The sequence below is a fragment of the Salvelinus sp. IW2-2015 genome, linkage group LG13, assembly GCF_002910315.2.
Source record: "Salvelinus sp. IW2-2015 linkage group LG13, ASM291031v2, whole genome shotgun sequence".
In the NCBI taxonomy this organism is placed as follows: domain Eukaryota; kingdom Metazoa; phylum Chordata; class Actinopteri; order Salmoniformes; family Salmonidae; genus Salvelinus; species Salvelinus sp. IW2-2015.
Genome location: NC_036853.1, coordinates 26,315,793 through 26,451,071, shown reverse-complemented (window position 1 = coordinate 26,451,071; position 135,279 = coordinate 26,315,793). Strand labels below are relative to the sequence as shown.

Here is a 135,279-nt window from a genome sequence, read left to right as displayed (position 1 = left end):
CTGGAGGCTTTCGTCGACTTTCATGGAGTCACTTCAACCTAGGAGGCCTCGTGCCATGGGATCATATAGGATTTGGCGGAGCGCCTTCCGTGCAATGGTTTAATTTGCGTATCATGTCAGGTCACTGGAAGGCTATTTTGCCATGGAATCTCTCTACATTGAAGGTTCGGCCATGAACTCACTGGAGGCTTCTGCCCATAGGATCAAATCACTGGGTTTAGGCTTTCGTGCATTGTCGGCTCACGGGAATGGATGTGGGAGAGAACACTGGGAGCCTTGGCTCTGGGAGCAGGCACAGGACTTCCACCTGACCTTATCATTCCACCGGGGTCTGGGTAGAGACACATGGGCAGCGAGGGTTTAGTTTCTCGACAAGCGCATAGTGTAACTGCCAGGACTGGGGAGACTGCAAGGAGGCTTTCTTGGCCGGTGGCACTGCGCACTAACATGGAGGGTGGTCCGTCGAAGTGCGACACTTGGCGGTTTCGACGTCAGAGCTAAAGGCACAACTCGTTCCTGGCTGGATACCCTGTAGCCCGACAGCTGGCGGGAGAAGTGGTAACATGGGGGCGGTCCACGTGTGCATTGCTGTGGCACTGGGCGATAGTCCGGGGACTGGAACCAGGGGACACCGTGTGTAGGGCTGGCGCAGGATAACCCGAGCCGAGGAGACGCACTGGAGACCAGATGCGCTGAGCCGGCACCATCCCTCCTGGCTCGATGCCCACTCTAGCCCGGCCGATGCGAGGAGCTGCGATGTAGCGTACCGGGCTGTGAACGTGCACTGGAGACACCGTGCGCACCACCGCATAGCACGGTGCCTGACCAGTACGACGCTCCACCCGGTAAGCACGGGGAGTTGGCTCAGGTCTACAATCTGACTGAGCCAAACTCCTCGTGTGCTCCCCCCAAAAAAATGTTGGGGGCTGCCTCTCGTGCCTGCTCCACTGTGCCACCTCCTCAGGACGGCGATGTTCTCTCGTCTGTCCCCAGGGTCCCTTGCCTTCCAGGATTTCCTCCCATGTCCAACTCTCCAGGTAACCACGCTGCTTGGTCCTCTTTTGGTGGGTAGTTCTGTCACGTTTGTCGTATTGAGGAGACCAAGGCGCAGCGTGATATGAATACATTCTTCTTTTTAATAAAGGAAGAACACTGAACAAACTAACAAAGTAACAAAAACAAACGTGACGCTAAATAGAACGAGTGCTGACATGCAATGGCCGCTAGATGATGATATGTTCTCCGGGAAAGGGTGGGGCTTTACATGAGTGCTGATTGGTCTGAGCTGTCTTATCGTGGGAGRCATCTCCTAGGCCTTGATGCCCGTATTCGTCATCACACAGGCCAGAGCTCGAAATCGGTCCGTACCTCACCATCTGTTGCGTCATTGACCTCTCCAGAGTCCTGATAAGCAAAACTTTCACACAAGGGACCAAACAACACAACACCCACACAGAACCAAAACACTCATACAGGTGAAGGTTGCCCATAACACAGTGATTATGAAATTTTTCCATTTCCCAAACATACTATCAAGCCAATTTAATTTGTTAGAGCATTATCTACCCCAGAGTTCTCTGCCAATTCGTGAGCTTATGTGGGTAAACCAGCCAGGGCCTTGGTCACTGATCCGTCTGGAGCTGTTTTATCGGGGATGAAAAGACAACATTCTACTCCGAATACCACCACCCTTTTCAGCCAGTAACATATCCAATACTCTCCTATGTAAATTCTATTGTCAAAAGATCCAGACGGAGCACTCCTTCTCTCTCTTCTACCTGGTTCTAGGTCCTCGTGTTTGATAAGGGTGAAGGGCAGGCCTAACTGCACTAGTGCACAACTACCGATCCAATTGGTAGGCAGGTCAGGCCACAGCCTCATCCCTCCACATAACCACCAGACATCCGCTCTGGGCCTTTTTATCTTACTAAAATCCTCGGCTCAACCACCCAGTCAGGTCCCTCCTTGTCTTGTCAGCTGTAACATTCTCTGTCTTATTGCATGTTCTTACTTCCCCTACGTCCCATCCGTGTGTGATGTAGTGAGCCATACAATAATAGTGAACTCCTGTAACTGTGAAAGGGGGAAGTCTGGCTAATGTGCGACAAACACATTAAGGCTAATGTGCCACAAACAAAGACAACTTCCCACACTGAAAGGACGGAAAGGGCTACCTAAGTATGGTTCCCAATCAGAGACAACGATAGACAGCTGCCTCTGATTGAGAACCACACCCGGCCAAACACACAGAAATACAAATCATAGAAAAAAGAACATAGAATGCCCACCCAAATCACACCCTGACCAAACCAAAATAGAGACATAAAAAGCTCTCTACGGTCAGGGCGTGACAGACTTGCCTTGTTAAATAATGGTTAAATAAAAACAAATATTTTTTTTTTGCATTAGGTAATTGACTTGCTACAAATGTGTTATCATGGAATAAAATCCTGAATCTTTAAGCAGCAGATCTCTTGAGGTTGAACACATTTTCCTGGCAATCTTCATTTTTGTAACAGTCACACAAACAAGGCTTTCTACCTAATACATGCACAAATACTTTGTATTTCATTAGCAGCACATTTAACTTTGCTCACATGCAATATTGAAGATTTCGGATAGAAACTTTTTGATAGAAAAAATGAAAAAAGTCATATTGTATCCATCAAAATGTATTCCTAAATTAATTTCTAATCTGTGGCCCCAAAACATGTGCGTTAGTAAACCATTGGCAGACGKCCTTGACAGCAGGACCGTTATAATACAAATTAGATTACTTTAAAAAGAGATTACTTTCAATTACTTACATGTTATTTCTATATACTCAATAACTTTTACGATGTGTTGTGTATGTGAACAATAATTTTATCAATTTCCATGTTTTTCTTTAGTTTATGAGGATTGTCAGGACGGTCAGCACATGCCACGTTGCGTCAAACACTGTTGACTGAAAAATCATGCAGTGGAGAAAAAAACAGCACTGCTGCCTTACATATAGCCGGGTTGGTATAATAAAACCTCCATATTGGGAAGGGAAAAGGTTAGAGGACTCCCACAGATGGGAGGCCCATATCAGTAGTGTATTTTAAGGACACACATCTCTGAATGATCAGTTAGGCAATGTTTTAGATATTTCAAGATAGGCTTCCTCCGTAAAATCTCTGTGGACAAGTAGCCTATAAATAGTATTCAAATAGGATATTCGACTCCTTCTGCACTATTCTGCACTCAACATCAAATAACTATAATGATACAAATTGTTAAATTCAAGTTAACAGAAGCGTCCACACTACAACGATAACCACATTAACAGTAGAGAACGACAACGCTAGCCATTGTTGGGATCACTTTCAGAGCGATTTGTTCCCTGTCCCCCAACCATACAGCGTCAACAACCAATCAAAAACGCGTTCTATTGAAGCGTTCTAGGTTCTAGGTGCGCGAGGAATAGATGCTAGGAGGGGAGAGGATGTGAGGCAGAGCGCACGGTGAGCTTTCCTGAATAACTGGGCATGTGAGCATATTGGTGTCAGTCAACATMAATTATAGGACGGCTTGGGAGACTGATGTTCCACGACAGACAYCACATCTCAGTATCAGAAGACCATATTTTCCTATGTTATTTGTTGACGCTGATACATTCCGACAAAATATACCATATGAGTGACCTGCTAATGTAGCCTACCTTTCTGGACCTTGTAAACGGTCAATAGACCCATAAATGATCCAAATAGTTGCATAAGCAGGCCTAGGCTGTATGCAGTTATTTCGGCATGAAAGACACATTCAAAACAGGACCTTTGAGCTGTTATTCAAATTAGCCTATACATCACTGCACTAAAAACATAGGCCTAATCAACTGTGGAGCATTGCGTGCCCGGGGACTGCAGAGTGCAGCCTGGAGGAACGCACAGATCTGACATTTCATAATCTTTTTACTTTTTTTCTTGCACTTTGACAGGTAAATATTCATATTTATATTATAGCCRTAATATTAAGCTAATTAATGGTKTAGTATCTACTTAATATTTAGCTTRTTACTACACACCTCTAGTCGCTCTCTTCCAGCTGTTCTCGTGTGACATAGGCTAGGGTATAAGCAAGCCTCTCTGCTATTCCTCTTCTCTTGAAAACACAGGAAAGGCTATAGGCTATAAACGCTATAGGACATTTATTTTGAACATGTTTTATACTAGGCATAATAGCCAATTCGAGGAGAGAAGGATGCTTGCTCTTGTTAATAGTGGAATGTAAAATTTGCCTACAGCATAGGACAAATTAACTGTCGGGGAAAGGGGAAAGTTGAGGAGAGAGAGTGCATTGTGATCATTTTGACCGGTGATCATAACATTGTTGCATGTATTGCAAATGGTTGCACAGGACAGACAAAAATAAGATTGAAAATAATTGACAAACATTAGAAAAATGGAAATCACTTGAAAACCACTTGACAACAAGGCAAGCAATGACATGCTGTAAATACACAGGCTAAACGGTGTTTTTTGTTGCTACATTTAAATATGAGTTTCAATATTATTTTTCATTACATGTACATTGAAGTGTTATTTGCAGTTGTCACTATGACAATGAACACACCCTGAAAGCCCAGATATCTGRGTTACCACCATATTAATAGGCCTAGAGGATGCATTGGATCAGTTGATAGACAGGTGTACTATAGAACCTTACGCTTTCCTCTGGAGTGGATGTTTGCCAACAAGTTATAGTTATGTATATTTTATCGTTCTTGGTGTGGATAGCCTACCATGTATGCACGGAAATACAGTGAGCCACTACTATTTTCGCCACCTGGTGTCGCAGTGTACCTCTAGTTTAATGACGTGTGATAAATTGGGGGCGCTGCGCTTTCGCGGGAACCACTTTGATAATTAGCATGTGACCAATGGGATTGGATATGCAAATATGAGGCGCTCGAACTCCCGTTTCCACGTTAAAGTCGGGGAGTGGGAAAGGTGAGAGGAGAGTCAGATGCACAAAGACTAGACGTGCAGATACACACGGACACTAATTTGACTGGGACGTTACTGGAGAGACCYTCAGTGAATATTCTGATTTCAACGTGGATCATTTTCCTATGTGCAATATGACTTTTGAGGAAACCAGTGGAGAAAACTCTACAGAAAGGTAAGATTATCTTTGCAACTTGTTGAATATGTCACTGCTGGAGCACTAACTGTCAAACTCGTCTCCCTGTATGCACGAGTTTGCCCAATCTAATTTAGCTAACTAGCTAGCAGTTACAGTAGCCTATATAGCTAGTTTCTATATTGATGCAAGGTGACTAAATAACAATAAAGTCGTATATTTGTCTCAGTATGGTTACCTATTATTTTGCACCCACAGGATGGATTCGGTGTCTAAAGCATTGGAGGAGGTTATCACCTCCGCGTTACCCCAAGGTTGCGTCACTGTAGGAGTCTACGAGGCAGCAAAGTCACTCAATGTGTAAGTGAAGCACGTTGCAAGAGATTATTAGCTACAGGAATAACGTTAACGTTAGCTACTATAAAATAAGACCTATATTCTTAAACAACTAAATACGAGYAGTGAATGAAGTAGCAAAATAATTTTTCTATAGATTATTCTTAAATTATTAAGCAGTAATACATCTACTCTGAAATAAGTTCATGCATCTATTACTGTAATGTTACTTGATTAGCTAGCTAATTGGATTGACATTTAATTCACCAGGGACCCCGATAATGTGGTACTGTGCCTCCTGGCCACAGATGAGGAGCAGGTCGAGGACGTGGCTTTACAGATCCACTTCACCCTGATTCAGGCGTTCTGCTGCGAGAACGACATCAACATCCTGCGGGTCAGCAACATGAGGCGCCTCGCTGAGATACTTGGAGGAGTGAAGCCTGGAGAAGAGCCCATGGACCTGCACTGTGTACTAGTTACTGTACGTTTCATTACTTTGTTCCTACTTCCATGTCCCTCGCTTTTCATCTACTTAACAGTGCTAGACTTTGATATCAGTTCCTCAGGTGGGGTCTCTGCCGGTGTGGTTCATTATACCAGCTAGGTTATAATAAAAATGTTAATGGATGCTAAAGATTTGCAGTTCAAGAGGTTTGAGTACAGCATGAAAGGCCTAGCCCTAGATGGATGCAAATACTTAATTTTAACAGCCACCACATCTGGCCTGGTAGTTATGTCTTCATTCATTGCTCAGCTCTTTGAAGCGTGATCCAGCTGACTGCAGCCGCATGATCTGCAGTGTGTCTGTGATGTGGCTTTCCTAGTAGTCTGACGTAGCTTACGCTGGCTGCAGTACTGCGAGTGATCTGACTSCAGTTACCAGGGCTARGTCCAAATGGCACCCTATTCCCTACATAGTGCACTATTTTTGACCAGGGCCCAAAGTAGTGCACTATGTAGTTCAGGGGGTAGGCAACCCTGTTCCTGGATTGCCGGAGGTACTGCAGGATTTTGTTCCAACTAGGCACCACACGTGACCAACTGAGCTAATTGATCAGTTCAGTGATTACCTAAGTTCAACACACCTCYTCTTCCAGGTCAGTTAAACCAAAAACCTGACTTGCCTGCGGCACCCCAGGACCAGGGTTGCCTACCCGATATAGGGAACCATTTGGGACGTAACCTAGACATTTGTGGCTGACTTAGCCTAGCGATGTGTACTCTTAACTGCTCTTCCTGTGGGCCACTAGTACTTTTTCAAACCCACGTTCCAGGAAATGAAGCTTAGCTCATAGGAGAAAGAGGATGAATGATGGCACGTTTACAGCGAGACWCTTAGACGGCAGAAGTCAGCACGGAGACATTTTTATGCCCTGCTCATACACTTCCTTGGTAGTGATCTGATCTCTGAGGCCCACTATCAGGTCATACCTCACGTTGCAGAGAACCCTTATCTGATTATGGTTGTTACAAAGAATTGTGTGTCCTTATATTTGATGCACATGTTTAGAAAGCACAGCAATAGGCTAGATGTGTGGTTATTAACTGTGTGTGTGCAGTTATTACCACACTTGTATAGAACACTCAGGCCTAACTGATTAGGGTTGTTCTACATTTATAAGGCATACTTGTCTGTATTTTAATGCATACGTTTTTAGAAAGCAACATTGGCCTAACTGTTTTTGTTTTCCATTTCTCTTCACAGAAGTCAACCACGTGCAAGGACCCAGCTCTGAGCAAAGTGAATCGCTTCTGTAGAGACAGTCGAATACTGGACCAGTGGGTCCCCATCATCAACTTACCTGACCGGTGAACAAGCAGCATGGACTCCACGTAACCACGTTGTACACTTTATATTGAAGCACAGCACACTGCACTAGATCTGTGTAATAATGCCTTTGTTGGAACTCATGAACAAACCTCATTCAACAGAGGGAAGAAGAACAAGAAAACCTGCTGGATCAGTGTGGATTTTATGCTGAGGTAGAGGGATTTAGCATTCTGGATTCCAGGACTGCCAAGGTAACAATGGTATGACTGTAATGCGAAGGTAGCGATTGGTCGTTGGTATGACTTTGTCCTCATGCCCAGGCGCTGCCATTACAGGAAGCTGACTCATGTAAGCACACACAGCAGAGCAGACATACGCATTTAGGGGTGAGCAGAGCAGAGTGCACAAGGCAGCAGGGGATTGGAATCTCCTGGATGCTCAAAGGACTGACTCCAAGGACCATACTCAAGGACTGAACTAAACCAAACTAGAGTTTTCTGAACTGGACCGGAGTAGTCTGGACTAGTCTGGGACTACAGGATGGATAATGCCTCAAGGAAAGTGGACCAAATTTCCATGTGGATATACTCTGGATGCTAAAGGTTTATGCAATTGTATCAGTAACTTACTGTATTATTCAACATTATGATACTGTATAAACTGAATACAGTAGATTACCATAGAATGCACAGTAAAATGCCATATGTTTGTTTTACAGCACACTCAGACTTTTCTAGACTTTTCTGTAATTTCAACAGTAAATGTGTTTTACAGTATTCATATAGTGCATTGTGGGAAATTGTTGTGGGCGGGAAAAGAGTCTCTGGCTCATTAACATATTATGGTGTGCCTTGTAAGAGGCTATATTTGTTGCACCCGTGGTGAGAATGCTGAACCCCCACAGAATACGGTAATATACTGTATTTTAGGGATTCTACAAACCTTGTCCTGAAACTCTACAGTAGCCAATTGCTGCCAGTCATATTCTGTAATTCAGAATACAGTACCAATACTGCAGTTTGAGCGCCAAAAAACGTTGAACACTCATTAACATATGTTGATGCGTGTGTTGTAAGAGGCTGTATTTGTTGCACCCGTTAGTGAGAGTACCAATTTACGTGATGCAGTATGGGGAAGTGATTCCCTAACAATGCAATGTATATAGGGGACAGATCAGAGTGTCAGCAAGTCTCAAACCTTTAATAGCTGAGTGGCGATCCATTTTGATCTGTTTTGCCCTTTAGTCACTGTCAGTTTAGAGCCTTTGTTAAAGCATAAAGTGCAAGTGATATAAAACAGCTAGTATTCATTAATATGCTGTAATATGCAAATGCAAACCTGCTTGCTCTAATCCCTTGTAGTTACAGTAAAATACTGTATTTTCTTAGTTTAGTCACTGTATTTCATTGCTCTGACATCAATTTACCATGAATATCTCTGTATTGTATTGGCACTATCCAGAGATTGTCAGCGATATATCATTAGATATCTTGTTGTAATTATAATTATTTTGAAGACCAATGTATCTTTAACTACAACATTTTCAGTAATGGTTATAAAAAAAAACAACGTTTTACTTGCTATGACATGTATTATTTATTTTTTTAATCAACCTTGGTTGAATGCACTGACTAAGTTGCTTAGGACAAGAGTACCTGCTAAATTACCAAAATGTAAATGTTAAAATAAAAAAACTTGCAAAGAACACTGTGTAATGTGTCGCTGCATGGGGAATTCTAGTAATATACTCTAAATTAGATTACAGTAACATTTTTGGTACTGCAAAATGTATTACAGTAGTTGTACTGTCAAATAAATTACAGTAACTTATTGGCCAATTTCTGCCAGTAAGTTAGTGTACATTGTACAGGAAATGTTTTACAGTGTGGGAAAAATACATCACAACTGTAATTTATATGATCTTGATTATTTCTGAAATTGTTATTTTGAGAATTATTTAAACTAAGAGGGAAGGTCTTGTTTAGGTCATTGTCAGCACAAACCAATGTATTGACTTAAACATTAACTTCGTTATTTTGTTTAATTCAATGTTTGTGTTAATTTAATGAATTGATGTTGCAATGTTCATCAGCTACCTTTGCAGAGAAATAAACTAAACTGAACTAAACATTTAATTGCTTTGCTTTCTTGGATTTTATGCAGTGAGTTATGAGCATCACTCAGCGGGTTTCTGAGTTACCTGTTAGGGACACATGAGTCCGGACTTATAATGCTTCTCTGTAAAGGCAATGGAAATCAGGGCCATTGAACAAGGATTCTGCTTTCAACATTTTAGTAGATGCCAAAAGAGGCTTTTCACTGAGGTCACTAGATAATTCAGCACAATTACAGCTGCAGTACCTTTTGTCATTTCTCATAGGTAGTGTTTTTTCCCCCTCAGCTGCAGGTTTTGACTAAAAGCCTCAGTTCAGGGTAATGGCATGCAACGCTTTCAAGTGATCTTGCATATTCAGCTGAATAAAGAAAGGATCAAGGATGTGTGCACTGTTTAACCTGGTGCAAAAAGCTAGCACTTAGTTTAGCTTGTATTTATTATGTAACATGTCTGAGCAATACAATACATCCCTCCATTGACACCAGTGGTAAACACTACAGCGTGTCTGTTATTAAAAGCCCTTGTAACAACAGTTCCACACTCTGCGTTCACATCTTAACAAAACATATAATTAACCATCACTCACGAGGGAGAATTCCCATACATGTAGTTTCCTTCTGTGAACAGCAGCATCCGTGTGTGTGATCACAATGACAGCTCTTGCTGTCACAGGGCCAAACACACAAGGGGATAAACAACAGTCCCCTGACAGGGCCAAAAACAGCCAGAGAGGAAAGAAAATATATATTACTAGCCAGCTCACTCAGAGGACACCAGAACTTAATGTGTGTGTGTGGAGCAGAGCAGGGGGACAAAGCCCTCAAAGAGCAGCTGATGAGTGTGTGACTATGAGTCAAGMCTCATTCAGACTCACAGTGAGAGTACGGGAGGGTACTACTGACTTCATAATAGCTATAAATAGACCCTATGAATGGAGGTGATGCAGTCCCAGTGACGCACTGATAGTAATAATAGTGTTACTATTTAGAAAGCAACACAAGCGGAGCTGGCTGTTAACTTGAAACCCCCTGATGTCGTTTTTGTTTTCTTCGGGCAAGTCACCATAGCGGTCTTCGCATGAGAGACATGGGTGTGAGCCCACAGTTTCAGTCATCAGATCAACACTGAGCAGTAGGATGCTATGCTGATTTGACTTGGAGTGAGTGAGAATAGAGGAAAGTTGCAGGTCTGTCCTGCTAGCCCTCTGTGGTATGGAATGCAGGGGTGTATGAATAGGGGGGCTACTACCTTCTCCTGAGGTAGCGATCTAGTGTTTTCACAGGAGTTAAAGAACTGCAAGTCAGGAATGGGGCGTCAGTRAGGTGGGTGACTGGAGGTTAGGAGAAGGCCAGTACACTGCAGCCTCACTCCTCTGAACTTTAACTCCTATTTTCCAATAAGAGTCATGGAAAATAGCTGGGCTGGGGGTACCACCAGTGAAAATCAACACATGACACTGATGACGGGAATTCAGCAGGGAGGAGCAAGCATAGACAAATGAACAGAACAGAACCCTACTATCATTTTCTGATGAACTCTGAATGCACAGTTTATGCAGGTTTTCACTATGGATCTATAGGCCTAAATCGCAATGCCAACAGAATGGAAACATTTGATAAAAGACACTGATCTGTAGGGCTGGGAATTGCCAGGGACCTCACAATATGATTGTAATCACAATACTTAGGTGCCTATATGATATGTATTGCAATTCTATATSTATGACAATTCATCGCGATTCTATATGTATTGCGATTTGATACTGAGATTTACATTGCGATTTGATGTTCCAAACATATTGCTCACTACAGTATATGCCTGCTACAGAGGGACAAGAGAGAGCCATGAGAAAACTCGTTTTGATCAGTCATGGAAATAAAAATGTGTCACCGTTTAAAAAGAAGATTGAGGACAAGCAATGGTAGGAGACATAAGAGTTTTGGTGCAATTACAGTCATCTAGCGCCAGCTAACGTTAACTGCCTAGCAACCAAAAAAGTAGTGGGATAATTAAGAACAGTATCTTGCAGGATTACGTCGTTTTCTCTGCGATTGTCATTCTAACYGAATCCAGAAAGAACAAAACCCTGTCTTCAAACATTCACATCAAAAGGTGCAAAGTTTGGGCAAAGAGACAAAACATGCACATCAAATTAAGACGGAAAACAACCACTTTTTGTGCAGTGTTAATTTACCATCCTTACAAACCACTTAATGTAAATGACAGTATTGTACATACAGTAGGCTGGTCATCTAGGGACCTGTAGACTTTCCATCACCAGGAAGAAAAACAATGCACAATACAGTAATTGAGTACATTGTGACATCAAGTGGTTTGTGATGATGTGGCTCAGTTGGTAGAGCATGGTGCTTGCAACACTAGGGTTGTGGGGGTGGGTTCCATTGCTACAGGGGACCAGTAAGAAAATGTATGTAATCACTACTGAAAGTTGCTCTGGGTAAGGGCATCTACTAAAATGTAAAAGGATTGAATGGACCATTTCAGTTTACACATAGAAATAAGTTGTATTTAATCATATTTATTTTTAATAAGTATTTCAAGAAGCTGGAAAACATATCAAGTAAGTATTATCAGATTAATTGTTTTGTACATATAAATGTCAGGTAGACACTCAAATACATTTAGTTTAAATGTTTTCACAAAAGTAGTGCACTGGCCCATTACTAGCCCTGTATTAGCTGACCAATATAGACATCTTCAGCGCAGGCTATTTATTTTCAAACTGCAAATTATTCTTTGACCTGTCTCCTCCCCTTCATCTACACTGACTTGAAGGGGATTTAACAGGTGACATCAATAAGGGATCCTAGTTTTCGCCTGGATTCACCTGGTCAGTCTATGTCATGGAAAGAGCAGGTGTTCCTAATGTTTTGTACACTCAGTGTATAGCAAATAGGTTGCTTATCCCAGAGTTTTTTCTGTCAAGGTAACACAGTCGCATCTCCACAAAGCCCCAGTATCATCCATCATCAGATGGGAGAGTGGTGATTACATCCATGTGGGCCAACAAATATAGCCAGATCTGGTTTCTGCCTGTAACATTAAACCCTCAGAGAGGAGAGTGAGAGCGAGAGAGAGAGCGAGAGAGAGAGAGACCACTCGTAGGCACAGAGAGCATTACATAGTCGCTAGTGAAAGTCTACACACGCCTTGCAGTCTTCACATTTTGCTGTCCCAAAATGAAATCTAAAAAGGGAAGACATTCAATTTTTTCCTTACCGATCTAAACAATCTACTCCACATTTTCAAAGTGAAAGAAAAATTATAGAAGCGTTAAAAAATGTCTAATAATAAAAAATAACAGATGTCTTGATTGCGCATGTCTTCACACCCCAGAGTTAATACTTTGTGAATAATTTTGAATATGATTCTACAAACTTTGCACAACTCTTAAGGCAACATTTATCCATTGTTTTTGGTATTAAAATGTGTGTAACATGATGCTGCCACCACACTACTTGAAAATACAGAGGGTTTCACTCTGTGTTATGTTGTATTGGACCCAGTTGTTTTTTTATTCTTTGCCATGTTGTCTTGAAGTATTACTAACGGCCTTGTTGCAAACAGTAATGGATGATTTGGAGTGGATTTTTTAACAAAGTTGGTAGAATCTTATTCAAAATGATTCACAGCTGTAATAGCTGCTAATGTGGCTTCCACCAAACATTAACCCTGGGGTGTGAAGGCATATGCAATTAAGAGCTCTTTTTTTAATGTTCTATAATTTTTCTTTCACTTTGAAAATTGTAGGTTGTGGAATGGAATCCAATTTAATAAAGGTTTTGATATAGTTTTAAGGCAGCAAAATGTGAAGACTGTGCAAGGGGTGTGTAGACTTTCACTAGGCACTGTAACATAACAGCCCTGTCTTGACTTGGGGACAGAGAACAGTACAACAAAATACAGCAAAAATCTGAGCAAATGGGAAGGTTTACAGTCCAGTTTACAGTCCAGTCACCTGATACTAGATAAACGGGTTTGTTTATTAGTTGTTGTGATAATTAAACAAGCTATACTCAAGTTATCCTCTAAAATGTATCTTATCATTGTAATAAATGTATAGTTTTTTTACACACAAGCAATTTTTTGTGCCAGGACAAGTATGTTTATAAATCACTCGAAAATCACCTAAATCATGTGTTTAAAGACTTTTATTAACATCTACAAACATAAGGCGTCAAAATTGGGAATAAAATGCAAAAATTACATGACACAGGAAAAATATCCACATGTACAATATGTACCAGAGACCAAATCCAGTATCGTTATTTGTCACAGAGAGAAAAAAAGAATGTTGCTTTAAAACGGTAAAATCCATTTTCAACCTGAATTGAGTCGGCAAAAATCAAATGGAACACATACATCAAAATAACATATAGGGGAGAGCGAGGTAAGTTGTCACACGGGTAAGTTGTCAAACTGTTCATACCTCCAACACTAGAGGCGCTATGTAAAAAAAATCAAATAGCTACTTTGTGTGACTACATGTTCTATGGTCAACTTCCTGTTCACATGTGGTCATGGTCACTCTAATCTGAGGTGAGCACAAGTTTATTATTTTTCCCCTTCAAAAGTAAAAAATTGGCACTTTACATTTTATGCAATAAAACTTTGTTAGGTATGAATGTTAAATTATAATTTTGCACTGAGTAAAGGAGACAATAACGTGTCTTTTGATACTTTAGCTGCAGTCCTATTTTGAGCTAACCTTGAGATTTAGCCAACATTAGCACACGTCAGTTTGGGGCAAGTTGTTTTAATGACCTTGGGGCAAGTCTTCACATGTGACAACTTGCCCCAGTATACATAGAACAGGCTTTAAAAAATTGTGATATTGTGTAATCAGCTCTGATAGTAGTATTAAATGTTACCATAAATTGATTATTATATATACATATAGTTTAGAGCAGCAGACATATCCCTGGACTACAGAAGACAGGCTCTGGCTTGTGTGTGTGTGTGGGCGCCTGTATCTACTAACACACTACATGCCTACTGTATGAGACAGTATATCCACACACACACAGTCATACATTTAATGTGGTGTTATGAATTGCAATGTGGCAACAATGATAGTAGACAGGGAGGTGGGCACAATAAGCCTGTAATGAATATATAATTGCAATGAGGAAATGTGTTTTTGAAGGAAAGAAAGGAAAGAAAGAGGGGAAGGAAAGAAAGATGGTTAGAAAGGATAAAAGACAGAATGGCAGCACACCACCTGGCACAATGTTATAGGCAGTGAGGCAGGTGAAGTTTCAGAACAAATCAATCAGGAGTACAGCAAAATATTTTTACATAAATTACCGTAATCTGACTCTGTATTTTCAAAAGGTTATCAGAGAAGAAGTTGAAAGTCAGACAGCCATGCCAACAACAGTGGTTGGCTATTCAAAGCCACAGCAGGTTTTTTCACCTGATTTGGAGATGCAGCTTGTTCAGTATATTACAAGGTCAGCTGACATTTATTTTGGTCTGTCGCCAAGTGAGGTCAGAAGACTTGCCTACCAGTTTGCTGTGGCACACCAGCTGAAGTTCGCGCCAATGTGGGCAGAAAAAGAAAAGACCAGCTTAGAGTGGTTTACGGGCTTCTTAAAGCAGCACCCAGCGCTGTCGTTGAGAAAGCCAGAGGCAACTAGCCTTGACAGGGCAAGTAGCTTCAACAGAGAAAATGTTAATGCTTTCTTCGGCAATGTAGCAGACGTGCTACAGAGATATCAATTTGGACCAGGAGACATATGGAATGTTGATGAAACTGGGGTGACCACTGTACATAAACCTGGCAAAGTGGTGGGCAGACGTGGAGTCAAACAAGTAGGGTCACTGACCTCCGCTGAAAGGGGAACCCTCGTCACACTGGCCTGTGCTGTCTCAGCCACAGGGAATAGTATACCTCCATATTTTATATTCCCCTGTGTCAACTTCCGCGATCATTTCCTGATCAACGGGCCACCTGGCAGCAAAGGAGGGGCAAATCCCTCTGGGTGGATGAAAGATGTGCACTTTGTTGACGTCCTGAAACATTTTGTCCAGCATACGAAATTCTCAAAGGAGAAGCCGTTTACTCCTTTTGGACAAAACCACGAGTCTCATCTGTCCATTGATGGACTCAATTATGCCAAAGAAATGGCATAATTATGCTGTCATTCCCAACCCATTGCTCTCATCAGCTTCAACCCTTAGATAGGTCTGTCTACGGGCCGCTAAAGAGGCACATGAACACCGCTTGTGATGCCGGATGAGGAACAATCCCGGGGAGACAATGTAAATTTATGACATTCCTGGGATTGTGGCAATCGCCTATCCTCTGGCTGCAACCCCCTTGAGCATTCAGGCTGGCGTTAGGGTGGCTGGGGTACAGCCTTACAATAGGGATGTATTTATGGAAGTTTGCGCCATCCTACGTTAAAGATCGCCCCATTCAGAACCCAACCCTACCAGGCCCCAGCAACATTCCAGCCCTGCCAGGCCCCCGCAACATTCCAGCCCTGCCAGGCCCCAGCAACATTCCAGCCCTGTCAGGCCCCAGCACTATTCCAGCCCTGTCAGGCCCCAGCACTATTCTAGCCCTGCATAGCACGAGCTCAGACACAGACCCGCCCAGTTCTTATGCGAACACCAGCTCACCCTTGTACAGTAATGCCATTGCTGACAGCGGACTACCTACTCCAGAGGATATCTGGCCATACGCAAAAGCAGGCCCCCGAAAATCAGCTTGCAAAGGAAGAAAACAGAGCAAAACAGCAATTCTAAATGACACCAGCAAAGCAGGTACTAGAAATGGAAAAGAATAAAGGCACAATCTAGGAAAAGGCTGTTTCTGAGGAAAGGGAAGCAAGGGGGAGTCAAAATCTGGATCTGCAAAGAAAAAGGCAGCTAAAAAAAGAAAAAAATCATAGAAGAGTCATCATCAGATGAAGAGGAGTGCTTCTGCCTCGTCTGTGTGGAGCCATTTTCAAACAGCCTTCCAAAGGAGACTTGGGTGAAGTGTGTGAGACGCAACAAATGGGCCCATGATGCTTGCACCTCAGGCCAGGCAATTTATGTGTGCCAGATCTGTGACTCTGAAGATGAGTCTGATTAGTCAGATACGGATGTACGTCGTATAGGCTTTTGCAAAACTGTGAAGATATGTAAGATATGAAGATGTAATGGATACAACATATGTGCCCAAGACTTCCTTCTTTCATTTGTATGACATTTATACCATTGTGATGTATTGTGCCCAGTAAATGTTAGACATCGTGAAAAGTGTGACAACATACCTCGCTCTCCCCTACTGTATTATCGTCAAAAAGGAGAAAAAAAAATCGTCAAAAAGGAGAAAAAAAAAAAAAGTGTTGACACACATATACAGAGTCTAGATTCGACTGAAGTTCAGCATGTCATTGCAGTGACATACTGTGACAGTGAGAAGAAGCAAGTGTAGAAACACAACATACAGCAACACGCAACTTCAAGCAAGCCTTTCAAAGCCACAGAATATAATATCTTGTGGAGTGAGCGTAACATAAATAGTAGAATGTGAGATCTTTGGTTCTGGGTTGCCGAGATTGCCCAGAATATGGAGACAAATAGCATACCATGTGGGTGTGGGAACATTTTAATTGGTGCTGCAGCCTGTCTCCATGGCGGTCAGTTGACCATCCAAATAGCAGTCAGTCTCTATTATTTGAATAGCTAACAACAACAAAAATGACAGCATAGATGTGCTCCCTGCATCCACCGGGAATGTCGTCATTCCGTTGTTCACACTATTATCCTAGTGTTGTTTGAGGAGTGTGGCTGAAAGGTAGTGGTGAGATGCCGAAGCAAGACTACTTCAATATTAAGGCCCTGGATAGTTAAGCTGGGTCGTGTTCATTGGGTACAAAGCGACGTGAACCGGGGAGGTACTACCTGAACTTGTCTGATAAGAAACTATAGTTTTAGCTACAGTATGCCCTACTGAACATGACACTGGTTACCGAGTTGCTTTTGCCAGTCGTGTGCAAAGTCACACACGTACACTTACACGAATGCATACTCCCACACACACAATAACAATTATTCAACCACTGTGACCATCATGACCATTGTGAGAGCATGAAATAAGAAATTATTATTGTATTGTTATTGTAAACATGGAATGTTAAAACTCAAGAAGAAATCATAATACCGGTCTTACACAAAGTTCACGGAATCCCTTTCAGGATAGAAGTCGTACATTTATCAATGAAATATTATCAGAGTGAAACACTAAAAGTACTGACAATAAAATACAAATCAGAAAACCTGTACATTTCTAGCCTGGTACCAGATCGGTTTGTGCTCTTGCTTATTCCCTAGTTTTCACAATTGTTTGCCAAGAAAATGAGTCACAAGGAGTTTGCATGACAGCACATACAGACTGGCACTCAGGCTAGTACAGTATGTTTCCTCTGATGCTGGTACATTGGATAGGATGTCATTGTGACGGCACAGACGGATCTTACCTCCTCTGCTTCAGCTATGTAGAGATAACATTATGGACCAACATCTTTTACATCAACGTAAGGCATATTACACTCATTTAAAGGGTTACATAATATCAGTGTACTGTGGTCTGCAATACTTCATATTGATACTACATTATCTATCTACCGTACCACATACAAGCAAGACAACTACGCAAAGTCACAAAGGTTGGTTTCTAAGGCAAAGGTTAGTCTGAGTTTCAAAACAAATACATAGAAGTGGGATAGTCTGAATTGATACCCCCCACCCCCACCCTTTACCCACGCCTGAAAACAAAACGATCTCTGACATTGTCTTTGCAGAAACAAAACAATGCTTGTTAAACAGGGTGAAGCGGTCATGCTTTAACTTTCTTCAGGCCCTGTGGATGCAAGCTAGATGTTTTCCCTTACAGAATGACAGGCACCCTTTGAGAGTGTGTTAATTTGTCACAGAGGCCATGACTTTTTGGCCAGCCTGCCCTCTCTTGTTTTGATGGGGCATTCACATGTCAGTCCCAAATGGCAGCCTTTTCCCTTTAGTGCACTACTTTTAACAAGGGCCCATAGGGCTCTGGTCAAATGTAGTTCACTATATCGGGAATAGGATGCCATTTGGAACAAAGACATACAGTGGTTTACCAGTCCATCAGCACTGGTTAGTGTACTCCTGTGTCATGGGACTGGCTGATTTACATAACAGGGTTATTACAAGCTTATCAGCAGCATTCAAACTAGACTGATTGTTTTCCAAAGAAGCTACTGTGTGGGGACTGACTGACGCAATCAGGAGCTTAAAGGTTTAACTAGTGTGGTGCAACTGCAATGCTTTAGGGCCTTTGACATTATTTATGCTCCAGCTGATGTGCACTGTTAGATGTTTTTGTAATTTTATCTGTTACTTACTGTATTAATCAACAGTATGATACTGTATAAACTGAATACAGTAGATTACCATAGAAGGCACAGTAAAATACCATGCATTTGTTTTACAGCACACTAAGACTTTTCTGTAATTTCAACAGTAAAACATTGTAGAGTGCAAAGTAAAATAACGTAAATTGTAAGAGGCTATATTTGTTGTACCAATGAGTGAGAATGCTGTACCCCTACAGAATACGGCAATATACTGTATTTTAGGAATTCTACAAACCTTTCTGGCTAATTGCTACCAGTAATTTACTGTAATTTATAATACATTACCAATACCGTATTTTTGGAGAGCCAAAAACCTTTTGAAAACTAACTGGTTTATGGTATTGTTGTTTCTCAGTCATTAATTAATATATTTTGAGGAGTGTCTTGCAAGCGGCTATATTTGTTGCACCCATTAGTGAGAGTGCTGTACCAAGTGATAGGTGGTAGTAGTTCCCTAACAATGAAATGTATATAGGGGTAGATCAGTGGCAGCAAGTCTCAAAACCATTCATGGTTGAGTAGCTAGCCCTGTCCTTTGATCTGTTTCGCCCTGTAGTCACTGTCAGTTTACCCATAGATTTCCAGTCATTGTAATGACGCTAGTTAGCATTGGCTCGCGAAACTACTTTTAAACGTCCTTCATACTGGACACAGAGACATAAAATGGTATCTACGGTTAAAGAAACTTTTTACTTGCTATGACATGTTTTTTTTTTTTATATCAACCTTGGTTGAATGCACTGACTGTAAGCTGCTAAGGTCAAGAGTGCCCGCTAAATGACCAAAATGTAAATCTAAAAATGAAAACTTGCAAAGAACACTGGATAATATGTTACTGCATGGGTATTTTCAGTAATATACTGTAAATTGGATTACAGTAACATTTGTGGTACTGTAAAATGGATTACAGTAAAATGGATTACAGTAGCTGTACTGTAAAATACATTTGCTGCCAGTAAGTTGATGTACATTTTAAAGGAACTGTTTTAGTGTTAACAGGACAAAGTTGGGAACCCCCTGTTCAAACCCAGCTGGTCTTTAGTCTGCATAACATACGGTAACAATCTGAAAGAACACCAGTCTCTGTTGAGAGGAGCCTCAGAATGAGCTCTTATCTATTCATGACTGACTGAACTAAAAGCTTTTTTTCTGGGTCACAAATTAATTGTTGTATCTGATGGAGAGAGAGGACCAATGATTCTGATTCTACCAAAATTGCACTTTTTTAAAGGAGAGAGTGAATTAGTCCCAAATGGCACCCTATTCCCTTTATATTGCACTACTTTTGACCAGAGCCCTATAGGCCCTAAGGTAACATTTTGAAATCAACCTAAAGTACAAGGAAACATGGGGAGTGGGACTGGGCTGGCCTTAAGGCAAATAGTGTACCGGTATTAACGTTGTATATTTCTCACTATAAAAGAATACAAATAAAAAAGCAAAGGTAATTCAGCTGTTCCGCTACTATAATATAGTGCATGGCTTCTTGTCTTTGAAGGGGTTTTCAGAGGCTGGGATACCCATGAGTAGAGGGTCATATTTACCCTGTTCTCCACAGTAGTGCATCAGGTCTGCTGAGGCCTTGGACACCTGCAGGAGAGAATCATACAGCAGGTTACAATTGGCAACACAAGGCAACACACACATAGAGAGAAGGTCAGAGAAGGCAGGTCTTGCTAGCCTGGCTGACACAACCCACGCGACTACATAGGACTTTGAGAGCTGGTGTCAGCCAGACTAAGTTCTTGCAGGATGGAACATGTAATGTCATATACGTATATCTTGGTATATATGGATATATGGGTTGTTTGAGAAGCGTACCTTAATTCTCTCAATGCTGGCTTCTATTCTCAGCTGCTGGACTGCCCTCCTGGCATGGGCAATGTTATTGGAACTCTGCATCTTCGAAAGATATGTTGGTCTCCGCAAACCTCTGTTAAAACACATACTGGATTCACCTACTGTATAACACCATGGGAAAGAATGAATGAACTGACTCACTGATTGAATTAACATTGTTATTGGGTATACCTTCCACAATTTGGGAGTAGCGGCAGTGTGTGAGTGGCTTTATCTGGAAAAAGAAAAGAAAAGCACAATAAGACATAATTAAAATCACCAGTTGTACACTGATATAGGGCAGCAGAACAGCCAGTCCCTGTATAACTGTGTCATAAAAGATATCCCAGTTACATCAGCTGGCCCTTCTTACGTCTTTGCACAACAGATGGTGTGTTGGAAAGTTACCCAATATGGTTAAGTGTCAGGAACATAACTTTGAAAAGCTGCCAAACACAATATACCAACAAAAAAACAAGCCTAGGAGCAGCTGTTATTCCACTGTCCTTCTCCAGAGTAACTTCCCAAAAGTGACAGTCGGAAGTTAAATCTGCAATTTACTAAACCAACAACCTGCAAACAAGCTAGCGGACGTAATCACATAAAGATTGGCCAAGATGGAAACTTTTGCACAATCTCACACATCATGGGAAGTCTACATTGGTCCATAGCAATAAAGACATTGCCTGAGAGGACAGTCTGCTATAGTGGGTCTGTATGTAGTAAGAAAGAGATTGCCTGGGGTGTTGGCACTGTTCAAAGCACCTGGTCTGCCAGGTTTCTCTCTCACCTTGGAACCTGTGGATTCAGATTGACTGAGTGGGAATCTTGGTTTGAGTTATTGGGGCAAGATTTAGCCTACTTGCTGTATTCTACTATCTCAGCCTGGTCTCAGACTAGACGTAACATAGTAAACGTAACTCCGGAAGACTCAAATTAAAGGGGAAAGAAGGATACCTAGTCAGTTGTACAACTGAAATGTGTCTTTCCGCATTTAACCCAATTAAGATTAAGGTGCGGGGGCTCCTTTAAATCGACATCCACGTCTTTAGCCACCTAGCCAATGTTAGCTTTAGCTACTTAGCTAACATTAGGCAAAACAAAATGGAATACGTAAAACATTTCATGCATTTAGCAAATTCGTAACATTGTACGAATTGAAATTCGTAACACACGAAATGGATGATGGACATCCACAAATTAATACATACTGTACGAAACTGTGTACCAGATTTACTTTTACTATGTTACATCTACCTCTGAGTTCAGGTTGACTATCTGCACATGATGCAATATTGAAAAAGAAATACAGTATCTCTTGGTCAACAGTACAGTACATGAATGAATCGGGCAAGGTAGACTAGCTCAGCAGCTGTGTTTAAGTCAGGGAAAGGAACACATGTGTTACATTATAACAACAAAACCATTGCACACGCACGCACACACAGTACAGTTACTTTGAGAAGAAGCCTCAATTATAACCTTTGTATTGAGGTCATCAAACTGTGATTCCACTTCTATTACAATAGCTGAGAGGTTTATGGAGGAGGAGGATGCACGTAAGGAAGCAGAAACAATGAAGTCATTGGTAGCCAGCCACAGTACAGCTGAGTACAAAGTGGATTGAGAGACCTCCATCGGAAGCATACATCTCACTAACCACCCCACCAACCCACTCCTTTCCTTTCCTCCTTCCCTTCATCCCTTCACAGGAAGCTGTATCCCCAGCCAGACAGCCAGTTCAGTTTCCCTCTGAAGTATAAATTCTTAAATATGTTCCGGTTTTAAAAATAGAGCCCGGCGGAAGAAGAAAGAGCTGCAGAGGTGGTTACTCAAACAAACCGACAGGAACATAAAGCTTAAGACCACGGGGAGTGAGTACAGGAATAGCATCACAGGATCCTGACAAATAAACATTTGAAGACCATAGTCTCAACAACAGTCTCAACAATCTTTTCTTCACATGAGAGGATCTTCACTGAATCATGGAAATAATCATAAGATACTTCATCCTCTTCCACACTACAGCTTTCCGTAAAATGTATACAAGACACCTTTCATCCTCATGTCTGTCTTAGTGCCTTTTGTGTGCTTGGCTTGGGTAGACACTGGAATGGTTTAATGTGCATATGTTTGTGTTCTTTGCACAAGAGCAGGTTTTAAAAACACACAGATGGAGTGAACACAGGAAGAATCCCATTATCTGAGGGCTGGGTCAGACAAGGGCTACGAACCCAGTGTTTAGTATTTACAGCTCTGCACGAGACACAACGTGACCCTGGCAGCTCTGTATGAGACGCATGATGCTAGCAGCTAGGGCTTGGGGAGTAAAGAGGAAGTACATCACTGACAACCTGAAATTGTCCCTTCACAGACAGTTTGGTGAAGCCGCCGCAACAGCGCCTCTTCAACCTCAGGAAGCTGAAGAAATTCATCTTGGCCCCTAAGACCCCCACAAACTTCTACAGATGCACCATTGAGAGCATCCTGTCGGGCTGGAATCACCGCCTGGTATGGCAATTGCACCGTCCACACCCGCAAGGCTCTCCAGAGGGTGGTGCGGGCAGGCCAATTCATCACCAGGGGCACACTGCCTGCCCTCAGCCACCCGAGCCACAGCCTGTTCACCTCGCTACCATAGAAGGTGGAGACAGTCTCTCGGTCCCAGCTTTGATGCAGCTGTACTGAGAAACAGCTTCAATCTCCAGGCCATAAGACTGTTAGTCACCGCTAGCTGGCCTCGGCCCAGTACCCTGCCCTGAACCTAAGTCACTGTTCTAGCCAGTTACGACCAGGTACTCTACTATGCACCTTAGAGTGCTGCCCATTGAAGTCATTGAAGACTGGTCACTTTAATAATGTTTACATACTGTTTTACCCACTTTATATGTATATACTGTATTCTAGTCATGGCTCATCCTATAAACACTGAACAAAACTATAAACTCAACATGTAAAGTGTTGGTCCCATGTTTCATGAGCTAAAATAAAATAAATCTCAGAAACATTCCATATGCACAAAAAGCTTATTTCTCTCAAATTGTGAGCACAAATTTGTTTACATCCCTGTTAGTGAGCATTTCTCCTTTGCCAAGATAATTAATCCAACTGACAGGTGTGGCATATCAAGAAGCTAATTTAACAGCATGCTCATTACACAGGTGCACCTTGTGATGGGGACAAAAAAGGCCACTCCAAAATGTGCAGTTTTGTCACACAACACAATGCCACAGATGTCTCAAGTAGAGGGAGCGTGCAATTGGCATGATGACTGAAGGAATGTCCACCAGAGCTGTTGCCAGAGAATGTAATGTTTATTTCACTACCATAAACAGCCTCCAATGTCATTTTAGAGAATTTGGCATTAGGTCCAACCGGCCTCACAACCACAGACCACATGTATGGCGTCTTGTGGGCGAGTGGTTTGCCGATGTCAACTTTGTGAACAGCGTGCCCCATGGTGGCGGTGGGGTTATGGTATCGGCAGTCCTTAGCTACAGACAACGGACTCCTTTAGCATTTTGTTGGTGGCAATTTGAATGCACAAAAATACCGTGACAAGATCCTGAGGCCCATTGTGAGGACCATTCTGTGACCAACAAATGCACATCTGTATTCCCAGTCATGTGAAATCCATAGATTAGGGGCTAATTAATTTCAATTGACTGATTTCTTCATATGAACGTTAATTCAGTAAAATCAATGAAATTGTTGTATGTTGCGTTTATATTTTTGTTCAGTGGAACTACTGCTGTAAACACCTTTTCTATTCATATACTGTCCATACTGTCTTTACACACCATTATATGTACACTACATTGCCAAAAGTATGTAGACACCTGCTCGTCAAATATCTCATTCCAAAATCATGAGCAATAATATGGAGTTGGTCCTGCCATTGCTGCTATAACAGCCTCCACTCTTCTAAGAAGGCTTTCTACTAGATGTTGGAACATTGAATGGAAGCAAGTCTCCGCAGCAGCCACAAAATCATTAGTGAAGTCGGGCACTGATGTTGGGCGACTAGGCCTGGCTCCCAGTCTGCATTCCAATTTATCCCAAAGGTGTTCGATGGGGTTGAGGTCAGGGCTCTCTGCAGGCCAGTCAAGTTCTTTCTCACCGATCAAAAAACCATTTCTGTATGGACCTTGCTTTGTGCACAGGGGCATTGTCATGCTGAAACAGGAAAGGGCCTTCCCCAAACTGTTGCCACAAAGTTGGAAGCACAGAATCGTCTAGAATGTCATTGTACGCTGTAGTGTTAAGATTTCCCTTCACTGGAACTAAGGCCCTTAGCCTGAACCATGAAAAACAGCCCAAGACCATTATTCCTCAGCCACCAAACTTTACAGTTTAGACTATGCATTCGTGCAGGTAGTGTTCTCCTGGCATCCACCAAACCCAGATTCGCCCATCAGACTGCCAGATTGTGAAGCGTAATTAATCACTCCAGAGAACGTGTTTCCACTGCTCCAGAGTCCAATGGCTGCTAGCTTTACACCACTCCAGTCTACGCTTGACATTGCGCATGGTGATCTTAGACTTGTGTGCGCCTGCTCGGCCATGGAAACCCATTTCACGAAGCTCCCGACAAACAGTTCTTGTGCTGACGTTGCTTCCAGAGGGAGTTTGGAACACAGTAGGAAGTGTTGCAACCGAGGACAGACGATTTCAGCACTCGGCGATCCCGTTCTGTGAGCTTGTGTGGCCTACCACTTCGCAGCTGAGCCGTTGTTGCTCCTAGACGTTTCCACTTCACAATAACAGCACTTACAGTTGACCGGGGAAGCTCTAGCAGGGCAGAAATTTGACGAACTGACTTGTTGGAAAGGTGGCATCCTATGACGGTGCCACGTTGAAAGTCACTGAGCTCTTCAGTAAGGCCATTTTACTGCCAATGTCTGTCTATGGAGATTGCATGGCTGTGTGCTCGATTTTATACACTTGTCAGCAACGGGTATGGTGGAAATAGCTGAATCCACTAATTTGAAGGGGTGTCCACACTCTTTTGTATATATAGTGTATATATATTTATATTCAGGTCTCTGACAATGCTTACTGATATATATATATATATATTCTGAATTATGTGAGTATTTTGTATTGCTAGGTATTAGTGCATTGTTGGAGCTAGAGACAAGCATTTTACTGCACCTGCGGTAACATCTGCCAATCTGTGTATGCGACCAATAAACTTTGATTTGATTTGATTACTTGAGGGCAATGGGCTGGGTGCTGCTGTGTGCAACACTCACAACCAGCTTTATGATTCATGATTTTATGAGGATCCCCATTAGCTGACGCCAATGGCCGACACATAATGAAAAAGACAGACAAAAATATTTTACAAGGTACATACATTTAAATCATTAAAGATAGACACTACAGACATATAAAACAATTATAATAAAGAAATACTATTAAAAACACACAAATTTACACACATTGGAAAAAAAAGAAACAATACAAATACTGAGCCTGCAGGACTTGTTTGGTTTACTGTGGTGTTAAAAATGCTGAGCATCTCTTTATCACAGACATACCTCTCTCCCAATCTTTACAACAACTGATTCAATATTCCTTGACCATGACAATTTACAGTCTAAGGTAACACCAAAACGTTTCATTTCCTCAACAGTCAGAGACCAGAGGTCTAAAACTTAGGGAATGATTTGTACCAAATACAATGCTTTTACTTTTAGACACTGTATGTTCAGGACTAGATTATTACTAGCCACCCATTCCAAAACTGACTGCAACTCTTTGTTTAAGGCTGCAGTGATTTCACTAGCTGTGATGCTGAAGTGTCTAATGTTGAATCATCAGCGTACATAGACACACAGGTTTTGTTTAAGGACCATGACAGCTGCCTTGCGGAATACCACACTTTACATGTTTTACATTAGAGAAGCTTCCATTAAATAATCTCCTCTGTGTTCTATTGGATAGATAGATAGCTCTCAACTCATGATATGGTAGAGGATAAAAATCTAACACATTTTCCCAATAATAGATTAAGTTTAATAATAAAGGCTGCAGTAAAGTCTAGTCAACTCAATGACACGTGTTCAGTTGGAGCTATTTTGAGAGGCTTTAAATCTGATCATACCTTGTATCTTCTTGAAGAAAGTACTGAACAGTATTAGTATGTACAGTATTAGTGTGCCCAAAATAGCACCCAATAGCCTATTTAGTGCACTACCTTTAACCAGAGGCCTATGGTCCCTGGTCAAATGTAGTGTACTAAATACGGAATAGGGTGGCATTTGGGATGCAGATTTAGAGTCGTCCTGTGCTCTGATTTGCAGCTGGGTGTCTTTGTGCATCATGTTTTTGTACTGGATGGACTCGGACGCTCCACACCTGGTCAGACCACCTAAGGACATGGTCCACAAGGACACAGTAAAAGGCCCACCTGGCACGGCTAGGCTGGCAGCAGAGGTGGCCACCACCCCCAGACCACACATACAGTACACCTCTGTGCTGGCAGTGGCATTTCCCTGTGGCTTTGGCACAAGCTGAAAGCTGTTGTCCATGGCCTTGCTATGCATCAATAGCAGTAAATCAGTAAAGGAAGGAAGTTTGGCACAAGCCGTGCTGATTGGCTTTCCTCTAGGAACAGCCTGTATGCGTCCCAAATTGCACCTTATTCCATATTTATTTAGTGCACTACTCTGACTAGAGCCCTTTGGCTCTATGGCACCCTATTCACTATATAGTATACTGCTTTTGACCAGGGCCCTTTTACCCTATATACATGTGGCGCACTACTTTTGACAAGAGCCCTATGGGGCCTGGTCAAAATAAGTGCACTATAGGGAATAGGGTGCCATTTGGGACATAGACCCTGGCTGACAGAGGAGGTCCCTTCCAGGCCTCTGATGTATCTCCCGGCCCTGAATTAACCCTGTCCTCCGTTCCTGTAACGTCCGTCTATTTCTTCCTCCTCCTCGGATGAGGAGAGGCGAGAAGGATCGGACCAAAATGCAGCGTAGGTGGAATACATGAATGATTTATTAAACAAGACGAACACGAAGCACACTTGAATAACTACAAAACAACAAAACGACGTAGACAGACCTGAACATGAGAACTTACAAAAACACGAAGAACGCACGAACAGGAACAGACTAAACAAACGAAACAGTCCCGTGTGGTAACAACACTGACACGGAAGACAATCACCCACAAACAAACGGTGTGAACAGCCTACCTTAATATGGTTCTCAATCAGAGGAAACGTCAAACACCTGCCCCTAATTGAGAACCATATCAGGCAACACATTGAACCCAACATAGAAACACATAACATAGACTACCCACCCAGTTCACGTCCTGACCAACTAAACAAAGTTAAACAAAGGAAAATAAGGTCAGGAACGTGACAGTTCCCCGGTCGGCAGTGCTGGAGGGACTTAGTCAAGGGATTCACAGATTCTCACTGACAAATAAATAGCCAGCCAACAGGACCACCCCCCTTCTCTACTCTCCCGTCCAGGAATTGGCAGCCAAGAGTCAGGGATTGGGAATGTCTGTATGTAGGAATGCCATAGCTAGCATCCCATCCTGCTCCCCAGCCACCTCTCTGGACCTGAGATTGGAGTCTTTAGTAATGCCAATTAAAACCATGTAAGTATATACCACAACACACTGCACCATTGATACTAATGACCTTCATATTTGTAGACTGCTCTGAGACCACAGAGGCACTGCTTTCCTGTGGCTGTAGTGTACACAGGTGGGTTCTCGCCACACCAGAAGAAGCAGAGGTCGAACGGCAAGCTCTGACCTGTAGTGTGAAACTATGATCAAATGGTTGAGATATTTAAGGCCTCGTTTTGTGAAATGATGGTTATTACTATGATTACTTGTAGGTATTACCAATTACTATATTGCTAATACACTCTGAAATTTACACTGGATTTATTCAGTGATTGAGGGATGATTGTAAGAAGAGAGACTTGGCTGAGCTGTGAGAATGATTTATTATCCATTATAAACTGGGTGTTTCGAGCCCTGAATGCTGATTGGCTGACAGCCGTGGTATATTAGGTCGCATTCCACAGGTATGACAAAAGTTATTTTTAATGCTCTAATTACATTGGTAACCAGTTCATAATAGCAATATGGCAGCTCAGGGGTTTGTGATATATGGCCAATATACCACGGCTACGGGCTGTATCCATAAGAACAGCCCTTAGCCGTGGTATATTGGCCATATAACACACCCCCTCGGGTGAGAACGGGAGAAAAAGAAAGTCCATTATTTGTCCTCTCCACTACTAAACTGCCTAGCAACAAGATGGCCTTGCTTCACGCCTGGGCCTAAATATGTGTCTGGTGCCGAATACCACAATGATACTACAATGAGCTCTGAGGCCTCAGGGGCCATTACATTCCCACAGGGACTATGCAGATGTGTTATCAGTGCGACTAGACGCACCAGAGTCAGACACTGCATTACTGACTGCTCGTGACGTGTAAAATAGTGGCAGCAAAAATAGGGTCCGGGAGATTTCTTACAAGTTTATCTGAGCTCTCATGTGTGCTAATCTCACACGGCCTGATGCTATCTGGGACTAGGAGACAGACTGTCCGAGACGAGAGCAGGCAGCTTGTCAGGCGTGCAGAGAAAGACAGGTTCCCAAACATAGTAGGACTATTGATAACTCCATAATGACCAGTGCAACAAGAACGACAGTCAAGCAGGGTTGAGCATTAAATTGTAGTAGTCAACATTGATAGGTAATAATGTTTATGATGACAGATTTACAGTGCAGTTATTTGTAGTTCAAACTGACTCGGACGCCTACGGTGTATAGTCAGCCAAGATGAAAGGCGATATGCAACAAAATGAATGCCTTTGGCGTACCTTTGTTATATTAAGTAGATATTGTGCACAAATATAGAATTGTAAAAGCCTGTTTTTTATATAAAGTGCCCTTTAACATAGACCACATGGAAAATTCAGTAAATCAGATTTTTTTGTATGAATAAACATTTGCTAAAGTGCTAAAATTCAGCATTTTGACATGTCCCTCTGTGACTTCTAGGAAGATTAACCCACATAACCCCACATTTCTTCCCGTTTTACCATAATTGTAAAGCTCTAATGATTTTGTTGCTTTGACAAAGTAATTTCTGAAGATTGTTTATTTCATGTGATTAGAGATTCATTTTAAGGTTAAAAAATAAATAAATAAATGTCCCTCATTTTAAGGTCAACCCTGTTGAACTAAACCCTTTTTTCAAAAGAAGCATTTAACATCTAATAGTCTAATCATAGTGTTGTAAAAGCAGGTGAGCTGGTTCTAGTCTTTTTGGCTTGCGTTTTGTGGTGGAAAACTGAGCAGGTCGAGCATAACATGTCAACCCTTTAACCCATAGATAGACAGGCTAGAAATGTTATCACAATTATATATTTTTTTGTGAAGCTCGCATTTAATTGTCCTTCCCTGTTGCACAACCACAAGCTTCCATTACCCATCACAAGGGGATTTATGGCTGATTTAAGATGAAATCTTATGGTCAACCCTGTTACTTTATTTGGCACTTAATAGGCACTTACTAGTCATTTAAAAAAAATCTAACCTCAAGATGGTAAAATGCTTTTTTTATTTAGTTGAACATGTGGTCTTTATGACAGAATGTTTAACATTTTGTGAAATATATATATTTTTCAGAAGGTTACAATACTCAAAAGGCACCTAATTGGTGGAACGACCCACCTATGTCCCAAATGGCATTCTATTCCCTATTTAGTGCACTACTTTTCAGGTCAAAAGTAATGCACTATATAGGGAATAGGGTGCCATTTGGAACATAGACTGGGTGTTTTATTTACAGTCTACTCAACAGGATAGAAGGCTTCTTTGCCACTGAGTCACTTGCTACAGGTTTAATTCTTGGCTCCAGAGAATAAGTCTCCTCTGTTCTCACACTGAGCTCTGCAGAGCCAAGTAGCGAATAAGGTGTGCTGGTAGTGTCAAATGCAGGACAATAACGTCTCAGAGTCTTTTCTCACCCTTTCCTCTCTTTCTTTACACCTGCCTTTCTTTGCCTTTCTGTATTGCAGCAGAGGTGAGCTGTGTGTGGCCATCCCACACAACACAGATTGGCTAACAATCAGAAAGTGATCAAAGCTTTGTGAGTAAGATGTCTGATGTAAGATTTCCTAAGATACAGCAGCAGTCCATCTATGGCTTCCAATGCATGTACACCCTGCAGTGAGAGGAGAGGGAAGGTGAGCAATGTCCATGGATTAAGGCTTGCTATGAAGTGTATTTACTCTCCATATAGTACATCTGTGAGCCAGTCAATAGATGGTGACAAGCAAAAGGCAAGAGCCAGGTGCGGTTACACATTGACATACATGTGCATAATTTCCCTTCAGGAAGCACACGGTATATTTTATCTTGATTCAATGTATTTGTTTTCATTCGATCATGATCAGTGTCTCCTCAAAACTGCAGTCATCTGTAGCCTAGCAGTAAATATGAGATAACCTCTGCATATGCACTTCTTTCAGCAGGCAACAGGGTGGCATGTAAGAGAGGGGTAGAGAGTCTGTCTGGCACAGTGTGTATGACCAGATGCAACATCAATGAAACGCTCCACCATTTGGTTCTATTAATAGATGCGCGCACACACACACACACACACACACACACACACACACACACACACACACAGTGGAGGACAAAGGGGGAGGGGAGGAACAGGGGAGGAGAGATGTCATGCAAACTAAACCTGTTGCATGCCTTCCATTTACTTTGAAGCAGCGTAATGAAAAGGGCCTTTCACGCAACAGTCTCTCCAGATCCATTAGAGGCTTTTCATCTCCGCTGAGACCAACCCAAATGCTTACTTTAGAACAATCAGGACAATGAAGCAAATAAGACCGGTTCTTCCTCTACTCTACACAGCAATAGAAAATCTCACAAGCTGGTAAGGGTGGTGGTGAGGGACATTAATTTTCACGTGTCAGTCCATGTTGCTTACTTGCTTTAACGTCATTCTGCATACTTTCCTAGCCGCTACAATTCATAGACACACTCTAGGTGTTATCTTGTAGAATAATCCCCCACAAAAGAAAGACTCTACACAAAGTTCGGTTGTTGCTTTTCTTGCAGAGAGAGAAAGAAACACCCGCAAGACATGGTTCAGAATTACAGATAAGATCATGAAACTTTAGTGCTCTGGCACATCTTAACACTCAGCCTCAGTTTTTATTCCTATGTCTTATTCACAGCCAGACAAGAAAGTCAAGCCAAATGACGGCAACTGCAGAGAAGCGTTTGACTGTCTCTCATCCTTTTGTCAACTTGCCCCAATCAAGTGTTCTGGCGTTGGCTTTATGAAAGATGAAAGTGTGGGGGCTGAGGAGCGGAGGGCTGAGGAGCGGTGGGCTGAGGAGCGGAGGCCTGAGGAGCGGAGGCCTGAGGAGCGGAGGCCTGAGGAGCGGAGGCCTGAGGAGCGGAGGGCTGAGGAGCGGAGCCTGAGGAGCGGAAGGCCTGAGGAGCGGGAAGGCCTGAGGAGCGGAGGCCTGAGGAGCGGAGGGCTGAGGAGCGGAGGCTGAGGAAGCGAGGCCTGGAGACGGAGGACCTGAGGAGCGGAGGCTGAGGAGCGGAGGCCTGAGGAGCGGTAGGGCTTGAGGAGCGGAGGGCTGAGGAGCGGAGGGCTGAGGAGCGGAGGGCTGGGGAGCGGAGGGCTGAGGAGCGGAGGGCTGAGGAGCGGTGGGCTGAGGTGGGTTCAGAGCTCATCTTTGTGTGTGGCAGGTTATCGGAACTCAGGTGGCTAGTAACAAAAACAAACGTTGTGTGTGTTCGTGTTCAGGTAGTTATGACAAATACTGCACATCGTGAACAGAGCCCCTGATTGGCTGAAGCTCTGCTGATCTAACACCCAATGCCGAACCTCAATTTCCAGCTTTCTCACGTTCCTTCTGAATCAATCTTCCAATATCCGAGTGATGAACAAAGATTTGGAAGTGAAAGAAATACCTAACCATACCGGTCAGTCATCCTAAGCCAACTAAAATCGGAGCTTTCGTGTCTGACACTTGCTGACACCTTAAGTGACACAGAACAGCTCTCATCATCTTAATAGCTCTTCTCAAGTGACAAGTTGTCATGTAACTTTCAAAATCGTGTAACTCTGTAACAACCACTCCATTATGAAGCAGCTGTGATGAGATCATGTTGCTATCACTTCTTCTAATACGAACAGTGAGTATCTCAATCAAAAAAATTACTTAAAACAGTGAGGTGATGCTAGCCTGGTCCCAGATCTATTTGTTCGGGGATGTCAACTCCTGTCATACAACGACCATAGGAGTTCTGTGACCAGGCTAAGATGCTGCTGCTTGTGGATGTTTTTTAATTCCCTTTTTTATTCTCTTCCCAGCAGTGATAAACACTGTTGGTCAGTAAGCGGAAATCCATGTTTGTGTGTGTCCATGCAAGCAGGGCAGTAAGTGTTGGTAACTGCTTACTGTGTCTGACTGTGTGTTACTCTGCTAGACCTGACTAAGGCCACTGTTTCCTATTGAGTAAGAGAGTTGAAAGGGCTGAGGCCTCTCCTTACTGCTGGTCTGATACAACGGACTGTGAAAACCTGCCTTGGCTGGCTTGCTTTCTCCACCCTCTCAGAATAGGAGAGAAAAACTTGCATGACTGCACAGCACACAAAGCTGTCTGGAAGTTAGAGTAGTTGCACCGTATATGCTAAAATCCCACAGAGGAGTAAGAAATTAGCTAAGCCGGAACCCCTCTTCACACTCACATGCATGCGTGTGCCCGCACATACAGTACCAGTCGTTAGATATTACTGCAGCTGGAGCTAGAATCACAAGCATGTCTCTACACCCGCAATAACATCTGTTAAACACGTGTATGTGACAAATAAAAGTTGATTCGATTTGAGTCAAAAGTTTTTAAATACTTACTCATTGCAGAGTTTTTCTTTATTTTTTACTATTTTCTACATCTTAGAATAATAGTGAAGACATCTAAACATTGAAATAACACATGTGGAATCATGTAGTAACCAAAAAAGTATTAAACAAATGAAAATGTTATATTTGAGATTCTTCAAAATAGCCACCCTTTGCCTCGATGACAGCTTTGAACACTCTAGGCCTTCTTACAACTAGCTTCACCTGGAATGCTTTTTTTTAATACATGTAAATACATATCCCAAAATTGTAAATAAATTATGAATTTTATAATAGAATATTTTATATTAAAATATATGCAATAACATTTAATTAAGATTTTCATTTGATGAACAGGAATGACATTTACTCTTATGGGTGGCCCAAAATAATTATCTTAAAGCCACGCCCCTAATAGGCCACGCCTGCTGAAAATAACTCATGGATTACATTAAAGAAAGAACCAGCTGCTGGGTCAACCCAACTGATGGTTAACAAAAAAACAACTGATGGTTAAATTAACCTGTTTGGGTAATCCAAACAGCCCAACATGTTTGGTTATCCACGCAACCCAACTGGCTGGGTCAAAATAACCCAGCGTGTTCAACTTCTGTCCAATATTTACCCAGCGCTAGGTTACAAACAACCAAATTGGGTTGTTTTCAATCCAGCATTTTTTTTGTGTGGGTCTCACTGACCGACAGGCAACGGCTCGCCTGTGTCTAGACAGAGCAGAGACCCCGACTGCAGTACTAGCTCACCGGATAGGAATCCAGCTAACCCACAACCCCTCATTGTTATATTATTACCTTGTGCTGTTTCTCTCACGCTGGCTGCACCAGACAGTTAGTTAATTCACAGTCCTTATGCTACAAAAAGGTATCTCTCTTACTCTACAACACCTTAATGCAACACTCTAGCTGGCAATACCACATATTTGTTATTAGCTTGATTGGACCATTTTGCTGAACAAAACAATTCTGTCAGCATTATGAGAAAATATCATTTTTCAGTTCTTGTGTAAAAGGAAGTATTGTTGAGGATCTGCAGCAAAGCAGACAACACTTTCTCACCCGTTTGAATGCTCACAGAGTATACCACACTGCATGTGGGCATACGAGTACTTATGAGATAACAATATTCAATAGTACAAGTCTCTTCTCTCGAGGCGGTTCCACTAACAGATACTGAGTGTATCTTTTGTTCCTCCCATTCCATAACAAAAACATTGGTGTACATCATGTGCAAAGTTCAACCCCTAGGTGTAGTCCCTTCAAGGTAACTTGCGGAGAGCATTTCCTCTATTTGCCACAAGACATTCCTGACTCCCAGAGCGGGAAATAAAGGGCACGCTGTGTATATCACAATTTCCAGAGAACATGCACAAGGGGAATGCAGGGTGCATGATTTTTAAAAAGATTGTACTATTAATATTGCTAGCATAAGGACTGTGAATCCCAAAGGGCAGCCTATTCCCTATATAGTGCAGTACCTTTGAGCACTATAGGGTGCCATTTGGGACACAGATTAGGACTTCCTTCCAGTAGACCAACATAATGCAATTCACATGAACTGGCAATTATCATCCAAAAAGCCGAAGGCCTGTGTACCTTTAGACTATTTGACTAAGAATGACTGACATTTATGTTGCAAATGACAACATCAAATACAATTTGTCACATACGCCGAATACAACAGGTGTAGACCTTACAGTGAAATGCTTACTTGCAGCCCTTAACCAACAATGCAGTTAAGAAAATACAGGGAAAAAAGTAAGAGACAAGAAAAACAAATAATTAAAGAGCAGCAGTAAATAACAATAGTGGGGCTATATACAGGGGGTACCGGTACAGTCAATGTAAGAGGGCACCGGTGTCGAGGTAATTAAGGTAATATGTACATGTAGGTAGAGTTATTAAAGTTACTATGCATAGATGATAACAGAGACTAGCAGCAGCGTAGAGGATGGGGGGTGCAAATAGTCTGGGTAGCCATTTCATTAGACGTTCAGGAGACTTATGGCTTGGGGGTAGAAGCTGTTTAGAAGCCTCTTGGACCTAGACTTGGCTCTCCGGTAATGCTTGCCGTGCTGTAGCAGAGAGAACAGTCTATGACTAGGTTGGCTGGAGTCTTTGTCAATTTTTAGGGCCTTGCTCTGACACCGCCTGGTATAGAGGTCATGGATGGGATGGCAGGAAGCTTGGCCCCGGTGATGTACTGGGCCTTACGCCCTACCCTTTGTAGTGCCTTGCGGTCAGAGACTGAGCAGTTGCCATACCAGGCAGTGATGCAACTCATCAGGATGCTCTCGATGGTGCAGCTGTAAAACCTTTTGAGGATCATGCCAAATCTTTTGTCTCCTGAGGGGGAATAGGTTTTGTCGTGCCCTCTTCACGACTGTCTTGATGTGCTTGGAGCTCTCAACCTGCTCCACTACAGCCCGTCGATGAGAATGGTGGTGTGCTAGGTCCTCCTTTTTCTGTAGTCCACAATCATCTCCTTTGTCTTGATCACATTGAGGGAGAGGTTGTTGTCCTTGCACCACACGGTCAGGTCTCTGACCTCATCCCTATAGGCTGTCTCAGCGTTGTCGGTGCTCAGGCCTACCACTGTTGTGTCATCGGCAAACTTAACGGTAGTAATCAGACGCGGAGGTAAGGTGTATGTCAGGTTGCCTGAGGAGGGAAAGCGGTTAAGTCTCGAAACCAAACAGAATACATAATATCGGGCGACCCTTTTTGTATTGTAATAATGACGATGAAACTGTAGCGATGAGACACGTCCTAAATGACTCCCTCTTCCTCCAGGATGTACATGCCAGGCGGTGTCTGAGAAAGGCCTGAACATTTTTCAAAGACTTCAGCCACCTGAGACATGCACTGTCCTCCATGCTCCAGTCCGGCAGACGGTACTGGTGCATCAAGGCTCAGACCAACAGACACCTAAACAGCTTCTATCCCCTGGCCATAAGACTGTTAAATGGCTAACTCCTACTGCGCCCCCTGAGACCTACGCTGCTGCTAAAATGATGATAGATACTAATGGTATTGGCAATGAACAGTAGCATAGTGGTAATATATAAAACCAATCTATTTTATCCTGCTACTGGTCACTATATTACTCCCGTTTACATGTATACATTACCATAAGTATTTACACTGAGTGTACAAAACATTAGGAACACCTGCTCTTTCCATGACATATACTGGCCAGCTGAATCCAGGTGAAGTTATGATTCCTTATTGACTTCACTTATTAAATCCACTTCAAATCACTGTAGCTGAAGTGGACGAGACAGGTTCAAGAAGGATTTTTAAGTCTTGAGACATGGAATGTGTATGTGTGCCATTAAGAGGGTGAATGGGCAAGACAAAATATTGAAGTGCCTTTGAACGGGGTATGGTAGTAGGTCCCAAAACAGGTAATTGATGAAAGAGAACAAAGGAGGCTGACACGAATTGTGCAGAGCAACAGACGGGCTACAGTTAGTCAACTGACAGTCCAGTACAACATTGGTGCCCAAAGATCCATAAGAGAATGCACAACTCATCGTACCTTGACATCAATGGGGTATGGCAGCCGATGACCATACAGAGTTCCACTTCTTTCAGCAAAAAAACTAGAAACTGCAGTTGCAGTGGGCTACGGAACAAAAACACTGGACACTGGAGAATTGGAAAAACATTGCCTGGTCTGATGAATCCTGGTTCCTGATGTTTCATGCTGATGGCATGACTAGGGTATGGAGAAAATCACGGGAGTACATACATCCATCATGCCGGGTGTTCAACATTGCAGGGTGGTGTGATGGTGTATGTTTTCAATGCACACATTGGGCTCCTTGATAAAAGTGGAGCAACGTATGAATGCAACAGAATATCTGAACATCATTGCCAATCAGGTGCATCCTTTCATGGCAGCAGTGAACCCATATGGGAATAGATTTTTTGTGGGAAGCATTGGAGTCAACACGGGCCAGCATTCCTGTGAAACGCTTTCGACACCTTGTAGAGTACATAACCTGACGAATTGAGCCTGTTGTGAGGGCAAAAATGGGTGCAACTCAATATTATGATAGTGTTCCTAATGTTTTGTACACTTGTGACTATACAGTGTATACAGTGTATACTGTATAGTCCTGCTACCAGTCACTTTTCAGCCCTGTTTACATGCATATCTGCCTATCACACTCACAATAACACGCACGCACACACACCAATTATGCTGATGCCATACTGTTTAGTATTATTATCAGTGGTGTAAAATGCTTAAGTAAAAATACTTTAAAAAGTACTACTTAAGTCATTTTGGGGGGTAACTTTTTATATTTTTACTTTTACTTCACTACATTCTAAAAGAAAATAATGTACTTTTTACGCCATACATTTTCCCTAACACCCAAAAGTACCTCATTACATTTTGAATGCTGCTAGGACAGGAAAACGGTCCAATTCACACACTTATCAAGTGAATATCCCTGATCATCCCTACTGCCTCTGATCTCACTAAACACAAATGCTTCGTTTGTAAATGATATCTGAGTGTTGGAGTGTGCCCCTGTCTATCAATAAATTTAAAAAAAACAAGAAAATGCTGCTGTCTGGTTTGCTTCATAAGGAATTTTAAATGATTTATACTTTTACTTTTGATACTTAAGTATATTTGAGCAATTACATTTACTTTTGATACTTAAGTATATTTGAGCAATTACATTTACTTTTGATACTTAAGTATATTTACAACCAAATACTCAAGTAGTATTTTACTGGGTGACTCACTTTTACTTCAGTCATTTTCTATTAAAGGCATCTTTACTTTTATTCAAATATGACAATTGTGTACTTTTTCCACCACTGATTATTATTATTATTATTTATCCTGCTACCAGCCACTTTCTCCTAATCCCCCGCCTACATGTACTGTACATATCTACCTCAAACTACTCCAATATCCCTGCACATTTGGTATTGACACCATCCCTTTAAGTAGCTTCCCCCCTTATTCCTTGTTATATAGATATTTTTATTAGTTATAAAAATAATATATGTTGATTACTGCACTGCTGGGTAGAGCTTGCAAGTTGAACATTTCACTGTACTTTCAATGTGCATGTGACAAAACCTGAACAGAAGTGTTCCCTATGTAGTGCACTATTTTCCACTAGGGCCCTTAGTGCTCTGGTCAAAAGTAATGTGCTATATAGGGAATAGGATTCAATTTGAGATACATCCATTGCCAGCAGGCTGAGGTGGGGCCATTGTTTATGGCACATAATTTGGCCAATGTGAGCAGGGTCAAGCTCTCTGAGCATGATGACCTCACACACGTACACACATATACATTTTTACATCTCTTATACAGTTGAAGTTGGATGTTTACATACACTTTAGCCAAATACATTTAAACTCCGTTTTTCACAATTCCAGACATTTAATCCCAGTAGAAATTCCCTGTTTTAGGTCAGTTAGGATCACAACTTTATTTTAAGAATGTGAAATGTCAGAATAATAGTAGAGAGAATGATTCATTTCAGCTTTTATTTCTTTAATCACATTCCCAGTGGGTCAGAAGTTTACATACACTCAATTAGTATTTGGTAGATTGCCTTTAAATTGTTTAACTTGGGTTAAACGTTTTGGGTAGCCTTCCACAAGCTTCCCACAATAAGTTGGGTGAATTTTGGCCCATTCCTCCTGACAGAGCTGGTGTAACTAAGTCAGGTATGTAGGCCTCCTTGCTCGCACACGCTTTTTCAGTTCTGCACACAAATTTTCTATGGGATTGAGGTCAAGGCTTTGTGATGGCCACTCCAATACCTTGACTTTGTTGACCTTAAGCCATTTTGCCGCAACATTGGAAGTATGCTTGGGGTCACTGTCCATTTGGAAGACCCATTTGCGACCAAGCTTCAACTTCCTGACTGATGTCTTGAGATGTTGCTTCAATATATCCACATAATTTTCCTTCCTCATGTTGCTATCTATTTTGTGTAGTGCAACAGTCCCTCCTGCAGCAAAGCACCCCCACAACATGATGCTGCCACCCCCGTGCTTCACGGTTGGGATGGTGTTCTTTGGCTTGCAAGCCACCCCTTTTTCCTCCAAACATATCGATGGTCATTATGGCCAAACAGTTCCATTTTAGTTTCATCAGACCAGAGGACATTTCTCCAAAAAGTATGATCTTTGTCCCCATTTGCAGTTGCGAAATGTAGTTTGGCTTTCATATTTTGGGCGGGTTTTGAAGCAGTGGCTTCTTCCTTGCTGAGCGACCTTTCAGGTTATGTCGATATAGGACTCGTTTGACTGTGGATATAGATACTTTTGTACCGGTTTCCTCCAGCATCTTCAGAAGGTATTTTGCTGTTGTTCTGGGATCGATTTGCACTTTTCGCACCAGAGTACGTTCATCTCTAGGAGACAGAACGCGTCTCCTTCCTGAGCGGTATGACGGCTGCGTGGTCCCATGGTGTTTATACTTGCGTACTATTGTTTGTACAGATGAATGTGGTAGATTCAGACGTTTGGAAATTGCTCCCAAGGATGAACCAGACTTGTGGAGGTCTACAGTTTTTTTCTGAGGTCTTGGCTGATTTCTTTTGATTTTCCCATGATGTCAAGCAAAGAGGCACTGAGTTTGAAGGTAGGCCTTGAAATACATCCACAGGTACACCTCCAATTGACTCAAATTATGTCAATTAGCCTATCAGAAGCTTCTAAAGCAATGACATCATTTTCTGGAATTTTCCAAGCTGTTTAAACTATAGTTTGTTAACAAGAAATGTGTGGAGTGGTTGAAAAACGAGTTTTAATGGCTCCAACCTAAGTGTATGTAAACTCCCGACTTCAACTGTATTTCGTGCATCATATCATACGCATGCTGCAGTCCTTAGAGTTCTTTCTGTTATCTGTCAAATGCTGGAAGTCCCATAAACATGACTTTAAACGGTAGTAACTGTGCCGTAACTCACTTAGATGAAAAAACTAAATGTATAGCTACATCTAAGCACAATAACATTGTCTTCTATATATGGGGAATGATACTTCTTAAGGTTTGTGGAGCAAGAGGAGAGACATTTGTAAAGAGAGTGAAACAGTACAGTGTGTTTTAAAGCACCTTCTGTAAAGCGGGTGAAACAGTCAGAGACAGTATGCTAACGCAACTCCAAAAACACCGTTCACAAACGAGATGAATCCTGCAGATTTTAGAACGCGCATGCGATGAATCGTTTCGAGAAAACACAAGCACGTTAAAGGGATTACGTGAAAAGTCAGTGTGTGTGCACAAATTAAAGAAGAACCTGTTCACAGATAAATGTTTAGTACATACAACATGTTCATAACACAACATTCCAGGTGTGTGGGGGCATTGTTTGAACGTGATCTGTGTCCATGCTTTGACTGGTTTTAGTAGGCGTGTCTTGAAGTCATAAAAATCTAAAGCGATGACAAATGGGAGACATGGGTTGGACCACAATCCCTGAAACTGGATTTAAGACCGGTGTAATGACACTTGGCACACAACGGAATATGTGATAAGTCATTATTGTGCTGCCAGAGACACAGTAGCTACAATAGTTCAAAAATAATACCTCACAGATTCCACTCTGGGAAACAGGTCAGACTTGAAGCTCACAATGCCTCTTGTGGTCAGGCTACAACAAGACACTGTTGAGCATGCACTAATGCACAGCTACTCCAGGCATAAGAATAACATCATTTCTGGTCCAAAAGTATATTTTCATGCAGCATGCAATTTACAGGCTACACCTGAGTGAGTAGTAAGTAAAAAGGTTAGTAAGGCAGACCCTAGTTAAGATTTTAAGAACAGTTGGACTGGAACATTTTCCTTATTTGGAAGGATGAGAATGATCCAATCATGGCATCACCAGTAGCACTCTGAGGAAGGGATGGTGGTTTGGGGTTGGGATGCATGATATCATTCACTATCACACCACTGCAGAGGGAGAGTTCCTCACGAGGCCGACCGCCTGACTGACTGCTTATCACTGCCAACAGCAGGCAGAAGTATAGAGGGGACAGAGGGGAAAAGGGAGGGGTTGAGAATATCAGAACTGGAATGCCACCCAGCCTCCTCCCCCTCTGTGGTCTTTGGAACTTCCCAACGCCCCAGAGTTCCGTGGCTGTGAATACTGAGCGTATATACACAAACCTCTTCCCCCACCCTCCCTTCCCACTCTCCTTCTGCCCCACCGCTCTCTCTGTGGAGAGGCCAAGAGGGTCAAATGAAGGAGATGTGGTTCTCATAACAGACCAGCATGACTTCTCTCTTCTTGGAAGCCACCGGGCTGACTGCTCCCTGCAATCCTGCACGATTACTCACCTCTAGTCCTTCTTACAACTCACACAAAGGACAAAGTCTGTATATTGCTGTATACAATGCGGTGCATGCACACACATATATTCAATTGAGCAACATGGGGAAAATAGTCCTACTGTTTACAGCTATTTCTGCACTGTAAAAAGTAACTGCCTGACAAACATCTCCAAAGGTCAGTGGAACTCAAATCATGAAAGTGGTACCAACTCATTATGTCAATAAGATTTCTTATCGCTTAATGTGTTTGAGTACTGTTCACAAATATTAAGTTATTGAGTAAATATAACTTGAATTATTTGTGTTCTGCTAAAGCTGAGTTTCTAAAAGTTAAGATTTAATATTTTAAAGTCAGTATAACATTAAATAAATAAGTTGTTCTTACTTGGTTCTATTATGTTTTATGTCTTTACAAAATAAAGTAGTAGTCAGACACATTGATATTTGAAGACATGTACAGCACCCGGTGTCACAGGAAGGTCAAGAAGGTCATTAAGAACTTCAGCCACCCGAGCCATGGCCTGTTCACCCCGCTACAATCTAGAAGGCAGAGGCAGTACTTGTGCGTCAAAGCTGGGACAGAGAGACTAAAAAACAGCTTCTAATCTCCAGACTGTTAAATAGTCACCACTAGTCAGCCTCTGCACCGTACCATACCCTGAACCTTAGTCACAGTTACTAGCCGGCTGCCACCCGGTACTCTACCCTGCACCTTAGAGACTGCTGCCCTATGTACATAGTCATTGAATTGGTCACTTGAATAATGTTTACATACTGTTTCACCAACTTAATATGTATATACAGTATTCTAGTCAAGGCTCATCCTATTTAACTCCTGCTATATAACTCCTGCTGTACACACCTTTAATATATTGTCCATACATTATATACATACAGTGCTTTGAGAGAGTATTCACACCCCTTGAGTTTTTTCACATTTTGTTGTATTAAAATGTTTTTCAATTGTCATTTTTTGTCAACGATCTACACAAAATACTCTAATGTCAAAGTGGGAGAAAATGTTAACATTTAAAAAAACATAAAATAAAACAATAATATATCTTGATTAGATAAGTATTTAACCACGAGTCAATACGTTAGAATCACCTTTGGCAGCAATTACAGCTGTGAGTCTTTCTGCGTAAGTCTCTAAGAGCTTTGCACACTTGGATTGTATAATATTTGCCCATTATTCTTTTAAATTCTTCAAGCATTGTCAAGTAGGTTTTTGATCATTGCTAGATAGCCATCAAGCATTTCACTGCACCTGTGATAACATATGCAAAATATGTGTGTGACCAATAACAAAGTATTTTATTTTGAGTTTTAAAAAACACTTGACTTATCTGTATTGTGCTGATATAGAATTTTTATTATTATTTATTATTTTTATTTACCCCCTTTTTCTCCCCAATTTCATGGTATCCAATTGTTAGTAGTTACTGTCTTGTCTCATCGCTACAACTCCCGTACGGGCTCGGGAGAGACGAAGGTCGAGAGTCATGTGTCCTCCGAAACACAACCCAACCAAGCCGCACTGCTTCTTAACACAGCGCGCATCCAACCCGGAAGCCAGCCGCACCAATGTGTCGGAGGAAACACAGTACACCTAGCGACCTGGTCAGCGTGCACTGTGCCCGGCCCGCCACAGGAGTCACTAGTGCGTGATGAGACAAGGATATTCCTACCGGCTAAACCCTCCCTAACCCGGACGACGCTAGGCCAATTGTGCGTCACCCCATGGATCTCTGGGCTTGAACCCAGAGTTTCTGGTGGCACAGCTAGCACTGCTGATACTTTTACAAAAAAATATATGCATGTCTGAAGAAAGAAAAGTACATTGCTAAAATAGTATTAAGTCGTTTATTGTGCTATGATGTGTAATTGGTCATGATGAATGATATCAAAACCGTCGAGCTAATTGATGTTCAATAATGAGACAAGCATTTCCCACCATCAACAAGGTCATGTGCATCACCCTTAACGACAGAGGCTAACGCAGCATTCTGTAATGCTTAGAGCTCTAGCTCCAGTTATTGCTAGAGAAATAAGCTAGATAAACAATGTTAAACATTAGGACATGACCACTAATCAGAAATACTTACTACTTATACTTGAATTATTTAAAAAAAATGAAGGTTAGTAATTTAAGTACAGTACATGACCAAAAGTATGTGGACACCTGCTCGTCAAACATCTCATTCCAAAATCATGGGCATTAATATGGAGTTGGTTCCCACTTTGTTGCTATAACTGAGGTCAGGGTTCTGTGCAGACCAGTCAAGTTCTTCCACACCCATATCGACAAACCATTTCTGTATTGACCTCGCTTTGTGCACGGGGGGCATGTTTTCATGCTGAAACAGGAAAGGGCCTTCCCCAAACTGTTGCCACAAAGTTGGAAGCACAGAATAGTCTAGAATGTCCTTGTATGCTGTCGCGTTAAGATTCCCCTTCACTGGAACTAACGGGCCTAGCCGGAACCATGAAAAACAACCCCAGACCATTATTCCTCCTACACCAAACTTTACAGTTGGTACTATGCAGTCATGCTGGTAGCATTGCCCAGGCAAACCCAGATTCGTCCATCGGACTGCCAGATGGTGAAGCGTGATTTATCACTCCAGAGAAAGCGTTTCCACTGATCCACAGTCCAATGGTGGTGAGCTTGACACCACTCCAGCCGACGCTTGGCATTGCGCATGGTGATCTTAGGCTGATCGGCCATGGAAATCCATTTCATTAAGCTCCCGATGAACAGTTCTTGTGCTGACATTGCTTCCAGAGGCAGTTTGGAACTCGGGAGTAAGTGTTGCAACCAAGGACAGACACTTTTAATGCGCAACGCGCTTCTGCACTCAGAAGACCTGTTCTGAGAGCTTGAGTAACCTACCACTTCACGGCTGAGCCATTGTTGCTCCTAGACGTTTCCACTTCACAATAACAGCACTTACAGTTGTCCGGGGCAGCTCTAGCAGGGCAGAAATTTTACGAACTGACTTGTGGAAAGGTGGCATCCTATGAGGGTGCAACAAATATTAAAGTTCAAGTAACTTCAACCCTTATAGTTCAGAATACATAATGCAATTAAGTGTCAAAAAGTTCCTAAAACACAAAACAGTTAAGTAATTACAACTTAAAAAGACAACCATAGGAGTGTTGATGTCACTTTAATACTTTAAGTATTGAACACTGAAATACTTTGAGTTGGGTGACTCGAAAGGTTCTAGGCAACAGGGTTCCACAAAAAAAAAAGTTGCTAGCAGAACTTATGACCTTTTACAGTATGTGCACCGTGCTAAACTTAGTATACAGTATTTGAGGGTCAGTGCAGACAAGATGCACACGGTCAGAATGCAGAGTCAGCATAGGAAAACTTCCTTGACCTTCTCCTCCATATACTGTACATTCAATGACACCATTCATACAAAGCTGCTGCATATGTTCCTAATTTACTCATGGTCATCTATTCATCATTCTGTGGTCTTAGAGAGTATCTGAATATCTCTAAGTGTAGATGTGCACGCTTAACTCTGATGATCACCTAAATCATGCATTCATGTCAATGGAAGATTTGTGCAAAAACTCTAGTTACCTGCACACATCTCATGTTATAAATCGGGCCTATTATTTGTGTAGTGAAGATTATGTGGAGATCTGAACCTTGTTGTTATGTTAATCTTTAACGGCACATGGATCATAGCCAAGCATTTCTTGGAAATCGTCACGACTAGAACAAACTGAAAACGAAACGGATCCTCAAACTGAACACAGGCCAATATCCCCTTTCTCCCAGTGAGACTGAGTGTCAGATTACAAGGAGAGAGAGGACAACTACTGCCCTTTTCGTGCATTAGATTACACGAAAGGCTATATAGTGTTAGATAAAAGTTTGCAGTGCTTCGTGTTTGAGTGAGAGCGAGAGAGGTAATAAATTCCATTTTCTTTTGTAGGGTAGGAGTCAGCCGACCTAAAGTTTATCAGACTCTCTCACATTGCATTTGTGTGTCACAGGCTGAGAGCCAAGTATGTTTCCCTGATTCACAATCACATGACTTGCCTAGTTAAATAAAGGTTCAAAAAAATAAAAAATAAAATATGATTTTAATTCACATCAGGAAGTTGCTTTATCAGGAGTAATTTGTCACCTGACCAGAAGCCCGGCCGAAAAACACAAGAACAAACAATGCAACTTTTGGGTGCCAATTGACATCAATGCATGACTGACCAGGCTAGTAAGGATTTACCACATAGAATGAATAGTATAGTGAATTTTTCCTTAATTGGTTCAAATGCTCTAGCTTTGACCTCGTTATAGAATCAGTGCCTATTGGAGTGTATTACCACAGGGGGGTTGTTAACAGGTTGTAATGGGGCTGTGTTACACTGATAACAACCAGCAAGGGAAGCAAGGAGACCAGAGAATAGCCCCCCTCCTGGAATGAGACAGAGGTACCTCCCCCTCCCCCTACAAGAGGCCCTAAGTTTACCTAAGTGACACCTCTGCATGCATCAGTGGGCTAGGAGGATGGCCTGATCTGACAACATATCAATCCCATTCCTTACATCCTACCCAGACAAAGTAGGCTACTGTTTAACTATAAGATCGTTGAAAAAAAACACAAAAAAAAAAACTTTTGTCAATCTAGGGTGAGGTACCTTGCTAAAAGGCCCCACAACAAGCAATGACCGACAGACACATTCCAACAATCAAAGCAGCCGTAGCATTCAGCTGGTCTAGGCACTGTAGGCAATACTGACAGCTGGCACCGCACACACTCATCAGGCCCAGCCATGGGAGTGGCATCAGCATGCCACATCTGGTCTGGTCCTCGGATCAGCTGCCAGGGACTACTTTCTCAGACAGACCGCTGCACCGGTGACTTACCTGCAGAACAACATTCCTCCCTGATACCATTCATGCAAATAATCTCGCTTTTTTCCCCCCTTATTCTGATGGCATTCAGTTAAACAAGAATGCGTTCAGAACAAAGGAGTACAGACTGACTGACTGTTCAACACCTGTCACATGGCCCTGTGGCATAGCATCTGGTGCCACAACATGCAAATCATGTTCAAAAGACTTTGCATCTAGAATGCTAAAATTCTAACTAAGTGCAATAAGGACACTGAGTAAACACTTGCATGCACACATATAATACCACCCCCCCAAGAGCCAGAGGCCATGCAGTTGGTCTAAGCCCTTCAGATGTATTTGCCTAGCTGGGAGCTGGTCTTATCAGACAGGAAACAGAACCCCTCAACGGTCTGTCTCTCTCCCAGCACTACTTCAGCAGGCAGCAGCCATGTGAACACACACGCACACAAACTCCCATGCACGTTCCAGCAAAATCATCCATTGGACAGGCAGAATGGACATGTGTGAGTCAGTAAGAGATCAAGCCCAATCTAAACAGGTACAGAGAGGAGGGAGTCTAACAGCTCCGCTGTGTGTGGGTCTGTGTGGTGTTCATGAGTCGGTTTTATGTATAACCTACTGGTGTGCCAAATATGCAACAAATTAGCCTTCACATTCCTAGACCTACACTGTGTATACAAAACATTAAGAATACCTGCTCTTTCCATGACAGACTGATCAGGTGAATCCTGGTGAACTCTATGATCACTTATTGATGTCACTTGTCAAAGCCACTTCAAAATCAGTGTAGATGAAGGGGAGGAGACAGGTCAAAGAAGGATTTTTAAGCCTCGAGACAATTGGGACATGGATTGTGTGTGTGTGCCATTCAGAGGGTGAATGGGAAAGACAAAAACATTTGTTGCCTTTGAACGGGGTATGGTAGTAGGTGCCTGGCGCACCGGTTTGTGCCAAGAACTGTAAAGCTGCTGAGTTTTTCCCGCTCCAGGGTGTATCAAGACTAGTCCACCACCCAAAGGACATCCAGCCAACTTGACACAACAGTGGGAAGCATTGGAGTCAACATGGGCCAGCATCCTTGTGGAACACTTTGACACCTTGTAGAGTCCATGCCCACGACGAATTGAGGCTGTTCTGAGGGCAAAAGGGGGGGGGGTTCAACTCATTATTAGGAAGGTGTTCCTAATGCTTGGTATACTCAGTGTATGTTCCAAATGACCTAGCTATCACATACTGTCGTAGTAGTATATGACCTAGGTTAGACTAACCACTGATGCTTTACTAATGTAACAGCAGCCCAAGTCAACCTACTCTTAATTATTGTGTTTTACTGCATGTTGACATATTCCTCCAGCACTGACGTGCATTAGCACACCAGACAGTGCTGTAGCTCATGAGGTAGAAACAGAAAGGATGTGTTTTCCTGGTGTCGGGATGGAACTCAACCGGGAGAACAAGGAAGTATTCATTAAAGTTCAGGAGATCTCACCGAGAAGGTATGTGAGGGCTGATGGTAGTGGTTAGTTGGGAGTTACTGTGTATGCGACCCAAATGGCATCTTAATCCAGACATAGGCCCTGGTAAAAAAGTAGTGCACAAGGAATAGGATGCCATTTGGGACATATCCACAGTAAAACGCCAATGGAATGCAGCATCTGCACCTGCAATGCTCTGCTGTACCACCCAGCATCAACCCCTAATGAACATCAATAAAAAAAAATGTTTTACACAAAATGCAGACCACCAACTCCGCAATTCTGGGCGATGGATGCAATTATTTCTGGACTGAAATATTTATTTTTCCCCATCTGTCTGGTCTGCTAGGATCTAATGGTTGGTTTCAGTCAGCCAGAGTAGGAAAACAGAATCAAAAGGCAACAGGAAAAAGAAGCTCCGGCAGGAATTCAAGGCATGTGGTCGGTCGGTGGCTGGGCGGATTTTTCCAGGCAGAGCCACTGTAGGATCCTGAGTCCCAAATGACACCCTATTCCCTTTGAAAGTGTATTACTTTGAACAGGGCCCATAGGGAATAGAGTGCCATTGGGCTCTGGTCATAAGTAGTGCAATATATAGGGAATAGGGTGCCATTTGGGACAAAGCTCCTGACTGCTGCCTGTGATACGCTAGGCTGCCAGACTCGTCTGCGTCTGCTAGAAACTAAGTGACGGCCGACTGGGCGGCATTCCCGGGATGACTCCTGCGGCAGAAGCTGGAATTCTTATCCACTTACAGACACGGATCACTAGATGGGGGGGACAGGCTTTTAGGAGTGGACACAGCCAGGGCATGTGCACAGATAGAGCTGACTCAGAAAGCGTTGGTTGTTTAATGTCAGAATGTTTAATTCAGACAGCCAGACATTTTCCACAAAGACTTTCTAGACTCTAGACAGTGTTAGGCGGCCGAGGACTGTTAGTCGAAAAGGTATTGTTTAACACAAGGCCATTTTAAACACAGCCTCTAAACAAAGTGTATCTAAATCACAAATCCTGGCAGTGGGATAACATTATAATGTGTGAATAATGCAGCCCTGGGAACCTGATTTGCTGTTACCTAGTTGTACTGGGAAGTATTTTAGTGCATGGAGTAGACAACAAGGAGGCCAGGGCCACATCTACAGTGCATTCGGGAAAGTATTCAGACCCCTACCCCTTTTCCACATTTTGCTATGTTACAGCCTTATTCTAAAATGTATTACATATTTTTTAAGACTCGAGGCTGTAATCGCTGCCAAAGGTGCTTCAACAAAGTACTGAGTAGAGGGTCTGAATACTTATGTAAATGTAATATATATATTTTTATTTCTATTACATTTGCAAAAGATTCTAAATACCTGATTTTGCTTTGTCATTATGGGGTATTGTGTATAGATTGATGAGGTTAAAAAACAATTTAAATCCATTTTAGAATAAGGATGTAACGTAACAAAATGTGGAATAAGTCAATTGTCTGAATACTTTCCGAATGCACTGTATATAGAGAAGGGGTTAATAATCTGCAGAGGAGACAATAGCAGATACACAAGTCCCTGAAGAAGTACTCCCACTATGTACAGACACACAACTAGACCTCGGGCTATAAATAAATGCGACATTTTTATTTTATTTTATTATATAAGTGCATTGTCCATTGTTATGTATACATTATCACATAAAGAAATGAAAACACAATTCACTGCAAATCATATTTCTTATCAAGAAGGTTCACTATACTATTCATACAGTACCCCCCCCCCCCCCCKKSAAAATCACACAGGGCCTCCAGAGGGGCATAGCAGTCAAAGGCACTGCATCACATGCAGTGCTAGAGGCGTTACTACAGACCCAGGTTAATTTCCCGGGCTGTGCCACAACCGTCTGTGGCCGGGAATCCCATAGAACGGCACACAATTGGCCCAGCATCGTCCGGATTAGGGAAGGCTTTGGCCGGTGGGGCTTTACTTGGCTGATCGCGCTCTAGCAACTAATTTTGGCGGGTCGGGTGCCTGCGGGATGAACCCGGACGCCAGTTGAACTGTTTCCTCCGTCACATTGGTGCGGCTGGCTTCCAGGTTAATCTGGTGGGTGTTAAGGAGCGCGGTTAGGTGGGTCATGTTTCAGAGGACGCATAACTTCACCTTCGCCTCACCCGAGCCCGTTGGGGAGTTGCAGCGATGAAACAAGATCGAAAATTGGGGAGGAAAATTTGGTAAAATACAAAAAAAATTATAATACAAAAATACACACAGTGATAACCATCTGTGCTGCACAGTACAGTATAGTGTGTCGTCTGAATGACCTGTGGAGTAAGATAGATTTATGAAGCTGTTGCTGTGCTGTCCTACTTCTATAAAGCCCACAGTGGACTACATTACAGCTGTGCAGACAGGAGGGAGGACATGCAATCCTAAACAAGGCATGCACACGTCAAGGGCAGTGAGAGGCCTGTGTGCGAGGTTACAGAGCAGACATCTGACACCTAGACTGCATGCCAAACACTTAAAAGACACACCCTATCCCCTCAGCCCTCAAATTAAATGGACACTTCAGATGACGTACCATGACGTCTGACGCGTATACACTTGCAGGGCAAGGGGCGAGGGAGGAAGGAATGATTTATAAATGGACCGCCCTTGCCCGGAAATCCGTCACTCGTTCATCCCACGATGATTGTGTTCAGCCACCAGTGCTTTATTATCTACAGTGCAGAAAGTAATCAGACCCCCACCCCTTTTTCACATTTTGTTGTGTTACAGACTTGTGCTAAAATTGATAAAATGTTTTACCCTCATCTACACACAATACCCCACAATGACAAAGTGAAAACTGGTTTTTCAAAATGTTTGCAAACGTATCTAAAATAAAAAAACAGAAATACCTTATTTACTTAAGAATTCAGACCCTTTGCTATGAGACTCGAAATTGAGCTCAGGTGCATCCTGTTTCCATTTATCATCCTTGAGATGTTTCTACAGCTTGATTGGAGTCCACCTGTGGTAAATTCAATTGATTGGACATGATTTGGAAAGGTACACAAGTTTGGCAGACTTTTTTAGCGGATGTACAATCATCGCAAATTGAATTATGGTGCGTTTCAGGCTCCGAAGTGAACATAATTGTACACTCGCAAACTCCATTAAAAACGAGGGCTGGCCTCCCAAGTGGCGCAGTGGTCTAAAGCACTGCATCGCAGTACTAGCTGTGCCACTAGAGATGCTGGTTCGAGTCCAGACTCTGTCCCAGCCGGCCGTGATCGGGAGACCCATGGGGCGGCGCACAATGTGCCTAGGGCCTTCCGGGTTAGGGGAGGGTTTGGGCGGCAGGGATGTTCCTGTCCCATCGTGCATTACGGAACCCAAACCGGCTGCGCGCGTGCGCCATCGTGCATAAATTCATTTTGTCCCCCCACACCAAACGCAATCACAACACGCAGGTTAAAATATCAAAACAAACTCTGAACCAATGTCATTAATTTGGGGACAGATCGAAAAGCATTAAACATGTATGGCAATTTAGCTAGTTGGCTTGCACTTGCTAGCTAATTTGTCCTATTTAGCTAGCTTGCTGTTCCTAGCTAATTTGTCCTGGGATATAAACATTGAGTTGTTATTTTACCTGAAATGCACAAGGTCCTCTACTCCGACAATTAATCCACACAAAACGGCCAACCGAACCGTTTCTAGTCATCTCTCCTCCTTACAGGCTTTTTCATCTTTGAACTTATATGGTGATCGGCATCTACACTTTCATAGTATTACCACGACAACTGGCAAAACAGTTTGTCTTTCAATCACCCACGTGGGTATAAACAATGAGGAGATGGCACGTGGGTACCTGCTTCTATAAACCAATGACGAGATGGGAGAGGCAGGACTTTCAGCGCGATCTGCGTCAGAAATAGAAAGGAGTTCTATTTTAGCTCTTGGCAACGCAGACGCTCGTTGGCGCGCGGGAGCGGTGTGAGTGCAATAATTGAATAAAATGGATTTCTAAATGTATTTTGCGATGCCGGTTTGGTCAGCATGTTAGCGACTCCTGTACACGCTGACACGGTTGCCATGTGTACTTGGCTAATCATTTCGACCGATGACAAATATGGCTGCGGGGATTCCCCCAAGGGGACACCCAAAATCTCTAGAGTTTACAGGTGTAGGATCTTAATTTGTACCAGTTTGCTACAGCAGGAAAATAATCTTACAGGAAATGTGAATTATTATGTGGATTATAATTAATGGACATTTTTGTAGGGGTTGATACATTTTTCATTAGGGCAAATCAAGTCTGAAATTTAAAAGTGGAAATAAACTTTAGAAGCCTTTGTAAACCTCAAATACACTACAAATGTGCATTTCCTGCTGAGCAGGAACATTCTCAGCAACAAATCAAATTAAGATCCTACATCTGTAGTTAGTGGTGGATATCATACTAAGATATAGGAGCTTTCTAACTATACCCATTGCCTTTTACATTCCAAATAAAAAGGCTCTACCTGCACCCATGATAATCTGGATAATAACTGACAAGCCACAAGTAGCACAGAAAATGTCCTCAGAAAGTTCATGGTAAAGTAGTTCTGCAGAGGAACAGATAGCCAGCTGTTTGAACATCAGGGATTGCTCTGCTGGCCTTGTATCTCTGTGAGCCACCTGGCAGTGACAGAGGGGAGAACAGCCTCCTGTTGGCCTCACTGACATATAGGAACAAAGGGAAGCAGTGCCTCATGGGCATGGTCTAGGACAGGGAAAGAGAGCTGGGGAGAGGAGAGGGCCTTGCACTGAGGGCTTCTGCTTGACCTCTGCTCTGCCTATCTTTTCGAGATCAAAACAGACCTGTCCTCCCTCGCTCTTTCCAAGAAAAGAGAAGCAGTTGCAGCAACGTGTTCCTGGTTCCCGGGAAGCACAAAGTCCATATATGCACATTAATAATCCTCTCTCACAAAGAGGGAAAAACTCATCCATCCTAGAACATGCAGTTACAGGTAGGGTTTGTTACAGAGTTCCTATGAATGCTTCCTCCCTACGTCAACAAAACAGGGTGGGAAGGGAAAGAAACTGAACAACCACATTAATGCTGGGCCATGGTTTCTAATATGAGAGATGAAAAGTGATGATCAAAGGAGAGTATCAACCACATCACTTCCTCCTTCAGGAGACCACGCCTGTATGTCTGCTTCACCCTTTGCTAACAGGGAGGGGGGCGTGGGGGGGAAGGGTGGTGCAGGAAGTGGACCTAGAGGAACCTAGAGCCAACACAGGAGGAGGATGGGACGCCCATATATGAGCGTAGGCTTAAGGATCAGGATGGAATTACATACAGTAATGTATACAACACATCCTACACATAGATCCATCATTACACACAGGCAGGCACACGCACAAAGAGCTCAGGTTCTCATAGCCTCACAGAAACTACTCTATTCACTCTGTCTGACACATGCATCATTACAGGCTATCCTGTACAGTACAGTATGTGCTTCCACAGCGTGAATGAAACCTTGGCATTATGCAACAAAGACACAAGCCCAAGTGATGAGAGAGCTGAGAGCGGCTCACATGATTAAATCAATCATATCAAGGGTGTGGTATAAACAGTAGTTTCTAAAATAGTAGATTGCAGCTGGATTCTCGTGCTCATGAAAGCACTACTAGAGTACGTATGGTATGATAACCAGACAATCGCTTTAACTTTACAAGAGCAAAAAGCCTGCCTTACTTCTTCTTTCTAAAAATATATACAAAAGTGGCAAATGTAACACAATTCTAACAGGAATGACGTCTGTTTGTAGTCATCTTCAAAAAAAACTGCAAGGAGTCAACAAAAAATGGTTTCTTTGGAACATGCTTCAGTCAATGCAAGGTTGATGACATTGAAACATCCATCAGTGTTCAGGAAAAAGACACTGTTCCCCTCTTCAGTCTGTGCAGAGAGGAGAGGCAGAGAGAGGCCCCTCAGCCAGCCTGGCTAGCCCATCCAGCCTCACACCTGTCTAGTCCTCCATGCAGGAGAAAGAGCTATTGTTGAACACCTGTGCTGTCAGCCTTGCTCGCTCTGTCTCACTCGTACTCTACCCTCTCACTCCGCCTCCGCAATTACATGGGAAGGACACCGACACACAGTACACACTCTCCTGGGGCCAGCCACCAGGCCACCTGTACCTGAGTGAGAACACACCTTGAGGCCTTTTCAAACTGCATTGTTCTTAGCCTCGGGCTACCTTATCCCCAGGCTACAACTGGCACTGGGCTAGATTATCCTTTGTTCACGCAAGCATTTGTTAACCCTGGGCTAAGCTTTAGCCCTGGGCTAAGAATTGACACTTGTGGACTAACACACATGCGACCAACATTCTCTCTGTACCACATGACCAATGTTAAGCAATAAGGGATTTTTTTAACACATTACTTCCTCTTGCTTCTAGCTTAGCATTTTATTTCCAACAGTGATGTTTTGTATAAACCTTGCCATCTGGCTGTCCAACTTTTGAAGTGCAATCTTGTTCTCACCCCTGTAGAGAGAATGCTGTGCATGGACGAGACACAGTTTTATGATCCATGCAACAATATTATTGTCATGGATAGCTAATCCAATTAATTAAATGTCAATAGAAAAGCTATATAAACAGAAAATGTAGTATTTGCTGCCCTTCAAGCTGTAGTTTGTTGCTTCAGTTGAAAGCTATACATAAATCCAGAAACTGAAAAAGTTGACGGTTAAAAATGCATTTGCTCAGGAGTTGCTTGCTGTCCAGTATTGGGCTATGCATCGGGACTACAACACTGAAGTTCAACTAGTGCCCAATACTGCCATCATGTGGATAACAGGTTGTAGCACAACTCTGGTAACAGACGTACAGTAATGCTTTTTTTAATCACCAGTAGAGGGAAGTGTCCCCTCAGGTGTCTTTAGGAGTGACCATTTTCCAGGGCCCAGTTTGTCAAAAAGTAATCTGATCAGATTTCAGCAATCAGATAGGATTAAATGTTAGAATTGGGGGTTTTTCAAAACTGAAAAATGTGATTCTGATCCTCTGGATAGGGATAAGGAATTGGAATCCAATCGGAGTTAAAAAAATAAAATAAAAAATAAATAATAATAAAATACAAAAAAAAAAGAAAAGAAAAAAGGCTTGAATGTAATTTTTGCATTTTTCAAAACTAAACATAATGATTACGATAGTTTTGATGCCGAAAATCTGGTTTATTTTGATCCCACTAGAAGGGTGGATTCAGGGTGGATTTAGAAAGGTGAAAGGCACTACAACCAATACATGTCAATGTAACTAAAATGAGGATTAAAAACGAAATCGTACATTAAAATAAAAGCGAACTATGTTAAATTGACCGTAGTTTAGCCATGTGGTCAATTTTATATTGAGTGTGAAATAAATGTATCTACTCCTTATAAATCATATGCAAGCTCTTTTACATTTAATCAAGGTATCTTTTATTTATTAATGTAGTTTACTCATCTTTGTTTACCTATTTACAATTACATTTTAGTCATTCTCTAGGGGAAGAAATTGATAAAGTAACATATTGGATATTATTTTTGACGATATATCGTATCATACCATTTTGACACTATCGCAATATTATGTTTGATCTAGTTGGCTGTACCTGCACCAAAACTCCTGTATTTTTCCTTTATATCGAGTTGCAATACTCATAGAATCGTGAGAATTGCAATACATATCGACAGAGAAGTATCGTGACAATATTGTATTGTGAGGTCCCTAAGAAATTCAAGCCCAATAGCAAAGTGAGAACTACATACAGTTGAAGTCGGAAGTTTACATACACTTGGGTTGGAGTCATTAAAACTCGTTTTTCAACCACCCCACAAATTTCTTGTTAACAAACTATAGTTTTGGCAAGTCGGTTAGGACATCTACTTTGTGCACGACACAAGTAATTTTTCCAACAATTGTTTACAGACAGATTATTTCACTTATAATTCACTGTATCACAATTCCAGTGGGTCAGAAGTTGACATACACTAAGTTGACTGCCTTTAAACAGCTAAGAAAATTCCAGAAAAGGATGTCATCGTTTTAGAAGCTTCTGATAGGCTAATTGACATAATTTGAGTCAATTGGAGGTGTACCTGTGGATGTATTTCAAGGCCTACCTTCAAACTCAGTGCCTCTTTGCTTGACATCATGGGAAAATCAAAAGAAATCAGCCAAGACCTCAGAAAAAAATATTGTAGACCTCCACAACTCTGGATCATCCTTGGGAGCAATTTCCAAATGCCTGAAGGTACCACGTTCAGCTGTACAAACAATAGTAAGCAAGTATAAACATCATGGGACCACACAGCCGTCATACCGCTCAGGAAGGAGACGCGTTCTGTCTCCTAGAGATGAACGTACTTTGGCGCGAAAATCACTCACAGAACAACGGCAAAGGACCTTGTGAAGATGCTGGAGGAAACAGGTACAAAGTATCTATGTTCACAGTAAAACGAGTCCTATATCGAATTAACCTGAAAGGCCACTCAGCAAGGAAGAAGCCACTGCTCCAAAACCGCCATAAAAAAAGCCAGACTACGATTTGCAACTGCACTTAGGGAAAAATATCGTACTTTTTGGAGAAATGTCCTCTGGTCTGATGAAACAAAAATAGAACTGTTTGGTCATAATGACCATCATTATGTTTGGAGGAAAAGGGGGAGGCTTGCAAGCCGAAGAACACCATCCCAACCGTGATGCACGGGGTTGGCAGCATCATGTTGTGGGGGTGCTTTGTTGCAGGAGGGACTGTTGCACTACACAAAATAGATGGCATCACGAGGAAGGAAAATGATGTGGATATATTGAAGCAACATCTCAAGACATCAGCCAGGAAGTTAAAGCTTGGTCGCAAACGGGTCTTCCAAATGGACAATGACCCCAAGCATACATAAAGTTGTGGCAAAATGGCTTAAGGACAACAAAGTCAAGGTATTGGAGTGGCCATCACAAAGCCCTGACCTCAATCCCATAGAAAATTTGTGGGCAGACCTGAAAAAGCGTGTGTGAGCAAGGAGGCCTACAAATCTGACTCCATTACACCAGCTCTGTCAGGAGGAATGGGCCAAAATTCACCCAACTTATTGTGGGAAGCTTGTGGAAGGCTACCCAAAACGTTTAACCCAAGTTAAACCATTTAAAGGCAATGCTACCAAATACTAATTGAGTGCATGTAAACTTCTGACACACTGGGAATGATGAAATAAATAAAAGCTGAAATAAATCATTCTCTCTACTATTATTCTGACATTTCACATTCTTAAAATAAAGTGGTGATCCTAACTGACGTAAGACTGGGAATTTTTACTAGGATGTCAGGAATTGTGAAAAACTGAGTTTAAATGTATTTGGCTAAGGTGTATGTAAACTTCTGACTTCAACTGTATCTCCGTCATAGTAAGTACATGTTCCATAAATAAAGTAGTTATCAGCAAAGTCGGTGTTAGTAGTGTAGAAGTAGTACCACAACCTGCCGAGTAGACGGCAAGGTGTACAGTAGGCCTGTTCAAAGCACTGGAAATCCCGATTCTGTGATCTTGATATTGTGGTATCTGGATCGGAATGATCCTATCCGATAAATTTTCTGGAAAAAAACGGCTCAAAAACAGCAAGATCGATCTGATCCTAAATTGCAAAAATGTTGATCTATATTCAAGGTTTTGAAAAACTGGGCTCTGGAAAGTGATAATGTATCTTCAGGTAACTGCCAAAATAATGAAACGCTTGAGTAAATGAGGGATAGAAAGTATATTGAAAGCAGGTGCTTCCACACAGGTGTGGTTCCTGTGTTAATTAAGCAGATAACATTCCATCATGCTTAGGATCTTGTATAAAAGAGGCGAGAGTCTGATAGGCCAACAGGACCATCTATGATCTATAGGCTAAACCCACAAAACAATCAAAGCAGTTATTGGGTGCATAGGACCATTTTTGGTCCTCATTCATCTTCCATAGGCTTAGAGTGGGTGTAGTAAGCCTGGGGCTGAGGTCATTCAGTGTTTAGTACTTCCGGGTCCATCAGAGCCATAAATGGAGCAATTTGTTTAAGGCAAACATCTGCTTAAAAATCATACAATGTGATTTTCTGGATTTTTGTTTTAGATTCCGTCTCTCACAGTTGAAGTGTACCTATGATAAAAATTACAGACCTCTACATGCTTTGTAAGTAGGAAAACCTGCAAAATCAGCAGTGTATCAAATACTTGTTCTCCCCACTGTATATGTGTATATACAGTATCAGTCAAAAGTTTGGACACACCTACACATTCAAGGGTTTTTCTTAATTTTTTACAAATTTCTACATTGTAGAATAATAGTGAAGACAACACTATGAAATAGCTGTTTATGGTTTGGGCTAGGCCCCTTAACACTACAACATACAATGACAATCTTCACGATTCTGTGCTTCTAACTTTGTGGCAACAGTTTGGGGAAGGCCCTTTCCTGTTTCAGCATGGCAATGCCCCAATGCACAAAGCGAGGTCTCTACAGAAATGGTTTGTCGAGATCGGTGTGGAAGAACTTGACTGGCCTCCACAGAGCCCTGACCTCAACCCCATCGAACACCTTTGGGATGAATTGGAACTCCAATTGCGAGCCAGGCCTAATCGCCCAACATCAGTGCCTACCTGACTAATGCTCGTGGCTGAATGGAAGCAAGTCCCCACAGCAATGTTACAACATCTACTTTAGCGGAAAACCATCCCAGAAGAGTGGAGGCTGTTATAGCAGCAAAGGGGAGACAAACTCCATATTAATGCCCATGATTTTTGAATGAGATGTTCAACGAGCAGGTGTCCACATACCTTTGTATGTACACAGTGCCTTCAGAAAGTATTCATACCCCTTGACTCATTCTACATTTTGAGGTGTTAGACTGAATTCAAAATCTATTAAATTAATTGTTTTTCCCTCACCCACCTACACATAATACCCCATATTGACAAAGTGAAAACATGTTCTGAGACATTTAAAAAGTAAATTTTTTTAAATATACAGAAATATATCATTTACATAGAGTATTCACACCCCAGAGTCAATACTTTGTAGAAGCACCTTTGACAACGATTAAAGCTGTGAGCCTTTATGGGTAAGTCTATAAGAGCTTTCCACACCTGGATTGTGCAACATTTGCCCATTATTCTTTTAAAAATTATTCAAGCTCTGTCAAGGGGTTGTTGATTACTGCAAGACAACCATTTTCAGGTCTTGCCATATATTTTCAAGCAAATTGCAGTCAAAACTGTAACTTGGCCACTCGGGAACATTCACTGTCTTCTTGGTAAGCTACTCCAGTGTAGATTTGGCCTTGTGTTTTAAGCTGAAAGGTGAATTCATCTCCAAGTGTCTGGTGGAGAGCAGACAGAACCAGGTTCTCCTCTAGGATTTTGCCTGTGCTTTGCTCCGTTCCGACAGGTAGCCTAGTGTTTTGAGCATTCGGCCAGTAACCGAAAGGTTGCTAGATCGAATCCCTAAGCTGACAAGGTAACAAGGCAGTTAACCCACTGTTCCTAAGCCGTCATTGTAAATAAGAACTTGTTCTTAACTGACTTTCCTAGTTAAATAAAGGTTCAATAAAAAAAAWTTTTTTTTAATCCATTCATTTGTTATCCTGAAAAACTCCGCCGTCCTTAACAATTACAAGCATATCCATAACATGATGCAGTCACCAATATGCTTGAAAATATGGAGTGGTACTCAGTGATGTGTTGTATTGGATTTGCCCTGAACATAACACTTTGTACTCAAGGCAAAAATGTAATTGCTTAGCCACATTTTTTGCAGTATTACTTTAGCGCTTTGTTGCAAACAGAATGCATGTTTTGGAATATTTAAATTCTGTAGAGGCTTCCTTCTTTTCACTGTCAATTAGGTTAGTATTGTGGAGTAACTACAATGTTGTTGATCGCTTCCTCGGGTATCTCCTATCACAGCCTTAAACTCTAACTGTTTTAAAGTCACCATAGGCCTCATGGTGAAATCCCTGAGCGGTTCCCTTCCTCTCCGACAAAGCCAATTCTCTAAAAGGGCTGGGGCCATATGTGGGCTTCTGGATTTTTAGGCAACGGGCAGGAAACTTGACATGGAGACCAGAAAGAGCGCCACTCCAGATGAAAAGTTCAAACAAAATAACAGGGTATAAAGTGTAACGGCTGGCAAAGTTGAAATACTACACTATTACTTTATTTCAGTGATGCAAATCTGTTATATGATAGGCCCCACAGAACTTTGTGTCCTTTTCAGTGCCCCTGAAAGGCTTGAAACTAAAATAAGCTCTTCATAATAATGACAAGGTTTACAATTTGATTTACATTTAAAGGGAAACAGGGGTTTAACTTTGGAGTGAAAGGCTACTCTTTCCCAGGATGTGGTACTTATGTGCTACTCATCTGTGATGTTCCCATTGGGGGTTTCCCCCAAATCACCCCAATGACAAGGGAGCTTTGTAACAGTATTGGGTGACACAGAGAGGTTGCTCTGTGGGTTGTTTGCTGAAAACAACAGTTGGCATTGTGCTTGTATAATTGGAGGGAAACAGGGAAACCACGGTATGTCAGCACCATTTCAAGCTGCGCAAAAAACAACAGCTGTTAATAGAGCCGGGAGAAGGGAAATATGGTATACGTCCGAAATTGCATCCTATTCCCTATAGTGCACTATAAAGGGAATAGGGTACCATTTGGGACTATACCTGGCATTGTTCTTTTCTGAATATGCAAAGAAGTAATTCGGTAACTCAAAACATTTTAGGTTCCCACATCACAATCCCTATTATATAGTAACATGCACTAGCCCAACCCAAAATACTCGACCATGATAACCTACTAAACCTAGTAACAACCTGTTCTTTCTGAATATGCAAAGGACATTGATTAATCTCCAAGTAATTCAAAGCGTTTTAGGTTCCCATAGGACAATCACTTCCCAAAAATACAGTAACAACATGCATTAGGCAGGTAGCCTAGTGGTTAGAGCATTGGACTTGCAACCGAAAGGTTGTAAGATCGAATCCTCGAGCTGACAAGGTAAAAAGCTATCGTTCTGCCCCTGAACAAGGCAGTTAACCCACTGGTCCGAGGCCATCATTGTAAATAAGAATTTGTTCTTAACTGACTTGCCTAGTTAAATAAAGGTAAAATAAAAATAGAAAAAAATTGCCCAACACTCTATGATAACCTAGGAACATGAACTGGAGTATACAGTGCCTTCGGAAAGTACCCCTGGACTTTTTCCACATTTTGTTACGTTACAGCCTTATTCTAATATATTTTTTTTTTAAATACTCAATCTATACACAATACCCCATAATGTCATAACAAAACGAAGTTTAGAAATGTTTGCTAATTTCAAAAAAAAAAAAAAAAACGGAAATATCACATTTACATAAGTATTCAGACCCTTTACGCAGTACTTTGCTGAAGCACCTTTGGCAGCGATTACAGCCTTGATTCTTCTTGGGTATGACGCTACAAGCTTGGCACACCTGTATTTGGGGAGTTTCTCCCATTCTTCTCTGCAGATTCTCTCAAGCTCTGTCAGGTTGGATGAAGAGCGTCACTGCACGGCTATCAGGTCTCTCTAGAGATGTTCGATCGGGTTCAAGTCCAGGCTCTGGCTGGGCCACTCAAGGACATTCAGAGAATTGTCCAGAAGCCACTCCTGCGTTGTCTTGGCTGTGGGCTTAGGGTCATTGTCCTGGCTGTGTGCTTATGGTTAATGTCCTGTTGGAAGGTGAACCTTCACCCCGGTCTGAGGTCCTGAGCGCCCTGGAGCAGGTTTTCACCAAGGATCTCTCTGTACTTTGCTCCGTTCATTTTTCCCTCAATCCTGACTAGTCTCACAGTCCCTGCAGCTGAAAAAAAATCCCCCACAGCATGATGCTGTCACCACCATGCTTCACCGTAGGGATGGTGCCAGGTTTCCTCCAGACATGACGCTTGGCATTTCCGGTTTTTATTTATAATAAATTTGCAAAAATTTCTAAAAACCTGTTTTCGCCTTGGCATTAGGGGGAATTGTGTGTAGATTGCTGAGTTTTTTAAATGCATTTAGTCCATTTTAATACATTTTTCGAAGGCACTGAATGTTATATAATGTAGTTGTTTGACCCAATTCATGGTCGGATGGCTATTGTTGTAAGACTCTGAAACCAAATATGTTTTATTACCCACTGTGTCTGGCAGTTGCTAAGCAACCTGTTACTTCCTAACCAGGGTACATTCAGTTGCTAAAGCTGCTCCAATCTTATACAGCATCCCAAATGACATCCTATTCCCTTTATAGTGCACTATACAGGGAATAAAGTGTCATTTAGGACACACCCTTAGTTTTCAGCTAGTCAAGTGTCAGCTCAGCTCTTGTTGCCACCACAACATAAATAGCAGCATCACCATGGCACTGGCCACTGGATTCTCTGCTCTGACACATATACAGATATGTAATAAACATGTAACAGGCCCCCTATTCCCTATATAGTGTGCAACTTTTGACCAGGGCCCAGGGCCCTCAAGGCTCTAGTCTATATAGTGCACTGTGTAGAGAATAGGGTACCATTTAGGACTCAAGCTGAGGGTGAGTAGCATGTGGCTCAAAGTTGTGTTACTAACCCTTTACACTCGTGGGAATTGGCCTATATGGACAGGGGTACCTTTAAGTGTTTCTTACAGAATAAATATGGAAATGCATAACCATGGTGACAATAAAATGGGAACAGTTTTGATATTACGGGAAATTATTAGACTGAAGGTGAGGACACAACAGTTCACCAGACACAAGATTGTTGATTTATGTGCATTTTAGATTTAATATAGGTTTTACCAGATGTGTTGATAACGAAATATGAAAATACTCTGGATACATTCAGTAACATAAGAATATTCTTGGAAAATTTCGGGTAGGCGCAACATAAGACAAACAAATGACAAAGGTTAGAGTGAGAGGTCTAACTGGTGTTTCCAAGTGGTCACACCTCCCCAGTTCCTAAGTCATTTCAAAGCACTTCTATGACTCAAAGAAGAGTCTTCAACTACAAATGTGCTTTTTTGCGCTCTCTAGCTGTGCCGTTTAGGAACTAGAGCAAGCACATCTTGTAGTTGTTTTGAATGGAACACAACCCTGCCTACCCATCTTTAAAAACATATACAGTCGTTGTTTACGCAATCCAAAAACGGGCCATTATAAATCGCAATCTGGGTCAGGTAGGCATAATATGAAAGCTTGTTCTATTGCCAACATGACTAGCTAAATTATCAAATACGATCTTACACTGTAAGACTTTCGCAAGGCAATTCAGAGAAGCAGAATGTAATTTTGGTGGGCATGGAATGGAGTCATGAGTGTACTCAGATGCATGGTCCCCGGCAAATTTGATTTACAATACGATAAAAATAGGCACATTCTGTTCAGGCCAACCCAGGGTATAACGCCATGTCATCTTGTAACTGTACATCAAACATAGTGATCATAAACGTTGACACTGTATATTACATGTGTTTGATGATATGGAAATGTACACAGGTGTTTTGCTTGGAGGGGCCAAACTGATGCTTGAGAAATAGATGTCTATCCCTGGTTAGAAAAGCAAAATCGACATACTTCTTGAACTGTGTATCTGAGAATGGTGGGAATCCAGCTGCCTTCTGGAAAATAGAAAAAAATCTCAAAACAAAACTCGACACCCTCATTACCCCAGCAGGTTATGACCACCTCTGATCCTATAACTGAAAAGTCGGGCCTACCTATTTGAAAGCATAGCCTCTGAAAACTCAACCGGGCAGAGGGAGTCCTTTACTCACTTTGATCCAGGTTGCAGAGAACGACACATTCCTAGATACACATTCCTCATTTTCATGTCAACCATTGGATGTCTATGATATGCTAAGTGTCTTATCGTAGATTGATGTTAAAAAAATAAAAATAAAATAATAAATAAAATCCACTGAGGCCGACTCACTTGTTCCATTTTTGCTGCAGTTTTCTGCCCCACATTTTGCAGAATCATTGACCTATGTTTAATAACTTGACAATTGTTTCTGGTGTTCTCGAAAATATGGAAGTCCTCCCCGTACACAAAAGCAGAGATCCTTCTGAATTGGATAACTACTGTCCAATTTCCAAGCTATTTTGCCACGCCAAAGTTTTAGAGTCCCTGGCCAACTCTCAGCTGAGAACTTAAACTTCTCATTCTATTCTTAAATGAGCACCAATCAGTTTTTAAACCTGGACATGAGATTGTTTCAGTGGCTACACTTAAAAAAAAAAAAAAAAAATGAATAGGGGGTAGATTAGCTTTAATATTGCAGATAGATTGTAGCTTCCATCAATGTAATTGTCTGCTTCACTTCCAATCCCCCATATATTCTTTTTGCACCAAAAATATTTATTTATAGGTATGTGTCTGGGTAAAATTACATTTTTCGTTTCATTCTATAAACTACTGAAAACATTTCTCCAAAATTCCAAATATAAATATTGTAATTTAGAGCATTTATTTGCAGAAAATGACAACTGGTCAAAATAACAAAACAATGCATTGTTGTCAGACCTCAACTAATGCAAAGAAAACCATTTCAAATTCATTTTTAAACGACACAATACTAATGTTTTAACTTAGGAAGAGTTCAGAATTTGGTGGAATAACCCTGATTTTCAATCACAGCTTTCATGCGTCGTGACTTTATGCCACCCCTGGCACAAAAATTAAAGCAGCTCGACTTTGTTTGACGGCTTGTGACCATCTACCCTTCCTCTTGATCACATTCCAGAGGTTTTCAATGTGGTTCAGGTCTGGAGATTGAGCTGACCATGACAGGGTCTTGATCTGGTGGTCCTAAATCCACACATTGATTGACCTGGCTCTGTGGCATGAAGCATTGTCCTGCTGGAAAAACCAATCCTCAGAGTTGGGGAACATTGTCAGAGCAGAAGGAAGCAAGTTTTCTTCCAGGACAACCTTGTACGTGGCTTGATTCATGCGTCCTTCACAAAGACAAATCTGCCCGATTCCAGTCTTGCTGAAGCACCCCCAGATCATCACCGATCCTCCACCAAATTTCACAGTGGGTGCGAGACACTGTGGCTTGTAGGCCTCTCCACCTTTGCTATTGATCTGGCATCGCCCCCCTCCAATTCAACCAGCCCGAGAAATGTGGACACAAGTTCTTTTTTTAGCACTGAAATACCGAATCACCACACCCAGGTATTTCGAGACACTGAGATCAGTGGACTCATCCAAAAGGAGACTGAACTTCTCATCCCCCACATCTGATGTTACCCTTTTGAGAAAATAAGGAGCCAGTACTCCCATAATCATTTCTGTGCATTTGGAAGTTTGTTGTTGCCACAGAATCTGAAAAGGCAGCTTTGCAAGTCATACCTAAATGGTCGCATGCTAGCAGCGAACAATGCTCCACAATGACCAGTGTCATAGTAGCTTCTGGGCTTTTGCAGTTATCCACTTTCTTAACCAACCATGGTAATGTAGACTGCGTTGCGGGGTTGAACGGTTTTGATTTATTTATATGCTTTGCTGTAGTACAATGTTTTTTGTTGTCATACATTTTTGAACGCATATCTGATTTGCAGTACGCACAGTATTCCCGACAATCATCCCCAATTACTGGCTTCAGCCACCCTTTAAATCCAGGTACAGTCTCCCACTCTTGTCTGTACAATTTTGATTGAGACATTTTTATTTATTTTTATTTTACTGTTATTTTACCAGGTAAGTTGACTGAGAACACGTTCTCATTTGCAGCAACGACCCGGGGAATAGTTACAGGGGAGAGGAGGAGGATGAATGAGCCAATTGTAAACACGTGTGTTGTGACATGTTGATTGATGTAAGTTCTGTTCAAGATCGAACATTCATGACCAACTATATTCATTGGGTTTGTCTCGTCGAATGAATACTACTGCTGTTGCAGTCAGCCAACAATGATTTGCAATTCGCTGAAATTTCTGCTGGCCTGCTGCTTCCATGTGCACGAGCTGTGCGCCTGCTGCTGACGTCACTCACAATGCACTTTTGCAGTCAGGCACGTGTGTTGTGACTGAGTGTATGACAGAGAAAATCGGTTTTGTGTCATTTAGAGGGAAAATGTGTGCATTTTAGCATTTGAGTCACTTTTCAAAAGTTGCTAAAAGTTTTTATTTTTTTAAGTAGCTAAATTTGTTGCTCGGTGCTGTTTGGAAAAAAAGTTGCCAGGGTAGTCTGAAAGTTGGTACATCTAGCAACAAAATTGCTAAGTTGGCATCACTGGCTGCACAGTCTAGATTTCTGGCTCAGAGTTTTGACAATGGTCCTTCTCCCTCATGGTTTAACATTGAAAAGTTTGAGGTAGATGAGGACACTGGGGCAGAATTGTTTTACAAATGGGACAGGAAGTCTATAAAAAGCATCACAGACAAACCTTTAATAATACATTCTGTCCTGGCATGGTGCAAACTGCATGAGCTGTTCAGATGAGAGGGATGTCTTTCCCCTAAAACACCACTATGGAACAATAGATTTATTCCTATTTTTTCCCAGAATAGTAATTTTAGTCCATGGTCTGATAAGGGMATCACTCTTCTGGAACATTGTTATGAGGGAATTCTTATGTCTTTTGAACAGCTGAAACAGAAATACCACTAGTCTAACAGGGACTTCTTTAGTTACCTACAACTACAAAATGTTATTATGGTGACTCTCAAAGGAAAATGGAAACTACCTAAGATGTCACCTATTGAACAACTGCCATGCAGACCAACCACTGTCCAAGACCATTTCCTGTGTTCACGATGCTCTTATGACAGGACTAACACTGCTTGAGCTAGATAATCCCCAACTTAGATGGGGGGGAAAAGATCTGGGTATTAATCTTGATGAGGGACTATGGAGTGACCTACTGTATGCAGGGATGGTGTTACTTCCACATTTAACTCCAGATACAGACTGATCCAGTTTAATTTCCTCCATCAGCTCTATATCACCCCATCTAGATGTTCAACCCTGATATCTCCTCCTTATGTTTTAGATGTGGCTCAGATGAAGGAACATTCCTCCATTCCACTTGGCAGTGTTCAAAACTACACCGTTTCTGGCAGGGGATATGCAATACTATATCATTGCATTCCCTTTAGACGCAGAGGTTTGTCTACTGGGTAATTTTACTAATTCCAATCTTAGGCAAAGCCATACTACAGTATAAAGCTAACAGAAATATTGCTAGCGATTGCCAAGAAATGTATTGCCTTGAAATGGAAAATCTGATTCCATCCTGCTAGTTGCAATGTGGCTATCAGAAGTTAATAGTTGTATCCGACTGGAGAAAAATCACTTACTGCTTGAGAAATAAGTTAAATTTTTCAGAATTTGGCAACCTTTTGACTATATGGAGAATCTCCCCTCACATCATATTGATTGCATCTCTATATAATCCTCACGTAATGTTTCACACTTAATGTATAGTATGTAGCTTACGATGTATCCATTTTTTTATTATGACTTTCATTTATTATATATATATATATATATATATTTTATTTTTATTTACACTCGTCTGTTGTCTTGTAAGGTTATTGTCACTGTTATATTGTTGTCTAATATATTTTAATTTGTTTTGAATGTTCTTAACTGGAAAAAGCAAAAATAAAATATTCAACAACTTTTTAAAAAAGAGTCAAGAAGACACGACAAGTTTGATTGAGCCTCTGCCATGTATACACTCGTCTTAGATTATGTGCTATATTGTTGAGACCATAAAAATAACTGTACCACCTTATTTATTGGACCTGCCGAAGGCGTTTGATACAGTTGACCATTTCTTACTTGTTCAAAGATTGTCTGAAATAGGCCGAGATCAGGATTTTTCGCAATTGGTCCAAGAACTATCTAAATGTACAGAACACAATGTGTGCTTACTGCCCATATCAAATGTAGTCCTCAATGTTACGAAAGCTGTGCCACACGGGTCGATTTTCTCTTCACTATTTAACTATTTATATAAATAATATAGGTCTATCTGTTGCAACCTGTAACATTCATCTCTATGCAGATGATACAGTTATGTATTCCTGTGCCCTCTCAGTACAGCAGGCCATTCATGACCTTCAACATGGTTGACTCAATTCAAAAATCTTAAACTAGTGCTAAATGCTAATAAAACCACATTTATGTTGTTCTCTAGGTCTTGTAATATTGACTCTGATGACCTGCATATTTGAACATTAAAGGGATCCCAAAATGAGCACGTTCCCCATTATAAGTAGTGATTAAGCCTAGTCCTACTATGAGGATTGGGGTGCTGGGGGAAAACCTCTTCCTGTGGTCCTGTGTGGCTCAGTTGGTAAGAACATGGTGCAAGTAACTCCAGGGTTGTGTGTTCAATTCCCATAGGGAATGTATGCACTCACTATAAGTCAATCAGTCAATGCCTCTACAGACAAGCACTAGTGATTCATGGGAGGAAGTAAATAGGGAGAGGAGTAGTGGGAGTAAATGACATGTTCTTTATTACAGAACGCAGCAGTCCCAAAACAGCTAGAGATGCAATTAGGAGACTTAGTGTACTGTATATAATATAACTGTGGCTGAGTGTTTGCCCAATACAATGGTCGGCAGGGTCCTCAACATGATATCACAGGAAAACGTAATCCTGTCATGTTTTTGCTAAAAGTTAGGCATCAACCAATTGACGCCTATGTCAATTGGGCATGCTCCCAGCAGGGTTTGTGTTGCCAATTGGAAAAGATGAGCGTCAACCACTTGATACTTATGTCAATACATTGCATTCAATGGAAAAAAGATGTCACAGGGTTGCCGCTTATTTCAAGACGTCCCCCTCTTCCTCCCTACCTCTACTTCTTTGCCTCCATGTTTCTCTTCTCTCTCCCACCTTTTCACCTCCTCCATCCTTCTCTCTCGCCCTCCCACATCTAACATCCCTCTCTCTCCCCCTCCATCCTTCACCCTCCCTCCTTCACCCTCTCTCTCTCCCCTCCCTCCTAGGGCTGTGGCGGTCATGACATTTTGTCAGACGGTAACTGTCATGTAAATGACTGCTGGTCTCACGGTAATTGACAGTTAATTAGCATAAACACATTTAGCATCTTCAGGCCTCCACACCACCTTTAGATCAACACATTTTTATCTAATAAGTCAATTTAATATATACCTTTCACAATAAATCCATTATTTATTTTAGGCAGGTCAAAAAATATATATACATTACAATATAAAGAAAATGCATTTCAGACGAACAGAACAGCATATTCTGAATCAGCCTACTGTATTTTATCTGGCTAAGCGCCATGCCAATGGCAGCCTAGGCTGTAGGCTAGTTCATTTAGCAGACAAGATATGCATATAAATCCCTTGGCATTATTTGATGTTCTATAATTTAATAGTAAAATGAATATAATAAAATAGAAAGGATTTTTCCCTATTCCCGAGCAAGTGCGAATATGAAGTGGCTAAGTGGTCATTTGAAACAGGTTCTATACACTAGACTGAGTTATTTGGCAACTTTAGTTGTGAATGATACCAACCTTAGAATGTCTTAGAAATCAAAATGTACAGTGCATTCGGAAAGTATTCAGACCTCTACACTCTTTCCACATTTTGTTACGTTACAGCCTTCTAAAATGTATTAAATACAATATTTTCATAATCAATCTACATACAATACCCCATAATGACAAAGCAAAGACAAGTTATCAATTTTAGCAAATGTATAAAATATGAAAACAGAAATACCTTATTTACATAAGTATCCAGTCCCTTTGCTCTGAGATGCGAAATTGAGCTCAGGTGCAACATGCTTACATTGATCATACTTGAGATGTTTATACAACTTGGAGTACCTGTGGGAAATTCAAATTGATTGGACATGATATGGAAAGGCACACACCTGTCTATATAAGGTCCCACAGTTAATAGTACGTCGGAGCAAAAACCAAGACATGAGGTTGAAGGAATTGTGTCAAGGCGAAGATCTGGGGAAGGGTACCAAGAAATGTCTGCAGCATTGAAGGTCCCCAAGAACACAGTGGCCTCCATCATTCTTAAATGGAAGAAGTTTGGAACCACCAAGTCTCTTCCTAGAGCTGGTCGCTTGGCCAAACTGAGCAATCGAGGGAGAAGGGCCTTGGTCAGGGAGGTGACCAAGAACCCGATTGGACCTCTGACAGAGCTCCAGAGTTCCTCTGTGGAGATGGGAGAACCTTCCAGAAGGACAGCCATCTCTGCAGCACTCCACCAATCAGGCCTTTATGGTAGAGAGGTCAGACGGAAGCCACTCCCCAGTGAAAGGCACATGGCAGCCCACTTGGAGTTTGCCAAAAGGCATCTAAAGACTCTCAGACCATGAGAAAGAAGATTCTCAGCAGCTGGGAGATTAGTCAGGATCGAGGAAAAGATGAACGGAGCAAAGTACAGAGAGATCCTTGATGAAAACCTGCTTCAGAGCGCTCAGGACCTCAGACTGGGACGAAGGTTCACCTTCCAATAGGACAACGACCCTAAGCACACAGCCAAGATAACGCAGGAGTGGCTTCGAGACAAGTCTCAAAGTCCTTAATTGGCCCAGCCAGAGCCCGGACTTGAACCCAATCGAACATTTCTGGAAAGACCTGAAAATAGCTGTGCAGTGACGCTCCCCATCCAACCTGACAGAGTTTGAGGGGACCTGCAGAGAAGAATGGGAGAAACTCCCTAAATACAGAGGTGCCAAGCTTCTAGCATCATACCCAAGAAGACTCAAGGCTGTTATCTCTGCCAAAGGTGCTTCAACAAAGTACTGAGTAAAGGGTCTGAATAATTACAGTACCAGTCAAAAGTTTGGACACACCTACTCATTCAAGGGTTTTTCTTAGACAGAAACATCTAGGTTGCAGTACTAGACCCAGACCAGTAAATGTCAACTCAGCACAGTAACAAGGGAACAGTGACTATTGTGACCAGTCTTCCCCCACTCAGGTTGATGGTTAAGTGAAGGCGAATCGCACAGCCATCCAGGAGCTGACAGTGTCTGCACTGGCTAAAAACCTGGAGAAAAGAATATAACCTGCTGCAGGTGAAGCCCAGGGGAACACACATCCCCCAACCCTCCGGAGGTCAGACAAGAGGTGAGGTCCAGGGATATGCCCATCACCTATCCTCCAGAGCACCAACAAGAGAGGCACAGAGATATGCCTCTTCATCACCATCCAGAGCAACGACGAGACAGGGCCCACACTAAGGGTAAATGTCAAGACTGTGTCCAGCAGGGAATTGAAAGCTGCCCTCACTGCTTCCGTTGTGGACAAGGACACAGAGCTGTCGGCTGCCTAAAGAGACAGACGTCGGGAAACGGGTCCAGGACGCTGACGAGGGACAGACAGTGACCGCTGCAAACAAAACGACCCTACTCCAAATGACCTGTGTGAAGACAGAGAAACCAGCTACACGTCAACACACAGGAACACCGACACACACTCAGCCTAAGACACCCAGGGTGAAACACGCCACACAGCGTATTGGGAATAGATGTATGGTCTCATGCCTACAGTATGTAATGGAGTCAAAGATGAGATGTTGTTAGACACTGGGGCACAGGTTTGCATTGTAAGGAGGGCCTGGGTAGAGAACGTTTTGCCAAGTGTTGAGATCCAACCCCTTGAGATTTTGTTAACCGAAGGCCAGCTCCACGTGACCGCAGCAAACGGCACTACTGTCCCCTTTGATGGATGGATTGAAGTGTCCCTGGAGCTTCTGAGTAGTACACATGGGAAAATAGCCATACATGTGCCTATGCTAGTTAGTCAGAGCTGTGTAGACTGTCCACTACTAGGCTTTAATGTCATAGAGGAAGTCAGAGAAAACAGTGAACAGACTGATGATGTCAATCTCAGTGCACTGCTGAGTGAGAGCCTGAATGTAAAAGAAAAAGCTGTTGAAACCATTGTTTCTGCCATTAAAGTTATGACCCACGAAGAAATGTCACTGAGCTGTTTGGTAAAAGTGGGAAAGAAAGGACTTAGTATTCCTACAGGTCAAATAGCTGAGGTTAAATGTAGAATCAGAGCCTGGCCATGTTCTATTCAGCCATGGACAGCCATTGCCCAGAAGGTTTGGAGCTGTTTCCATGCCTTGTGGATGTGCCCTGTGGAGCCTCGAAGGTGGTAAAGATTCCAACTCCACACAACATGACATTTACCTCTCAGAGAACAGTGCTGGGTTGGGTAGAGCTGATGGATGGCATCAGACCTGTCATCACAGCATCAGACTGTCAGAAGAAGCATGTGAGTCAGTCTAGTGATGCTTTCCTGTGCTCCACTCAGCTTCACCATGTTGAGAAGAGAATAGAGAGTCACACACCAGTTGGGTGGGTCCAGAGAAAAACGGCAGCCACCTGTTGACTTAGAACATCTACAGGAAGAGGAACAGAAAATAGTCAGAAGAATACCGTATGAACAATCTGATGTGTCGCACAGGAAGATGGATATATTAGCTACATTCCGAACCTTAGGCTGAAACTCAACTTAAAGGATCATACGACTATCCGGAAAAGTTACAACTCCATTCCAAAACCTCTATACAAATAGGTGAAAGAATAATGTCCAAAACTTACTGGAGAGAGGCTGGATCAAGAAATCCACATCTCCATATTCATCCCCGGTGACCTGCGTGCGCAAGAAGGACAGCAGCCTGCGGTTGTGTGTCAACTTCCGGGACCTAAATCGCTAAACCATCCCTGACCGTCATCTTTTGCCACGGATACAAGACCTGCTGGGTAACCTAGGGGGATACACATGGTTTTCGATACTAGACCCAGGCAGCGCTTACCATGAAGGCTTCGTGGATGAAAGCTCAAGACAAGCCATCGCGTTCAGCACCCCCTGGGGGCTATATGAGTAGGTCCGCATCCCCTTTGGTTTGACCAACACCCCATCTGCTTTCCAGAGGTGTGTGGAAGGAGTTCTAGAGGGCATGAGAGACGACTGCTGTTCGCCATATCGGGGCGATGTTCTCTGCTATTCCAAGACGTTCAGTGAAACATTTGAGAAGTGGAAGACCTGAGAAGAGTGCTTAGTCGGATGAGGAAGCACGGTATCAAACTGCGGGCGAAAAATAGACCTACCTTTCTACCCCAGACAGAGTAGGCCTACCGACACAGAAGAACTTAAGCTTTAACTACTTACTACTCTTCTTCCGTGGCTTAACCCAACGAGAAAAGGTCACAAGTGTTTTCCTAAAAGCTGTCTAGCTTTAAACATCTATTTTACTGAATGTGAATAGCTTAATAAATTGATAGGGACATAATTAGACTACTTCCCAAGCAAAGTTAGTCTCTGAATGTCAAAGAAACCAAACAATGATATCCTCATATGCATCGGAGTCATGTCTTTCCCGGGTATTTTACAGCTTGTTTCTAGCATAAAGCATCGCAGACCAAAGCTCTGTTATAGATCACTTTATATAATAGGATCGTTATCTTTTCTTTTTTTTCTCAATATCTTAAGGAGGGTGGAAGAGATAAATGAATGAAGGGGAAGGGAGAGAGAAGAGGGGGATAAAGAGGAGGTAGAGCGAAAGATAGAGGGAAGCAAAGAGAAGGAGAGAGGGAGGGAGGGAGAGCGAGCGAGATGGGGATTAGAGAAGAGAGAGAGAGAGACATGTCTGTGAGTCTCATATTTTCCCATTGACTGCAATATACTGACGTAAGCTTCAATAGGTTGACGCTCATCTTTTCTTATTGGCACCGCAAAGCTTGCTGGGAGCATGGCCAGTTCACATAAAGCGTTGGTTGGTGCCTAACATGTTGCAAAAACATGACAGGATGGCGTTTTGAGGCTGATAATGGGCAGAGGTCCTGGATTATGTTAGAGAAGAGGTGGGGCAGCTAGCGCAAGCACACAGACATACCACACAAGCACAGACACACAGCAGGAGTCTATAACACCCCCATCACACCGAAGCAGTGACAGCAGCAGCAACAACAAGGCTCTCTCGTACTGTCTGAAGGTGACCTAGCCAATGTCAGTTACAGTACAGCCATTTGCCTGCACTCACAACAAACAGTGCATTAAAAACACACCATGTAGACAGTCCTGAATAACCAGGGTTTACCTGCACTAAGCAAGAACCAGGTTGTCTGCGTGCCTCTACAGGTGCGTGACAAGGAAATCCAACAAGGAAGTGCTGAGGCTGCACAACTGGACTGTTCTGTTTCAGAAGCTCCACCACTTCAGTGTGCAGACCACAAATCAACACACACACACACACACACACACACACCTTTGCATCCAGTCAACAGTGTGGCCCTAACACTTGTTTGTTTTCGTTTTGGAGAACTGAAGAAAGAAAGAAAATTGTGTTTGTTTTCAAACACAATTGTGTGTACAAGTAATTAATCCTTTAAAAAGGGTGAAGCTGTGAACAGAATCGTGTGCTGCTATTGACGCAGTCTGACCTGTCACTATTGGGCTGGACCAGTTTGGGCATACAAAAGAGGCAATGTTTAGAATTATAACGAAAAACGAATGAATTGACTCAGACACAACAGAATGACACTCCAACAACAGTACCAGATTCCATAGAGATTTGGCAACCACAAGCATGACCGCCCAACGTCATACTGATGTCTGCTTCCAAAAATAACTTCCTCCCATCACCCCCTCTTCACCACTCACACCCCTCCCAGTGGACTAGCCTCTTTAAAAAACATTAATTCACAGGAGCAGAAAGCAATTTTCAGCTGGTTTCCACTAGGGAGCCCAACATATGGCAAACTATGGCTCAGGGTCCCACAGTACACTGCTATCTCAGTAAAGCTCTGGTAGTGGAGGAAAACATGTCCTTTGTCTAATCTCTTAAAATAATACACCAACAAGAACATGCCAAGTCAGCCTCCTTCTGCTTCTCCTCTCTGCTCCTCCTCCCCTTCTACATCCCTCCCCTCCCCCACATCACCCTCAACAGTCATTTCAGTGTGTGGTCCTTTTTGCAAATCAATGGTCTCATTAAACTAAAGGGCGATTCCATGCTAGCTTAGCCCCAAAATATTTCACATGCTCTTTACATTTGTATTAGAAACCATTTGAGAAAATCATGATGAAAGGGGCCATTTTAGCCTCCTGTAAGAACCTAATATCTCTGAATTGTACATGATAAAGACAACATCTGGGTGTCATTGTACTCCCTATAGTGTTCTCTAAAATATGGAGTATGTCTTGATTCAGATTTTTTTGTTGTTGATTTATTCAACATATTAATATCTCAAAAGTACCCTTTTTGATTTTGTTCATTTAAGGACATATCGTTTTGAACAATATACTGGAAAGGGAAAGGGGGATACCTAGTCAGTTGCACAACTGAATGCATTCAACGGAAATGTGTCTTCCACATCCAACCCAACCCTTCTGAATCAGAGAGGTGCAGTGGGCTGCTTTAATCGATGTCCACGTCATTGACGCCAGGGGAGCAGTTGTTTTGGGAGGTTAACTGCCTTGCTCAAGGGCAGTACTGCAGATTTTTCTACCTTGCTCCCTCTGAGATTCGAACCAGCGACCTTTCGGTTACTAGACTAATGCTCTTAACCGCTAATTCTGATACATTTTATGAGCAGTACTAACAGAGTGAATGGAAAAATGGATTCAACTGGAACTCCCTCTGCTGGTGATTTGCTGAATCTGCAATCCTAAATGAGGGCTGTGATTGGTTATTGACCTATAATGTCAGAGCACACTATAGTGAGTATAATGACACCAAGATGTTGTCTGTATCAGATACGGTTCACAGATAATAGGCTCTTACAGGAAACATGTATTGGTCTAAAAACAGCTTAAAATGGCCACTCATCATGGATTTCTCAAAAATAATGTGTTACAAATGTAAAAAGCATGTCAAACATCCTCACTCCCAATGAATTTTCTGTTAGAATTACAAGAACAAATCTCACATACCAAAAATATGGAATCACCCTAAAGGTCACACCTCCTCTTTTCATTCTACTTGACTTTCATCCTCTTGCATTGATCCAAGAAACACACAAAGAGGGAGGGAGCAACACAAAACACTACTGCTGACTAACTACAGTGTGTGTGTGTGTTCCTGCTGTTGGTGTGAATTAATGGAAGACGCCCTGGTAACCCAATGACACAGATGAGGAGAGACATGGAGGGTTTTAATTCCATCTACGCTGCTCAGTTGTCCAGGCAACACTCTCTATGACGTCACCATTCCGTCCCATTCCGGATAAAAGAGCTGTGCTCCAGAGCCCCCGGGGGAAAAGGTGAGATTGTCCCTTTTAACGCTGTCATGGTTGCTTCCTGCAAGCTGCTTGTCATTCCTCTGTGATACAGCAGGTTTGATGCAACAACACCCATTTATTTTAGTCACATATTACTGTAAGGTGACAAGACTTTACATTTTAATCAGGGAGCTGAATTCTTTTTAAAATAATATATATATACAGACACACACGTTCAAAAGTTTGGGGACACTTAGAAATGTTCTTGTTTTCAAAAGAAAATCAAATTTTTTGTTCATTAAAATAACATCAAATTGATCAGAAATACAGTGTAGACATTGTTAGTTGTAAACGACTATTGTAGCTGGAAACGGCTGATTTTTTATGGAATATCTACATAGGCGTACAGAGGCCTATTATCAGCAACCATCACTCCTGTGTTGTTGCTGATAATGGCACGTTGTGTTAGCAAATCCAAGTGTATAATTTTAAAAGGCTAATTGATCATTAGAAAACCATTTTGCAATTATGTTACCACAGCTGAAAACGAATCTTCTGATTAAAGAAGAAATAAAACTGGCCTTCTTTAGACTAGTTGAGTATCTGGAGCATCAGCATTTGTGGGTTCGATTACAGGCTCAAAATGGCCAGAAACAAAGAACTTTCTTCTGAAACTCGTCAGTCTATTCTTGTTCTGAGAAATGAAGGCTATTCCATAAAAGAAACTGCCAAGAAACTAAAGATCTCGTACAACACTGTGTACTACTCCCTTCACAGAACAGGCCAAATTGGCTCTAACCAGAATAGAAAGAGGAGTGGGAGGCCCTGGTGCAAAACTGAGCAAGACGACAAGTACATTAGAGTGTCCAGTTTGAGAAACAGATGCCTCATAAGTCCTCAACTGGCAGCTTCATTAAATAGTACCCGCAAAAGACCAGTCTCAACGTCAACAGTGAAGAGGCGACTCCGGGATGCTGGCCTTCTAGGCAGAGTAGCAAAGAAAAAGCCATATCTCAGACTGGCCAACAAAAATAAGATGGGCAAAAGAACACAGACACTGGACAGAGGAACTCTGCCTAGAAGGCCAGCATCCTGGGGTCACCTCTTCACTGTTCTGGGTGCCTTATAAGGATCTGACGATGAGTGGGTAATCTCCCTTTACCATCGGTCCTATTTGCCAATGTACAATCAATGGATAATGAAATAGATTAACTACGATCATGTATATCCTACCAACAGGACATTAAAAACTGTAATAGCTGTCGTAGCTGAACGATGACATGAATAACATACAGCTGGCGGGTTTTACGCTTTTTCAGCAGGATAGAACAGCGGCCTCTGGTAAGACAAGGGGTGGCGGTCTATGTATACTTGTAAACAACAGCTGGTGCATGAAATCTAAGGAAGTCTCGAGGTTTTGCTCGCCTGAGGTAGAGTATCTCATGATAAGCTGTAGACCACACCATTTACGAAGAGAAAGTTTTCAACTATATTCTTTGTAGCTGTCTATTTACCACCACAAACCGATGCTGGATCTAATACCGCACTCAATGAGCTGTATACGGCCATAAGCAAACAGGAAAACGCTCATCCAGAGGCAGCGCTCCTAGTGGCCAGAGACTTTGATGCAGGAAAACTTAAATCTGTTTTATCTCATTTCTACCAGCATGTTACATGTGCAACCAGAGGGGGGGGGGCTCTAGACCACCTTTACTCCACACACAGAGACGCGTACAAAACTCTCCCTCACCTTCCATTTGGCAAATCTGACCATAATTCTATCCTCCTGATTCCTGCTTACAAGCAAAAACTAAAGTAGGAAGCAGCAGTGACTTGGTCAATAAAAAAATTGGTCAGATTAAGCAGATGCTAAGCTACAGGACGGTTTTAGTAGGACAGACTGGAACATGTTCCGAGATTCTTCTGATGGCATTGAGGAGTACACCACATCAGTCACTGGCTTCATCAATAAGTGCATCGATGACATTGTCCCCACAGTGACTGTACGTACATACCCCAACCAGAAGCCATGGATTACAGGCAACATCAGCACTGAGCTAAAGGGTAGAGCTGCCGCTTTCATGGAGCGGACCCTGCCCTCTGACAAACCATCAAACAGGCAAAGCGCCAATATAGGACTAAGACTGAATCGTACAACACCGGCTCCGGTGTTCGTGTATGTGGCAGGGCTTGCAAACTATTACAGACTACAAAGAGAAGCACAGCCACGAGCTGCCCAGTGACACAAGCCTACCAGACAAGCTAAATTACTTCTATGCTCGCTTAGAGGCAAGTAACACTGAAACATGCATGAGAGAATCAGCTGTTCCAGACGACTGTATGATCACGCTCTATGTAGCCAATGTGAGTAAGACCTTTAAAACAGGTCAACATTCACAAGGCAGACTGATTACCAGGACGTATACTCTGAGCATGCATTGAGCTAAGCTAAACGCCCTCGGACTAAACACCTTCCTCTGCAACTGGATCCTGGACATCCTGAAGGGCTGCCTCAAGGTGGTAAGGGTAGGTAACAACACATCCACCACACTGATCCTCAACACGGGGGCCCCTCAGGGATGCGTGCTCACAACAGTGATAGGCCTGATCACCGACAACGATGAGACAGCCTGTAGGGAGGAGGTCAGACACCTAGCCGTGAGGTGCCAGGACAACAACCTCTCCCTCAACGTGATCAAGACAAATGAGATGATTGTGGACAACAGGATAAGGAGGACCGAGCACACCCCCATTCTCATCGATGGGGCTGTAGTGGAGCAGGTTGAGAGCTTCAAGTTCCTTAGTGTTCACATCACCAACAAACTAACATGGTCCAATCACACTAAGAAAGTCGTGAAAAGGGCACGACAAAACCTATTCCCCCTCAGTAGACTGAAAAGATTTGGCATTGGTCCTCAGATCCTCAAAAAGTTCTACAGTTGCACCATAGAGAGCATCCTGACTGGTTGCATCAGTGCCTGGTATGGCAAATGCTTGGCCTCTGACCACAATGCACTACATACAGTGGGGTAGTGCGTACGGTCCAGTACATCACAAGGGCCAAGCTTCCTGCCATCCAGGACCTCTATACCAGGCGGTGTCAGTGGAAGGCCCTAAAAATTGTCAAAGACTCCAGCCACCCTCGTGATAGACTGTTCTCTCTGCTACCGCACGGCAAGCAGGACCGGAGCGCCAAGTCTAGGTCCAAAAAGCTTCTTAACAGCTTCTACCCTCAAGCCATAAGACTCCTGAACAGGTAATTAAAGTGCTACCCAGACCCCTCTTTTACACTGCTGCTACTCTATACCGGTACCCCCTGTATATAGCTATTCTTATTTTACTGGTGCTGTTTAATTATTTGTTACTTTTATTTTTTTTTAACTTACAGTGTAGTTTCAAGAAAAAAGTGTTAAAGGGCGTGTAAGTAATTTCACTGTTGTATTCGGCACGTGACAAATACAATTCGATTTGATTTTAAGCACTTGAGACTTACCAGAAAGACTCACAGCTGTAATCAGTGTGAAAGGTACTTCTACAAAGTGACTCAGGGGTGTGAATGCTTATTTAAAATAGATATCTATATTTCATTTTCAATACATTTACAAAAACATGTTTTCACTTTGCCATAATGGGGTAAATGTGTGTAGATGGATGAGAGAAAAAACATATTTAATCCATTTTGAATTCAGGCTGTAACACAACAAAATGTGGAATAAGTCAGGGGGTATGAATAGACCAAAATTGGTGTCATTCAGTTTTACAGTTAAGCATCATATGACAGCTTTGTATCACCTACAGATGTAACATTATGGAGTCTCAAAGGAGGCCTGGGTAAGGCCAAAATGTCACAAATAGACCAACTTCAATTAATTATTTCTCAATTATGCTTTAAGATAGAAAAGTGAAATATATGTCAACAATCCTTCCTCCAAAAGGAACTGTATATTGATAACATTTCGTGAAAATACTAGAAATATCATGGTCCTGTTTTGTTCTAGTTTAGTGAGGAATCACCCGTAAGGTAGAGAGAGATGGGTAATACATTGATTTTGATCAGAGTATCATTGGTAACGTTAGTGTTCAACACAGGTTTTGAAGTATAGCTATAAATTCCTCAATAAAAGTCAGCATTCAGGATAACATCAACAATTTTCTCTACCAAAGGGCGAAAACTTTGGCAAATAACAATGCAATTAAAGACATTTATATTTTAGTGTAAAACGAACACATTTACAAAATACAATGTTGTTACTGGAGTAAACCAGTGACGCTACACATTTGCTTACACCCATATGAGTAGGAAACTGACCATGGCAAGACTGACAACGGCATCATGCAAAAGTGAGAGAAACCCTAGGCCTGTGTAACACAAAGATAGGTATCCTAATCCTACACATCCATACCGACTATATTCTGTGGAAGTTCCGTTACATGTGCTGTCGTCGCCTAGAAAATTTGAATTGTTTATTCTCACCAATCTGGTTGACACCTCGATAGCTCTACACTCACCTGTGTTATGGACTCGTTTCCAAGCGCAAAGTGGAAAAGGTCCAGAGCTGTAAATTGTCAAAAAGCAGTTTTCATTGCCTTCTTGGAATCGATAAAGTATGTTGAAGTCAGTGAAAATCGCGTCGTGTACACTTTCTTGTGTAAAAAGTAATTAATTGTTTTTCAATCAACATAAACCTACCGTTATGACCAACTCTGTCGCCTTTGCGCCTACCGCGATTTCGCTAAATTGCGCAGCTGAATGACAGACGGGGAACGACCTTCTCTCTGAATACATGGAATGGTGGGAACGCTGGCTGGAGGACTGAAGTTGTGACATTTCTTCCCATCCTCTCCTTCTCAATATGCAGGGCGCCCTCTGCCTGTGAGCCTGCCTGCCTGTTGCTCAATCTCATAGCTAGGCCTACAGTGTTTAGTCTGACACCAGCTCTCGAAGTCCTTCTATTCCTACTGTAGAGAAAATTGGAAAGAGATTTAACTCCTGGTTATTAAGAGATCTTTCTTTATCTGGGCGTGTACTTTGATCAAAATCTGAAGGTCTGTCCAGATTAGTTTATACCTCCCTTGCCTTGGATGTTCCTCTGTTAGTAACTAAAATTGATACTAAATTATTTAACTTCATATGGAGGAATAAACCTCATTATTTAAGAAAAGCGGTAATATGTAGCACCCAAGGTGAGGGAGGGTTGAATGCTCTGGATTTTAAAACCTGTAATATAATATTTAAGATTAAATGGATACAAAACTATTTAAGAAAAAGGATTGCATTTGGAATATTATCCCTATAATATTCCAACAGATTGGTGGTCTAGAATTCTTACTCAAATGCAACTTAGTTATGGGTAAAATCCCTATTAAGCTTGCAAACTTTCATAAACAAGTACTTCCAACCTGGAACCTCATGTACAAACACAATTTTTCCCCACATAGGTATACAATCTGGAATAATAAAGACATAAAATACAAAAACAAGTCTTTATTTTTCCAGAACTGGTTTGACAACAACATTATTTGGGTTAAACAATTAGTGAATAATGATGGACAACTATATGATTATCCAGAATTTATGAGGACACACAATGTTACATTCACTCCTGAGAACTATCAAATAGTTGTTAGAGCTGTCCCTAAAGGTGCTATTCTTCTTTTAGGAGAATATAACAATTCTCCAAGTGCAGCTGTTGAGGATTTTGTAGCCTCAATACAATTATAAGGAATTTACATTTTAAACTATAAATGTATTAACATATAAGGAAACTATGTAAATATGTTACTATTCCCTCTGCTAAAATGTACTGGAATGCAGCCCTAGGACAAGTGAACTGGAACAAAGTTTCGTTGTTGTCAAGTAAATATTGTATATCTAATAAGGTGAAAGAAGTATCATACAAACTCATTCATAGAATCTATCCTGTAAAGACCTTTATTATACACAGATTTAAAATAGCTATTGATAACAAATGTGTATTTTGTGGTTGTGACCCAGAAGCTCTTGACCATTTATTTTGGGACTGTTCTTATGTAAGAAGATTTGAGTTAGAAGATTTTATATTAAAAGAAACAACTATTAATGTTAATCTGAGAGACTCTGATATTATTTTATTTTGATCCAAATGATATGGACCCTGACTTAACTTTCATTGTTCATTTGTTTATCTTTCATGGAAGATTCTTTATCCATAAAATGAAGTGGGCAGAGAACAAACCCCTTTTCACATTATTTAAGATAGAATTTAAATATTATTTTGAAATGATCAGTAAATGTAAAAACAAAAAAAGCAATACGCACCATAAAAGTATTTAACAAATTGAAAATTAATTTTGATATGTAATATCCCTGTCTGTTAGGTTTATGTACTCTTGTTTGTATATTTCTTTTTTTGTGTGTATTTGTTTTGTATTTGTTGTGTTCATAATTAAAAAATAAATAAATAAAAAGCTCTTTGCTGTGTAGTCACGTGGGTCGCGTCAGCCACGCTGTACCGATGCTTGAATGAAACGTAGGCATTCTATTAAAATACTTATCAAGTTCAAGTTTATTTGCACCCACATACTGTAACAGTCAATACCAAACTAGAATGCATGGGCATGACAAATCGCATATCATAAATTTGACAATGCACATTTATATAATGATAAGGTAAAATATCATAGTGTCTATCATTGGCAAAGTGAATAAATTGACAAATGATATGACGTCATGATATGCATGTCATAGCGCTTTACCACATCTATGAGGATAATGCTCCCAACATCAAGTCATAGATAGAGTGTGACATTGTATAATATATTTATATACAGTGGGGTACGAAATTATTGACACCCTTGATAAAGATGAGCAATAATGACTGTCTACATAAAATAAATAATGCAAATACTGATCTATATTGTATGTTCAAAGAAATTAGGAAATTATATTATACTTATACAATTGCTCAGAGAAAGAGATTTAGTTTAACAAGTAATAATAGTTTTTCTCAAAAAGGTAGGGGTCCAAAATTATTGACACCCCTAAATGACACAATACATTATTTACTATTCATTTCTATTTGGCACAAAATAATCTGAAACAACCAAAACGAACTGCACATTCAACAAATCTGATCTAACAAAGTGGATATTTGTAAAATCCGTAATGATGTATGTATGTAACAGGCCCACAATGGTTGGTTACCTAAGTCGACATTTACATTTTGATCATTTAGCACAGGGGTTGCCAAACGTTTTCACTCGGGCCCCCCTTCTAGCATTGGGGGAACATCCCGCGGCCTCCCTGCTCGCGCACCACGTCTATTTCTATGGGCACAAGCATTGTTCACGACACAAACTGTTCACACCCCTCTTGTTGGTGGAAAGAATTTTGCAGGATTAAAGTTTATTTCCTGCAATTCCCCCCCAAAAATCAAGGGCTGCAAAGAAAATGATGCCGTTTTACAGCAAATGTTCTTGTATTTCTATGCGTTTTACCATGTCTAAACAATATAAAAATGAGCTAGTTAATCTGGACATGTCTGACAAGTTATAAATAGATCTCAAAGGTATGCAATAACTAACATGACAAGAGAAACTGATGATGCACTACCCAATTTCAAAATTGCAACTTGCGCATTCTATTATAAACATTTTCAAGAGCAAGTTTAAAGCCAGACTGAGTTACTTAAAAAAAAATATATATATATACATATATACAGCACATTCGGAAAGTATTGAGACCCCTTCCTTTTTTCCACATTTTGTTACAGCCTTATAGTAAAATGGATTAAATAAAAACAAATCCTCATCAATCTACACACAGTACCCCATAATGACAAAGCAAAAACATTTTTTTTTTACATTTTTGCAAATGTATTAAAAATTTAAAACTGAAATACCTTATTTACATTAGTATTCAGACCCTTTGCTTTGAGACTCAAAAGTGAGCTAAAATGCATCCTGCTTCCTTTGATCATCCTTAAGATGTTTCTACAACTTGAGCAATTAGGACCTCTTACTGGGGGCGAAGGTTCACCATCCAACAGGACAACGACCTTAAGCACAGACAAGACAACGCAGAGGTGCCTTCGGGACAAGCCTCTGAATGTCCTTGAGTGGCCCAGCCAGAGCCCGGACTTGAACCCGATAGAACATCTCTGGAAAGACCTGAAATAGTTGTGCAGAGACACTCCCCATCCAACCTGACAGAGCTTGAGAGGATCTGCAGAGAAGAATGGGTGTGCCAAGCTTGTAGTGTCATACCCAATAATGCTCAAGGCTGTAATCGCTGCTAAATGTGTTTCAACAAAGTACTGAGTAAAGGGTCTGAATATTTACGTAAAGTTGATAATTCAGTTTCATTTTTTACACATTTGCATACATTTCAAAAACCTGTCATTAAAAACTGGCATTATGGCATTATGGGGTATTGTGTGTAGATGAGGGAAAAATAATTTAATACATTTTAGAATAAGGCTGTAATGTAACAAAATGTGCAAAAAGTCAAGGGGTCTGAATACTTACAAAATGCACTGTATATATCAGTAGTTATCCAATAAGAAACACTATTTTCAGTATCCTTTGTAAAATGTTTTTTGGGGGGAGGGCCGACATCTCGCACACCAGTTTGGGAACCACTGATTTAGCAGACTCTTATGCAGAGCAACTTACAGTCAGTGCACATTAGACTCATTGCAAGTATTTTACATTCCAGTATATTACAGTTTTCCCATTTAGAATAATTTAGCAAGATGTGTGAACATTGGATTTACATTGCTTGGAATATGGTGGAAATGTATCATAACAGCATATTGTATGACTTTTTGGTCATAGTAAAAAAAAAATGTACAGCTTTTGTCCATGAGGATGAAAAACTAAGGGGGCTAACATAGTACAGTTAACAAAAAAATAGGAAATGACTGTAAATAACTCCACAAAACATGAAGAGGAAGGATTGGTCTCTATAAAACATGTTAACTTTATTGCTTAAAGAATACAACTTTATAGAAGGCATGTGAATGTGTATCACACCTAGAGGTTACCAATCTTTACATTTTTAAACAATTCACAACGCAACTTTTTCATTCCACACTGGAGGGGGAAAAAAGAGTGTGCCCCAAATGGCACCCTATTCCCTACATGGTGCACTACTTTTGACTAGAGCCAAAGTATTCATATGCACTAAAGGAAATAGGCTGCCATTTGGGACACAAACAAAAACAGATTAAGCCAAGATGATAAAGCATTTTTATCAAAGTGAAAGTTACCATCAGCATTGTGAACAGTAACCTGAGTGCACACTGCACCCAAGTCTCTTTATTCTACACATGGAACCTACACCTTGGCCTCATCTCATATATTCAGGGTTGTTAAGCTGTATCCCACATTGCACCCTATTCCCTATATAGTGCACTATGACCAAGGCCAATTGGGTTCTGGTAAAAAGTATTGCACTATATAAGAAAGACGATGCCATTCGGGATGCAACCTATATATTTGGTTCTATGAGTCAAAAAGATTCTGAAACGAGTAGCTAATCAATTAGCAATACTGTAGGTGAACATAAGAAAAAAGCATCAACCTACTTAGATAATGACTGAGCTAAAATAAAACAAAAAGCATTTTCAAACCCAATTTTACAAATCAAATACATATTCACAACCCCTCTAAGTGTTTCAGAAATATTGTGTGCAACCCAAATGGCACCCTATTCCCATTATAGTGCAATACTTGACCAGGGCCTATAGGGTTCTGGTCAAATGTAATGAACTATATAGGACATAGGGTGCTGTTTGGGACACATCCGTCCTGTTAAACAAACATACGAAGGGGGTAAGGAACTATTTATGTCAAAACTACTACCCAAAAAGGACCACAAACGGGTAGGAGGAATAAGTAAAGCCCACCTTTGGCAAAGAGTGAGGAGCTGTTCTCCTGAACCCCCCAAATAATCTAGTAGAAACACAATCTAAAAGGAGCCGTACCTGAACTGTACTAACGTTCTTTTCTCAACATAGCCAAAACCATGATACTTTTTTTCAATACACTTTCTACCTTCAGCAGCATGTTCCATTCTACCTTGCATCCAACAATAATCTCCAAATCACACAGCACATGACAATTCCATGACAGAGTTAACATTTGATTTGTGATTGGCAAAAATAAAATTTCAGCTGAGTGGAGGAATGCTTGAAAATGCATCTTTATCCAAATATGTGCGTTTTCAGATATTACTGTCAAAAACAACAAAAAATATGTCTATCTATATAGCTTGAAACTGTCCATAACAATGTGTACGCCTGATACTGGACTGGTGAGATTACGCGCATTATGTCTCTACATAGCTCAGATCTCTACCAATGAGAGCATTGGGAGAGAGAGAGGGCTGCTTGCTGACACTGTCCAAAGAAAAGGGATATGGCCTGGGTCGTGTTCAATAGGCACGAAACAGGGAGAAAACAGCCTGAAACGGGGTGGTAGCCTACTATCTGTAGTTATCCAATAAGAAACGCTTGCTTTGAGTATCCGTTGCAAATTGTTTTGCTACGGTGTGCCCTTTGGAAGACGACCCTGCCTTCTTGTTGTTGCCCAAATTCCAGTCCCAGGGGTCATCATCACATGTCATCCTCGTCATCCTCGTCCTGTGAGGAGCCAGCCTGCTGTCCAGCACTGGCAGATGCTGCAGCCAACTGGGCCTGCTGGGCAGCCTGCTGCATCTGGAGCCACTCCTGCTGGGCTAGCTCTGCTTGCTGCTGCCGTGCCTGGAACACAATAAACAAGTTAGTCAGGGTTAGTGATTCAGGTTGTGTGTAACACCACAACTCTACACATATACTGTCCCCCACCAGAGACCGGGGTTCACTTCCCAGTCCAGGCTCTCATTTTTGTACCGTCTCTCCTGTAGAAACTGGTGTTGGGAATTGACATGTTCATGTGTGAAGGGTATTAATCAAAGATGCGATCATCAGGCAATGTACACTTACCATGTGATCTGTGTGTGAAAGTGTAGTCAGACATGCAGCAGGAAATGGTCTGACTCCTATTAGGTTATGCAACTTGAACCTCCTAACACAGGTTATCAGTCTTGATCTTATTACTGTGTCTTGATAGCCTGGTCCCAGATTGTTTTGGGCTGACAGCTTAGTCCCAGATCGGTTTGTGCTTTTGCCAACTCTATTGTGGCATGACAGCACAAACAGAATAGCACTCAGACTACAAACTTGAACATTACCTTAGCAAAGAGTTCCTGTTGTTGTCTGAGGAGCTCTTCCTCTGGGATACCCAGGTTTTCCAGGCGAGAGCTGGCCTTTCTCCTCTTAAGTGCTACAGTTTTACATTCCTGCAAGACATCCTTCACCTCTGTGATGTACGACGCAAAACCCAGGCTTTCAAGTGCTGTGGAAAATTATGAATACAAGGTTAGGGGGGAAAAAACTGAAAACTATCTTGTCACTTGATTATTGAGGACCTAATAGTGCACAGCTAGCCTGGATCGATATCTGATTGTTTTGAGCTGGTAAGACAGAACAAAATTTGGGACCAGGCTAGTATATAGCTAACATAGACATCAACTTCAAAACACATGGCAAGAAAGGGAAACACCCACACAGTACAATAATGCATTGAAACCTGATGCACTGAATAGATAAAGACAATAATCACTAACCATTAATAACATGTTCAGGAGATATAGTCTTCTTTTCAGACTTGTTACATATTTCATTCGCCTCTGATGAAATTAGATGTATGAACTCTGTGCAACAGTTCACAACAAGTTCCCTCGCATCGTTGGCAACCCGTACATTGGGCAAAGTTTCTTTGATCATTTTGTTGATAGCTGCCCTGGGAATGGTGAGGTCGTCATCGTTTCCCGACGAAGAAGCCATCGTATTCCAGAAAACTAGCAAGCTTGTCAAGTTAACGTAGTACAAACGAAACTGGAAGAAAGCCTTGCTTTGATAGTAGGGTTTCGTAGCGGTCTTTGTGTTGAACAATGTCGTGAGTTAGAAGCTAACATTAACGTTAGCTAGTTAGCCGAACTCGGAGTAGTTGGTTTTGAAAAGTTATTAAACTAAACAACGTTTGCTATGTATAGCAACCTAGTTAGTTACAAGACAAATGCCCATTGACACAGCACACCATAATGCTACTGCAGAGACGTTGGATGTAACGGAAAAGTCAACGTAAATATGATGGCAGGGAGAAAACTAGCTAGCGAGTTACGTTAGCTATGGTCCCCCTCGCAACGTCGTTAGCTAGCAACAACATTGCTTTGCAGCGGCTTTTGAGGACATGGCTACGCTAGCAAGCGTTTCGTTGGGATCATTTCGTAACGCAGTGTTGATCCCCCCAAAAAATTCTAACAAAATATTGTATGCACTGAAAGATAATTGCTGTTCCTTTATCGTCCGAATTAAATACTTTAATTAATTAATTATCTTATGTCTGCTTCATCAGCACTGAAATGTCTCCGGAAACGAACAAAATCCATATCCGGTATATAATTTTTTTCACAGTGCCTGTGCTGGCGACCAAAGACACATGTCGCCGCCTACTGTGTTGGAGGCGAAATAATACTGTCATAAAAATGTGGGCCAAGACTACAAGTAGACCTATGGCTATAATACTTGGATTTGCAAGATCATTTCGCTTTCCACATTAGACTGAAACAAGTATTGCTGTGGACCTTTACCATATTAGTTTCATCACATGTCACCATATTCCTGTTTTGTGTTTGTTCAGGGCAAACAAAAAGTGGATATAATAATGCTTAGGTAGTGGTTAATATTGGATTATCCTTCAATACAACGGGGGCTTTGAATGCTAGTGCAATATACCCTCTGAATCATTACTGACCCAGTAGATAACATTGTTACATAATTGGATCTCCACACAATTTATCAGTGGATCCTTTTATTGTAGGCTCTGTCAATACAAAAGTCCATTGAGATTACCCAGTAAAAATAAAATCTAAAATTCAAAGGTAACTTATCCATCAGCATTTGAAGCTGTACATTTTCAACATAAACACTCTTCAAGACACAACCATTATACTTTTATGTTGCTTTATAATTGATAATAAAAAGGGTAATTTGATCACAAAATGTTGTGTTTAATAATTTTGCCACTGTCATTTTTTGTTCTGATTATGGAGCATAAAAGGGTGCATATAGTGAAGGCTTTAAAATGCTTGAAGGGAGTATCATGTATCAGGGATAGGGATATCATGTGGACGTGGAAGTTTGTGGTCTATCTGTACTCTGCAAAGTAACATACAGTGCATGCGGAAAGAATGTAGACGCCATGACTTTTTCCACATTTTGTTAAGTTACAGCCTTATTCTAAAATTTATTAAATGTTTTTTTGTACTCATAAATCTACACACAATACCCCATAATGACAAAGTGAAAACAGGTGGTGGTTGCAAATTTATAAAAAATAGAAAACAGAAATACATGATTAACATAAGTATTCAGACCATTTGCTATAAGACTCAAAATTGAGCTCAGGTGCATCCTGTTTCCATTGATCATCCTTTAGATGTTTCTACAACTTGATTGGAGTCCAGCTTTGATAAAATTAATTCATTGGTCATGATTTGAAAAGGCACACACCTGTCTATATAAGGTCCCACAGGTGACAACGCATGTCCGAGCAAAAACCAAGCCATGAGGTCGAAGGAATTGCCGTAGAGCTCAGAGACAAGATTGTGTTGAGGCACAGATCTGGGAAAGGGTACCAGAACATTCCTGCAGCATTGAAAGCCCCCAAGAACACAGTGGCCTCCATCATTCTTAAATGGAAGAAGTTTGGAACCACTAAGACTCTTCCTAGAGCTGGCCACCTGGCCAAACTGAGCAATCGGGGGAGAAGGGCCTTGGTCAGGGAGGTGACCAAGAACCCGATGGTCACTCTGACAGAGCTCCAGAGTTTCTCTGTGGAGATGGGAGAACCTTCCAGAAGGACAACAATCTCTGCAGCACTCCACCAATCAGGTCTTTATGGTAGAGCGGCCAGACTGAAGCCGCTCCTCAGTAAAAGGCACATGGTTTTATAACGGCGCCGGAGGAGATGGCTGCCGTTTTACGGTCCCCTAACCAATTGTGCGATTGTGTGTGTTTTTTTGCGTTATTGTAAGTTATTTTGTACATAAGAGATGGTGGCAGAAACATTATGACCGAAAAGAGCTTCTAGATATCAGGACAGTGATTACTCACCCCCTAATGGAAGAATTATTTTTGTTTATTTTTGCAATTTTTTATTATTTACATATACACTATGGTTCAAAAGTTTGGGGTCACTTAGAAATGTCCTTGATTTTGAAAGAAAAGCACATTTTCTGTCCATTAAAACAACATCAAATTGATCAGAAATACAGTGTAGACATTGTTAATGTTGTAGATGACTATTGTAGTTGGAAATGGCATATTTTTTATGGAATATCTACATAGGCGACAGATGCCCAGGGAACACTCAAATGGTGATAGGCCCATGGCAGAGCAGGGAAGGGTGTTGCGGGCGTATTCCACCCACACAAGCTGCTGGCTCCAGGTGGTGGGGTTGGCGGAGACCAGGCAGCGCAGAGTAGTCTCGAGGTCCTGGTTGGCTCGCTCCGACTGGCCATTGGACTGGGGGTGGAACCCAGAGGACAGGTTGGCCGACGATCCACTGAGGGTGCAGAACGCCTTCCAGAACCGGGATGAGAACTGAGGCCCCCGGTCGGAGACCATGTCCACCAGCAGTCCATGGATCCGGAAGACGTGCTGCACCATGAGCTGGACTGTCTACTTGGCCGAGGGTAGTTTGGGGAGAGGAATGAAGTGGGCGGCTTTGGAAAACCGGTCGACCACAGTCAGGATGGCAGTGTTGCCCTCAGACGGGGGGAGACCTGTGACAAAATCCAGGGATATGTTGGACCAGGGACGGTGAGGGACAGGCAGTGGATGCAGAAGACCAGCCGGAGCTTGCACAGACCGTGCAGGCAGTGACAAAAGCGCCGACATCCAGAACCATAGTAGGCCACCAAAAGCGTTGTCGCACAAAGGCCAGGGTCTGACGGGAGCCCGGGTGGCAGGCAAGCCTGGAGGATTGGGCCCACTCCAGGAGTCCGCCTTCCCACGAGGTGGGAAGGATGGTCTCGGGCTCCGGGGTGGTAAGCGTGGGGCTATAGTGGCGAGACAGGGCATCTTGCTTGACGTTCTTGGACCCCGGCCGGTAAGAGAGGGAAAAGTTGGACTCGGGTAAACAGCAGGGCCCACCTCGCTTGCCTGGAGTTGAGGTGCTTGGCAGTGCGGAGATACTCCAGGTTTTTGTGGTCGATCCATGCAATGACCAGATGTTCCTCCGCTTCCAGCCAGAGCCTCCATTCCTCCAACGCTATCTTTACAGCGAGAAGCTCCCGATTCCCCACATAGTAGTTCCTCTCCGTGGCATTGAGGCAGTGGGAGAAGAAGGCACAGGGAAGCAGCTTATGGTCCAGGGCAGAACGTTGGGACAGGACAGCCCCCACTACGACATCCGAAGCATCGGCCTCCACCACGAACTGACGGGAAGGGTCAGGATGAGCCAAGATAGGAGCAGTGGTAAAGCAGTTTTGAGGTCCCGGAACGCCCGGTCAGCGGCAGAGACCACGTGATCGGAACCTTGGTAGAGGTGAGTGCAGACACAGGGGAAGCCAGGTTGCTGTAACCCCAGATAAAGCGGCAATAAAATTTGGCAAAGTTGGAAATGTTGCTGCTGCACTCTGAAAGTAGGAGGAGGCAAATCCACCACCGCTCTCACCTTGGAGAGCGATGGAACCCGCACTTCTCCGCCTTCACAAACATCTGATTCTCCAGAAGGCGTTGAAGAACCTGTCGGATGTGGAGCACGTGTTCTTGGCGGGGGGAGAAGACGAGGATGTCATCAATGTAGACGAAGATGAACCGGTTCAACATGTCGCGGAGAACATCATTTACCAGAGCTTGGAACACAGCAGAGGCGTTCGTGATGCCAAAAGGAATGACCAGATACTCGTTGTGGCCACTGGCCATGTTGAAAGCGGTCTTCCACTCGTTCCCCTCTCGTATCCGCACCAAATGGTAGGTGTTCCATAAATCCAGCTTGGTGCCTGTGCATTGACTACAGTGGCCCCCTGGAGCGGCTCGAAGGCCGAGGAAATGAGTGGTAGCGGGTAACGGTTCTTAACCGTAATGAGTCCCCTGTAGTCAATGCACAGGCACAGGGTCTTGTCCTTCTTCTCCACAAAGAAGAACCCTGCGCTAGTGGGAGAGGAAAAGGGACGGATAAATCCGGTAGCTAGGGAGTCCCCAATGTAGTCCTCAATGTAGTCCTCCATAGTCTTGGTTTCAGATCCCGACAGCGAGTACAGATGCCCCCGGGGCGGCGTGGTGCTAGAGAAAAGGCCAATCCCTCAGTCATAGGGACGGTGCGGCAGAAGAGAAGTGGCCCGGGACTTGCTGAACACCTCCCGGAGGTCCTGGTACTCCACGGGAATGGCGGAGAGATCCGGAACCACCTCCGAGGCCCCAGGAAGACGTCCCGGGGCAAGTTGAGCCGACTTCAGACAATGTGCGTGGCAGAACGGACTCCAGCCCATGATGGCACCCGTAGACCAGTGTATGAGTGGGTGGAGCCAGGAGAATCCCAAAACCACGGGGATCTGGGGGGACTTGATGAGCAGGAACTGAATGGTCTTGTTGTGATTCCCTGACACCCGTAGGTTGATGGGAGTGGTGTTATGGGTGACCCTACTTATAGAACGCCCGTCAAACACTCTAACATCCACGGGAATGGAGAGGGGCTGAGTGGGGATGTTCAGCTCGGAAGCCAGTGTGGCGTCAAAAAAACTCGCATCTGCCCCAGTCAATGAGGACCTGGAGAGATTTGGACTGGTTTCCCCACAGCAGAATGACATGAAAAGGGGTGCAAGTAAGGGAAGCAGAAAAGTTCCCCATGTGGCCCACCAGAGTCCTCGCTCCTACCGGTGAGCCTGGTCTTTTACCGGGCACGAGTGACACAAAATGACCAAAAGTCCCGCAATACAGACAGCTCCTTGTGCTGATCCGGTGTTGCCATTCCGCTGGCGACAGCCCAGCCCTACCTAGTTGCACTGTTTCTCGAGCCCATGCCTCGGTCCTCCTCGGTGACTCTCGATAAAGGTGGGGAAATCTCGGGTCCTGTCGGCCATGGGACCGTCGGGGACTTCTGGGATGACTCAGAAGCGAGGTGGAATCCCTGGACGTGTGAGTGAAATCGAATTTCCTCTCCATCCGTTGTTCCCGCAATCGCCCATTGATGCGGCTGGTCAAATCGATGAGGGAGTCAAAATCTGTGGGTAACTCCCGAGCCGCAAGCTCGTCCTTTACCTCCTCCGAGACGCCGTGCAGGAACATGACGAACATTGCTTACGGGATTCACGCACTCTCTGCTGCCAACATACGGAAATCCACCGCATAGTCGGCCACAGTGTGGGCGTCCTACCGGAGCTGGATTAGCTTCCGGGCAGCTCTCCCAGAGAACAGGGCATCAAAGATCCTCCTCACCTCTCCCACGAACCCCTCCAGGCTCAAGCATATGTCCGGCTGCTGTTCCCATACGGCGGTAGCCCAGGTGAGAGCCCTTCCAGACATCAGCGTGATGAGGTAGGCTATTTTGGAGCGATCCGAGGGGAAGGAGGAGGGCGGAAGCTCGAAAATGAGGGCACACTGAGATAAAAACAGCCAACAGGTGCTCGGCTCTCCATTAAAGCGTTCCGGGGGAGGTAACCGGGTCTCCCGGGAAGGTGGAGTGGCCGGTGGGGTGGCGAGTTCCTCTTGCCTACCAATGGAGGCTCCTTGGGAGGAGATGACATTGCGCAGCTGTCCGGGTCTGCTGGGTCAGTCATGGCCAGTTCATACTATCAGGTATGAAGGTAAGACCCAGATGCATACCACGTTGAATAAACAATAGTTTAATATTCCAACAGTGGCAGGCAATAGACAGGTCCAGGCAGGCAGGGATCAGTAAAACAGAGGTGGGGCAACAGTACCGGGCGGCAGGCAGGCTCCGGGTCAGGGTAAGGCAGAAGTCGGTAATCCAAAGTGGGGCAAAGGTACAGATCGGCAGCAGCCTCAGGGGCAGGCAGAGTGGTCAGGCAGGTGGGCTCGTAGTCAGGACAGGCAAGGGTCAAAACCAGGAGGGAGAGAAAAGAGAGACTGGAACAAGCAGGAGCTGAGACACAAAACGCTGGTTGACTTGAACAAACACGACGAACTGGCAACAGACAAACAGAGAACACAGGTATAAATACATAGGGGATGATGTGGAAAATGGGCGACACCTGGAGGGGGGAGGGGACAATCACAAAGACAGGTGAAACAGATCAGGGTGACAAGGGCTTAATGAATGTATTTCAATTGACTGATTTCCTTATGAACTGTAACTCAGCAAAATCGTTGAAATTGTTACATATTGCGTTTACATTTTGGTCAGTATAGATCTAAGTGAAGGCTTAAATTAAACCTGGCTAGAGGCAGGTTTAACGTCAGATGAATGGATGTTGGCTCCCAGGTTGACCTTGGCAATGGAGAAAAATGGATTACCTGGACTATTTCAATGATGATCAAAGAGCAACGCCAAGGCCAGACAGAAGGGTGGCTATAGACAGGAGCAACCCACTGAATGATTTTGATTAAATCAAATTTCCGTGACCGTTTTTGTATGTACAAAGAAACTGTACATGACGTCATTTGTTTGCTTGAGCCAAGGCTTTCATCTGAAGACCCATTCCTCCTTCCCTACAAGTACTGATCACCTTGAGGTTTTTGGCATCTTGAACCTTCCATCGTGAAACAAGAGATTTGTGTGGTGTAAGTAAACCGTCTGTATGCAGAATAGTCCATAAAGTCTGCGGTGCTATATATGAAGTGAAAGACAATTACATCAAGTTCCCTGATGCTGCTGCCCAAGACAACTACAGAGTCATTGGCTGTATAGATATACCGTTCAAGTTTCCCTCTACAGCAGATGTTGAGGAGTACAGGAATCGTAAAAACTGGTTCTCAATAAATGTACAAAGTGTGTGCAATTTGCAGTTTTCCAACATTGTTGCACAGATTTTCCAAAACATCTCTTTGTATGCTCAGCTTGAAGGGGGACAACATAGTGGAATCATACTTGGTGACAGTGGGTATGCAGCACCCCCTTTTTCTTCAACCCCTATCTTCATGCAATAGGGCCTAAGCAACAACGGTACAACCAAGCTCATATCCGCACCAGAGGTGTAGTGGATCGCATGTTTGGTGTATGGAAGAGACATTTCCAGTGTCTCAGAAACACATTGCGCTTTCAACCAATAAGATGCTGCATTGTCATAATTGCAACAGCAGTGCTTCACAATTACTGCAAACAGCATGGCTGCCCAGATCCTCACTTTGAAGATGAGGATGACCCAGATGTTCCCGTGGTTGAGGCAGACAATGACAGAAATGGACTAGCCTGCAGAAATGCTTTTGCTATGGAGCACTTCTCACCCAAAGATAGCTCAAGTGATTGAAGCAAACAATATCCATGGATTGGTAACAAAGATGGTTTTAATTCACAAATGGAAATATCGGGACCCCTAAGAACATTGGTACTGCTGCTTCATGTTTCGCTCTTCCTCCTCTTCATTCATGCTTCTTTTAAATAATTGGCTCATGAAATTCCATTGCCAGTTTCTCATGCATGCTCAGCCTTTTTGTCTTTGTCCTCTGGCCCAGGTTATTGACACAGTCTTCACTCCTGGCTACTGCAGATGTAGCAGGCTGACCTTCATCTCGTCTTATCCCTTCCAAGCTATGGTGATCATATGCCTCTAGAAAATTATTACATTGCTGCATTACTGAGTTGAGTTCATTACAAGAATTGAGTTCATTACATAATTTTTATTATGGGAGTGCAAGAGATGACTGACAACATTCCATATTGCAGTGCGGGAATGGAATGCAGTGCGGGAATGGAACATGTTGAATGAATGTGTCCAACCAAATGAAGATTGGAACGGACCCCCATCTGAACTGTCCAAATACCATCCAGGGGTTGCTCGCTATCAATAATCCCGGTCAACTAGTCCCCCAGTTAATTTGTCAAGAGTAAATACAGTATCTTACCTGTAGCGTCATTTAGTTTCCTTTTTAATTTGAGTTGAATTCATTACAAATGGTAGTACAAGCATTATTTGTCTTGTTTTCTGTTGATGAATCATGCTGTTTGTTCTCGATAATTGGGTGTTTAACACAATTCGCTTCAAGGGTTCACTGGAACTCTTTGAATGTTTTATTGACCTCCGTCCATTGTTTGGTTGGTAACACTTGACTTGATACGCAGTTATGACACAGTCATAATCATGTCATAATTTGTCATAACAGCTGACATAATGTGTCATAACCTGTCATAATAAGGTCATAACACTGTCATGACCCATGTATTGTGACATAGATTGCGTTATTTTATGGCTATTTATGGTACCTACATAATAGTGTCAAAACCCACATTTATTCAAATTAGTTTTTTCCCTGCCAAGAAGTTTCCTTTCGTTTGAAAGTTTGTTTCTTAAATCTTTTGTTGTTGTTGTAATGATTTCTTTACAGTCATGTTTTTTTCATCATATTTTAAATGACTTATATAAATTAAACTTTATGACACTGTCATGAAGCTATATGAACATCCTGTGTCACTTAACTTGGACTAAGAAAATACACTTTATGACATTGTCGAAAAGCATTATGACCATCATACAAGCCAGATAGGCCTAGATGTACATGCCCTTATATCAGTAATCAGTCAAAAAGAGGGTGTCTTGTCCTGCTCCTGAAGTCTGCTACTGCATTCATCCCGGTCACCAGCAACAGAGCATTGTCTGACATCAATGTGTGCGCAATTACAATTATAATTTAATATGGTCAATTAAAAAATATATATATTACAAACATACTGTTGACATGTGTCAAGGGTATGGTGTAATGGAATGTTTTGCCTTGTGTGGTACGTTTCGTGGGTTTTGACACTCATATGTAGGTGTCATAACCAGCCATAAAATAACTACCATGGGTGGTTTTGTGTGTTTTTACACTCTTATGTAGGTGTCATAACCAGCCATGACACAACAGGTCTAAATATACATGTATGGTCATGACAGTTTTATGACCATATTTGAACAGGTTATGACAAGTTATGTCAGCTATTATGACATATTGTGACATGGTTATGACCGTGTCATAACGTGTTAAACCGATGGGTGTCGAGTAAAGTGTTACCGTTTGGTTTAGGTGACTTGCTCCTCAGGTCAGCACCAAGTGCACATCATTAACATAATTAGGCTTCACAAAGATTAACTGGTTAGTCTGTATTTACCTTAGTCTGGGACTCCCTAGTCTAGAACTAATTAATCTGAAGTTAAGCAACGTCTCAGAAAGCCATTTTTTAAATCTGGATTCATTTAAGTAGAGTTATCCTAGTCATGACTTACATTAAACTCTGTCAGGGAAACTGCCCCGTAGTGTATTTGAGGTTTTAAAAGGTTTCTAAAGTGTGTAATTTCTGACTTGATTTTCCTTATGAAAAATGTATCAAACACTACAAAAATGTCCATTAACTATAATCCACATAATAATTCACATTTCCTGTTGCTGCAGGATTATTTTCCTGCTTTTCTCAGCCTCCAGTATTTATGCTGCAGTAGTTTATGTGTCGGGGGGCTAGGGTCAGTTGGTTATATCTGGAGTACTTCTCCTGTCTTATCCGGTGTCCTGTGTGAATTTAAGTATGCTCTCTCTAATTCTCTCCTTCTCTCTTTCTTTCTCTCTCTCGGTGGACCTGAGCCCTAGGACCATGCGTCAGGATTACCGGGCATGATGACTCCTTGCTGTCCCCAGTCCACCTGGCCTTGCTGCTGTTCCAGTTTCAACTGTTCTGCCTGCGGCTATGGAACCCTGACCTGTCCACCGGACGTGCTACCTGTCCCAGACCTGCTGTTTTCAACTCTCTAGAGACCGCAGGAGCGGTAGAGATACTCTTAATGATCGGCTATGAAAAGCCAACTGACATTTACTTCTGATTATTATTTGACCATGCTGGTCATTTATGAACATTTGAACATCTTGGCCATGTTCTGTTATAATCTCCACCCGACACAGCCAGAAGAGGACTGGCCACCCCTCATAGCATGGTTCCTCTCTAGGTTTCTTCCTAGGTTTTGGCCTTTCTAGGGAGTTTTTCCTAGCCGCCGTGCTTCTACACCTGCATTGCTTGCTGTTTGGGGTTTTAGGCTGGGTTTCTGTACAGCACTTCGAGATATTAGCTGATGTACGAAGGGCTATATAAAATAAACTTGATTTGATTTGATTTGATCTGTAGCAAACTGGCTCAAATTAAGATCCTAAATCTGTACACGCAATTTAAAAAAAGCATAACCTTCTTTCAAAAAACAGGATGTTTTATTACAAACAAAAGTTAATTTACTACAGTATACAAGCATGAAATAGACTTTGTTAGGCAAATTTTACAATAGGAAAAATTTATTTTTTAAATGCCCATCATTGTTAAAGTGGAAATCAGCAGAAGAAACCATAACAAAGCGGTCTCCTCAGCCCTGGTTTGGTAAATCAAATTTTATCTGTCACATGCGCTAAAATGCTTACTTACAAACCCTTAACCTACAATGCTTTAAGAAGTGAAGATTAAAAAAAAAAAAAAATGTTAAGTAAAAAATTGAAAAGTAAAAAATTGAAAAGTAAAAAATTGAAAATAAAAGTACCAAAAAGCTGAGAGATGGGGCTGGAAAAATGTAATCATTCTCGATTTCATAGAAAGAGCTATGGACGCAAGGATTGACCATCCATTATATCAAAATTATAGTTTTAACCAATGTTTTGAGGGTATATTGTTTACAAACATTGGAGTAAAATAAGCTTATATTTGGGGTTCTAATGGGGTACGTCAGTTGAACTAAGCTAATGAGGTATTTCTAAGATATATTCTTCAAGAATCAATGGGTACACATCATTAATTTCTAAGTCCAAAAATGTATGTCGCAACTTCTGATTGCCCCTTGAAGGCCACATTTACACGTGTAGCTAACATATTTAGTTTTAATTATTGTGTTTTATTGAGAAGCCACACAGTTATACATGAAAATAGTCAAATAAAGACATTACTCCTTGTCACTCATTGTTATGTCAAACATTTGGCTTGACAATCACAGCAATGGAGTAGGCAAGAACACAAACATATCTGCGACCAAGCTAATCCAAGCAGTAAACTGTAAACTGGTCCAATATAATGGACCAGTTTCATCTGGCTTATGGGTCCAACTGCTCGCAGATGTCTTGGCCTTGTTTTTAGGAGTACAGGATCATGCTGGAGAAGAAGCCATGCGAGGGGAAAGAAGGGGAGGGAGCAGGGGGAGGTGGTTGTCCTAGTGATAGTACATTTTAAAAGCGTGCACGGATACGCTCCAGAGGGTCTGTTTCCCACATCTTGGGGTCCCAGGCCTGGAACCAGCCGGTGAAGGTTGGCGGTTCCATTCCCTGCTTGATCGTGGTGATGGCAATGCCCCGGCGTCCAGAGGGGTCTGAATCCAAGTAGTCTGTGGCTGAAAGACAAAAAGAAAGCTCTACATTAAGTCCCATAGATTGACACTTTTTGTCAATGACTACAATGAGGTAGGGATAGAGTGTATGTATGAACAATGGCCAATAAATCCAGATTATTAATCAATCGTACCAATTTTTGCTGATCCGGTCCTCTCCACTTCGTTGGCCTCGTTGCCTATCCAGAGGAAGACCTATTAAAATAATAGAAAAAGAGAGTGGATCATCAATAGAAATAGAATAACTAGACAGACATTCCCAGTCAAGTTAATGCTCCGTGATGTGTGGACCGGCGGCCATATTAATTGTACTGTGTGTGTTCCCATGCCAGGAACAATGATTTACACTAGATGACAGACAGGAGGTGCTGTTTTGAAGCAACCACGCCTCCTTCTTGGCATTCCCCAACCATTGTAAATAAAACAATTTAAGCTACAGAAATACATGTATTGATGTCTACATTTGTTTTTGCCACCTTTATTCTATTATAGACACCTTAATGTATACTTTTAAATAATATTATGTGAGCTAATAAATATATATGTTTTAAAAAGTCCTTAAAGTAAACATTTTATATACTGTATATTTTTTATCTTATGTTACTGTTCCCACTACAACAAAAACATTCTTAAATACATGTCATTTTGTCCTTTAAACATTTAATTGAAATACTGTAGAATTCCATTCATTCCTATGGATGACTGCCAATACGGCTGACRGGTAGCTTCAAAGCCTCTCATTGGCCAATACATAGTACCAGCAATCCAGGGTTTATATACATCAGGAAGTATGTCATTCTATTTCTATGGGATCAACCCTGCACACTCAAATTATTATACAGGAAACAATAAAAGCAGGATGTGAAGAGGGATTGGAGGATTGGACCACTACCTCTAAAAACTCATGGCAGGACTCAAGTTGCATCAGAGCCACTGGGATCATGCGGATAATACTGTCTAATGGTTTTATGATGGTATTCCACATCATGCCAAGACCTTACCTGATCCCAAGTGTCCAGAAGCATGACATCATCAGTTGCCAAGTCTGACTGGTTGAAATCTCCAGGCACCTCCTCAGCCTGAGAGAGAGAAAGACAAAGAGAAAGAGAAAGAAATACAGAGTATCCTTTGATGTCTCCAACCTTCACAACCAAATAGGCCATCCCTTCACTAAGAGAAAGCATTCCTCCACTCACTATGAGTCTGCCAGTCTTGTTAGAGCAGCCAAACAGGCGTGGTGGCTTCACCATCTTCTGCAGACAGCTGGAGGTCTGGTACTCCTTCTTCCCTCCCAGAGCAGACCAGAACCCAGCTGGGGAAGAGAGCAGAATATGGTACATCAAAACACTCATCATACCAGTTTCATTCAATGCAAATGGAGAAACATCAGAAAAATACAAGAATAAATTATAGTGAGTACATCATTTTGTAATGATTGTTCAAATGTAATATTTGCTAATAAAAGCACTGCAATAAAAGTATTTAAAATAGAAAAAATGAATGTAAAATAAATCCTATCATCACTAAGGGACGTTTTGTTATGACAGTCYCCAGGTGTAAGACTACAACACCCACCAGGCTCCTTGCCCTCTGGCACCACAGTGGCACGCCCTCCTCCCAGGAAAGAGGTGACATGCTGTGCCGCAGCCATCTCCTCCTCAGTGGCCCCCACTCCCCTCCACAGGAACATAGTGTCAGAGGACTTCAGCACAAACACATCATTGGTGTTCAGGAACGCAGCAGAGGGCTCCACCTGAGGAGAGGATTGGAGACGGGGGGAGCACGAAGTCTTGAATCTTGCGTCGTTTTATAAATCAACTCATACACCCTGTACCATTTTTGATGTACCATCGCTACATCAAAAATCTCTTTCCAACTATTMTCAATTTGTATGGCACAGCTGTCAACATCCTGGTCCACAAATGAAACTGGCATACTGTCCTATTTATGCTACTTTTATTCCTCCGTCAGTTTTGATCCTTTATATTAGGCAGACAGACCAGTTCCTTACCTCCTCCTGCCTCCTCCATTTTTGTGGTAATGTTGTAATCAATTGGTTGTAATCTTGGATTGAGTAGACCTTCCCATACAATTCTGATAACTCCATAAAATACATAACTCTACCATTCCAATTTACAATATCATTTAATAACAAAATACCCTTTTCAAACATATTTGACATAAATACAGGTTTTTTATTAACCAGCACATTTGAGTTCAGCCATTATATTTGTTCTATTTTTTCAGGGGGATGAAATTGAAATTGTAACCAGCTCTGCAGTGCTTGCTTGAAAAAGAGAGATACTTGAAAAATGTTTAATTTTAAATTAATCGAAAATGGGACATGGCAATCTGCACAAAGGCAAAAAGGCCATTTTTAAACAATGGATGAGCTTTTCTTAGTAATCTATTTGAAAAACATTTAGGGTTCAAGAAAAAACTTGAAGCTTTTAGAGAGAGGTTTAGTGCTTTTACATTTAATAACCTCAACCCACACAATTCATATTCATTATATAGACAGGCATGCTTTATCTTGTCTGGTTTAGCGTCCCAGATATACGTGTATGTTGTGTGACTGACTGACCTCTACAGCCCGTGTGGCCTTGGTGGAGCTCTGGCGGATGTGGAAGAGGCGTGTGGAGCCCACCTTGCTCTGGCCCCCCTTACGGGACGTTCCGCCCAGGTGGATCACCATGGGCTTCCCCTTGAACAGACTCATCAGGTGGGCCGGCTCCTGGCCCTGAGTCACACGCACCTGGAGGAGAGAGGAGAGGAGACATTTCAACACAACCATTAGACCATGGGCTTTCACAGCCAGGTTGTTACTGTAAAACAGATTTTGTTCTCAATGACTTACCTGGCTAAGGTTAAATAAATAAATCACACTTCCAAACTACAAAGACARGAGGACACTTCTCTGAGTGTTTGAAAGACATATGAGGTGTGTTTAAATCAGATTTATCTGAATGGGGAGCAATTGTTCTTGGATTGTCTTTGTACAGTAAGTGTTACCTGGACAGGTGAGCCTCCCATGGAGTCGTCCAGCCTGACCGTCAGGAAGGCAGAAGCAGCCAGCTCATCCTGAGTACACTTCCGCCCCTGCCTGAAGACATCAATCAATCAATATATCAATCCATCAATCACTGTTATGGTATGGGATAACATAGACACAAACAGAGAGAACTTAATGTGCTCCTGCAGTTACACTGAGTATACAACACATTAAGAACACCTGCTCTTTCCATTACATAGACTGACCAGGTGAATCCAGGTGAAAGCTATGATCCCTTATTGATGTCACTTGTTAAATCCACTTCAATCAGTGTAGATGAAGGGGAGGAGACAGGTTGAAGAAGGATTTTTATGCCCTGAGACAATTAAGACATGGATTGTGTGTATGTGCCATTCAGAGGGTGAATGGGCAAGAAAAAAGATTTAAGTGCCTTTGAACAGGGTATGGTAGTAGGTCCTAGGGGCGCTGGTGTGTGTCAAGAACTGCAATGCTGCTGGGTTTTTCATGCTCAACAGTTTCTCTTGTGCATCAAGAATGGTCCACCACCCAAAAGGACATCCAGCCAACTTGACACAACTGTGGGAAGCATTGAAGTCAACATGGGCCAGCATCCCTGTGGAACGTTTTTGACACCTTGTAGAGTCCATGCCCGACGAATTGAGGCTGTTCTGAGGCCAAAAGGGCACAACTCAATATTTGGAAGGTGTTCTCAATGTTTGGTATACTCAGTCTATAGCTCCAGTCTGATGATGGCTCTCTCTTGTGGCGACATGGTGAACAGCACTCACCAGGTGTAGATGATATGCTGCTCCCTGCCTCCTAGGCGGTAGCTGTACAGGACCAGGTAGCAGTCACCTCCATAGAACTGGCCGTAGCTGGAGGGGTCCACTGGCACCTGGGCACCATCCTCCACACGCCACACCTGAGGAGGGGAAGCATCACCTTTAGTTACCAAGGTGCAACTCTCAGTGTGTGGTACGTTAAAAACAATTCACATATGGGCTGGGTGGTCTAGTGGTCGGGACGGCAGCCTCCAGCACACATACACAAGTTTGCCTACTTCCTTGTAACACATTCTCCCTCTGCCTGTTATTCTCTCTATGGCTCTATGGCACATTGGAGAAGGAGGTCTGAGGGGGATGGACCTTGGATGTTCTCCTCCAAAACAGTTCAGAAGTAGGTGAGGAGATAAGATGAAAGGATTTTTGGAAAGACAAATTGAGATTCACTCTTTTCACTCCTTTAAACAAAACAAAAAAACTATTCTCACACCACCAGGAGTAGTAGAATTAGACAGTGATGTAAAAATATTTGAAAGTACTACTTAAGTAGTTTTTTTGGGTATCTGTACTTTACTATTTATATTTTTGACTTAATTATATTTACTTTTACTTCACTACATTCCTAAAGAAAAGTATGTACTTTTATTCCATACATTTTCCCTGACACCCAAAAGTACTCGTTACATTTTGAATGCTTAGCAGGACAGGAAAATATTCTAATTCACACACTTATCAAGAGAACATCCCTGGTCATCCCTACTGCCTCTGATCTGGCGGACTCACTAAACACATGCTTGGTTTGTAAATMATGTCTGAGTGTTGGAGCGTGCCCCTGGCTATCCATAAATAAAAAGAAAAAAAATGAAAATGGTGCTTAATATAAGGAATTTGAAATGATTCATACTTTTACTTTTGATTCTTAAGTATATTTTAGCAATTACATTTACTTTTGTTACTTAAGTATATTTAAAACCAAATACGTTTAGACTTTTACTCAACTAGGATTTTACTGGGTGACTTTTACTTTTACTTGAGTCATTTTCTATTAAGGAATCTTTACTTTTACTCAAGTATGACAATTGGGTATTTTCCACCACTGGAGTTAGATCATCATACTGAATCTCATCACTAGATTCTCTCAGCAGTACCTGAACCTTCCCGGATCCGTCATCCACCATGCCGTGTTGGGTAACCATGGTCTTGTTGGTGTGTAGGGCGGAGGAGTCGAAGGGGACCTGCTCCACCCTGGCAATACGTCCCACACTGTAGGCCTGGCCTGGGCCCGTGGTCTGGTCCTTGTCCTTCCAGTTACAGAAGAACTGCTTAAACAGGGTAGTCTCTCCTCCGCACGGCAACACCTGGATCTGTACAGGACAGAAGAAGACATCAAAGGACTTCAATCATTCAACCCACATATCTGTAAAGGGACATGATAGCAGTAGATCCAAAGGAATTGGTCAATACACKGAGCTGAGTGAGTGGTGATGGGATGTGGAGAGGTTGTTGTTGTAGTGTATGACTTTTGCACAATTCAGCAGCAGTAGGGTAGAAAGGTTACTGTCATGGTGCATAACTTTGGCATGCGAATGCACGYCAGCAGTCTGAAGACATGTTTGCTGTAACGTTACCTGGGTCTGCTTGGGGTAATTCTTCTCCTTGATGAACTGTTCTGCAGCATTCATGGCAGCCTTGCGCTCATCTGTGGAGGCACTAGGTCCTTTCCAGACAAAGATCTTGCAGTCCGATCCGTTGTCCAGAATGTAACACTCGCTGGGAGAGAGCATCTCTTGTTTGAAGGGGCTGGTCTGGGCCACCACTGACACCTTCATGGAGCCGGCCGCATCAGAGATCTACAACCCAATACAATACATCTTTATTCATCCACATTATACGGAGACAACTGAAATGGACCATTGTGCTTTCACAGTACACAGCYCCACCACAAAACATACACATATGACAGACTGGGAACAGCACAGGGTTGCGAGTCTTTACCATGTAGAGAGCTCCCTTCTTGTTGGATTTTTCAACAGTCTCGTCATCAGGGCTTCCTGCAGGGATGTTGGGTTTGGGCCCCAGAGCCTTAACATAAACACAAACACAGCAATTATTAATACCGTGAATAAGMAGAAATAAGTCATAGCCAAGTTTATCAGCTCTGCCTAAGAAGTCCCATTGCGCTCATCTACAGTTCCACCATTGCATAAAAACCCTTGTATAGAGTTTGTGACCACCGTGCAAGACCAGGAACAACCCCTTACCTTTAAAAAATGCAAAATAGAAGACAGCTAAAATGATTCAAGTTCATACTGCAATGTCTTAGTGTGCTAAAAGGGCATAATAATGCCAGATGCCAGTAACCCTCGCTCCCATATTCCCTTCCTGTATTACAGGGACAGGAAGTGGTGGTGAAGGTGACTCACGTCGATGACAGCCTGTCGGTGAATCCCAAACTGCCCCCTCGCCCCTATCAACTCGCTCGAAGGGCCCTCCGTCGTCACGTGTTGCTGACGAAACTCCGAGGGTGACCTCCAGAGAGTAGGGATGGGATCAATAAACCCATCAACTTCGGAACACACTCCTTACTTGAACGATGCAATACATTTTCCACTTTTAAACAATAAAACGKCCATGAAATTCTAATTAACGAATCCCCCTGTTGTTATACAAGATATAAACCACAGTAACAGTTAAACATTTAATTTGGGAGGTATGTCATCTGTTACATGTATCAAGTCTCGAAATCAGACATTAACAAATGCAAACAACATATAATTAGGAATGCCTCTCCATTATTTTATGAAATTGCGCAGACTCCAAACATATRGCAGTGCGTGTCGGGATAGCACTTCGCTCTGAAGCCTGCAGCCTTGCTGGCTCGGTGGAAGTGACTATCTGAAGGTCTAATTAGCCCCTACACTCTCGATCATCTTCACTCCCTCAGCAATGAGACACTTGTGCAAATGGCAGAGGTGCGCATGAATGTGCAATTGGAGGGGGAGCGGTGAGGGGATGATTTGGGATTCAGTCAGAGGCTCTCCTCCCTCCTCGATCATCTGTGTGTGTGTGTGTGTGTGTGTGTGTGTGTGTGTGTGTGTGTGTGTGTGTGTGTGTGTTGTGTGTGTGTGTGTGTGTGTGTGTGTGTGTGTGTGGATAAGAGAGTGTTAAATTACTAAAATGTAAAAATGCAAATGTCTCACGTTGATGATAGCCTCTGGCTCTCCTCCCTCCTCAACAATTTGCAGCTTGGCCCGGCCATTCCTCTCGTTGTCACGGACATCGATGGCCACCTCGGACGCCTTCAGTCGCTCGAAGCGGTTGCACTCACTGCCACACCACTGGAAGATGTCCTGAGAATAGAAACAAAAGTTGTCTTAATGGCCATGACTCAGACTTAGGGTAAGGGAGGAGTCTTGCCTCTGGATATAACTACTTATGCATGCTCATGTATGCTCCACAAAATAACAACTGGGGTATTTTACTGCCCTCTCCTTCTTTGGAGCCGTCATCCCTCCCATTACACATATGCAAACATTGTGCTTCTGCCTATGTGACAATCCCCTTATGTAGCATCGGCTAAGTTCAATGCACGAGGGTCTGGTTGAGGAGACCTAACTCCTTAACTTCTAATTTCATCGTTGAGCTTAGTCACTGATACCCTATCCCAGCTCACCTTTCCCAGGTCGACGATGAAGCAGTCCCCACTGTTGAAGCTGGACCAGGACATGTCCACCTCTGTGGCTCTGATGACCCTGCGGCCCTTGATGTGCAGCAGACGCTTGACGTTCGTCTCGTTGGTCACCACGTGCTGGAAGCCAGAGGCCACCCCACCTTGCTGAGGGACAGAGAATTTAAATAATGTGTCAGGTTAACAYAGCTAACAATAAAACATAGTTTATAAGAAGTTTATATGCACAGTGAGTATACCAAACATTAGGAACACCTTCCTAATATTGAGTTGCACCCTCCTGCTTTTGCCCTCAGAACAGCCTCAATTAGTCGGACATGGACRCTACAAGGTGTCGAAAGCATTCCACAGTGATGCTGGCCCATGTTGACTCTAATGCTTCCCAAAATTGTGTCAAGTTGGCTGGATGTCCTTTGGGTGGTGGACRATTCTTTATACACACGGGAAACTGTTGAGTGTGAAAAACKCAGCAGCGTTGCAGTTCTTTACACAAACCGGTGCACCTGGCACCTACTACCATACCCCATTCAAAGGTACTTAAATATTTTGTCTTGCCCATTCACCCTCTGAATGGCARACATACACAATCCATGTCTCAATTGTCTCAAAGCTTAAAAATCCTTCTTTAAACTCTTAGCCTGTCTCCTCCCCTTCATCTACACTGATTGGAGTGGATTTAACAAGTGACATCAATAAGAGATCATATCTTTCACCTGGATTCACCTGGTCAGTCTATGTCAGGGGTATTGAACTCTGACCCTATGAGGTCCGGAGCCTGCTGGTTTTCTGTTCTACCTGACAATTAATTGCACCCACCTGGTGTCCCAGGTCTAAATCAGTCCCTAATTAGAGGGAAACAATGAAAAAAAGCAGTGGAACTGGCTTCAAGGTCCAGAGTTGAGTTATAGGGGTCGCTGTCTTGAAAACWTGATTGCTGAGAAGCAAAACATTTTAGGACTATGTCAACAATTAACTAATGAAACAAATACCAAAAGATAGTTTTTGGGTGGAATTTTCCATAAATATTTTGTATACTCAGTGTATATTACATATGTTACAAACTCCAACTTCAAAGTTCATTGTGAGTAACTTTGTCCAGAGTAGTAAGTAAATATTTACTTCCAAGGCTTCCTTCTGAAAAAAGACCCAGATGTGCCCTCCCTCAGCCTGTCTGCCATTTCAAACTCTCCATAGCAACCTTCTATGGAAAACTTTAACCACTGTTAAAGCTAAAACTTAAAGACACAGTCCTTTAAATAGTACAGTTAGCTTTTTGGCAACATGTGTCGAGACTCATTAGTATTTCAACACAGGATTGGACCCTTTTTTTCAATTTTCGCCTAAAATGACATACCCAAATCTAACTGCCCGTAGCTCAGCACCTGAAGCAAGGATATTCATATTCTTGATACCGTTTGAAAGGAAACACTTTGAAGTTTGTGGAAATGTGAAATCAATGTAGGAGAATATAACACATTAGATCTGGTAAAAGATCATACAAAGAAAAAAACATGTGTTTTTTTCATCATCTTTGAAATGCAAGAGAAAGGCCAGTATCTAACTTAGGACTCTAGGTACAATTTAGATTTTGGCCACTAGACGGCAGCAGTGTATGTGCAAAGTTGTAGACTGATCCAATGAACCATTGCATTTCTGTTCAAAATGTTGTATCAAGTCTGCCCAAATGTGCCTAATTGTTCAATATATACATTTTCAAGTACATAACAGTACACTCTCCTCAAACAATAGCATGGTATGTTTTCACTGTAATAGCTACTGTAAATTGGACAGTGCAGTTAGATTAACAAGAATGTAAGCTGTCTGCCGATATAAGATATGTCTATGTCCTGGGAAATGTTCTTGTTACTTACAATGTCATACTAATCATATTAGCGCACATTAGCGCAACCGTCCAGTGGGTGGGACACCGATCTGAAGAGATCCTTAACTTAATGGGAGTGTTGCTGTTGGGGTGGTCCTCACTAGAGAATTGATTACTACACCTTTGACCACCCATTGTGGTATCCTGTAATTCAATAGATCTAAACTTCAGTCTCAMTAGTCACCAAGTTCAAATTGGAATCTACTTTGTTGTCAATACTTGGTTATCAATACTTAACCTAATAATGCAAAACCCGCACACATTATTTTCCTTCCRTTCACTGCATTGGGTTTCAATGTCATTGACATACACAGAGAAGTATAGTAGTGAGCTGWATAATAACAGAGTAAGCTTCTAAGTGCTGGAAAAGAAAACAGAGACTTTCAGTCATTTTTAATGATACAGTTTTCAGTAATACCTCACCTTGTACTTGATGCCAGACTTGAAGTATCCCAGGAAGGTGATAGACTCATTGTTCTGGACCTCTCTGAATTGGACCGGGCCTCCGCCCAGGAAATCATCCAGTTGGGTGCCAAAGATGGCCGCCGCACCCATTTCATCCTGAGAACTTTCATTTCCTGTMGTATCAGCCAATAGAGACAGAGATGAGGAGGAAGATTACCAATGGGAAAGGCCATAGAACATACAGAACGATGTAGGGTGAAGTTCCCCCTTAGGCGGTGTTCTTGGGTCAGWTTTGCATTTTTCCTACTACTGATTAAGGTTAGGATTGCTGAATATAGCTGTGTACCTAGGGGAAACTTCACCCTGGAGCATTCAAAACATAAAAGGGAGGAACCATTCAGTCAATTATCAAATAAATATGACAGGTGAACTGGCATGTGTCTTTTGATAATGCTTATCATGATCATTTTCTGCACGTATAGGATAGCAGTTAAAGGCTCAGCTTGAGTGACTCTGGTGGTAGGATATATCASTGGGGTAACCAGCTCTATCTCTCACCCATCCACATGTGGATGTAGTATGAGGGGGCGGCGGTGGTGTAGAGCAGAACGTAGCAGTCTCCAGTGAAGAAGTTCCCATAGAGCTGTTTAGGAACCGGCTTCAGGTCCATCTTCTCCACACGCCATACCTGAAGACCAGGCCCCTTTCCTGCAATCTGGAACTCCTTATGGAACACCATGGTTCTGGAAGGGAGGAGGAGGAGCAGGAGAAAGCGAAGGGGTGATTAGGAGGAGGAGGAGGTGATGGAGAGTCAAGGTCATACACAAGATGACTGTCATTATCACTGACAAACACACAAAAAAATCAGAATCACAGTAAAGTCAAAGATATGATGTAAACGTATGGCTCTTTATCACCAGTTAACGAGACCTTGGAGAGTGTCTGTAGTGGTAAAGGCTGACATATGGTGCTAAAAATGGAAATCTGTAGGTAGTACACTCAAAAATAATGCTGGGTTAAAAAAATCAATGTTGGTAAATATTGGACAGAACACTTGTTGYGTTATTTTGGAACAGCCAGTTGGGTCACTTAGTTGGGTTTTTGATGCTGGCTTATMGAGCTATGACCCACCGGGTCAGATCAGAAGACTGGAAGKGTGGCTTCMTGGGTGCGTGGCTTTCAAATTGATATTTTTTGCCTCCCYTGAGAGTAAATATCATTCTGGTTCATGTTATTTTGTATTGTCATCACTAATGAGGTTGCGCACTGACACTTTGTGGCTTTTATGAGGGTTCAAATCAAATCAAATCTTATTGGTCACATACACATGGTTAGCAGATGTTAATGCGAGTGTAGRGAAATGCTTGTTACACAAGAGTGTGAGTTGCTCAGGTGCCTATGCATATCCCAATGTTGGGAGAGTTASCACTGTTACYATATTTWAATAATGTTAGAACATTTATATTAACATACGTAACTTGCAAAAAATATTGAAGAACATTTGAAATTTGCAGTGCACAAACATATCATGATCAACAGGAATAACATTTACTCTCACGGGTGGCCAAAACGAACTATCTGAAAGCCACGTCACTAATAAGCCATGCCTCCAGTCTTCAAAGAAAACCACCCAACTAAGTGACCCTGGGTCAAAATAACCCTATTTGTGTTCTGTCCACTATTTACCCAGCGCTGGGTTGTTTTCAACCCAGCATTTTTTGAAGTGTAGAAGTACCAAAGTCCTAGGTTTCATAATACACCACTACTTTAGTATTGTGTCATATGTGTAATAGGATCATTACTGTACGTTGTACGTCAATTAGGTTAGTTAATGTTTGACTGAATCCTTAGAGGCATTTATTACACAACACAAGTCAAAGCTCCAGGTAATATTTTCTCCAGGTAAACAGAGGAAATTATTGGCTCACTGAAGAGAAGGCCATATCACATGACTATTGACTTTAAACAGTATTGTTTACTTAAGACAGGTGTGTGTTCTGTTGAATGACCCAATATTATGTCAGCAGATCCCTGTGTCTGTTGCAAAACAAAGGAGTGGTTGCAGTTCCGGATTTTCTGGAAACCGTTTTGCTGGGGCTAAAAATACTGATATTTCTGCCCATGTGAAGGATTTTTTTTCTTAGCTGCTGCAATAGAGATCCTATGAAATTACTAGAGGGGCTTTGTCATACACRCTTAATGTTCAAGAATGGAGTGAAAATGGCAGCCACATTGGTCAGGAACAAATCCAAACCAGTGTAATATGAGTTAATGGCAGTAGAGGCATAATCCAGATTTGATTTATGCAGGAACATAACAGATAGGCGTGTGATATATCAGAAATTGAGTAATAGAATTACTGTCAACCTAAAAATATTGTCATATAATTATAAATACAGTTTATACAGGTTTTGTACAAATGTTCTGTATAAATAGCCTCTAAAATATATTCAAAAAGACCATAAATGACTAAATGATTTGTTTTCTTGATAAACAGTGAGTGCTAGTATATGATACACTATCAGTACTTATTACAACTTGTCTAACTCTTATCATCAACTGATTTCAGCCAGTGTATTGCTGTGGATTGACTGCCTTGTTTGAATGGAATGTTGGAATCATTCCTCTTAAACTGTCTGGCTAGCWAACTAACAAACATACAGTGAAGATAAATTCTTCAAATMAATTTTTTTCCACACTATCTTATCACAGCACTGGCAAACCATGGTTGACCAACTCCTTGACCAAAATGGCTGACACTTAGACCATCATCAGAAGGTTAATGTCCATTGCATTCCATGCCTCAGTAGGCTTTTAAGCATAAGCATGATTTCATGTTCTTTTTTCAGAGTTAGGCTACATGCAGCAGTTTACATGTTGTCCAAAAAAGACATGATCAACATGTTCGTACATACTCGCAGATAGTTTTTTGCAGCAACACAAAACTCAAGTGGGGAGTTACATGTAGCTATCTAGCCAACATATCAAACACAAGCAAGTCACAGACACAAGGTCTAATATTTTTTTTCATCATCATTGCAAACTTTGGCGAAGCAGGAAGCAGACAGGCAGTCAAAGCAGTCGTGTTATTTCTCAGCAGCTCTGGCTAGTGACTATGATATGGCAGCAACTACAAATATAAGCCTACATCATCACACAAACAAAGATTGTTTTCACTCCAATGCAATGTATAAGGACAGCATCCTGCTTGTGCAGCTGCAATATCCCTTACAACAGACAGAGAAGATTGTAGCCTTCTCATTGGCCTTGAATGTTCCTTCAAATCGTCGCAGAGTTTTTACTTCAGCTGTCCGGAAAAATGAGTCAGAGACATAGGCTACTTCATTTATTTGGCAACGGTATTTAGTCTTTCTTTACTACGGATGTCATCCACATATTTAAAGCAAAATGTCATGCTTTTAACATTGTGTGTGAAACCTTTTAGAATGTCGCGTTGTCAAACAACCGCTCTGTATCACAGAGGCAGTATGTCTCTCATACCTCATGTTTTTGTATCAATATCAGACTTACATGAAACCGGATACTTTACCATTACTCCTTAATGAGAATGGTGTCTATCTCGAATTCCGACAGTAACTCAATGTTGATCTAGGGTGGTGGTGCAAATGAGAGAGTGAGTCACATGAGCCTGACTGACTCGAGAGAAAGAACTGTTTCTCTCCCTTTCTCTCTCTACTTATCTCTCTTTCTTTCTCTTTCTCTCAAACTGACTGTTAGGATGACTTATCCATTTCTCAACATTTCAGCATCTGAAAATGTATTGTGGTCCATATTCACCATACAAGCATACCTGACATGATTGCGTTCCAAACTTGAAATGTCATGTACATAAAAGACGTGATAGAAGATATTTTTTCATTTTATTTATCTCAGCAAATACAGTGTTTTGATTGYAGCGTCTCATGAGACTGGATTGGAATAAGAAGAAACATTTTCCCCAAGACGGGAATCTGTAAACATATGCCCCTGTAGCCCATGTGGTCCTCTAACCAATTACTCTCTCAGTATTCCGCAAGCAGCTCGATTCCTCTGTGGTTCTACTGGATGGGTTCTGGGCTAATTCACAACACTTACCCACCTCAGACGCCAAACAGTAAAAACTATAGGATGACAGACCACAAAATGACATACACACTACATGACCAAAAGTATGTGAACACCTGCTCGTCGAACATCTCATTCCAAAATCATGGGCATTACTATCGAGTTGGTCCCCCCCGTAGCTGCTATAACAGCCTGCACTTTTCTAGGAAGGCTTTCAACTAGATGTTGGAACATTGCTGAGGGGACTTGCTTCCATTCAGCAACAAGAGCATTAGTGAGGTCGGGCACTGATGTTGGGTGATTAGGCCTGGTTCGCAGTCAGCGATCCAATTCATCGCAAAGGTGTTCGATGGGGATGAGGTTAGGGCTCTGTGCCGGCCAGTCAAGTTCTTCCCCACCGATCTTGACAAACCATTTCTGTTTGGACTTTGCTTTGTGCACGGGGGCATTGCCATGCTGAAACAGGAAAGGGCCTTCCCCAAACTATTGCCACAAAATTGGAAGCACAGAATGGTCTAGAATGTCATTGTATGCTGCAGCGTTAAGATTTCCCTTCATTGGAACTAAGGATCTTAGCCCAAACCATAAAAACAGCACCAGACGATTATTCCTCAGCCACCAAACTTTACAGTTGGCACTATGCATTGGGGCAGGTAGCATTCTCGTGGCATCCGCCAAACCCAGATTCGTCCATTGGACTGCCAGTTGGTGAAGCGTGATTCATTACTCCAGAGAAAGCGTTTCCACTGCTCCAGATTCCAATGGTGGCGAGCTTTACACCACTCCATCCGACGCATGGCATTGCACATGGTGATCTTAGGCTTGTGTGCGCCTGCTCGGCCATAGAAACCAATTTCATGAAGCTCCCAACGAACAGTTCTTGTGCTGACCATGCTTCCAGAGGTAGTTTGGAACTCGATAGTGAGTGTTGCAACCGAGGACAGACAATATTTAGGAGCTACACGCTCCAGCACTCGGCGGTCCCGTTCTGTTAGCTTGTGTGGCCTACCACTTCATGGCTGAGCCGTCGTTGCTTCAGCCACACCCGTCAGCAACGGGTGTGGCTGACATAACTGAATCCATTCATTTGAAGGTGTGTCCACATACTTTTGTATATATAGTGTATAATTGATGTTATCTGTGTGACACACCCTCCCAAAAACATTTACCCACTGCTACATTTACATAAAATGTAATGTAAGATTGAGACATAAACGACATAATGAAAAATGAAATAATAAATGGAAAATAGAATAATTAATTAATTATCTGTCATTAGTTTATTTAGTTCACAATATCATTGTGTTAAAACATATCAATATGCAGAGATATATGGCAGAGATAGGCCTATATATTTTTTACCTCATATACCAATGTGTGTAACTTTCCATACTATTTATTCACTGCAGCATGCTAATACAGCAACTCAATTGAGCAATACAATTGAAAAATGTCTGTAGTATACAATAAAATGGATGTATTCTAAAATTAAAAAATTAAAAAATGTCTGTAAAAGTCTTTCCAATATGCAATCATACTGTTAATTCCTCTGTAAAATATGAATATGACTCATATAGACGGTTTTTGCATAGGTTTTCCCCTCCTGGATCCTACTAGCTGAGCCACCAACTACAATTTAAAGGCACAGTTTATTACTGAAACAGTTCTTCTTTTTTCCCCCTCTGCCATTCTACACATTTTGTGGGAATTAACCTATTAACATGTATGCATCAATTCAAAAGAATAGCTAATATATCTAGCCAAACCAGAAATGTGTTTGCAAGGCAACTGCGATATGATAAAGAATAGACTGGCAGCAACATGTCACTTTCACACCAAAGATTCTGCTGATAAACAAAAAAAATACTTTGAAGTTTAGTTCTCGTGTATATCTGTATCCTAATTGGATGAGAATTGCTGACGTAAGGATATAAAACTTCTGTATTTTTATTTTTTTTACCTGATAGTAGAAAACTTTCGAAGATGAACTCAGCAGCAAAGGCAGATGTGGATGTTGTGTAGTAGCCTATTCAAGATTCTGCAAAGATTGTGAGTGAYGCTATTATAAAGCCAGAGCATCTCGGAAAGAAGAGGCATCTCAAGCCCCACCCAATCCAATTTGCAAGTAACAACACGTCGTGACCAAAAATAACTATCTGAAAACCACGCCCCTAATAGGCCATGTCTTCTGAAAATAGCCCGGTTACCCAAACATTTAACCATCAGTTGGGTTTTTATTAACTTTCATGCTGGGTTGACCCAGCACCTGAGGAGGTGTGCCCTTTTGGGGGTGTGACTTTCAGATTGTTTTGTCTATCCGTGGGAGTAAATGTAATTCCTGTTCATCATGTTAAGTTTGTACACTACAGATTTTTTTTTAAATCAATAGTTTTGCACATCACATATTTGAATATAAATTTAATGAAAAGATACATAATGTGCTTGACCCCACCTTACAAAAACACGTTGCTGGATATTTGCAATATTACTATTTTAATATTAAAACATAGTGGTAACAATCCCAACATTAAGATATGCATAGACAGTTGAGGAACTCATACTCTTGTGTAAGCCTCATTAATACTCATTAAGTCTGTGCTCAATCTTAGCAGAACCGATTAACTGGAATTAAATTTACTCTCACGGGTGGCAAAAAAATGAAAAAGCCACACCACTACTAAGCCACGCCTCCATTTTTGGGAGCGTATAAACAATTTATGTGAACAAAAAGTTATTTTATATTTCCCTCGGACATTGTACACATTTTGTGGTGATTAACCTATTGACATTTATTCGAAAGAATACCCAATACATCTAGCCTACCTCAGATGAGTTTGCAAGGCAATATGATAAAGAATAGACCGGCAGCAACGTTTCTTTAATACTAAAAATGCTGCTGATAAAGAAACAAATAACTTTTACAATATACAAAAAGTCAAGGATTATCTCTGATATAATTTAATGTAAATGAGTGGAGCCAATTTATTTTACAAATCTATCTGTATCCTAATTGTATGATAATTGCTGATTATACAACTTGTGTATTTTTCTATTTTTTTTACCTGATAGTAGAAAACTTTTGAAGATGAACTCAGCAGCAAAGACAGATGTGGATGTTGTGTAGTAGCCTATTCAAGATTCTGCAAAGATTGTGAGTGAGGCTATTATATAGCTGGAGCTTTGCACTCAGAAAGAAGAGGCGTCTCCCGCCCTGCCCCAACTGAACCTGCAAGTAACAACACATAGTAAACTAGTGCTTACCACTGTAGGCCTACTTTGAGTAGGTAGTACAGGGCCTTTAGAAAGCCTACACGCTCTTGAACCTATTTTCATATTTTGTTGCGTTACAAAGTGGGATTGAAATATATTTAATTGTAATTTTTTTGTCATTGATCTACACAAAATACTCCTGTAATGTCAAAGTGAATAAATATATATATTTACAATATTTACAATATATATATATATTTACAAATTAATACAAATGTAATAACTAAAATATAGTTGTTGCATAAGTATTCACCCCCTTTGTTTAGGCAAGCTGAAATTAGTTCAGAAGTAAAATTTGGCTCAACAAATCACATAAGTTATATGGACTGACTGTGTGATCTAATAGGGGTTGACATGATTTTTGAATGACTACCTCTTCCTCGGTCCCCCATACATACAACATTTGTAAGGTCCCTGAGTCAAGTATTGAATTTCACAGATTCAACWACAACAACCAGGGGGATTTTRAAAAGCCTCATAACGAAGGGCAGTGATTGGTAGATGGGTAAAAATAACACATCAGACATTGAATAGATCTTTAAGCATGGTCAAGTACTGAATTATGCTGTGGATTATGCTAAACCACCCAGACACATCAAATATGCAGTTTTCCTTCTGAACCCACTCCCCCCCCAAACCCACTCCTCTCTTCATCATACTGAGCAGCACTGAAACCAAACCCTTACCTTACCTTAGAATAAACTGGGTTTATATCCTAACCCCAATCCCTCCCTTTAACCCAAACTGGTTTCATATCCAAATCCCAATCCCGCCCCTCCTGTATACTGACACACCCCACTCTTTCCCTTCTTTGAGCCCAACCCTCTCTTTATTCATGTCATGTTTAGTCTGATGTTTTGTTTTGACTCCTGTTTTGTTGTTTTCTTTTTCATTTCTATAATTGTAAAGCGACTTTGGGTCCGTATTATTATTAATGTAATACTGAAAAATGTGGCCCTAAATTCAAAGCCTTATGTTTGGGGCAAATCCAACACAACACTGAATAATTGCTTCCTTATTTTCAAGCATAGTGGTTGTGCATTTTTTATTTTTTAACCTTTATTTAATTAGGCAAGTCACGGTATGGGTATATGCATGACATTAGCAAAGACTGGGGAGTTTTTCAGGATGAAAGAAACGGGATGGAGCTAAGCACAGGCAAAATCCCAGAGGAAAATCTGCGTCAGTCTGCTTTAAACCGTACACTGGGAGAGCATTTCACCTTTCAGCAGGTCTATAACGTACAACACAAAGCAAAATCTACACTGGAGTTGCTCACCAAGAAGAGTGGACAGTTGGACAGTTTTGACTTAAATCTGCTTGAAAATCTATGGCAAGACTTGAAAATTGCTGTCTAGCCATGATCCCCAACACCTTGACAGAACCTGAAGATTTTTTTWAAGAATAATGGGAAAATATTGCACAATACAGGTGTGCAAAGCTCTTGTGAGACTGACCCAAGAAGACTCACAGCTGTAATCGCTGCCGAAGGTGTTTCTAACATGTATTGACTCAGGGGGGTGAATACTTATCCAATCAAGGTACTGTATATTAGTGTTTCACTTTTCATTCATCTTAAAAGACATGTTAGAATTTGTCTTCCACTTTGACATCAGTATTTTGTGTAAATTGTTAACAAAAAATTACAATTAAATCCATTTAATACCACTTTCTAAGACAATACCATTTGAAGAAATCCAACGGGGGTGTAAACTTTCTGTAGACACTAGGTACATACCAGTCATACAGGTACACAGAATATTTTTGTTACATGAAGTTCAAAAAAGTGTTTTTATCCTTATTTATGTAACTTTACAACTACTGTCACTSTATGATAAATTGCACTCATTCCATAATTCATTCTCACACCAATGGAGCACACATCAAGATTATGACATTGTTATGTTATAAACATGTATTTATGTGTAATAAATTATGTTCTGAGTTGTTATTTTTATTATGGTGGTGTAGGTGGATGATGGCATGTTTTTGCAAACAAAGTAGCATTTCAAACAATGTCAACAACTGCATAAATTACATAGATGGGTCTTGAGAGAATATCTCTCTAGAGAATAACTAAATCTCTGAGGCCATGAGATTGGTGCCTTTCTCTTCTCATTGTCACTGATATCAGGCATCATGCTGTACTCAAAGACGTTAAACCTATTGTGAATGAAACTGCATTTTGTGGCACATTCATGTGAATCACTCATGAGTGAAATGTGATTTCCAAGTGTTTAAAAAACATTGTCCTACCAAGAAGAGGTTTTAACTAGGTGGAACTCCCTTCCCAAGCCTTTACATACCAATTGTATTATTAATAAATCCTTTGTGATCAATATGATAATTTCTCTGTATGTATTTTTCTATAAAAAATTTGCCGCCTACTGTGTATAAACTGTGTAAATTGTATTGATAGGGAAACTAAGCTTCCTGAAGCACTGAGGCATTCCATCCCATTGTGTCGAAAATAGGTTCATTATTTGAGGATTTGATCAACACAGTGTACACTAGTGGCACCTACTGGTCAAAAGAATTTAGAGCAGCCAAATGATCATAGATGATGTCCCACACACAGTAGCACCTGCGCAGAGTAGCTTTTTGTCTTCAACCGAAACCAATACCAAACCAATCAGGTGGTTGTTTGACAAAACTAAGCTTTGGACGACATTGATTAAGTGAGAAGCACAGTGCTTTGAAGTAAACTGCTTAGTGATTTTGACGCATGCCTCGGAGCTTCGGTATCAACGTTAACATCAATAGTTAATTGACGTCAATATTGCACCTATAACTCCCCAAAACAACAAAAKATTWAAAAAAATAAAACTCTGTCAAAATAGAAATWAAAAAAWAAAAAACAGTAATTTTCATATTTCAAACTGTTTTATTCAAAATATCATCAAACATCCTGAGAAACATAGATATACTGTATATTGCAGGATTAATAAAGTACAGTATTTCTCACATGTTGGTATTTTGAGTTTCTCTCTATAATTATATTGTTTATATTTTTTTAAGTATTGTTTGTGCATTGCCAGTCAGGGGTGCCAGTAATTTTGGAGCCCACTGTACATGCCTCCTTAGAATATCCTGTGGATTACATTAAAAAAGACCCAGCTGTTGGGTAAACCCAGCATGAAATTGAATAAACACTCAAATTATAGTTAAATTAACCCATGTTTGGGTAATCAGGTTATTATTTTTAGGAGGCATGGCCTATTGGGGGCGTGGCTTTCAGATAGTTATTTTTGGCCACATGTGCGAGTAAAGTAATCCCTGTTCATCATTTTATGTTTGTACATCGCAAATTGTACTTTTCTTGAAAAAAAATCATATTAAATATTCGAATAAAACAAAGTGGTAACCCTCCCACCACTGGGACACGCATAATATTGGGTAAGACTCAGAAACCCTAATCAAATGTCAGTGCGCAAAATACAGGTAACAGTACAACAGAACAGATGAACTGGAATTACATTTACTGTCATGGGTGGCCAGAAATAACTATTTGATAGCCAGCCCCCTACTAATCATGCCTCCAGTCTTTTGAGCTGACCAGGTGGTTCATAGCTCAATAACCCAACATCAATAACCCTACAACCCAGCTGAATGAGCCAACTAGCTGGATCAAAATAACCCAACGTGTGTTCTGTCCAATATTTAACCAAATTGGGTTGGTTAATTTTTTGGGGTAAATRTTTTTTTGTGTATATGAATCTATAACCTTATGTAGCAGACGTCAAATTAACGGCTGAAACTAGATCCCCTACATTAGGGGTTCCAAACTTTTTTGGCCCATGACCCCATTTTGAAATCTGAAAATTCTCGTGACCCCAACCATGTGAAAAATTAACAGCCAATGTTAACTTTTATACTTGAGGCCATGGCAATCGAAAAACATTCCAACAGGATTTCTGATTCTCTTCTCAACTCACCATCACATACATTTAATGTGGGGATATGACAGTCAATTGCAAATTAGTCTGACATAATGCATCATATCTCACCATCACTAATGAGATGGGTGTGCTTGATGCATGACGCGTCAGGGGGTGTGGTCGACAGCGTGCACCTCATCTCTGCTGTCACATCCAAGCTTGATCGATATTTGATTTTAATGCAGATGAACGCACCAAATCCAGCTTCACACAGATATGAGCTGGCGAAGGGTACGGTGCGTTTTAATGCTCAAAGGGAGACGGCAGGGTATTCCTTTTGATTCAGGAACCGTTAATGCATTGTGTGCAGCATTCGGTCACAGTTCGATCGCATGTTTGGTTTCACTTACAGGCGTGTCAAACGGTCGAACGGTCGAACGGTCTAGGAAGTAGGTCCCAAAGTGCTCTTCCAAGCGAGGTGAGCAGTCATGACTTGTGTGGGACACTTACTGATGCTGTTTTTTGATAGAAACATGCACAGCCGAGGGAATGGTTCACTTTTGAAAGACTGTCTCTCTCCAATACATTTTTTTTCCTCTGAATACACTGATTTGGTCACTCACTCATCTGAAGAATGTTTTTGTATTTCCCCTCCACGCTTGCATTCAGTTTGTCTGTTACATACACAATGAGAAACATTTACTTTTTATTACACAGAAAATCAAATCAAATGTATTCATATAGCCTTTCTTACATCAGCTGATATCTCAAAGTGCTGTACAGAAACCCAGCCTAAAACCACAAACAGCAAGCAATGCAGGTGTAGAAGCACGGTGGCTAGGAAAAACTCCCTAGAAAGGCCAAAACCTAGGAAGAAACCCAGAGAGGAACCAGGCTATGATGGGTGGCCAGTCCTCTTCTGGCTGTGCCGGGTGGAGATTATAACAGAACATGGTCAAGATGTTAAAATGTTCATAAATGACCAGCATGGTAAAATAATAATAATCACAGTAGTTGTCGAGGGTGCAACAGTTCAGCACCTCAGGAGTAAATGTCAGTTGGCTTTTCATAGCCGATCATTGAGAGTATCTCTACCGCTCCTGCTGTCTCTAGAGAGATGAAAACACCAGGTCTGGGACAAGTAGCACGTCCAGTGAACAGGTCAGAGTTCCATTGCCGCAGGCAGAACAGTTGAAACTGGAGCAGCAGCACGGCCAGACTAACCCTAGCCTCCCGACACATAAACTACTGCAGCATGAATACTTTGGCCCCATCCGATGATACCCCCYGACAGGGCCAAACAGGCAGGATATAACCCCACCCACTTTGCCAAAGCACAGCCCCCACACCACTAGAAGGATATCTTCAACCACCAACTTACCATCCTGAGACAAGGCCGAGTATAGCCACAAAGATCTCCGCCACAGCACAACCCAAGGGGGGGGCGCCAACCCAGACAGGAAGACCACGTCAGTGACTCAACCCACTCAAGTGACGCACCCCTCCTAGGGACGGCATGGAAGAGCATCAGTAGGCCAGTGACTCAGCCCCTGTAATAGGGTTAGAAGTAGAGAATCCCAGTGGAGAGAGGGGAACCGGCCAGACAGAGACAGCAAGGGCGGTTCGTTGTTCCAGTGCCTTTCCGTTCACCTTCACACTCCTGGGCCAGACTACACTCAATCATAGGACCTACTGAAGAGATGAGTCTTCAATAAAGACTTAAAGGTTGAGACTGAGTCTGCGTCTCTCACATGGGTAAGCAGACCATTCCATAAAAATGGAGCTCTATAGAAGAAAGCCCTGCCTCCAGCTATTTGCTTAGAAATTCTAGGGACAATTAGGAGGCCTGCGTCTTGTGGCCGTAGCGTACGTGTAGCTATGTACGGCAGGACCAAATCGGAAAGATAGGTACGAGCAAGCCCATGTAATGCTTTGTAGGTTAGCAGTAAAACCTTGAAAATCAACCAAGTCCGTTTGTTTTTACATCTATTGTGAATGACAACAGTTCCACTCTCAATGCAAAAAATCTTTCTCTGGTTGAATATTAACTTTTAGATGTGAAAAATTGTCATTTGGATTTAAGGTTTCAAATCCTTAAGAGTCAACTGACGCACCCATGCATCAATCTGAGTAACGTAATACAAAAATCCTAATCAAAATCTGTTTAAGCTAGAGATATCTAGCAGAATATTTTTCAGGCATCATGCTGTGCTCATCTTGAATCCATCTTGGGAGAGGACGTGTGGTGTGCAGTCTCAATATTCTTTCGGCACTCACCCGTCTATCTCTGTGATGCAGCTGCAGACACCAAGCAATAGGCCTATCATTTGGGGGATGATAACAATAGGGAACGTACCTGCTTAAACTACTCAAAGATTTTAAACCTATTGTGAATGAAACTGAATGTTGAGGCACATTCATCTGAATAACTCATGAGACAAATGTGATTTCCAAATGTTTAAAAAACATTGTCCTACCAAGCATACACTGAAGTTGTAACTAGGTGGAACTCATTCCTTTCTTTTACAATTAAACTGCAGCTTCTCAAGCCAAACACAATCAAACAAGTCCAAAGACAACACGTAAAAGACGTACAGGTAAGACAACATTCCTTGTGTCTTGTGGTTCCAGTCCACACCCAACAATTATGAATAGTTGAAACTGAGAGCAGTGTGTTTCCCAGACAAAGTGCAAGAGTACACAGTTAGCGTTTTTTGTAATTTCATCAGTAACTTACAGTATTAATCAACAGAATGATACTGTATAAACTGAATACCGTAGATTACCCGAAGAATGCACAGTGAAATACCATACATTTGTTTTACAGCACACTGTTATACCTTTCTGTAATTTCAACAGTAAAACACTGTAGAATGCACAGTAAAATACTGTAAATGTGTTTTACAGTATTAATTATTAATTATTAATTACAGTATTAATTATGGTTCATCGTGGGAAAACATTGTGGGCGACGGGAAATCCTTTGGRCCATTAACATATTTTAAGGCGTGGTTGGTCAAAGGCTATATTTGTTGCACCCATGAGTGAGAATGCTGTACCCCCACAAATACACTAATAGACTGTATTTTATGAATTATGTTAACTCTGTTCTGAAGTGCTACATTAACTTATTTGTAAATTGCTGGCAGTAATTTACTGTAATTCAGATTATAGTACAAATACTGCAATTTTGGAGCACCAAAATATGTTTGTCTCTCATGAACATATTTTGAAGTGTGTCTTCTAAGAGGCTATATTTGTTGTCCCTGTTAAAAGAAGTCCTGTACCTATTTATGTAATATGTAGTGGTAGTTCTTGTCACGGTCTTGGAAATGAGCGGACCAAGGTGCAGCACGAGTATAGTTCCATATATATATTTAAGTGAAACTAACAAAACAAAATAACAAAAGACCGTGAGGACGTAGTACACAAACACACTAACAAACAATCAATATCCCACAAAACACAGGTGGGGAAATAGCTACCTAAATATGATCCCCAATCAGAGGCAACGATAAACAGCTGCCTCTAATTGGGAACCACATTAGCACCAACATAGAAATAAATATACTAGATCACCCCCTAGTCACGCCCTGACCTACTACACCATAGAGAACCAAGGGCTCTCTGATTCCCCAGTCTACGGACCACCCCTGATCCCTCCAGCATCCAGAACCTACCTGTAGTGGGGAGTAGAGTGCTGCCGAGGCGAGCCTTACTCCCTCTACCCTTGGCCTGCAGCCCTGCTCCGCTACATTTATTTTTCAGGCCACCACCGACCAGACCAGGACCAGTTTACCTCATCCACCTAGAGGAGACCAACAGAAGGACAGACCAGACACCATCACCAGCCGAACCAGAGGCGCAGAGGAAGGACCACAGACAGCAACCTACAACTGGAGCGYGGAGACCACAGGGGAGTGCCTCCATTGACATCCAGGTCACAGGCTTCCGGGTATGTCTGCTCACTCTGAGGTTTGTCCTTCCTCCCCTGCAGGACCAGAGCAGACTAACAACCAGACCCAAAAACCACCACCCCCCACCTGAACGGTATGAACCCAGGAGCGATGCGCCTCTACAACGCGGTGAGGCTGATCCCCAATGAGCAGGCTGCCGAGGACGGAGCCGCCAGGGAGAAGCAGCTACAGCAGGAGAAGCAACATAATGAAACTCGATAATGGCACCGGAGGAGATGGCTGTCATTTACAGGCTCCTAACCTATTGTGTGTGTTTTTTCACGTTATTTGTCAATTATTTTGTACATAATGTTTCTGCCACTGTCTCTTATGACCGAAAAGAGCTTCAGGATATCAGAACAGCGATTACTCACCTCGTACTGGACGAAGATTTTTTCTTTAACGAGTCGGACGCGAAGGATTTACTTCAGACACCGGACAAGGCCCACATCCACGTCATTCGCATGAAGAAGAGACAGAGATATAAGGGATGTAGGTCAGGGTGACTTGTAAGTAGCCGATGGAAAGATGGTAATCCGCCTCTATCATCCATCATATTAGCCAATGTGCAATCATTGTATAATAAACTGGATGAGCTCCYATCAAAACTATATTACCAACGGGACATTAAAAACTGTAATATCTTATGTTTCATCGAGTCGTGGCTGAACAACGTAAATGGATAGCATACAGCTGGCTGGGTTTCCTGTGCATCGGCAAGATAGAACAGCTGCCTCCGGTAAGACAAGGGGTGGCAGTCTGTGTCTATTTGTCAATAATAGCTGGTGCACGAAATGTAATATTAAGGAAGTGTCAAGGTTTTGCTCACCTGAGGTAGAGTAGCTCATGATAAGCTGTAGACCACACTATTTACCAAGAGTTTTTATCTACATTTTTCATAGCTGTCTATTTACCACCACAAACCGATGCTGGCACTAAGACCGCACTGTATAAGACCATAAGCAAACAAGAAATTGCTCATTCAGAGGCGATGCTCCTAGTGCCTAGGGGCTTTAATGCAGGGAAACTTAAATACATTTTACCTCATTTCTACCAGCATGTTACATGTGCAACCAGAGGGAAAAAAACTCTAGACCACCTTTACTCAACACACAGAGGTGCGTACAAAGCTATCCCTTGCCCTCCATTTGGCAAATCTGACCATAATTCTATCCTCCTGATTCCTGCTTACAAGCAAAAACTTAAGCAGGAAGTACCAGTGACTCACTCAATACGGAATTGGTCAGATGACGCAGATGCTAAGCTACAGGACTGTTTTGCTAGCACAGACTAGAATTTGTTCCGGGACTCTTCCGATGGCACTGAGGAGTACACCACATCAGTCACTGATTACAGGCAGTAATACAATAACACAATATATCTCCAAAATGCACCATAATTTACAGTGCGCTGCAGTAAATATATAGGAAAAAAAGAAATAGTGAATTGCATTGAAAATAAATTCAGCAATTGCTAATAGTGAATATTTAAATATATAGTTCCCTAACAATTAAATGTATATAGGGAACATTACGGTTAAAGACCGTAACGGGTCTTAAATTGTTTAATGGTTGAATATTTACCCATGTCAATTTGATCTGTTTTGCTGTAATCATGGTCAGTTTGGAAGCCTTTGTTTAGGATTCTAGAAGTGATATAAAACATCTAGTATTCATTAATATGATGTAATATGCAAATGCCTACAGCCTACCTGCTTGCTTCAATCCCTTGTAATTACAGTAGAATACTGTATAAATCATTTTCTTACAGTTTAATAGTCAATTTTGCTGTATAGTACAGTGTTTTATTGCTCTGGCATCAATATACTATGAATATATCAGTATTGTATTGGAACTATCCAGACATTTTGAGAGATATATCATAAGATATCTTGTTGTAATTACAATTATTTTGAAGACCAATGTATCCTTAACTACAACATTTTCTGGAACGGTTAGAGAAGTGTTTACTTGCTACGACTGCGATATGTTTTTTTTAATCAACTGTGGTTGAATGCACTGACTGTTCAATCAAATCAAATTGTATTAGTCACATGCCGAATACAACAGGGGCTAATTAATGCTTAATTAGCCCCTAACCAACAATGCAGTTAAAAAATAAATAAAAGTAACAAGTAATTAAAGAGCAGCAGTAAAATAACAATAGCGAGACTATATACAGGGGGGTACTGGTACAGAGTCAATGTCCGGGGGCACCGGTTAGTTATGGTAATATGTATATGTAGTTATTGAAGTGACTATGCATAGATGATAACAAAAGAGAGTAGTAGCGGTGTAAAAGAGGGGGAGAGGGGGGGGGGTCAAATAGTCTGGGTAGCCATTTGATTAGATGTTCAGGAGTCTTATGGCTTGGGGTTAGAAGCTGTTTAGAAGCCTCTTGGACCTAGACTTGGCGCTCCGCCACTGCTTGCTGTGTGGTAGCAGAGAGAACAGTCTATGACTAGGGTGGCTGGAGTCTTTGACCATTTTTAGGGCCTTCCTCTGACACCGCCTGGTATAGAGGTCCTGGATGGCAGAGAGCTTGGCTCAAGTGATGTACTGGGCCGTTCGCACTAACCTCTGTAGTGCCTTGCGGTCGGAGGCCGAGCAGTTGCCATACCAGGCAGTGATGCAACCAGTCAGGATGCTCTCGATGGTGCAGCTGTAGAACCTTTTGAAGATCTGAGGACCCATGCCAAATCTTTTCAGTCTCCTGAAGGGGAAAAGGTTTTGTCGTGCTCTCTTCACGACTGTCTTGGTGTGCTTGGTGATGTGGACACCAAAGAACTTGAGCTCTCAACCTGCTCCACTACAGCCCCATCGATGAGAATGGGGGCATGCTCTGTCCTCTTTTTCCTGTAGTCCACAATCACCTCCTTTGTCTTCATCACGCTGAGGGAGAGGTTGTTGTAGGCCAGGTCTCTGACCTTGTCCCTATAGGTTGTCTCATCGTTGTCGGTGATCAGGCCTACCACTGCTGTGTCATTGGCAAACTTAATGATGGTGTTGGAGTCTTGCCTGGCTGTGCAGTCATGAGGGAACAGGGAGTACAGGAGGGGACTGAGTACGCACCCCTGAGGGTCCCCCGTGTTGAGGATCAGCGTAGTGGATGTGTTGTTACCCATCCTTACCACCTGGGGGCGGCCCGTCAGGAAATCCAGGATCCAGTTGCAGAGGGAGGTGATTATACCCAGGGTCAGAGCACTATGGTGTTGAACGCTGCGCTGTAGTCAATGAATAGCATTCTCACATAGGTGTTCCTTTTGTCCAGGTGGGAAAGGTCAGTGTGGAATGCAATAGAGATAGCATCATCTGTGGATCTGTTGGGGCGGTATGCAAATTGGAGTGGGTCTAGGGTTTTTGGGATATTGGTGTTGATGTGAGCCATGACCAGCCTTTCAAAGCACTTCATGGCTACAGAATACGAGTGCTACGGGTCGGTAGTCTTTTAGGCATTTTACCTAAGGGTTCTTTGGCACAGGCACTATGGTGGTCTGCTTAAAACATGTTGGTATTACAGACTCAGACAGGGAGAGGTTGAAAATGTCAGTGAAGACGCTTGCCAGTTGGTCAGCGCATGCTCGCAGTACACATCCTGGTAATCCGTCTGGCCCTGCGGCCTTGTGGATGTTGACCTGTTTAAAGATCTTACTCACCTCGGCTGCGGAGAGCGTGATCACACAGTCTTCCGGGAACAGCTAGTGCTCTCATGCATGTTTCAGTGTTATTTGCCTCGAAGCGAGCATAGAAGTAGTTTAGCTCATCTGGTAGGCTCATGTCACTTGGCACTCTCGGCTGTGCTTCCCTTTGTAGTCTGTAATGGTTTGCAAGTCCTGCCACATCCGACAAGCGTCAGAGCGGGAGTAGTCTAGGTGAGCGTTTTCTTGTTTGCTTATGGCGGAATACAGCTCATTCAATGCTTTCTTAGTGCCAGCCTCAGTCTGTGGTGGTATGTAAACAGCTACAAAATATACAGATAGATAGTTAGATTGTGTGGTCTACAGCTTATCATGAGATACTCTACCTCAGGCGAGCAATAGCTCGAGACTTCCTTAGATATCGTGAACCAGCTGTTATTTACAAAAATACATAGTCCGCCGCCCCTTGTCTTACCAGACGCCGCTGTTCTATCCTGCTGGTACAGTGTATAACCAGCCAGGTGTATGTTGATAGTGTCGTCACTACGTGAAGCATAAGATATTACAGTTTTGAATATCCCGTTGGTAGTTTAATCTTCGCGTAGGTCATCGGTTTTATTCTCCAACGATTGCACGTTTGCTAGCAGAATGTAAGGAAGTGGGGGTTTATTCGATCGCCTACGAATTCTCAGAAGGCAGCCTGCCCTCTGGACCCTTTTTCTCTGCCTCCTCTTCACGCAAATCACGGGGAACTGGACCTGTTCCCGAGAAAGCAGTATATCATTCGCATCGGACTCGTTAGTGTTATGCTGATGAATGAGGACCCAAAAGCGACGTAATAGAAACAGAGTCTTTATTCCAGTATCAAACAAACAATGCTTCTCCTGGATATATCAAAGGTAAATCCAAAACAGGAAACTGAAATCCTCTCGTCAGTAGAGAGGAACGACTGGAGACGCGACCACAGACTGCAGGTCGCTTCAGGAAGGCACAGGCCGTAGCTGACATAGACACCTGCTCACACGCAGCATCTGAAGAAGGCAAAAACACGACAGGGCGGGTGGGAGTATACACAGCTTTTCATGAGATATCTCACTCAGGGCGAGCAATAGCTCGAGACTTCCTTAGATATCGTGAACCAGCTGTTATTTACAAAAATACATAGTCCGCCGCCCCTTGTCTTACCAGACGCCGCTGTTCTATCCTGCTGGTACAGTGTATAACCAGCAGGTGTATGTTGATAGTGTCGTCACTACGTGAAGCATAAGATATTACAGTTTTGAATATCCCGTTGGTAGTTTAATCTTCGCGTAGGTCATCGGTTTTATTTTCCAACGATTGCACGTTTTGCTAGCAGAATGTAAGGAAGTGGGGGTTTATTCGATCGCCTACGATTTCTCAGAAGGCAGCCTGCCTCTGGACCCTTTTTCTCTGCTCCTCTTCACGCAAATCACGGGGAACTGGACCTGTTCCGGAGAAAGCAGTATATCATATTCGATCGGACTGTTAGTGTTATGCTGATGAATGAGGACCCAAAAGCGACGTAATAGAAACAGAGTCTTTATTCCAGTATCAACAAACAATGCTTCTCCTGGATATATCAAGGTAAACCAAAGGAAACTGAATTCCTCTCGTAGTAAGAAGGACGACTGGAGACGGCGCCACAGACTCAGCAGGTCGCTTCAGAGAAGCAAGGCCGTAGCTGACATAGACAACCTCACACCACGAGCATCTGAAGAAGGCAAAAACACCGACAGGGCGGAACAAGGACACAGGACAGCAAACATCAACAAGAATCCGACAAGGACAGAAGCGGAAAACAGAGGGAGAAATAGGGACTCTAATCAGAGGGCAAAATAGGGACAGGTGTGAAAGAGTAAATGAGGTCGTTAGGGAATGAGAAACAGCTGGGAGCAGGAACGGAACGATAGAGAGAGAGAGCGGGAGAGGGAGAGAGGGAGGAGGAGAAGAGAGGAGAAGAGGGAAGAACCTAATAAACCAGCAGAGGGAAGCACAGGGACAAGACATGATGATCAAAGACAAAACATGACAGTACCCCCCACTCACCGACGCGCCTCTCTGGCGCACTCGAGGAGGAACCCTGGCGGCAACGAAGGAAATCATCAATCAACGAACGGTCCAGCACGTCCCGAGATGGAACCAACTCCTCTCCTCAGGACCGTAACCCTCCCAATCCACTAAGTACTGGTGACCACGTCCCGAGAACGCATGTCCATGATCTTCGTACCTTGTAAATAGGAGCGCCCTCGAAAAGGACGGGGGGGGGGGAGGGAAGACGAACGGGGGCGCGAAGAAAAGGCTTGACACAAGAGACATGGAAGACAGGGTGGACGCGACGAAGATGTCGCGGAAGAAGCAGTCGCACAGCGACAGGATTGACGACTGAGAGACACGGAACGGACCAATGAACCGCGGAGTCAACTTGCGAGAAGCTGTCGTAAGGGAAGGTTACGAGTGGAAAGCCACACTCTCTGACCGCGACAATACCTAGGACTCTTAATCCTACGTTTATTGGCGGCTCTCACAGTCTGCGCCCTGTAACGGCAAAGTGCAGACCTGACCCTCCTCAGGTGCGCTCACAACGTTGGACAAAAGCCTGAGCGGAGGGAACGCTGGACTCGGCGAGCTGGGACGAGAACAGAGGAGGCTGGTACCCAAGACTACTCTGAAACGGAGATAGCCGGTAGCAGACGAAGGAAGCGAGTTGTGAGCGTACTCAGCCCAGGGGAGCTGTTCTGCCCAAGACGCAGGGTTTCGAACGAAAGGCTGCGTAATATGCGACCAATCGACTGATTGGCCCTTTCTGCTTGACCGTTAGACTGGGGATGAAACCCGGAAGAGAGACTGACGGAAGCACCAATCAAACGACAGAACTCCCTCCAAAACTGTGACGTGAATTGCGGACCTCTGTCTGAAACGGCGTCTAACGGGAGGCCATGAATTCTGAACACATTCTCAATGATGATCTGTGCCGTTCTCTTAGCGGAAGGAAGCTTAGCGAGGGGAATGAAATGTGCCGCCTTAGAGAACCTATCGATAACCGTAAGAATCACAGTCTTCCCGCAGACGAAGGCAGACCGGTAATAAAGTCTAAGGCGATGTGAGACATGGTCGAGAAGGAATGGGAAGCGGTCTGAGACGACCGGCAGGAGGAGAGTTACCTGACTTAGTCTGCGCGCAGTCCGAACAAGCAGCCACGAAACGGCGCGTGTCCCGCTCCTGAGTAGGCCACCAAAACCGCTGGCGAATAGAAGCAAGCGTACCCGAACGCCGGGGTGGCCAGCTAACTTGGCAGAGTGAGCCCACTGAAGAAAAGCCAGACGAGTAGAGACAGGAACGAACAGAAGGTTACTAGGACAAGCGCGCGGCGACGCAGTGTGAGTGAGTGCTTGCTTTACCTGTCTCTCAATTCCCCAGACAGCCAACCCGACAACACGCCCTTCAGGGAGAATCCCCTCGGGGTCGGTAGAAGCCACAGAAGAACTAAAGAGACGGGATAAGGCATCAGGCTTGGTGTTCTTATTTCCCGGACGATAGCAAATCACGAACTCGAAACGAGCGAAAAACAACGCCCAACGAGCTTGACGTGCATTAAGTCGTTTGGCAGAACGGATGTACTCAAGGTTCTTATGGTCAGTCCAAACGACAAAAGGGACGGTCGCCCCCTCCAACCACTGTCGCCATTCGCCTATGGCTAAGCGGATGGCGAGCAGTTCGCGGTTACCCACATCATAGTTGCGTTCCGATGGCGACAGGCGATGAGAAAGTAAGCGCAAGGATGGACCTTATCGTCAGAATGGAAGCGCTGAGACAGGATGGCTCCCACGCCCACCCTGAAGCGTCAACCTCGACAATGAATTGTTTAGTGACGTCAGGAGTAAGGAAATAGGGGCGGATGTAAACGCTTCTTGAGGAGATCAAAAGCTCCCTGGGCGGACACGGACCACTTAAAGCAAGTCTTGACAGAAGTCAGAGCTGTGAGAGGGGCAGCCACTTGACGAAATTACGAATGAAACGCCGATAGAAATTAGCGAAACGAGAAAGCGCTGCAACTCGACACGTGACTTAGGAACGGGCCAATCGCTGCCAGCCTGGACCTTAGCGGGATCCATCTGAATGCCTTCAGCGGAAATAACAGAACCGAGAATGTGACAGAGGAGACATGAAAGGCGCACTTCTCAGCCTTCACGTAGAGACAATTCTCTAAAAGGCGCTGGAGTACAGGTCGAACGTGCTGAACATGAATCTCGAGTGACGGTGAAAAAATCAGGATATCGTCAAGGTAAACGAAAACAAAAATGTTCAGCATGTCTCTCAGTACATCATTAACTAATGCCTGAAAGACAGCTGGAGCATTAGCGAGACCGAACGGCAGAACCCGGTATTCAAAATGCCCTAACGGAGTGTTAAACGCCGTTTTCCACTCGTCCCCCTCTCTGATGCGTACGAGATGGTAAGCGTTACGAAGGTCCAACTTAGTAAAGAACCTGGCTCCCTGCAAAATCTCGAAGGCTGACGACATAAGGGGAAGCGGATAACGATTCTTAACCGTTTGTCATTCAGCCCTCGATAATCCACGCAGGGGCGCAGAGTACCGTCCTTCTTCTTACAAAGAAAACCCCGCTCCGGCGGGAGAGAAGAAGGCACCACGGTACCGGCGTCGAGAGAAACAGACAATAATCCTCGAGAGCCTTACGTTCGGAGCCGACAGAGAGTATAGTCTACCCGAGGGGGAGTGGTCCCCGGAAGGAGATCAATACAACAATCATACGACCGGTGAGGAGGAAGGAGCTGGCTCTGGACCGACTGAAGACCGTGCGCAGATCATGATATTCCTCCGGCACTCCTGTCAAATCACCAGGTTCCTCCTGAGTAGAGGGGACAGAAGACACAGGAGGGATAGCAGACATTAAACACTTCACATGACAAGAAACGTTCCAGGATAGGATAGAATTACTAGACCAATTAATAGAAGGATTATGACATACTAGCCAGGGATGACCCAAAACAACAGGTGTAAAAGGTGAACGAAAAATCAAAAAGGAAATGGTCTCACTGTGGTTACCAGATACTGTGAGGGTTAAAGGTAGTGTCTCACATCTGATACTGGGGAGAAGACTCATCTAAGGCGAACATGGGCGTGGGCTTCCCTAACTGTCTGAGAGGAATGTCATGTTTCCGAGCCCATGCTTCGTCCATAAAACAACCCTCAGCCCCAGAGTCTATCAAGGCACTGCAGGAAGCAGCCGAACCGGTCCAGCGTAGATGGACCGACAAGGTAGTACAGGATCTTGATGGAGAGACCTGAGTAGTAGCGCTCACCAGTAGCCCTCCGCTTACTGATGAGCTCTGGCTTTTACTGGACATGACATGACAAATGTCCAGCAGAACCGCAATAGAGGCAAAGGCGGTTGGTGATTCTCCGTTCCTCTCCTTAGTCGAGATGCGAATACCTCCCAGCTGCATGGGCTCAGTCTCTGACCGGTGGGAGGAGATGGTTGAGATGCGGAGAGGGGAAACACCGTTCGCGAGCTCTCTTCCACGAGCTCGGTGACGAAGATCTACCCGTCGTTCTATGCGGATGGCGAGTGCAATCAAAGAGTCCACGCTGGAAGGAACCTCCCGGGAGAGAATCTCATCCTTAACCTCAGCGTGGAGTCCCTCCAGAAAACGAGCGAGCAATGCGGCTCGTTCCAGTCACTGGATGCAGCAAGAGTGCGAAACTCTATAGAGTAATCCGTTATGGATCGATCACTTGACATAGGGAAGCCAGGACCCTGGAAGCCTCCTTCCCAAAAACTGAACGATCAAAAACCCGTATCATCTCCTCTCTTTAAAGTTCTGATAAACGTTAGAACACTCAGCCCTTGCCTCCCAGATAGCTGTGCCCCACTCCCGAGCCCGACCAGTAAGGAGTGATATGACGTAAGCGATCCGAGCTCTCTCTCTTGAGTTGTGTTGGGCTGGAGAGAGAACACAATATCACACTGGGTGAGAAAGGAGCGACACTCAGTGGGCTGCCCGAGTAACATGGTGGGTTATTAACCCTAGGTTCGGAGACTCGGAAGACCAGGAAGTAGCTGGTGGCACGCGAACGAAGACTCTGAAACTGTCCTGAGAGATCGGAGCCCTGAGCGGAAGGGTTCAACGGCATGACGAGCAGCAGCCAATTCCTGCTCGTGTCTGCCGAGCATTGCTCCCTGGATCTCGACGGCAGTGTTGCGAGAATCCGTAGTCGCTGTTATGCTGTTGAATGAGGACCCAAAAACAATGCTTCTCCTGGATTATCAAAGGTAAATCCAAAACAGGAACTGAAATCCTCTCGTCAGTAGAGAGGAACGACTGGAGACGCGACCACAGACTGCAGGTCGCTTCAGGAAGGCACAGGCCGTAGCTGACATAGACACCTGCTCACACGCAGCATCTGAAGAAGGCAAAAACACGACAGGGCGGAACAAGGACACAGGACAGCAAACATCAAACAAGAATCCGACAAGGACAGAAGCGGAAAACAGAGGGAGAAATAGGGACTCTAATCAGAGGGCAAAATAGGGGCAGGTGTGAAAGAGTAAATGAGGTCGTTAGGAGAATGAGAAACAGCTGGGAGCAGGAACGGAACGATAGAGAGAGAGAGCGGGAGAGGGAGAGAGGGAGGAGGA

The 135,279-nt window shown here is 42.4% G+C and overlaps 4 protein-coding genes across 5 annotated transcripts; 1 reads left to right on the top strand and 3 right to left on the bottom strand.

Moving 5' to 3' along the window:
• Window positions 1–4,956: 4,956 nt before the first annotated feature.
• LOC111972372 (growth arrest and DNA damage-inducible protein GADD45 alpha) lies at window positions 4,957–7,706 on the top strand. Its single transcript, XM_023999409.2, has 4 exons — window positions 4,957–5,145; window positions 5,365–5,466; window positions 5,713–5,926; window positions 7,151–7,706. The coding sequence occupies exons 1-4, from the start codon at window positions 5,096–5,098 to the stop codon at window positions 7,256–7,258; spliced, it is 474 nt and encodes a 157-aa protein (XP_023855177.1). The 5' UTR covers window positions 4,957–5,095; the 3' UTR covers window positions 7,259–7,706.
• Window positions 7,707–20,120: 12,414 nt separating this feature from the next.
• On the bottom strand, window positions 20,121–81,079 carry LOC111972371 (guanine nucleotide-binding protein G(I)/G(S)/G(O) subunit gamma-12-like). The gene is made up of 4 exons (XM_023999408.2): window positions 80,943–81,079; window positions 20,777–20,819; window positions 20,567–20,678; window positions 20,121–20,335 (listed from the first exon to the last, which is right to left on the bottom strand). Exons 3-4 carry the CDS (start codon window positions 20,645–20,647, stop codon window positions 20,210–20,212), a joined length of 207 nt encoding a protein of 68 aa, XP_023855176.1. The 5' UTR covers window positions 20,648–20,678; window positions 20,777–20,819; window positions 80,943–81,079; the 3' UTR covers window positions 20,121–20,209.
• A 5,559-nt stretch (window positions 81,080–86,638) lies between these two features.
• Window positions 86,639–88,888, bottom strand: LOC111972370 (protein Dr1). The gene is made up of 3 exons (XM_023999405.2): window positions 88,081–88,888; window positions 87,646–87,809; window positions 86,639–87,175 (listed from the first exon to the last, which is right to left on the bottom strand). The coding sequence occupies exons 1-3, from the start codon at window positions 88,298–88,300 to the stop codon at window positions 87,029–87,031; spliced, it is 531 nt and encodes a 176-aa protein (XP_023855173.1). The 5' UTR covers window positions 88,301–88,888; the 3' UTR covers window positions 86,639–87,028.
• A 10,645-nt stretch (window positions 88,889–99,533) lies between these two features.
• On the bottom strand, window positions 99,534–117,001 carry LOC111972369 (gelsolin). 2 transcript variants are annotated; one of them, XM_023999404.3, is made up of 16 exons: window positions 116,921–117,001; window positions 110,352–110,536; window positions 109,812–109,966; window positions 107,492–107,653; window positions 107,019–107,168; window positions 105,814–105,900; window positions 105,447–105,668; window positions 104,967–105,182; window positions 103,825–103,958; window positions 103,036–103,126; window positions 102,608–102,778; window positions 101,599–101,776; window positions 101,220–101,335; window positions 101,025–101,102; window positions 100,158–100,218; window positions 99,534–100,026 (listed from the first exon to the last, which is right to left on the bottom strand). In XM_023999404.3, exons 2-16 carry the CDS (start codon window positions 110,530–110,532, stop codon window positions 99,866–99,868), a joined length of 2,163 nt encoding a protein of 720 aa, XP_023855172.1. In that variant the 5' UTR covers window positions 110,533–110,536; window positions 116,921–117,001; the 3' UTR covers window positions 99,534–99,865. The 2 variants fall into 2 exon arrangements, with proteins under 2 accessions (XP_023855172.1, XP_023855171.1); XM_023999403.3 differs by lacking the exon at window positions 116,921–117,001 and adding an exon at window positions 115,819–115,951.
• Between the last annotated feature and the right edge of the window lie 18,278 nt (window positions 117,002–135,279).

Bases quoted from the DNA above. Each gene is read 5' to 3' on its own strand.
- LOC111972372 (XM_023999409.2), top strand. From the start codon at position 5,096: ATGTGCAATATGACTTTTGAGGAAACCAGTGGAGAAAACTCTACAGAA. The intron at 5,146-5,364 runs GTAAGATTATCT...TTGCACCCACAG, and splicing joins GGAGAAAACTCTACAGAAAG to GATGGATTCGGTGTCTAAAG. The intron at 5,927-7,150 runs GTACGTTTCATT...TTCTCTTCACAG, and splicing joins TGCACTGTGTACTAGTTACT to AAGTCAACCACGTGCAAGGA.
- LOC111972370 (XM_023999405.2), bottom strand. From the start codon at position 88,300: ATGGCTTCTTCGTCGGGAAACGATGACGACCTCACCATTCCCAGGGCA. The intron at 87,810-88,080 runs GTTAGTGATTAT...AATTTTCCACAG, and splicing joins TCCTGAACATGTTATTAATG to CACTTGAAAGCCTGGGTTTT. The intron at 87,176-87,645 runs GTAATGTTCAAG...ATTGTGTTCCAG, and splicing joins AACAGGAACTCTTTGCTAAG to GCACGGCAGCAGCAAGCAGA.
- LOC111972371 (XM_023999408.2), bottom strand. From the start codon at position 20,647: ATGCAGAGTTCCAATAACATTGCCCATGCCAGGAGGGCAGTCCAGCAG. The intron at 20,336-20,566 runs GTACGCTTCTCA...TCTCTCCTGCAG, and splicing joins CCAGCATTGAGAGAATTAAG to GTGTCCAAGGCCTCAGCAGA.
- LOC111972369 (XM_023999404.3), bottom strand. From the start codon at position 110,532: ATGGTGTTCCATAAGGAGTTCCAGATTGCAGGAAAGGGGCCTGGTCTT. The intron at 105,669-105,813 runs GTAAAGACTCGC...ATTGGGTTGTAG, and splicing joins AGAAGGGAGCTCTCTACATG to ATCTCTGATGCGGCCGGCTC. The intron at 100,219-101,024 runs GTAAGGTCTTGG...TTATTTTAATAG, and splicing joins TTCTGGACACTTGGGATCAG to GTCTTCCTCTGGATAGGCAA.